The following is a 144179-nucleotide window of genomic DNA, read 5'->3' on the forward strand; positions in this document are numbered from 1 at the left end:
TGATAACCAAGGACCTGTGTACACATAAAATCACAACACAGAGTATGTTAATGTAATGAACGAATGGACAAGAAATCGCCACGTCTTTTCTTGTTGCTTTTAATGCTTGTTTGCACAGAGACCAGCCGACACGTGTTTCAACAGAGAACAGGCAACTCTGAGTCTTCAGGGCTGGAAATAGAACAAAAGAAGCTCACTAAGTAAGCCAAAATATACATTATACAATCCCGCAAGAGAAACATAATGACCAACTGTCCAACACATATAGCATCAGTGGAAACCTGAAGGAAAGTTTATGCAATGGAAAACTGTGTCGACAGAGGGGAATCATGGGACAAGCAGTGCTCAAAGAATGACACCTTTAGTGGATAAAACTTGTACAAAATTCACACAAGGATTTTAAATTCAATCTAAGCAACAATTCAAAGAAGCTGCACTTGAATCTTAAAGAAACATTTGGATACACCTGTGCACGTTACATTGAGTGCAAAATACATCAAAGTGCTAGTACACCCACACTCATTTGTGCTACCGTGAAGAGAAGAAAGTAACTCATCGTAATTGTTATCAAGTGGCATGCGAGGCATATACCCAAGTCATAATAGATGGCATAGATAATCTATAGAAAGAAAAAAATGAAAAATATAAATCAGTTGATGAGATTCAAAAATGACCGGGTAAAGAAACCCTGCTAGGGTTGGTAAATACCACTCCAAAAAACTTACCCCAAGACCGGTAAAAATTCCAATCTGGTCGGGGTCTGAGTAGGTGAAGATGCAATTGTAATTACAATGAAGATGGGAGGCTCTCGGCTAAGAAAAGGAGGAAGGGAGGCCATTAGAGAATTTTGTCCGAATATTTTTTTTTAATCCAACATTTGGAAGAGCATACAAAATTGTATATGATGGGTAATACCTATAAAAAGTTCAATAATTCCAAGTACAAATACCAGATTCAAATCGGAAAGCTGAGTGTATCAATCAGGAATCAACCGTAACGATAGTCCACTGTGTGGGAAAAATATGAGAAAAACAGAAAAAGGTTGAATATTGTAATGCCAGCTTAAAGTAGAAATCACATGAACACTATGGAGAGGGGGAAAAAAGGGGGACACCACCTCCCACCGTTCAGGAACCCACCTGAATCATAATCAGTGGGCACGGTAATGCCGAATCAGGGGTCTAAAAAGGACGGGTACGTCTTACTGCAAGTCTACAAAGAATGAAAACACAAATATAAAGATCCGTGGTTCCTATACCATCAACAGCCATAGTGGAAAAGCAAGTTAAAAACCACTCACAGTCGCGTTGTAAAAGATAGTGGTCAAAACTACTCGAGTCGCGCAATCATTGTCAAGATCCTGTATTAAAAAAAAACTCATTTAATTGATAAGTTCCAAAAGGGTCGATTAAGTTACGAGGGGCCATAGTACATAACTCGCTATTCTAACAAGCATTGGATATGCAATAGGTCTTGGATTTATTTGAGTTTGAGATAATGGCATTGTAAATGGCAATTTCTTTTAGCCATGTTGTTAGACGGACCAGGAGGGTCGGCCGAGGATAAGGGGAGAGGTCTCCGGGGAGAGCCGTCTCCAGCGATCGTACAGACAAGTAACTTCCCCCCCACAGACGGACACCACACAAGGTTAAAGTTCAACGAGACTTTATAGGCAATTCTTTAAGTTACGATGGAATGGTACAAGGAGGTCTGGACTCAGGGGTCCCCTCGGTTCTGGTCTCTGGCTTGGGAAAAGGGGTAGCGGGACAGTCTTGTTACCAAAAGATGAAACTAGCTCTCAATCCTCGAGCTCAGCGTTCTAGATGATCGGGCCGCGGCGGAGCCAGCAGGTCCCGAGATGGACGAAGGAAACGACGGTCCGCGGCGGAGCCAGCAGGTCCCGATGAAGATGATGGTTACAAACGGTCCGCGGCCATGCCAGCAGGTCCCGACGACGATGAAGGATATGAAGGTTACGAAGGTTGCGGCAGCGCCAGCAGGCAAGACGATGGTGCACGAGACAGAGCTATGGCAGCGCCAGTAGTCCGTCAAGGATGAGTTCTTCTCTGCGTCTCTCGACTCCAAGATACAACTGCCTTCCTGCTCTGGAGCTGCCCCAGTTATAGGGCTGGTGTTCTTTGATGTCCGGACCCTCGCACTTGGAGGTCGGGAGGTCCGGGATGAGGGAGTCCAGACACCCAGCAGGGGGGTGGAGCCAGCGCCCGGGGAGACGATGGGCGAGCGGCACCTGGCGGGGGAGAGCCATCGACACCTCTTTCCACCATTGACTTGCCAAGTAGCCCGCTCACCTCCTGGGTGGATGGTGGTGCCGGGATGTCTGAGGCCTAGCCAGGCCCAGGGTTGAGGTCGATCGGGGGCCAGGCGGCCTCGTGGTGGAGTGTCCAAGATGGCGCCCAGGATGGGCGCGCAGGCCGGCAGTGGATCAGGCCCACGAGGTCGACATGTTCGAGGGTAGGGGTCCCTGAGGGGACGGAGGACGTGTAATGGTGGTGTGTGGTACCTGCGTGACCGGGCTCGGGCCTGGTCGGGCCGGGGGAGAGTGGCCCTTCATGTGGCCTGTCCAACATGCGTCCCCCCCAGCTGAAGGCGGGGAGAGTTACCCATCCTCTTGGGGACTCTCCTCGTCGAGGCGGAAGAACCGGGACAGGCCATCCGCGTTGGCGTGATCTGGCCCAGGCCGATGTTCAACTGTGAAGTCCATCCCTTGGAGGGAGATGGACCAACGTAGTAACTTCGGGTTTTCTCCCCGCATCTGCATCAGCCACTGCAGGGGTCGGTGGTCGGTCTGCACCCGAAAGTGTGTGCCAAAGAGGTAGGGCCGGAGTTTCTTGAGGGCCCATACCACGGCGAAGGCCTCCCTCTCGATGGTGCTCCAGCGTTGTTCTCGTGGTAGGAGTCGCCTGCTGATGAAGGCCACTGGCTGATCAAGGCCTTCGGTGTTCACTTGAGACAGGACTGCCCCAATGCCATGGTCGGAGGCATCCGTCTGGACGACGAACTCCCGGCTGTAGTCGGGGCCTGGAGCACAGGGGCGGAACACATGGCGGCTTTCAATTGTTCGAATGCTGTTTGACACTCTGGGGTCCAGTTGACTTTCTTGGGTTGATTTTTTGACGTGAGTTCCGTGAGGGGACCCACTATAGTACCATAGTCTTTCACGAACCTTCGGTAGTAGCCCGTGAGGCCCAGGAAGGCTTGTACCTCGGTCTGGGTGATGGGGGGCTGCCAGGACTGGATGGCGGCAATTTTGAGCTGCAGAGGGGCCACCAGGCCGCTTCCCACCTGGTGTCCGAGGTAGGTTACAGACCCTTGACCAATTTGACATTTGCTGGCCTTGATCGTGAGGCCAGCTCGCTGAAGGGCTTGTAGCACTGCTCGGAGGTGGTGGAGGTGCTCGGTCCAATGGTGGCTGTATACAGCGATGTCGTCTAGGTAGGCGGCGCTGAACCCTTCGAGCCCCGCCAGGACCTGATTGACGAGCCGCTGAAAGGTTGCTGGGGCATTCTTCATGCCAAAGGGCATGACCTTGAAATGGTAATGGCCATCGGGGGTGGAAAAGGCAGAACGTTCTTGGGCCCGGGGTGTGAGGCCGATTTGCCAGTAGCCCGCCGTCAGGTCGAAAATACTGAGGTAGCGGGCAGCTCCCATGCGGTCGATTAGTTCATCTGCCCGGGGGATGGGATGTGCGTCTGTTCTGGTGACCGCATTTAAGCCCCGGTAGTCGACGCAGAACCGGAGTTCCGGCGTGGTGCCAGGGGCGGCTGCTTTGGGGACCAGTACTACAGGACTGGCCCAGGGGCTATCTGAGGGCTCGATGACCCCGAGCGTGAGCATTTTTGCTACCTCTTCCTGGATGCAGGCCCGTACCCGATCTGGCACGCGGTAGGCCCGGTGGCGGATAGGGGGGCTGTCCCCCGTGTCCACATCGTGCACACACCAGGAAGTGACACCTGGGGCGAGGGAGAACAGACTGGCGAACTGTGACAGGAGGACTCGACACTCCTGGCGTTGCTCTCGGGTGAGGGCCTCCGAGAGTCGGACCCCATCCACGGAGCCGTCTTTCTCCTGAGTCCGTAGGAGGTCAGGGAGGGGCTCGGAGTCCTCTTCAGCCCCATTGTCTGTGGCCATCAGGAGGCTGAGTTCTGAACGCACAAAGTGGGGTTTCAGTCTGTTGGCGTGGAGGACCCGGAGGGGGTTCCGGGAAGATTCCATGTCGATGAGATAGGTGGCAGGACCCTTGCGCTCGACTACTTTGAAGGGCCCCGTCCACTTGTCTTGCAGGGCGCAGGGTTCGGTGGGGGACATCACCCATACCTGTTGCCCAGGTTCAAATTCGATGGAGGAGGCATTCCGGTCATACCACTTTTTCATGTCCTCTTGACTGGCCTCTAGGTTGGCTTTTGCCAGCTCTCTGAACCGCCGGGTCTGGTTGCGGAGGGTTAGGAGGTATCGGAAGACATCTGGTGGGTTCTTTAGAGGGGGCATCTCCCAGCCTTCCTTGACTAGGCTGAGCGGCCCCCGCACTGGGTGTCCATATAGTAGTTCAAACGGGCTGAAGCCCAGGGACTTCTGGGGAACCTCTCGATAGGCGAAGAGGAGGCACGGCATCAGCACGTCCCACTGGCGACGGAGGGGCTCTTCCAACCCCCCGATCATCCCTTTGAGCGTGCGGTTGAACCGCTCAACGAGTCAGTTTCCTTGAGGGTGATAGGGGGTCGTGAATCGGTAGGTAACCCCGCACTGTTGCCAGAGGGACTTCATATATTTAGAAATAAAGTTCGTGCCTCTGTCGCTGACGACTTCTCGGGGGAAGCCCACACGGGAGAAGATCCCCATCAGAGCCCGGCCGACTACCGGGGCTGTCACAGTTCGCAGGGGAACAGCCTCGGGGTAGCGGGTGGCGTGGTCCACTAGCACCAGGATGAATCGATGGCCTTGTTTGGTGCGCGGGTCCAGGGGCCCCACGATGTCTATCCCGACCCTCTCGAACGGGGTGGTGACCACGGGAAAAGGTTGCAGGGGGGCTTTTAGTTTGCGGCCGCTCTTTCCACTGGCTTGGCACGTGGGGCAAGATCGGCAATGCTGGTGTACATCGTTCCTCATTTTGGGCCAGAAGAAGTGGGTCACCAGACGACTATAGGTTTTATCTTGACCCAGGTGTCCCGCCAGGGGGACATCGTGGGCCAGGTTTAGCAGAAAGTCTCTAAAACGGAGGGGCACCACCAGTACTCGGCTAGCCCCCAGCTCCGCGATTCTTTGCTCACTGTACAGCAGATCATTGTCCCAGTAGACCCAGTGCGTTCCGGAGGTATCCCCTGCGCTTTGGGCGAGCGCTTGTTGGCGGAGTCCCTCGAGGGAGGGACAGGTCTTCTGTTCTTGGCGAAATTGTTCTTGCGTGGGCCCCCCCTCTTGAGGCCACTGGTCGAGGTTAGCGAGGTCTGGAGGTTGAGCTGGTTCTGGGGGGACGTCACGGTCGGTGGTTTCGGCTGGGGCGACCGGAGGCGGTGGCGCCGGCCATTCGGGTTCCTCTGGGCGGGGGTTGGCACGGGCGGCCATGGACCGGGTGGTGACGCACGCCCAGTCCGGGACGCCTAACATCCCCAGGTGTTCTCTTCGTTCTACGGCTGCCCACGGAGAGCTTTCAAGGTCATTCCCCAGGAGGCAGTCTACGGGGGCATCGTCTCGGACCGTTACCTTCAACATGCCGGAGACCCCTCCCCATTCGAAGGGGACGCAGGCCATCCGACACAGACTTTCCGAGTTATCGGCTGAACGTACAGGGCAGAGAATGTTCGGTAGATATTGTTCTGGGGTCACCAGGTGACAGCGGACGGCTGTTACACTGGCCCCAGTGTCACGAAGGGCTTCAGCCCGGCGTCCATTGATGCTCACCCATTGACTGTACTTCTGGGTGTTAGCGGGTAGGGGGACCCGCGGGACCATGTCTCTCCCCCCTAAGCAGGCTAGAGCCATGGCGGCTGGCTCCCATTCTTGGTGTTCCTGTTCATATTCCTCCTGTTCCTCTGAGATCTGTTCCTCCCCCAGAGCAGCAGCGGCTACTTGGCGGGGTCTTGGGCTCTGGTACTGGGGGCAGTTTGGGTCGTTTGCATAGTGTCCGATTCGTTGGCATCGATGGCACGTAACATTGGCTCGATATCCCGGTCGCGCCGGGGTGCTGCCCCGGTTGGCCGGGGGGGTGGTGCTTGTAGCGGGGGCGACTGGAGCGTTGTCTCTTCCGCGTCCTTGGCCTCCTCCTCCTCCTCGGGGACGGTGTTGACCATTGTTGTTCCGGTTTTGTTCGTAGGACCCATTTCGGCCTACTCTGGTGATTTCCCACCGGTCAGCTTCGGCTGCGAGCTGCCGGGGATCCGTTAACTTGCTGTCGAGGAGGTGCTGGCGGAGTTCAATGAAGCAATTGTTCGACAGATGCTCCCAGACCATAAGATTGAACAGTTGTTCGTAGGTTGTGACCTTGCTTCCTTTGATCCAGCCTTCGAAGGCTCGGCTAAAGTAGTTTACATAGTCCACCCAAGTTGTACCCGGGATGCGGGTGCAGTCTCGGAACCTCTGACGGTACATCTCGGGTGTGAGGCCATAGCGGGTGAGGAGTGCAGCTTTCATATGGTCATAGGAGGTCATCTGGTGGTCCGGGAGTTGCAGCAGGGCGTCGCGGCCCTCATTGAGGAATCTCCCCCATAGACCGGCTCCCCAATCGCTTCTATCGATCCGGTGTGCAGTCATAGCGATTTCATAGGCCTTAAACCATTGCTGGATGTCGTCCTCTCGGAAGTACTCTCGAACGACATCCTTGGGGATGTGTACCTTTTTCTCTGTTGCCCCTGGGGTGTGGGGTTGCTCGGACACCCCTACTTCTTTATTCTTGCGTAGGTCGATCTCAGCTAGTTTCAGCTCATGCTCATATGCCAGTTTCTTTTCCTCGAGCTCCCTTTGTCTCTGTTTCTCCTCTCTTTCTTCTCGAAGACGCAGGTGCTCTAAGTTGATTTTTTGTTCGGCCAATTTAAGTTCAATGTCCATTTTGAGCCGGGCCATTTCCAGCTCGTGTAGTCGGGTTTTCTCTCGTTCCTGGATCTCGTCTTGCGAGAGACCCGTTCTTCGCTCTTCAGGGGCCGTGGTGGTTTTTGCTGCGATGCTTTGATCGGGGGTTCCGGCAGCCCCGGTTTCTGCCCAAGATTCTAGGGCCTGCTTAAAATCGTCTTTGGTACTGAGACCGGTGGTAGCGATACCTAGTTCGATGCAGAACTGCTTTAGTTCACGATGGCTGTACTCGTCCAATTTCTCCATCTGGAATTTCTCCGTTGATCCGCTTTCTTTAGTTGACATCGTGATTCGCCGTGGGGTGAGCTACTCTCTGTACGGTTATGCGGTGATTCGGATCCCACCGCTGCCACCAATGTTAGACGGACCAGGAGGGTCGGCCGAGGATAAGGGGAGAGGTCTCCGGGGAGAGCCGTCTCCAGCGATCGTACAGACAAGTAACTTCCCCCCCACAGACGGACACCACACAAGGTTAAAGTTCAACGAGACTTTATAGGCAATTCTTTAAGTTACGATGGAATGGTACAAGGAGGTCTGGACTCAGGGGTCCCCTCGGTTCTGGTCTCTGGCTTGGGAAAAGGGGTAGCGGGACAGTCTTGTTACCAAAAGATGAAACTAGCTCTCAATCCTCGAGCTCAGCGTTCTAGATGATCGGGCCGCGGCGGAGCCAGCAGGTCCCGAGATGGACGAAGGAAACGACGGTCCGCGGCGGAGCCAGCAGGTCCCGATGAAGATGATGGTTACAAACGGTCCGCGGCCACGCCAGCAGGTCCCGACGACGATGAAGGATATGAAGGTTACGAAGGTTGCGGCAGCGCCAGCAGGCAAGACGATGGTGCACGAGACAGAGCTATGGCAGCGCCAGTAGTCCGTCAAGGATGAGTTCTTCTCTGCGTCTCTCGACTCCAAGATACAACTGCCTTCCTGCTCTGGAGCTGCCCCAGTTATAGGGCTGGTGTTCTTTGATGTCCGGACCCTCGCACTTGGAGGTCGGGAGGTCCGGGATGAGGGAGTCCAGACACCCAGCAGGGGGGTGGAGCCAGCGCCCGGGGAGGCGATGGGCGAGCGGCACCTGGCGGGGGAGAGCCATCGACACCTCTTTCCCCCATTGACTTGCCAAGTAGCCCGCTCACCTCCTGGGTGGATGGTGGTGCCGGGATGTCTGAGGCCTGGCCAGGCCCAGGGTTGAGGTCGATCGGGGGCCAGGCGGCCTCGTGGTGGAGTGTCCAAGATGGCGCCCAGGATGGGCGCGCAGGCCGGCAGTGCATCAGGCCCACGAGGTCGACATGTTCGAGGGTAGGGGTCCCTGAGGGGACGGAGGACGTGTAATGGTGGTGTGTGGTACCTGCGTGACCGGGCTCGGGCCTGGTCGGGCCGGGGGAGAGTGGCCCTTCATGTGGCCTGTCCAACACATGTGTTATGGAGTGTATGCATGTGGTGTGTAGTGGAATCATGTGGGTTGGATTGGAATTGTAGCAATAGTGGCATGCTGCGCTTTAAGTGAATATTTTTAAAAGTAAAGTGCACCATACTGCAATTGCTACAATAGTTAATTGTGGATGCGTTAACAATTGATGTGTGCACTGATTGCTGGTGGTGTGTGTGCCTGGTGGAAGCATGCACTGACGGCTGGTGGTGTGTGTACCTGGTAAAAGTGTGCACTGACGGCTGGTGGTGTGTGCGCCTGGTGAAAGTGTGCACTGACGGCTGGTGGTGTGTGTGCCTGATGAAAGCGTGCACTGACGGCTGGTGGTGTGTGTGCCTGGTGAATGTGTGCACTGACGTCTGGTGGTGTGTGCCTGGTGGAAGCCTGCACAGACGACTTATGGTGTCTGTATCTGGTGAAAGTTTGCACTGACGGTGTGGTTGTGTGTGTGTGTGTGTGGTTGTGTGTGGTGGTGAGTGTTTGGTGGTGAGTGTGTGAGGTCTTATGTGTCGGGTCTTATGTGTGGGGTCTTATGTGTGGGGTCTTATGTGGGTGGTCTTATGTGTGTGGTGTTATGTGTGTGTGTGGTGGACTTAGTTCTAGTTTTCATACTCTGCACACTCATACACTGTTCACCCTACACACTCACCCAATTTTCACCCTGCAAACTCACACACTGTTCACCCTACACACTCACACACTACACACTCACACACTGCTCACCCTACACACTCACAATGCTCACCCTACACACTCACAATGCTCACCCTACACAGTCACAGATTGTTAACCCTGCACGCTCACACACTGCTCACCCTGCATACTCACACACTGTTCACCCTGCATGCTCACACACTGCTCAGCCTGCATGCTCACACACTGTTCACCCTGCACGCTCACACACTGCTCACCCTACCTAATCCAAAAAGACCTAGCTCAGCCCTTTGGCCTGTGTTATAATCGTACAGTAGGTTGTGAGTAGTTGCGCTTGATTGGTTGGGGCATCCCCTCCTTGCTGCTCCCCTCACAGAGGGCCGGCTGCCTCCATGAAGCTCCCAAGACATGTGTTCAGCTGTTCTTTGTTTTAGCTCCTGTGTGTCAGTTTACCGTGTAAGTGCACAAGCATACCCTCCTCTCTCTGCACTCACTCTCACTCTCACTCTGCACTCACAGTCACTCTCGCACTCACTCTGCACTCACAGTCACTCGGCACTCACTCTGTACTCACTGTCACTCTGCACTCACTCTGCACTCACTGTCACTCTGCACTCACTGTCATTCTGGCACTCACTCTGCACTCACTGTCACTCTGGCACCCACTCTGCACTCACAGTAACTCTGCACTCACAGTCACTCTGGCACTCACTCTGCACTCACAGTCACTCTTGCACTTACTCTGCACTCACTGTCACTCTGCACTCACTCTGCACTCACTGTCACTCTGCACTCACTGTCACTCTGCACTCACTGTCACTCTGGCATTTACTCTGCACTCACTGTCACTCTGGCACTCACTCTGCACTCATTCACTCTCACACTCACTCTGCACTCACTTTGCACTCACAGTCACTCTTGCACTCACTCTGCACTCACTGTCACTCTCGCACTCACTCTGCACTCACTGTCACTCTCGCACTCACTCTGCACTCACTGTCACTCTCGCACTCACTCTGCAATCACTGTCGCTCTCGCACTCACTGTGCACTCAAACTTACTCTGCACTCACTGTCGCTCTTGCACTCACTGTTGCTCTTGCACTCACTCTGCACTCACTGTCACTCGCACTCACTCTACTCTGCACTCACTGTCGCTCTCGCACTCACTCTGCACTCACTGTCGCTCTCGTACTCACTCTGCACTCACACTCACTCTGCACTCACACTCACTCTGCACTCACTGTCGCTCTTGCACTCATTCTGCACTCACTGTCACTCGCACTCACTCTACTCTGCACTCACTGTCGCTCTCACACTCACTCTGCACTCAGTCACTCTCGCACTCACTCTGCACTCACTGCCACTCTTGCACTCACTCTGCACTCACTTTCACTCTTGCATTCACTCTGCGCTCACTGTCACTCTGCACTCACTCTGCACTCACTGTCGCTCTACAATCACTCTGCACTCACTGTCACTAACGCACTTTCTCTGCACTCACTGTCACTCTTGCACTCACTCTGCACTCACAGTAACTCTCGCACCCACTCTGCACTCACAGTCACTCTCGCACTCACTCTGCACTCAAAGTCACTCTTGCACTCACTGTCACTCTGCACTCACTCTGCACTCACTGTCACTCTGCACTCACTGTCACTCTGGCACTCACTCTCCACTAAATGTCACTCTGGCACTCACTCTGCACTCATTCACTCTCACACTCACTCTGCACTCACTCTGCACTCACAGTCACTCTTGCACTCACTCTGCACTCACTGTCACTCTTGCACTCACTCTGCACTCACTGTCACTCTCACACTCACTCTGCACTCACTGTCACTCTCACATTCACTCTGCACTCACAGATACTCTCGCACTCACTGTCATTCTGCACTCACTCTGCACTCACTGTCACTCTGCACTCACTGTCACTCTGCACTCACTGTCACTCTGGCAGTCACTGTGCACTCACTGTCACTCTGGCACTCACTCTGCACTCAGTCACTCTCGCACTCACTCTGCACTCACTCTGCACTCACTCTACACTCACAGTCACTCTGGCACTCACTCTGCACTCACAGTCACTCTGCACTCAGAGTCACTCTGGAACTCACTCTGAACTCACAGTCACTCTTGCACTCACTCTGCACTCACTGTCCCTCTGCACTCACTCTGCACTCACTGTCACTCTGCACTCACTCTGCACTCACTGTCACTCTGCACTCACTGTCACTCTGGCACTCACTCTGCACTCATTCACTCTCACACTCACTCTGCACTCACTCTGCACTCACAGTCACTCTTGCACTCACTCTGCACTCACTGTAACTCTCGCACTCACTCTGCACTCACTGTCACTCTCGCACTCACTCTGCACTCCACTGTCACTCTGGCACTCACTCTGCACTCACTGTCGCTCTCACACTCACTATGCACTCAGACTTACTCTGCACTTACTGTCGCTCTCGAACTCACTGTTGCTCTTGCACTCACTCTGCACTCACTGTCACTCGCACTCACTCTACTCTACACTCACTGTCGCTCTCGCACTGACTCTGCACTCACTGTCGCTATCGTATTCACTCTGCACTCACACTCACTCTGCACTCACACTCACTCTGCACTCACTGTCACTCTTGCACTCATTCTGCACTCTCTGTCACTCGCACTCACTCTACTCTGCACTCACTGTCGCTCTCACACTCACTCTGCACTCAGTCACTCTCGCACTCACTCTGCACTCACTGTCACTCTTGCACTCACTCTGCACTCACTGTCACTCTCGCACTCACTCTGCACTCACTGTCACTCTGCACTCACTGTCACTCTGCAATCACTCTGCACTCACTGTCACTCTGCACTCTCACTGTCACTCTTACACTCACTCTGCACTTAGTGTCACTCTCGCACTCACTCTGCACTCACTGTCACTCTCGCACTTTCTCTGCACTCACTGTCACTCTTGCACTCACTCTGCACTCACAGTAACTCTCGCACCCACTCTGCACTCACAGTCACTCTCGCACTCACTCTGCACTCAAAGTCACTCTTGCACTCACTGTCACTCTGCACTCACTCTGCACTCACTGTCACTCTGCACTCACTCTGCACTCACTGTCACTCTGCACTCACTGTCACTCTGGCACTCACTCTGCACTCACTGTCACTCTGGCACTCACTCTGCACTCAGTCACTTTTGCACTCACTCTGCACTCAATCTGCACTCACTTTGCACTCACAGTCACTCTGGCACTCACTCTGCACTCACAGTCACTCTGGCACTCACTCTGCACTCACTGTCACTCTTGCACTCTCTCTGCACTCACTGTCACTCTGCACTCACTCTGCACTCACTGTCACTCTGCACTCACTCTGCACTCACTGTCACTCTGGCTGTTAGACGGACCGGGAGGGTCGGCCGAGACTACGGGGAGAGGTCTCCGGGGAGAGCCGTCTCCAACGACTGTACAGACGAGTAACTTCCCCCCCACAGACGGACACCACACAAGGTTGCAGGTTAACGAGACTTTATATGCAATTCTTAGGTTACGATGATATGATACAAGGAGGTCTGGACTCAGGGGTCCCCTCGATTCTAGTCTCTGGTTTGGGGAAAGGGTAGCGGGACAGTCTTGTTACCAATGAGTGAAAAATAGCTCTCAATCCTCGAGCTCGGCGTTCTAGATGATCGGGCCGCGGCGGAGCCAGGCAGGTCCCGAGATGGACGAAGGAAAACGACGGTCCGCGGCGGAGCCTGCAGGTCCCGGTGAAGATGACGGTTACAACGGTCCGCGGCCACGCCAGCAGGTCCCGACGACGATGAAGGTGATGAAGGTTGCGAAGGCTGTGGCAGCGCCAACAGGCAGGACGATGGTGCACAGGACAGAGCTATGGCAGCGCCAGTAGTCCGTCTAGGATGAGTTCCTCTTTACGTCTCTCGACTCCAAGATACAACTGCCTTCCTGCTCTGGAGCTGCCCCAGTTATAGGGCTGGAGTGCTTTGATGTCCGGACCTTCGCACTTGGAGGTCGGGAGGTCCGGGATGAGGGGGTCCAGACACCCAGCAGGGGGGTGGAGCCAGTGCCCGGGGAGGCGATGGGCGAGCGGCACTTGGCGGGGGAGAGCCATCGACACCTCTTTCTCCCATTGACTTGCCAAGTAGCCCGCTCACCTCCTGGGTGGATGGTGGTGCCGGGATGTCTGAGGCCTGGCCAGGCCCAGGGTTGAGGTCGGCCGGGGGCCAGGTGGCCACGTGGTGGAGTGTCCAAGATGGCGCCCCAGGATGGGCGCGTAGGCTGGCAGTGGATCGGACCCACGAGGTTGACAGGCTCGAGGGCAGGGGTCCCTGAGGGGACGGAGGACGTGCAAGGGTGGTGTGTGGTACCTGCGGGACCGGGCTCAGGCCGGGTCGGGCCGGGGGAGAGCGGCCTTTCATGTGGCCTGTCCAACATGCGTCCCCCCCAGCTGAAGGCGGGGAGAGTTACCCATCCTCTTGGGGACTCTCCTCGTCGAGGCGGAAGAACCGGGACAGGCCATCCGCGTTGGCGTGATCTGGCCCAGGCCGGTGTTCGACTGTGAAGTCCATACCTTGTAGGGAGATGGACCAGCGTAGTAACTTCGGGTTTTCCCCCCGCATCTGCATCAGCCACTGCAGGGGTCGGTGATCGGTCTGTACCCGAAAGTGTGTGCCAAAAAGGTAGGGCCGGAGCTTCTTGAGGGCCCATACCACAGCGAAGGCCTCCCGCTCTATGGTGCTCCAGCGCTGTTCTCGTGGTAGGAGTCGTCTGCTAATGAAGGCCACCGGTTGATCCAGGCCTTCGGTGTTCACTTGAGACAGGACTGCCCCAATGCCATGGTCGGAGGCATCCGTCTGGACGACAAACTCCCGGCTGTAGTCGGGGGCCTGGAGCACAGGGGCGGAACACATGGCGGCTTTCAATTGTTCAAAGGCAGCTTGACACTCTGGGGTCCAGTTGACTTTCTTGGGCTGGTTTTTCGACGTGAGTTCTGTGAGGGGTCCCACTATAGTACCATAGTCTTTCACGAACCTTCGGTAGTAGCCTGTGAGGCCCAGGAAGGCTCGTACCTCAGTCTGTGTGATGGGGGGCTGCCAGGACTGGATGGCGGCAATTTTTAGCTGCAGAGGGGCCACCAGGCCGCTTCCCACCTGGTGCCCGAGGTAGGTTACAGACCCTTGTCCAATTTGACATTTGCTGGCCTTGATCGTGAGGCCAGCCCGCTGTAGGGCTTGCAGCACTGCTCGGAGGTGGTGGAGGTGCTCGGACCAATGGTGGCTGTACACAGCGATGTCGTCTAGGTAGGCGGCGCTGAATCCTTCGAGCCCCGCCAGGACCTGATTGACGAGCCGTTGGAATGTCGCTGGGGCGTTCTTCATGCCGAAGGGCATGACTGTGAAATGGTAATGGCCATCGGGTGTGGAAAAGGCAGAACGTTCTTGCGCCCGGGGTGTGAGGCCGATCTGCCAGTAGCCCGCCGTCAGGTCGAAGATACTGAGGTAGCGGGCAGCTCCCATGCGGTCGATCAGTTCACCTGCCCGAGGGATGGGATGTGCGTCTGTTCGGGTGACCGCGTTCAAGCCCCGGTAGTCGACGCAGAACCGAAGATCTGGGGTGGTGCCGGGGGCAGCTGCTTTGGGGACCAGTACTACCGGGCTGGCCCAGGGGCTGTCTGAAGCCTCGATGACCCCGAGTGTGAGCATCTTGGCTACTTCTTCCTGGATGCAGGCCCGTACCCGATCTGGCACGCGGTAGGCCCGGTGGCGGATAGGGGGGCTGTCCCCCGTGTCTACATCGTGCACACACCAGGAAGTGACACCTGGGGTGAGGGAGAACAGGCTGGCGAACTGTGATAGGAGAGCTTGACATTCCTGACGTTGCTCTCCGGTGAGGGTCTCCGAGAGTCGGACCCCATCCACGGAGCCGTCTTGCTCCCGAGTCCGTAGGAGGTCAGGGAGGGGCTCGGAGTCTTCTTCAGCCCCAGTGTCTGTGGCCATCAGGAGGCTGAGTTCTGTACGCACAAAGTGGGGCTTTAGTCTGTTAGCGTGGAGGACCCGGAGTGGGTTCCGGGAGGATTCCATGTCGATGAGATAGGTGGCAGGGCCCTTGCGCTCGATTACTTTGAAGGGCCCCGTCCATTTGTCTTGTAGGGCGCATGGCTCGGTGGGGGACATCACCCATACCTGTTGTCCAGGTTCAAATTCAATGGATGAGGCATTTCGGTCATACCACTTTTTCATGTCCTCTTGACTGGCCTCTAGGTTGGCTTTTGCCAGTTCCCGGAACCGCCGGGTCTGGTTGCGGAGGGTTAAGAGATACCGGAAGACATCTGGAGGGTTCTTTAACGGAGGCATCTCCCAGCCTTCTTTGACTAGGCTGAGCGGCCCTCGCACTGGGTGTCCATATAGCAGTTCAAATGGGCTGAAGCCCAGGGACTTCTGGGGGACCTCTCGATAAGCGAAGAGGAGGCACGGCAGCAGCACATCCCACTGGCGACGGAGGGGCTCTTCCAACCCCCCAATCATCCCCTTTAGCGTGCGGTTGAACCGCTCAACGAGTCCGTTCCCTTGAGGGTGATAGGGGGTCGTGAATCGGTAGGTGACCCCGCACTGTTGCCAGAGGGATTTCATGTATTTAGAAATAAAGTTCGTGCCTCTGTCGCTGACGACTTCTCGGGGGAAGCCCACACGGGAGAAGATCCCCATCAGAGCCCGGCCGACTACCGGGGCGGTCACAGTCCGCAGAGGGACAGCCTCAGGGTAGCTGGTGGCGTGGTCCACCAGCACCAAGATGAATCGATGGCCTTGTTTTGTGCGCGGGTCCAGGGGCCCCACAATGTCTATTCCGACCCTCTCAAACGGGGTAGTGACCACGGGAAAAGGTTGTAGGGGAGCTTTTAGTTTGCGGCCGCTCTTTCCACTGGCTTGGCACGTGGGGCAAGATCGGCAATGCTGGTGCACATCGTTCCGCATTTTGGGCCAGAAGAAGTGGGTCACTAGGCGACTGTAGGTTTTATCTTGTCCCAGGTGTCCTGCCAGGGGGACATCGTGGGCCAGGTTTAACAGAAAGTCTCTAAAACGGAGGGGCACCACTAATACTCGGTTGCTCCCCAGCTCGGCGATTCTTTGCTCGCTGTACAGCAGATCATTGTCCCAGTAGACCCAATGAGTTCCGGAGGTATCCCCTGCGCTTTGGGCGAGCGCTTGCTGGCGGAGTCCCTCGAGGGAGGGACAGGTCTTCTGTTCTTGGCGAAATTGTTCTTGCGTGGGCCCCCCCTCTTGAGGCCATTGGTCGAGGTTAGCGAGGTCGGAAGGTTGAGCTGGTTCGGGGGGGATGTCACGGTCGGTGTTTTCGGCTGGGGCGACCGGAGGCGGTGGCGCCGGCCATTCGGGTTCTTCTGGGCGGTGGTTGGCACGGGCGGCCATGGACCGGGTGGTGACGCACGCCCAGTCCGGGACGCCTAACATCCCCAGGTATTCTCTTCGCTCCACGGCTGCCCACGGAGAGCTTTCAAGGTCATTTCCCAGGAGGCAGTCTACGGGGGCATCGTCTCGGACCGTTACTTTCAACATGCCGGAGACCCCTCCCCATTCGAAAGGGACGCAGGCCATCCGACACAGACTTTCCGAGTTATCGGCTGATCGTACAGGGCAGAGAATGTTCGGTAGATACTGTTCTGGGGTCACCAGGTGACAGCGGACGGCTGTTACACTGGCCCCGGTGTCACGAAGGGCTTCGGCCCGGCGTCCATTGATGCTCACCCACTGGCTGTACTTCTGGGTGTTAGCGGGTAGGGGGACCCGCGGGACCATGTCTTTCCCCCCTAAGCATGCTAGAGCCATGGCGGCTGGCTCCCACTCTTGTTGCTCTTGTTCGTATTCTTCCTGCTCCTCGGAGATCTGTTCTTCCCCTAGGGCTGCAGCGGCCACTTGGCGGGGTCTTGGGCTCTGGTACTGCGGGCAGTTTGGGTCGTTGGCATAGTGGCCGACTCGTTGACATCGGTGACACGTGACATTGGCTCTGTACCCCGGTCGCGCCGGGGTGCTGCCCCGGTTGGCCGGGGGGGTGGTGCTGGTAGCGGGGGTGACCGGAGCGTTGTCTCTTCCTCGTCCTTGGCCCCCTCCTCCTCCTCTGGGTCGGTGCTGACCATTGTTGTTCCGGTTCTGTTCGTAGGACCCATTCCGGCCCACTCTGGTGATCTCCCACCGGTCAGCTTCGGCTGCGAGCTGCCGGGGATCCGTTAACTTGCTGTCGAGGAGGTGCTGGCGGAGTTCAATAAAGCAATTGTTCGACAGGTGCTCCCATACTATCAGATTGAACAGTTGTTCGTAGGTCGTGACGTTGCTTCCTCTGATCCAGCCCTCGAAGGCTCGGCTAAAGTATGTTACATAGTCCACCCAAGTTGTACCCGGGATGCGGGTGCAGTCTCGGAACCTCTGACGGTACATCTCGGGTGTGAGGCCATAGCGGGTGAGGAGTGCCGCTTTCATATGGTCATAGGAGGTCATCTGGTGGTCCGGGAGCTGTAGCAGGGTGTCGCGGCCCTCGTTGAGGAATCTCCCCCATAGACCGGCTCCCCAGTCGCTTCTATCGATCCGGTGTGCAGTCATAGCGATTTCATAGGCCTTAAACCATTGCTGGATGTCGTCCTCTCGGAAATATTCTCGGACCACATCCTTGGGGATGTGTACCTTTTTCTCTGTGGTCCCTGAGGTGTGGGGTCGCTCGGGCACCCCTGCTTCTTTATTCTGCTTGCGCAGGTTGATTTCGGCTAGGTTCCGTTCGTGTTCGTACGCCAGTTTTTTTTCCTCGAGCTCCCTTTGTCTTTGTTTCTCCTCTCTTTCTTCTCGGAGACGCAGGTGCTCTAAGTTGATTTTTTGTTCGGCCAACTTAAGTTCAACGTCCATTTTGAGTCGGGCCATTTCCAGCTCGTGTAGTCGGGTTCTTTCTCTTTCCTGGATCTCGTCTTGCGAGAGACCCGTTCTTTGCCCTTCAGGGGCCGTGGTGGTTTTTTCTGCGGTGCTTTGATCGGGGGTTCCGGCAGCCCCAGTCTCTGCCCAAGATTCTAGGGCATGCTTAAAATCGTCCTTGGTGCTTAGTCCGGTGGTAGCGATACCTAGTTCGATGCAGAATTGTTTTAGTTCACGATGGCTGTACTCCTCCAATTTCTCCATTTGGAATTTCTCGGTTGATCCGCTTTCTTTAGTTGTCATTGTGATTTCGTCGTGGGGTGAGCTACTCTCTGTACGTTTACGCGGTGATTCGGATCGCGCCGCTGGCCACCAATGTTAGACGGACCGGGAGGGTCGGCCGAGACTACGGGGAGAGGTCTCCGGGGAGAGCCGTCTCCAACGACTGTACAGACGAGTAACTTCCCCCCCACAGACGGACACCACACAAGGTTGCAGGTTAACGAGACTTTATATGCAATTCTTAGGTTACGATGATATGATACAAGGAGGTCTGGACTCAGGGGTCCCCTCGATTCTAGTCTCTGGTTTGGGGAAAGGGTAGCGGGACAGTCTTGTTACCAATGAGTGAAAAATAGCTCTCAATCCTCGAGCTCGGCGTTCTAGATGATCGGGCCGCGGCGGAGCCAGGCAGGTCCCGAGATGGACGAAGGAAAACGACGGTCCGCGGCGGAGCCTGCAGGTCCCGGTGAAGATGACGGTTACAACGGTCCGCGGCCACGCCAGCAGGTCCCGACGACGATGAAGGTGATGAAGGTTGCGAAGGCTGTGGCAGCGCCAACAGGCAGGACGATGGTGCACAGGACAGAGCTATGGCAGCGCCAGTAGTCCGTCTAGGATGAGTTCCTCTTTACGTCTCTCGACTCCAAGATACAACTGCCTTCCTGCTCTGGAGCTGCCCCAGTTATAGGGCTGGAGTGCTTTGATGTCCGGACCTTCGCACTTGGAGGTCGGGAGGTCCGGGATGAGGGGGTCCAGACACCCAGCAGGGGGGTGGAGCCAGTGCCCGGGGAGGCGATGGGCGAGCGGCACTTGGCGGGGGAGAGCCATCGACACCTCTTTCTCCCATTGACTTGCCAAGTAGCCCGCTCACCTCCTGGGTGGATGGTGGTGCCGGGATGTCTGAGGCCTGGCCAGGCCCAGGGTTGAGGTCGGCCGGGGGCCAGGTGGCCACGTGGTGGAGTGTCCAAGATGGCGCCCCAGGATGGGCGCGTAGGCTGGCAGTGGATCGGACCCACGAGGTTGACAGGCTCGAGGGCAGGGGTCCCTGAGGGGACGGAGGACGTGCAAGGGTGGTGTGTGGTACCTGCGGGACCGGGCTCAGGCCGGGTCGGGCCGGGGGAGAGCGGCCTTTCATGTGGCCTGTCCAACAGGCACTCACTCTCCACTCAATGTCACTCTGGCACTCACTCTGCACTCATTCACTCTCACACTCACTCTGCACTCACTCTGCACTCACAGTCACTCTTGCACTCACTCTGCACTCACGGTCACTCTTGCACTCACTCTGCACTCACTGTCACTCTTGCACTCACTCTTCACTCACTGTCACTCTCGCACTCACTCTGCACTCACTGTCACTCTCACACTCACTCTGCACTCACTGTTGCTCTCGCACTCACTGTCGCTCTTCCACTCACTCTGCAGTCACTGTCACTCGCACTCACTCTACTCTGCACTCACTGTCGCACTCGCACTCACTCTGCACTCACAGTCACTCTCGCACTCACTCTGCACTCACTGTCACTCTGCACTCACTCTGCACTCACTGTCACTCTGCACTCACTGTCACTCTGGCACTCACTCTGCACTCACTGTCACTCTGGCACTCACTCTGCACTCAGTCACTTTTGCACTCACTCTGCACTCAATCTGCACTCACTTTGCACTCACATTCACTCTGGCACTCACTCTGCACTCACTCTGCACTCACAGTCACTCTGGCACTCACTCTGCACTCACTGTCACTCTCGCACTCTCTCTGCACTCACTGTCACTCTGCACTCACTCTGCACTCACTGTCACTCTGCACTCACTCTGCACTCACTGTCACTCTGGCACTCACTCTCCACTCAATGTCACTCGGGCACTCACTCTGCACTCATTCACTCTCACACTCACTCTGCACTCACTCTGCACTCACAGTCACTCTTGCACTCACTCTGCACTCACTGTCACTCTTGCACTCACTCTGCACTCACTGTCACTCTTGCACTCACTCTTCACTCACTGTCACTCTCGCACTCACTCTGCACTCACTGTCACTCTCACACTCACTCTGCACTCACTGTTGCTCTCGCACTCACTGTCGCTCTTCCACTCACTCTGCAGTCACTGTCACTCGCACTCACTCTACTCTGCACTCACTGTCGTGCTCGCACTCACTCTGCACTCACTGTGGCTCTCGTACTCACTCTGCACTCACACTCACTCCACACTCACACTCACTCTGCACTCACTGTCGCTCTCGCACTCACTATGCACTCACTGTCACTCGCACTCACTCTACACTGCACTCACTGTCGCTCTCACACTCACTCTGCACTCAGTCACTCTCGCACTCACTCTGCACTCACTGTCACTCTTGCACCTACTCTGCACTCACTGTCACTCTGCACTCACTCTGCACTCACTGTCACTCTGCACTCACTCTGCACTCACTGTCACTCTCGTACTTACTCTGCATTCACTGTTACTCTCGCACTCACTCTGCACTCACTGTCACTCTCGCACTCACTCTGCACACACTCACTCTGCACTCAGTCTGCACTCACACTCACTCTGCACACACTATCACTCTCGCACTCACTCTGCACTCACTGTAACTTGCAGTCACTCTGCACTTGCTGTCACTCTGCACTCACTCTGCACTCACTGTCATTCTGCACTCACTCCGCACTCACTGTTACTCTGCACTCACTCCGCACTCACTGTCACTCTGCACTCACTATGCACTCACTGTCACTCTCGCACTCACTCTGCACTCACTGTCACTCTCGCACTCATTCTGCACTCACTGTCACTCTCACACTCACTCTGCACTCACTGTCACTCCACACTCCGCAGTCTGTCTGATGTGCCGATGTGTTGTCTGTGACTGTGTGCATGTGTGCTGTTTATGTGTAAATGTGTATCTGTGTGTTGTCCGTGTACACATCTGCATATATGCATCATGTTGAACTGTGTTTATGCGTCTGGATATGTGTTGATTTTTGCGTATGCGTGATTGTATGTTTGTCGGTCCATATGCATGTATGTGTAAGAGTACGTGTCTGTCAGTCTGCGTCCTGGGTGGCTGTAGGTATGTGATCTGCATCTAAAAGCACGCATCTTTGTTGTGTCTGTGAGTAAAGAAGAATATACAAAGTGGGCCCTGCTGACTTTGGGGGGGGGGGGCGTCTGCGGTGGGGTACATCGGCCTCGGCTCCTCTGAAAGAAGGAGCAGTTGTGTAAGCATCATATGTGTGCTGCTGCTGTCTAAAAAGCAGTGTTCACAGTGCGTGCCATGTGTGGCAGTAGACGTGAACCGCTGAGCAGGCATTTTCTGATGGTTTTGTGTAGACTGCTCTAATGAAAGCCAGAGCTGCGCCACTACTGGGACGCCCCGGGACCTCAGTTGAACAACAGCAAAGTGATTAATGTTACATGAGCAGGTATATTTTTTACTCTCTATCCTGAATAGACACAGACATGCTGTATTCGGTTACAGGCCTCTGCTCAATTGGAAATGTAGGGCGGCTTTACGGAGCAATGTTTCCCACGCAATAAAAAGCGTAGAGGAAACATGGCTCCAGTTAAAGAAAACGCTGTTTCAGGCTAAAGTCCCAGCGATCATAAAAGATAGATGGCACAATAAACACAGGCACAGCCAGCACAAACCAATGCCAGGAAGGCCACTGATTACATTTTCCAACTCTCCGGGCACCTTCTGAGACATAAGCGCCTCACAAAAGGTCTGTGTTAAACAAAATACAGTCATTTTTGTCTGGTTTTTTTTTCACAGCTACTGAGAGACCCAATCTGATTTTCCCCGTTGACCACTTGTGTTTTAAAATATCGTGATTTGGGAAGACAAGCACATAGTTGCTGTGATTGTCAAATATCCTAAATCAAGTGGAGAAAATGCAATAAAGCACAGTTTCCATGGCAACACCTTGAAACCGAGTACCCTGCATTACGAGCCGGCTCTCATCCACGGTCATTATTTTTTGACAGGCATAAATTGAACTTTAAAACGTTAATTTCAGACACAAAACTGGAATGCTGAACTAAGTGCCATTATTAAAATGTTTCCAGGGCATTCGCAGCACACCAGCGATGGGGAAAGCGTACACACAGAGAAGAGGCGCTGAAAGGGAGAGCTCCGTGAAATGGATTAAAAAAAAAAGAAACGTGCGCCCAGCATCTGTCTTCAATTACCGCGGCCCCTGACAGCTGGTAATTGAAGAAATATGGCCTTCTGGTGCGCGTGACCGCACAGAATATGCAATTGACGGAGCTGCTCTCTTCTAAAAACACACGCATGCGAAGATCAATTGCCATGCAGCTGGCAAAAAAAAGGATGAAAAATCACGAGCAGCCAGGAATTTGTTAGGTAGCTTTTCGGAGACCCTCAGAAAAGGACTCTTGGGCTCCGCCTACACTGCTACGCAGTGTGACGTAGGCCCGAGCCCTAAAAAGGAGGACCAATTTTGCTCAGGGTTACTTACATCAAGCTATGAGGGACGTCCAGGCTGCCCGGGTGCTGGGATTCTCAAAGGAACCGGAGATGAGGTAACGTACTGTTGTAAATAAAACAGCGATAAATGTTAAGCATTCGCTGAAGACATGTTGTCATGTTTTCAGTGTAGTTTCTTCTTTCGGCCAGACTCCATTTTGTTTCCTGACCTCCATTTTGTAGGCCACATCGTGCCATGTGCTTGCCACGAGGCAAGTCCTACCTCACTGACCGCTACCCCTGGAGTTTGCCCAGCAACAGGCTATAAATAGCTCTAGCCTATCTAGCGCATGCTCAGTATGTGTAACATCTGTTTCTGCTTAGAGGGGATTGGAATGTGCATTTGGGAGGTTTCATGAACTGTTAACTCCACCCATGTATCGATCATGTTCAAGAAATGCCCTTATATGGTCGCAAATCATACTTTTGAACTGTAACCGCCCACTTATGAGCCCCTTCTTTGTGTATAAAAGGGGACCGCGTGCCTGAGTCTTTTGTGCTACCTTGTACAATACTGAAGGGTATTGTGTGGGCTGTAGTACCACCTTTAAAGGTTTGTTAAACTTTTGTCTTTGTATTTCCAGTTTCCGTGCCAAATTCTTATATAGTCAGAGGACTTATTGCGTACAGAAGAGCGAACCTTTTGCGCTTGAAGGCCTGGCTGAGGCCTGAACTCATCAATTGGCGCCCGTCACGTGGGGCTCATCGGCGACTCGGATGCTCGAAGGACTGGTCGTGACGAAGAATTGGAACCTTGCCGGGGATGTGATCACTGCCAGCGGCGCCTTTAGTCATGGCATCCCGAGGTATTCTTCCTTCCCTTCCGATCTGACCGTCTGGGTGGCGCCGGTCCTCGACTGAGACCTCTTCTGTCGGTTTGCCGCGTAGTGGCCGTTTGGGCGAATTCAGAACTTGGCAGTGGGAACCTGGACGCTCTTGATTGGTAAGAATCGCTGCACGATACTTGCCCCGAGCTTTGGTAGTCTTGATTGGTAAGGCAGTTTTAGGATACGCTTGCCCCGACTAATTTGTTTGGATTTGAAGTTGACTAGTCATTTGTGTATGTGTCTATGATTGTAATATATGAGTTGCAACCCATATAGGCGGGCAATGTGGGGATATTTCTCCTGACCTATGGATTTGAGCGGCGCAACGTTTTAAGTGCCATTTTATTGTGATATTGCATATTCTGCATTATTTTGAGACATGCCCGTTTTTAGCGCACTTCGTAAGTGGTGCTGCTGTTTTGGAAATGACCGTTTGGTACTTGAAGAATCACAGCCGGCTCCCCCAGAGGGGACGCCGAATAGGGATATGTATGTGAAGCATGGTCTTTCCCCTATAATGTACAGCACGTTGTGGAGGAAATACACCAAGAAAGATCCTGAGTTGCGATGGCCTATGTATGGATCGTTTGATTTGAGGAAAATTGAGTATGTGGAACAGTGTATGTGTAAGCGGAGAGTGCAACAAGATATGTTTGAATGTATACGTATGTGGGTGAAAGAGGTGCGAGAACGTGAGAAGCGTGAGCAAGCATTGATCGATAAAGAGCAACGTAAGAGTGAGCGTGAGAAAGCACAAGAGTTGAAAAAGCGTGAAGCTAAGGAGTTAGAAGAGAAGCAGGAGAAGGAGCGGCGGTTGCAAATATCTGGCCAATATTCTGTTCGCCGGCCACTTTATCCTGTCCTTAATAAATCGGATGATGATTTTTCGTTATTAGATCGTTCACCACCGCCCTATGCTGGTCCGTCCGCCCCGAATGAAGGAGATTCAGATTCCAGAACGCCTGATCAGAAGAGGGATACGCGGTCCACTTTATCGGTTGAAGGTATGACTGACCTTCGTAAGATTGCCTATCGGGTCATTAAAGATTCTGTGTCTTTAGCTGATGTGTTACAGGAGCTTGAGACATGGGAGGATAGAGAAAGGTTGTATTTTGTTAGCTTTCTATCCGACGAAGTAGTGGCCGCCTTTCAGAAATACTCTGATGTTTTTGAACCAGACGATGTGGTAGCTGATGCTAAAGAATTACGTAAAGGTCTTTTTCCTTCTTCCCAGGTGTCAGGTGCAGTTCGACGACTTTTTGCGCTACGGGATGAAATGCTTCGACTCCGGGAGGAAATGCGGAAACGGAACGCTGGCGACGAGTCTTCGGACCTGTCTGGCGCCGGGAAGCAGTCACCCATCTTTCATTCAGATAAGATCTACACTGTGCATGCTAAACCAATGAGGGAGGCTGCGCCATTGTATGTTCCCCCTAAGGGAGCAGGTACGAGTACAGATAAAGGGTCTCCTGATGCTCAAGGGTATTTTATTTATAATTGGGTATATACTCCTTGGAATAGAGCAGATGTTATGGCATTAAAGGCAGCATTGCCCGATCCCCGAAAGAATCCTGCAGCGTTTTATGAGGAAGTTGAGGGGGCTTTGAATTCTTGTACTATGACTTTGTCCGATATCGATTTGTTTTTCGGGCTCATTTTGCCACCAGACATGTGGAGATCGATTCGCAAAGTTGATGATCTCCCGATTTTTAAAGCTAGATGGGGAGATCTTGAGGATGAGGACAGGGGGAGGAAACCTGCACAGAAACCGCCCCAATCGATCTTAGATCTTCCCGCTGCCATAGTTACTAAATTAAAAACACTTATCCCCCCTAAAAAAATGGATTGGACTATGTTAGCATCCTGTAAACAGAAAGTAGATGAATCTGTGTCGGACTTCTTTACACGGTTTGAAGAAACGTTTCATGACTTTAGCGGCCAGTCGCTTACGGACGAAACGGGTCGACATCTTTTTGTTGATAAATATGTTTTGAATTTATTACCAAGTATAGCAACTCGACTAAAAGCGAGTGAAAGTTCTTGGACTACTTGACACCAGCATCTCTCCTGACGACGGCTCAGTATTACGAGCGTCAGGAATTAGAAGCGAAGGGCAATGAGGAAAAGAAATCTAAAGATTTAAAAACGAAGGTTATGTTAGCACAGGTATATGGCCCACCGCGCAGTCGAAATGAACGGGGTGGCCGAAATTTCTTTAACTCTCCCTCGAACCGTACAGATTTGGCCCGAGATCAATGTGCGTATTGTAGGCAGAAAGGCCATTGGGCGAATGAATGTCCGATATTGCGTGCACAGCGCCAGGAGCGAGGGCAGGGGTCTATGAGGGGTAGAGGAAATTTTTCAGGCCCTAGAAATAATGCGAATGACCGAACCAGATTTGATTCTAATGTGCGACCCCGAGATGGGTCCAATGTTTTTGATCGACGAAATCAGTATCAAGTCTCTGACTATGTGCCCTCCGAGCGCCATGATTCGCAATATGCATAGGATTGCGTAGGATGGGGTAAGGAACCAGTTGAAGTCCCAGTAGATCAGAGGGGTCCCTATGTTACAGCACATGTTTTGGGCTCAACTGATAAGTTCCTGGTTGATACAGGAGCTACTCGTAGTGCTTTGTCCAGAAAATTGGTTCCGAGGGCTCCCCTTTCTGGCTCATCGATTACGTTAATAGGGTTCGATGGAACTCCTTCTGTTAGCCCACTGTCACAACCTCTTGCACTTTATGTTGATCAGTTTGCTGCACCATGCCCATTCTTACTTTCTCCCAACACTCCTGATAACATCGTTGGCCTGGATATGCTCAAGTATTTCCGGGCCACGATACGATGTTCTCCTGAGGGAGTACGTGTTATTTTGAATGACAATTATCCATCCATGGAGAGGGTGTATTTGATTACGGTAGAAGCTGCATTAGCCTCTCTGCCTGACTCCTTGTGGGCTACGTCCGATACCGATGTAGGACAAATGATTATTCCTCCAGTTCACATCAGTGTAAAGGAGGGAGCTGTGTTGCCGCGCCTGCCTCAGTATCGGATTTCACAGGAGGGGGAGGAGGCGCTTATACAAATAGTGCAGGATCTGATTAAAGCTGGAGTGGTTGAAGAAGTCCCTTACAATGTGTGTAACAGTCCTATCTTACCAATTTTGAAAAAAGACACCGATACCAGGGTTTATCGATTTATTATCGATCTCAGGGAGGTCAATAAGATTGTGATACCTCAATACCCTGTGGTCTCAGATATTACAACACTTCTCACTTTGGTCCCACCAACTGCGACAACGTTTTCTGTTATTGATTTGAAGAACGCTTTCTTTTTGATCCCTATTCATCCTGACAGCCGGTATCTTTTCGGCTTCACTTTGAATAATAGATCGTATAGATTTTGTAGAGTTCCCCAAGGCTATACTGAAAGTCCTAGTATATATAGCCAGGCATTGAAACGACAATTAGATTCCTTTGTTTTACCTGATGGCGTGGCACTTATACAATATGTCGATGACATCTTGTTGGCCGCCGACACCCCAGAGCAATGCGAAATATGTACTCTGTCCTTACTTACATTTCTGGCATCCCACAATCACAAGGTATCGAGAAAGAAACTGCAATTTTGTAGACCAAAGGTAACCTACTTAGGTCACCTTTTGTAGGTCACCTTTTGTCTAAGGAGGGACGTGCACTTACACCAGATCGTATTCAAGCCATATTAGATACACCAGTGCCCTCCATGCAGAAAGAAGTTCGAGCCTTTTTGGGTCTTACTTCCTTTTGTAGACAATGGATATTAGCATTTTCACACATAGTTAAACCACTGTTAGCCCTCTTGACAAAAGATACCCCAGTTCCCCTTCCATGGACAGATGAATGCGAGAATGCTTTTCACCAATTACATCAAGCCCTTTGCTCAGCACCAGTGCTAGGCACCCCTGATTATACAAAGCCCTTTACGTTGTATGTGCATGAGAGAGATGGATGTGCATTGTCAGTGTTAGTGCAGATGCACGGCGATAAACAGCGCCCTTGTGCATATTTCTCGGCAGTGCTTGATCCTGTTGCCCGAGCACTGCCTGGATGTTTTCGTTCAGTTGCGGCGACAGCTGTGTCAATATGCCAGAGTGAAGGGATTGTCTTATCTCACAAGCTGTTAGTGTTGGTCCCTCATGCTGTTGATGCCCTTTTGAATCAGACAAAGGCGCAGCATCTGACTAGTGCTCGTCTCACAGGATATGAGTTAACTTTACTGGCTCCCACATAACTTTGAAACGATGCGCAACATTAAACCCAGCCACATTGTTGCCCTTTCCAACGACCCAGCCTGAGGCACAAGAGATGCATGACTGTATCTTTGTGACTGAAGAACAGACAAAGGGTCGCATTGATTTACAAGACACACCCTTTGTAGATGTGGATGGAGAGCTGTGGGTGGATGGGTCTTGTTTAAAGTTACCAGATGGAACCACCTCTGCGGCCTATGCAATTATCACATTACACACGATAGTGGAGACAGCATGCATACCACAGAAATCAGCTCAGGCAGCTGAACTGATAGCATTGATACGTGCTTGTGAGCTCAGCACAGGATTATGTGTGAATGTCTATACTGATAGCCGCTATGCTTTTGGAGTAGTGCATGATTTCGGCCTGCTCTGGAAGGAAAGGGGCTTTTTGACATCACATGGAACTCAGATTATGTATGGAGAATTAGTACACCAGCTTCTGACTGCGCTGACAATCCCTAGAAGAATAGCTATAGTGAAATGAAGTGCGCACAAGAAAGTGACAGACAAGGTGGGACAAGGAAATGCATTTGTAGATCGAGTGGCACGAGAGAATGCGATGCAGCCTGGTTCCACTTCTATGTATGTTATTAAGTCACAAGCTGAACGGTGGCATGATGCGAGGGAGAAGGTGCTAGAAATGCAAAAGACTGCTACTGATAAGGAACGAGAGCAATGGTCCAAAGATGGAGAATTGGACGATGAAGGCTGTTGGAGAAATAAACAGATGGACAGGTGGAAGTTGCCTACAGCCTTCGTGCAACCGTTGGTTCAGATGGCACATGGGCTTGCACATGTTGGAGCTTCAGCGATTGTGAAGTTGCTTACACAAGTCTGGGAGCATCCAGAGATTGCTAGCACTGCTAAGAGATTAGTACAGACCTGCATGATTTGCCTAAAATACAATCCAGGGAAAGGGACACGGACTCCGGCAGGAGGATTTGCAACACCTACTGCACCCTTTGAATTATTGCAAATGGATTACATTCAGCTGGAACACTGTAATAGTCTGAAGTACGTCCTGGTTGTGGTTTGTGCATTCAGTAAATGGATTGAGGCATACCCTACTAAGGACAATACTGCAATGACTACTGCTAAGGTGCTTTTGAAGGAATTCTTCCCGCAATTTGGTGTCTGCAGATTATTGTGGAGTGATAACGGGCCCCATTTTGTGGCCGACGGTATTAAGTATGTCCTGAAGGGATTGGGCATTGTGCAAAAGTTCCATGCAGTATTCCACCCGCAGTCAGCAGGGCTGGTGGAGAAGTATAATGGAACTTTGAAACAGAAAATTGCGAAAATACAGGCATCTACTTCTTTGCCTTGGCCAGATGCTCTGCCTTTGGCGTTGTTGTCTATCAGATCGGTACCACACTCTCGGACAGGCTTGACACCTTATGAAATTGTTTTCGGGCGCCCCATGAACATATGGGGGGTGCCCAAACCGAGTTCAGTGTATGATGTACCTTGTGTTTTAATGAATGACTATTTGGCACAATTAACTGATAGTTTGGTTTCCATTCACCAACAGGTTCGAGAAGCAGTCCCTGATCGGTCCACAGGAGAAGGTCATAACCTCCAACCTGGCGACTTTGTCTTTGTAAAGTCTTTTGAGAGGTCGAATAGTCTGGAGCCGAGATGGTGTGGCCCTGAGCAAATCCTTTTGACCACAAGAACAGCAGTGCGGGTGACGAACCGGAAGAACTGGATCCACTCAGTGCATTGTGGGAAGGTGCAACCCGACCTGGTGAAGCCTGCTGTACTAACAGACTATCGAGACATCTTGACTACAGAGAAAGGCCGTGCTGTGGGACCGGACGATTCTGAGGAGTTCTTCCCGGACCAAACAACGCCTGCATCAAAGAGATACGATCTGCGACCAAGAAAGGAATCTGCAATTGTGTGAGAAGTTGTCGGAACGGTCCCTAGGTTTGTGAAACGGAGAGCCGATGAGGCAAGGGGGGGGTCAGCCATGCATTAGAGTAGTGACACCCGTCTTGGCCCGATGGTGAAGAAAACAACGGCTGCCTAGGGGTAAGAGTTCCGACAACACTTTAGAAACAGGAAGATACTGTGACTTTTGTGCGAGATGGATAAAAAGAGAGTTTTTGGTCCATAGGTTTTATTCTTGTTATAGCAGTCATTGCTACAGTCATGTGGTTTGTCGAGGAGAAAGCTCCTGCCCGTGAACTGTATGTTGTTTCTACTCCAGTTCCTGATGAACATTTCTTTTATACACTCCCTTACCAAGAGTTGAAGCATCGACAGTCTTATCTGAATAACACCTTTATACAGATGTTGCATCATACCCACGTTGCTACAAATGCCACAGATTGCTGGATCTGTGGGATGATGCCAGCGCATCAGAAGAAAGGAGGAACACCGTTTATACCACTTCCTTTTTCGCATAATGGCTCTTGTAGGGCATGGTATACTTTGCTTTTTGCTACAAGGAAACCTACTGTAGGACGGTTGATCTTCAAACTGAATAAAGAATGCCACCAAAATGAAGATGGCTATCCCCAAGCTAACGGAACTATATGGGAGTGGGAGGAGTACAAGTCGGAAAATGCATCAACTCCGTATATTTTCACGAACACCAGAGACACTGTTGGGCAGGAAAAATTTGTAATCTCTGTGGCCCAAGCTCAAGCTGACTTATGTGTACAAAGTGTAGGCCATATTACCGTAGGCGTTAGTGATTGTATTACCGTGTTGAATATTGATGGCTTGAATAATAGTACTTTCCTTGCATCACATAACACTTATTTTGTGTGTGGGAATAAGGGTTATTATCGATTACCCGCCGGATGGTCTGGAGTATGTTATGTATCATTTTTACTACCACCTGTATTTCTAGCACCAGAATCCTATCATAAGGATTTGAAATTGCTAAACAATGTAACTGTAAATAGATTTAAGAGAGCTTTATCTGTAGATGAAGTAGATCAGACAGACACTAGTCTGCAACAGTATATAGATTTTAATTTAGGATTGTTCTTCTTTGTGGGACCAGCCTTGAACAGCAGAAAGATATGACGATTAACACGAGAAGTGGAAGCTGTTACAAATCAAACTGCAGCAGCCCTGGGAAATATTACCGAAGAGCTACAGATTACTAGAGTTGTAGCATTACAGAATAGAATGGTCCTAGATGTAATGTTAGCAGATAGAGGTGGAGCTTGTAGAATTATCGGAAGTAGTTGTTGTGTCTTCATACCTGATCATGCTCCTTCTGTGTACAAAGCTATCAATAAGTTGCATAATATTGCAGCAGATATTCATCAAGAAAATGGGTCTTGGACGTTTTCTGGGTGGTTTTGGACACTGATCTCTACATGGGGTTGGAAGGTTCTCAGTGGACTCTGTATAGTTGTTGCCATACTATTCACTTGCTGTGTTTGTATTCAATGTAGCCCTATGATTTGTTCATTATGCATTTCATTTTGTGTGCCCAATAAACAAGCTGTTGCGGATACTGCCCATAAGAAAACCATAACTAGAGAAATAGCAGATATGATGACCATCGATATAAACAATGAGTATCTAGATTATCCAAAGGGACCGAATGTCTTCAGCAAATGCTGAAAGGGTCGTCTGTTGTAAATAAAACAGCGATAAATGTTAAGCATTCGCTGAAGACATGTTGTCATGTTTTCAGTGTAGTTTCTTCTTTCGGCCAGACTCCATTTTGTTTCCTGACCTCCATTTTGTAGGCCACATCGTGCCATGTGCTCGCCACAAGGCAAGTCCTACCTCACTGACCGCTACCCCTGGAGTTTGCCCAGCAACAGGCTATGAATAGCTCTAGCCTATCTAACGCATGCTCAGTATGTGTAACATCTGTTTCTGCTTAGAGGGGATTGGAATGTGCATTTGGGGGGTTTCATGAACTGTTAACTCCACCCATGTATCGATCATGTTCAAGAAATGTCCTTATATGGTCGCAAATCATACTTTTGAACTGTAACCGGCCACTTATGAGCCCCTTCTTTGTGTATAAAAGGGGACCGCGTGCCTGAGTCTTTTGTGCTACCTTGTACAATACCGAAGGGTATTGTGTGGGCTGTAGTACCACCTTTAAAGGTTTATTAAACTTTTGTCTTTGTATTTCCAGTTTACATGCCAAATTCTTATATAGTCTGAGGACTTATTGCATACAGAAGAGCGAACCTTTTGCGCTTGAAGGCCTGGCTGAGGCCTGAACTCATCAGTACGTTTTAAGGGAGCCGCTTGAGAGAGTAGACCGCGTCCAGTGTTTCAGGTATTAGAAAAATGGAAACGTGGAAGTAAAAAGGCTACGAATCTATCCGTACCTGAAAAAATGATGACTGCAATGTTAACTGAACGAGGAAAAGAAAACCCCGGATTACCAAGAGAGACTTAGATGAGGTAAAGCTCGTGTGAAAGAACAGGGGGTTCTTATGGTAGAAAAATGAGACCGTGTCCAATATTTCCTGTATTGAACACTAGAAACGCGGAAGTGGAAGGCTACAAGCCCCTTTGTTCATGCGAAGGTAACGTATATAATACTAGCTAGGTAATTTAAAACACGGATTAAAAATTAATATCACCAAATGTTGGTGGAAATAGAAATTAGTATAATATTATACCCTGGAAACGAGTACTAAAACTCACAACATAAAAAATTGTTCTATCGCAAAGCATAATAGCAGGATCCAGTAGCTCACATGATACCAGAGTAACTTACAACCCAGAACCAGTCTCCCATTAATTAAAACCACCTCATCAGTAATCTCAATGTATTCCATATATATCTATGCAAATACGCTGACAACTATAAGAGTATGTTGTAAAACAACACCACGTGATCTTACTCAGTATGTAGAAAAGAGCGATTGAACGTCATAGAGATTGATTTTGATTTCTCCTTTTGGTGTGAGTGCACTAGGTGGTCCGTTGTTGCTGTCGCTGCCCGCTGCTGCCCGCTACTGCTACTGCTATTGTTGCAGCACGTCGCTGGTTTTCGGCCCGGCGCTCCAGCCAGCTAGCGCCGATCGCATCGATTGCCTGGGCCGGCTTCAGTCTCCCGCCGTGGTCCGCTGAGTCCCGTGGCTCTTGTGTTTCTGTGTCTCCTGTATCTCCTATGGAGGACGGGCTGCGGGGGTGGAGCCAAGCTGAGACAGGCCGGGGCGAGCCGGACAAGGCCCGCCTATCCACCGTGCATCGCCCACCAAGATCTGGCGATTCTGCCTTACGGTGCTCTTGCAGAGTTTGCGCCCCCAGTGGGCAACGTGCAGGGGTGGAAAGGCAGGAGGCAAGGAAGCTGAGGATAGTGGTTGAGAGCCAGGAGGGACCCGATGGGGCCAGGAAAGCTTCTAAGCCCAGGCTCCAAAGCCTCAAAACCCCTCATTCAGGACGGGAATTGGGTCCGGACTCGGACAGGTGCAATCAGCCTCAGCTCTGCTCAATCCAATTTACCTCTCACATCAGCACCAGCACCAGAGTCTTGTTTTTCCAGGCATGAGTTTCTTAGCACGAGAAGTGAATGAGAGCCTCAGGAGACCCCCAGGAAAAAGAGGATCGGAGCAACAGGCAAGTGGCAAGGTGCTTTGGGGGCAATAGGTGGAGAGAGGGAGCACCCTGAGCGCAAGAGCGGCAGCTGTAGAGTGTAGTGCCCGGGCACGCACGCGGAGGCGGCCCAAATAGGCTGGGTGCAGTTTGCGTCATCCCAGAGTGCCCTGCCCGTTCCTTTCTCCCGCTTCAATTACTCCACGCCACTATCGCTACCACAGCCACCACGCGTCACCTACCATTGTCATACTGAAAAGAACACGCTAAGTCTTAGCCAAAGCACCCCCCAATACATACATTTCAATCAAGGTTCTTAGATCTCTACCTGGTGCCACCCAGTAGTCCAACCTCCAGGTTGGCTAGCATCAACAGGGCATGCCGTCAGGAAGAATAAGAGGAGGGGAGAAAAAAGAAAAGAAACCCCAAACAATGCCCAAAAGTGCAAAGGAGGGTCGCTCGCCAACTGACCCGGACAGCATCAGTAATTTATCTGGAGTAAATCACCAAGACCATGGAGCACCAAGCAAAAAAGGTAATAGATCACAGACGGGAGGCAATAGAAGCACCATCAGCAACAGCAAGTGTTTCCGCCTTTAAAAGAGGAACAGACTCTGCTCCACATGACAACACCAAGGGCAGCAAGGAAGCCACCCTTCACCTATTCACCAATAACGAACACAAACTCGATTCTTCGTTTCTCATTTTGGAAACGGATCACCAATTTGGTCAGGTACTTTTTCAGTTAGATACACAAGTCTCGACCCACAACAATATAAAGGAAACTAAGATGTTACCTTTACAAAATCACAAGCATTTTAGCACTACTCAGTGTTCTTTGAGCAACTCATCACCAGGGTTTCCATCTCGCCAGAACCACCTAGAATGCTCGCCTTCAGTAGAACCCCATATCCCCCCAATATCTTCGATTTGGTAGCATTTGTTAAACACCATGGACACTATTGGAAAAGCAATGTCATATCACGCCGATAAGTTAGATGTGCAAGTCGACCTACTAAACATTTTAGCAACCCATGTCCAGGGGGTCAAGCAAAAGTTGCACAACTTCAATGAGATGATCATGAAGGTACAGGGAGATCGGGAAACAACATACCAAATATGCCACTGGCATTGTACTCAAATATTCAACAAATTAGCAACAGTACCAACTTTACTAACACAAATACTGGGGTTGACCAGGGATAACCAACTCAAGCCCATAGCACCAGCTGAGATAGCCAACGAAGCACCTAGTGAAATAGATAAGGTATGCCCAAGCCCGACCATGGTTAAGAATGCAAGCGAAACTGGGGCAAACCCAGCTTTGGCACAGGCAAGTTCACTTACCCCAAACCTACCCACTGAACCTGGGACCTCAGGGGTTCCGGAAACACCTCCCACCGGCCAGAACATGACATCACCGGCAAGGCAATATATAGCACCAAAGCCATTAACAAAACAGGAAAGAAAACGTCAGAGAAAAGCTAGAAAAAGTAAACAAATCCGTCAGGTAACTAACCCAACCATCGTCATGTCGAGCAGGATACGTCTAAAAGTGAGGACAACACAATTCAAAATGAGGAAGATATAAAGCAAATCACTGTGGAAATAACAAGTAACAACGACCTGCAACTCTCACCAACTAATTTGGACACCATTTCAAATCGCTTGTACCAAATTAAAAAGGAGCAATCGCCATCATCAAAAGTTTATAGCCTTTTTAAACCGTCCATAAGAAAAAGGAAAAACAGCTCAAAAACTCAGGTCACACAAACCACGACATCAATATCCTCACCAGGGCGCCCTACTGAATTAACCAGCATCATTCGCCCATCGGAGGCCACGATTAATGGCCACGAGGAAAGATGTAAGACAGAATCATCCCACCGTTACGGAACAGGATGTAATGAAGTTTTGCACGCACGGAACAATGAACCAAAAGGCATTTAACAATCCACAGGTCCCTTGGATCCCACCAACGATTAACCTGGAGCACACATTAGAGGATAACGTCACCAGAGATAGTTTTATCTATGTATCACAGAATGATCTTACTCAAAATAGCAACAAATTGGTGTTCATTCCCCACTACAACTCAAGGGGACCTCAAGACATCCTTAATAGAAGTTACTCAAACTATTCAATGCCCTTCCTTCTCTGAGTCACATCAATTCAAGTAACCTAGAAAGCATTGAGTTCAAACAAAACCCACACTAGGTGGGGTCAAGAAATCACCATAGTAACATTTTTTGACCCCTTTTCATAGGGCAAATCTGGCAACAGAAGGACCCATTTGCTGATTGGGGTATTGAGTTAAAAAAGGTCACTCCCCTCCTATCCTAGTCCACTGCAACTGTCAAACCACCCAGAGTGCCACTTAAAGGGAGCCAAAGGCCCGAAGCACCTTAGCTCAGCTAAGGGCATTGATTACACAGCAAGGAAAATTACTATTACCATCGATCAGCCAGAGGCAATCAATCCTCCGGGCTCCCGTCAGTCGAACACAGACGGCACTACCCTAGCAGCACCATGAAGACTCCTATCATCATCCCCCAATTCACATCGGGCAGTAACATCTGCTCTTGGAACGTGCATGGCCTCAGCACAATATTAGAAGAACCAGATTTCATGGAATTCATCACCAACTAAAACATCCTTCTCTTCCAAGAAACATGCCAGATAAATCCTTCTTTGATCGCAGGGTACACAGAATATTTTATTCCTGCTAAGCGATCAACAAAATATGGGAGAGCAAAGTGTCGCCTTTCCACTTTCATTTCTACTGACATTCCGTGGCAGGCCTCAGTAATAAATCTCGAATCGTCCTGGATGCAATGTACAAAATTTGAGTACCCGTCCAACAATAGCCTGTTAATATTGAACATCTACATACATCCTGCGTCCAATCAAAAGAGGTCAAGAATTGAGAAATTATCATCTACATTAGAAACACTCCAACTCGCTTTCTCATATGCTAACATAATACTATCAGGAGATTTTAATATGAACCTACTGAAAATACTAAAGAAAGTACAGTAGGCAATTTATCAGCCCCAAATCAAAGCGATAGACATGGCAGGAGATGCTCGGCCCTTCTAGAGGAACTCTCAATGTACAAGCTTAATGGACAAGGCCAGACTGATCACCCGGTGGCCTTCACCAGGGTAACTCAAAAATCAAAATCCACAATAGATTACATATTCGCGGACAAGGAGCTGATTTCACAGATCACAAATGTTCAAATAATTGACAGAGCTGAAAGCGATCACCTACCACAAACCTTCATGCTGCATAGGAACACGGCAACTCCAGTTAAAAATAACATGATGTCCCAATCAACTCAAAACTACAATCTTAAACGGCTAACCTGGAAATGTGAACACATCGATGACATCATGTGCAAATGCATTAGCCTATCAAAGAGTGTCACATCAGAAGCTTTGTGCCCAAGGTCCTGGGAGTCTTTTATTCATGAATTACACAACAAACTCCCAACTCTGACTAAAGGCCATAAATCCGGACGACAACCAGGGGCACCTTGGTTCACCAACAACTTGCGGAAACAAAAGCAGTGTTTGCACAAATACATAAGACAGTTAAGACACATGAATCCAGAATCTTCCCAGGAAATCCTGTTACTGATATCAAGAACAAAAAAAGACTTAAAACGGGACATCAGGGGATCCAAGAAAATGTACAATGAACACATCTGGGCGAAACTCCTCCATACTAGCAAACAAAGAGATTCAAAACTCTTTTGGGAAAGCATCAACCAATTATTAAATGGAAGGCATAGACATCACAACTCGGATGTAATGGAGGACATCTGGAGAGCCCACATCAAACGTTTATATAACGAAATTCCATCCCCAGGCATTCCAACTCAAGGATACTAACAGGGGATATCAATGTTGAAACAGTTAATGATACCCCAAGTCCAAACACATCCAACCTCTCCCCACAGATATTACAAGAGCAAGTCTTCAAAACCATCAACAAATTGAGAACGGCGGGAGCACCAGGTCCCAATGGCCTGCTAAATGCCTTGTTTCATCACAATCCTTCATTTTGGTCCTATCTCCTGACCCCTCTCTTCACCCACGCCCTGGTGTCCGGTTTGCTTCCTGGCAAGGCAGTATCCTAAACCCAATCTACAAGTCAGGCGCATGCTCAGACCTAACCAACTTCAGGCTTATAGCATTAATCGATGTGGAGGAAAACATGTTCGCTTCAAACCTGTTGCTAGATCTAGAGGATTGGGTTTGTCAGTCAAACCTTATTCCTACCACCCAAACTGGATTCAGGGCAGCGATGGGCACCCTCACAAACATCTCTGCAGTCACGCTCTTAGCGAATAAAGCCATATCAAATTCAAACACCTTGTACGCTTGCTTCATAGACCTCAAAGCGGCGTTCAATAAGATATCAAGAGCTAAATTATGGGCTAAGATGCAAAACTGGGGGGTACCAACTAAGCTTTTGGCGGCCATTATCAACCTGTACTCGGACACATGGGTCCAAATAAGGAAAGGAGATGGGCGCAGCATAACTAGTAAGATTGAAACATCTAACACAGGGGTGTGTACTGGCCCCCTGCCTATTCAACATTTATACCGCAGACCTAGATAAACACCTCCAACTTGTTCAAGCTGAACCTCCAAGATTGGGTAAAATTCCAACTCCGAGTCTTCAATGCGTGGACGATATAGTCCTACTAGCACAAACCCCACTAGGTCTGCAGCGACTAATCTCCAAACTTGGAGCCTACGTCACTTCAGCTCAACTTACTATCAATCATAAAAAAACAAGGGTGATGTGCTTTTCCAAACACCATTCCACAAGTAAAAAAACTAAATTTATCTGGAAATTTTATGACAAACCATTGATCAGGGCGTCTTCGTAAAAATACTTAGGCTTCCAACTGGATTGCCACCTCAACTACATACAACATCTGGACCAAGTCCGCTTGAAAGCAAAACAACTGCTCTTTGCATTTAAAGGTCTACACCAAAAGCTTTCAGGCTGCTCAACAGGGCACTTGCTCAAAGTAATTGCTGTTAAATTCCTACCCTCCATCGCATACAGCTCAGAAATATTTATTACCAAAGACGCCACAGCACTAAACACAGCTCAATCCACCCTTTTCAAATGCTTGTTTTCGATTCCCCTATATATCTCTCAAGCCCAAATCTGACTGGAATATGGATTAAAAAACCAGCAACCAGCCAAACAAGGCGCATTAGTTAAATATTACTAGAGGATAAGAGCTGCCGAAGAGAACACTTTAGCACATCGCTGTTGGGTGGAGATTGAAATGCAAACTAGGCTACAAAACTCTATTACATCAGTGTTAAAAAATTCGCTCCAGGCACTACAGTTAGAGGATGCTTGGTTGACCATCACAACGTTCTCGGATTTAAAAAAATCGTGAATAATACGATCAAAAGAACATCCCAACTAACTGATAAAACTGCAATCGCAAAAAAAATCACGCTTGGGCAGTGATACAATCGTACCGGATTATTAAACCTCAACAGTACCTGTCTGCACATTTCCCATATTACAAAATGCATTATTTGACATTGCTGAGGCTGGGGGTATACCCTACGAAAGACCTAACCCCAAATAGAAACACACATGGCCAACTAAAGCATGTTGGCTATGTAGACAGATGTAGACAGTGGGATGAGTCCTTGTTGCATTTTCTATGTATCTGCCCTGCACTACTAGTAACCAGGAAATCTGTTTTGCGAGAGGCACTAAGAAACGCACAAATAAAGACGTGCAGAATAGCAGTTATAAAATGCCTCGGAGGCACGTCCATTCAGTTATCCTGTAGAGCCATAAACTTTTGGAAAATGGCTGCAAAAGATCTGGACAAAAGTAGCAATTTAACATAAGCAGCTTGAAAACAATTGTATACCATTATTTATCTGCTGTGATCATATACTTTTTTTTATGTATCAGCAGCTAACTGTCTAGGATGGCTTCATTATGTTTCAAGCTCTTGGAAAAAGGAAGCATAAAAATGTTTTAATTTCTTAATTTACCGCCTGTTGACATGATTTAGCTCAAAACCCCTTTTGTCTTTTCACCCCCTTATAATTCCTGTCTCTATTCAACTTCCAGCTTTAAAATGTCGATTTTTGGTTTTATGAAACATGGTGGTACGTCCACCCTTTTATGATTTTAATGAAATCAAATAAAAGTATTTTTTGATTTTTTGATTGATTTGGAAAATATGTTCTATATTTGCAATTGAAACCTCATCCGAGTAGTGGGAGAAGTAAGTTCACTAGAGAAACAGGGGAGAAAACAGAAATGATTACCATGGTTTGCCACCACAACATTTTAAATGGAAGTGAGATAGTATCATGAAGGATCTGAATACCCGAGAGCAATTTAAGAATGATGCAAATCATAAATATGTTAATAAAGCCCTATAACTTTCGAAAAAGAAGTACAGCTGTCCGTGTTACATGTAGGAAGCTAGTGAGAGAAAATGCAATCACCAGTGGTCATTCTAGAGTAGTAAAAACATTGACATATGATAGTGTGCACAAAATATTTCATGTTCGGAACTAAATTCATTATCATCAAGTTTGATGTTATCAAAAACTTTACGCTCAGATTTACATTTGGAGTTACACAAGTATAATTAAACACATAGTATAAAGTCATTTCATACTGTATTCTATATTCACTGGGATACAAAACACAGTTATAGTTGTACCTATAGCATAACTTTATCAACTGGATAAATGTCACAACAAATTGTACTGTATATTTTTAGACTGATCAATGCAACTCCTCTGCTTTTACTGCTCAGTAGGAAATGCTGACTTAATGTCCTAGAAAGTATTGCATATCAGAATCACAGTTCAACCCACGTTGAACCCACTGCAGGCACATAATCCACATTGCTTCAGTTCTGCGCAAGTGGAGTTCCATGTTCCCTCCTCTGGGGTGTTGGTAAATTATCTCAATACCAAAAAAGGTAAACTCCTTGTGTGTACTTTGTGCAGGAAACAGAGCTGTGTGTGTGGCGACTGGGTATCTGACATCACCTTGCTTGATTGCCCTCACATGTTCTGCAATTCTTTCTTTTAGAGGTCTGGTCGTACTACATACATACCTTTTTCAACATTTACACACAATCACATAGACAACATATCTGGAAGTGCAATTGATGTTGTTTCTGATTACAAATTCTTGATTGCTGGGGCTGGTGAAAGTTTTGACTTTGTGTTGTGCCCACTTGCACATCCCACAAAACCCACATTTGTGGAAACCTATGGTATGCAGAGTCAACCAGGAGCCAGGATGCTGTGTTTTGGGCAGAGAAAGGACTTAATCTAGTACGAAAAGGTCTGCCTCGTCTGAATGTTATCAATGGAGGTGCAGGAATACTTTGTGCTAATACACTATCAGCATGTAATATACCACAGTGTTTCTTAATACTTTTTCTTAACACATGGTTCAGACCATTGAATTCTGTGATCATGCTTACAGGTGTGTCACCCTCTGATTTGAGATGATTGGTTTTAAGAGTGTCTTCTCTTTTGACTTAACTTATTCTCTTTGCTGCTTTAGTTAAAATGGTTTTGCAGTAGCCTCTTTTCTGTAATCTTTGCTCCATGTCCTTAACACATTGGTGAAATTTGTGGTCATCACTGCAAATGCGTCTAGCCCTCATGTATTCACCAAACGGTAGAGAACTAATCTAGTGTGCAGGATCGCTGCTACCCGCATAAAGAACCAAATTGCAGGAAGTGCCCTTCGTGTAAAGGCGGCTATTCAGTTTGTCATTCTTTTTTTTTTTTTTTTTAATTTTTGGAAAACCTTTATTGGACAATATAGGCAAACAAATACGGGCCTACAACCCACCGGCCGGCCTCGAAATCATTTAAAGCACAGTAGCGAGCAATTGGGCAACTCAGCAGCATATCAAAGCAAACACGATTAATCCAAGTTACACTGTAATTAGTTGCGCTGCCGAGAGGTAGGAGAAGTGAAGGTTTAGTTTTAAAGTTTTTTAAGGTACGTCCAAAGTAGTAGGAGCCAAGAAGGATCAGAGTCCAAACAATCCGTACTAGGACCGAAATGGGCAGCAGTATTCAGAAAAATCAGCGAACATTATCTATTAAACAAAAGGCTGGAGGCGAGTAAAACAGGAGAGAGGACGAGCAAACATTATGGTACACCCCAGCCACTACCCACATCGCACCAATCCACCCCTTGACCCAAAGAAATAGGAGAAGAACAGAGTAGAAGAAGAAGAAGAAAAATAAGGCCCATAGTAACTGAAACGAACAAAGAAAGAACACCCCCCACCCTACATGCATGCAGAGGCTACGGCCTACCCCCCCCCTAGCAGTGTGTCTGTTGCCCCAAGAGTACCCGAAATTTAGGAGCAAGAGAAAGAAGGAAAATAAATCACATAAGACCGGAGGAGGGCCAGAGAAATGACCAAAACAATCAGCACTTTTACCCTCGGCCACCCATCCCCGGACCCCGACCCAGTACCTGACCAACATTTATCTCCCACAATTGTCCATTACAGTCCCAGCAATGCACACAACCGGATGCAGCAAAAAGGGAGAAACATCCTCAACCTTGTCCCCTTCGATCCAGCATGCCGACGGAGTCCAGTTCTAAAGCAGCCATCTTGGACGGAGAAAGCAAAAGTAAGGCCCACTGCAGAGCACCAAAGTCCTTCCACCTCAGAGCCAAACGGTAAACGTCTAACCAAGAAGGGGCAATGCACAACCGCAATGCTTGAAGGGCAGCTGGCCAAAACAGCAGTTGCAACTCCAGGATGGGGCAGTGAGACCCGCGATGAAGCCCCGAAACAGTCGTGTGGTGAGGCGTCCGGACACAAACCTCCAGCCTCTGCCAAGGACCAAGATCTCCACACATCCCTGCGTCAATACTGGGTAGCGCAGCAGCAACCACATCTCTCTTATCCAGCACCTTCAAGTACGCCTGAGCAGGCTGGTAGTCGCAGACAAACACAGGGTGTGGCGAGGTGCACAGCACATGGGGCTCAGCATGGCCATCCGAGGGCTCTGCAAGCACAGAGATATCCAGTCGGCATTCCAGGTCCAGGGCCATGTCACGCACAGCTACATGGAGATCACTCAGGGCATACATAATATCAGCAATCCTGAGGGACGCCGCAGGATAAGAGGGCGCTGCCGTCTCGCGCACCCTGGGCGCGGGGTCACACCGTAGCCCTCGAGACTGGTCGCCGTCGGCCATCGTATCAGCAGCCCACCAGTAGCCGGTCCGCAAATCACTGCCACTCCAGGGGGTACAGTAGCGGGACGGTCCCCTTCGCCTGACACCCGGCGTCAATGCAGCGCAAACCGCTATGGATACCCCAAATGGTCGCCGGGGGTAGAGAGTGCCAGATGCCGAGAGCCCAGTTCAAAATGGCACCCGTCTCAGCACTGGAGAACAAGAAGACGCTCCGAGCCGTCCACAAGCCGAAAAGAGGGTAAAATATATCTTCTACGGCGGTGACACAAGTCGAGCATGAAGGCGTGCAGGACAGGGCGGCTCGCTGTAGCAGGGAAAACAATGCGGCAATAGCTATCCGTCAGCTGACCCCGTCCTGCTAGAATGTCAGCCGTTGTTGCAACTTGGGGCGGCAGCCTCCGGAGAACAAAGACCCGGCCTCAGCAATGCAACACTGAGACAAAGACCGGGACACCTCGCCGCCTCTGCCACCAGGATCGCGCCGGGGAGCACACCGCTGGACTCAGGAGCGCCTCACGGTTCCAGGACGCCGACAAGTGGGCAGGATAACATGCAGGATCAGCGGCGTTTCGGGAGAAGAACGAGAGGGTCGGCGGAGCCGAGGGATCAGGCGGCCATCATGGTCGCGGGCTAGGCTCCTCCCCCAGTTTGTCATTCTTGATGTATAGTTCAATGTCTAAGAAATTGATGCTGGTGGTACTGTATTCCATAGTGAAAACTATTTTAGGGGGATACATTTTGAGCTTGATATATTATGTGTCGGACTTGATCCCCGACTAATGCCCATTTTGGGTTATCCCCTGAGCTTTGGATCGTTTTACCACTTCTATACTTTCATCACCATTTTAATTTAGGCTTGAACTAAAAATATGGTGCTATAGACATTTTATAATGAGCCTTTCCCTTTTTTGTGATTTTATTTTCCAGTGGTATTGATTTTTCTTGACTTGCTCCTCACATGTGCTTTACCTGGAGGCATACACATATGACCGGATTCAAACTTTTGAGTTAGTTTACTACTTTTCATATTTGTAATCTGCATGTTTGCAATAACTTACACTTTTGCTTTAATTTACACTTTTAAAGTAAGTTCAACACTACACATGACCAACCACTTGTAAGGCAACACCCTCCCATGGAAAATAATGCGGTATGGATATATTACAAAGAGTAAGTTACTATATAAATGTAATTTACTATAAAAGTGCAGTTTATAAATCCCAAAATGTAGTTATTGTACACAAAAGACTAATTTACTACAAGAGTGCAGGTTGTGAATAGCACTTTTTAGTACATTTTGCTAAACTACTGTAATACTATAAAACATACAACAAAGTACAGGTTTGTAAATCAGGGCCAAATAATATATGTGACCTCTTGTCACACTGTTCTGTTCTATGTTCTCCATTTTAATGCTGCTAGGAGCTAGACCAGTGTTGTGTACCCTTACTCTTTCGTCAAAAAAGCATGAACACTCTAGAGATAAATGATGGCGGCATGCTAAGCATTAGCTCGAGTATTCTGTATGTGCTAGATGTGTCATAATTGCAGAATCAACCAATGAAAGAAAGACAGGGACAGCAGACAGACAATATTTAGAAATGAGAAGCATTAATCCTCAGCTGAAAATAGGAGGAAGTAAAAATCAAATGCAAGTATGCTGATTAAAACATGAGAAACTAAATTGAATATCTTACATTTGCTTTATAATAACTGTATTTCTGGTACTGCCAAATATTGCAGTTTACATTTGTAAAAAACAGGAGTTATTCTTACCCGTCTATTAATACCACTCCATCTTTAAAATTCAGAATGAAGAAAGGAATTACAAGGATTTGTACTGGTGATATGCTGGTAACAACAGATGTAATTTTGCTGGTAAGTGTGCTCGTTCTCTTTTGACGTTCTTTTCCCACTGATTTTCCTCTATGAAATATTCAATTTTTTTTCTACAATGTTCAAATTGTACTCATGTTTGCCATTGTATCCTTGTCAATCATCAAATTGTTTTTTTCTCATAAACATTATCAATGAAATCCATTCCACCAACAAATTATTATGTATTAAAACAAAAATGTGCATTGTGAAAATAACATTATGCTACATATGGTTAATATTATGCTATGTATATGTTACCCTATACCAAAAAGCTTTGACACTATTAAATGCATTATTAACTGCTGAATTTAAAAAGCTGTTTTTCATTCATTCGGTCTTCTGATCATTGCGTGCAGGAAGGCTTTTTTAAAGTCTGTGTTTTTCAGGCTGTATATGATGGGGTTAAACAGTGGAGTAACAGCGATGTACGACAAAGACAATAGTTTGTTGTCTTCGATTGAAGCTGTGGATGTTGGTCGCATGTATGTAGAACAAAGAGATACATAAAACAAAATAACTACCATGATGTGCGAGGTGCAGGTAGAGATGGCCTTTTGCCTCCCCTCTGTTGATTTAATTTTTAAGATTGAGCGTATGATGTTGCTATAGGACATTATGATTAAAACAAATGCCATTCCTGTCACAATGGTACACAGGATGTAGTTGAGTATCTCTATTGTACGAATGCTACTGCAAGAAAGCTTCATCATGGTGATTGTATCACAGAAGAAGTGGTTGATTGTGTGGGACTCACAGAACGACAGCTTAGATAGGAGTACAATGTGCGCTAGTGGTTCAACAAGACCGTTTACCCAGCTACCAGTTGCAAGCCAGAGGCACACATTCTTATTCATAATGGCCATGTAACGTAAGGGATTGCAGATGGCAACATAACGATCAAAAGCCATGACCGCTAGAAGAACAACTTCGGTGGCCATCATGAACAGAAAACAATACATCTGCAGCAGGCATACAGTGAGTGAAACCTGGGTGCCCTCCATGAAGAAGTTGACCAGCATGTGTGGAAAGATTACTGATGTGTAACTGATGTCAATGAAGGACAAGTTTGTGAGAAAGAAATACATTGGGGTTTGTAGAAGTGGGTTGCAGTAAACAGTTGCCATAATAAGAAGGTTTCCAACCAGGATGATCATGTAAATCAATAAAAATGTAACAAAAAGTGGAATTTGATGCTGGAAAAAGTCAGAAAATCCCACAATCAAGAATTCTTCTCCCAAGCTCATATTTTCTGCTTTCATTTATCCAAGCAAGTGGCTTCTAGGCAGTTGGATCTGAAGACAGACTGAAAAGATTAACACAAAGAATAAGCATGTAATTGTGTTTATAGTCCATAAGGAAGAACATGTGACTGTAAAGGGTTGTTTGCTCTGTTGTTGACTTGCTCTTAGTTTTTATATATTTAGTTTAGCATGATTATTTATGGCATATTCGGAGCACTCTGGTAAATAGTGCATAGTAAGATTTGGAGAACACAGTTCAAGACAGACTTTGAAACAAGAGTTTTGTTCCAAATATTTGTGATATTGCTCTGAGCGGAGCTGAGTGATATTATAAAATTATTGCTTTGTAACCCTTGCAAAGTTTGCACACTGATTATGCTGGCATATCCTTATGGAAGCAGTGATTTGTGCAACAAATGTTGCTCATATGTTAGTCTAAAAGTAAATCAAACATTTTCCTTTATAAGGTATACTGGAGAATAACTTGAGATGTGAAGAGGAAAGCAGAATACCCTTTCCTATTACATCTGAATCGGTATCTAAAAGTAAAGAGCCCTTAGTGAATGGAGATTTGTCAAGGTACAGTTTTCAAGACAAACCCTAAATTTAAACAAACAAATTCACTAAAAAATTATCCATGGAGCTGACAATGCCATTTCATCCCTGATACATGTGCCAGGTCATCAAAACCGCAAATAGTTGAAAACTTGCCTTAAAAGAATTGTTGGAAAATGGCTATCTCTAAAGGGTCACCCAAAAAATTGTGCCTTCCTCCTTTTTATTTTGCTGTGTTCTTTTAGTTGGCTTTAGGACTCTGAACATTTTACCACTGCTGACCAGTGCTAAAGTGCATGTGCTCTCTCCTCTAAACATGGTATAATTTGTTTACATCTGTTTTGTATATTTAATTTACATCTAAGTCCCTTGTAAAGTTGTATTCCATATACACAGGGCCTGTAAATGAAATGCTACTAGTGGGCCTGCTAATATTCAAACAAATATTTACCCCCACACCATAAATTCTTCACCATTTTACGTCGGAGACCACGTCAATATTCCGAGTCCTCTTGGCCAATGAAGGCTTCTTGTTTCTTTTGTAAAATTCTCCCTGCTACTCCTCACCCACCCATATCTGTAAGCCTAGTTTAATCAATGTATTTATACCTTCCATCTTACAAACTGGCATACATATAGGCTCAGACAATCATAAATGATAACAGTTCTGAGAGAATAAACCTTTTTACTGGGTATCTTCACTTCGGACCCCACAACATATTCATTGTATGGTGAAAAACAAACAAATGAAGCACAGTACTGACAATTCTAAAAAGCATCACATACAATTTTTTAAGACAAACATTCAATGCAGCATTACAAAGCAATGCAACAGATGAAGCATTAAAAAGCAATGCAACAGATGACTTGTCTACAAAAACAAATATAAGTCTCCAAGATATAGAAACACATATAATCAAAATAGTTTATGGACCCGATGCATAGCTGTGGTTGCGTGGAGAAATCCGGCGGAAACAATCCCTTTGTTTGGGGATCATTGACGCATCTCATGCTGTGACAAGGATTAAGGTAGTTTGCTCATCAGGCCCTGAGTGGGCCCTGTAGCTGGCCTGCGCACGTTGCCTTTGACTTTGTCCCGGTCCAGCACGCTCAGATAACCTCCCTAGGTGCTTATTGCTTCTAATCGCTAGAAACACTTTTTAATTAAAAATTCACATTTCGACTTCTACTTATTAGTATTGTGTCATTTTATCCTTGATTTATTAGTAAAATTATTGTCTATTTTTCTAAGCCAGTGTGGAGTTCTTTTGTGATGTTTTCATTGTGTTACTGTGTCTGTGTGTACTCCACACATACTTTTCACATTACCTCTTTAGTTCAGCCTGCCTGCTCTGTGCCAAGCTACCAGATGGTGATCACAGGTAAACTTTTAGAGCCATATTTATGAAAAATTGTGGCACAGGGCAGTGCAGCAATTCACTTGCTGCGCTGCCATGTGTCACTGGGAAAGGGTGGGGATGCACGTATTTATCTATTACAGAGCATTCCTGTCCTTTCCCCTTGTTCTGATGCAATTTTGGCAGCCTAGCGCCAATGGGGGGACTCCTGCAAGGGTGCCTCCGTTGCATGCAGAATTGTTTTTGTGCATGAAGGGCACCTTCCTGCACAAAAAAATTCCTGAGATCTTTAATCCACTTTCTATGTGTGCTGCAGAATGAGGAAGAGGAAAAAATATGAGAAATAGAAATATTTCTCCTTGTTATGCCTTATCTGGGGAAGCATAAGATTTTGGAGCATTCCCTGATTTACAAGTACTTTTAATTCTGTGAATGTGTAAGAACCACAGGAGGTGCGTAAGAATACCCCCTACAATGCCCATGGAAGGCCTTCCCAGGGCAGATCCAAGCAACAAAGCTATTTGTGCTGCAATGCCTTACTCCAGATTTTTTTAGCGATTCAAAGATACACAAAGTTGCTTTGTGTGACTTCATAAATGTGACTAGGAAGCTTGTGTCACGCATGTACCACTTTGCGTAGTGCAAACGTGATCCAAACCTCCCATATATATGCCCCTTGGTGTGTAGCTTACTTACCCTGACCTGAGTGGTGGTCCCAATTTGGACACAGTGCACACCTCTGGCAACTAAAGACCTTATTTCTAACAAAGTCTGTAATAAAAATAGATCAAGTGAGCCAAACTTAATTGAGTTGAATAATGATAAATGTATCACATGAAGGCCATGTCTGGAATCAAGTCATGTGAGGTGCAATGGCAGATGAATTTGAGAAATTCGGGTGACAATAATGTTACTGAATTCATCAACAGTGTTTAGACCATCTAGTATAGAATTACAATCGGAAATTCATTTGAATTAGAATTCATACAGGATGCATGAAAATTCACGACCATTGGATGGTTTGGTGACCAATTAGTTGCTTGACTTTTAAAGCCAGAATCATTGTGGCCTGTGCTTTAATTACTTACTATTTTGTAAAAGGCTTAGATCATTTACACATTTACACCATTTACACATGCACCTCTCACCTTCATGTATTTGTAATCTATTTCCTGTTTTTATAACAAAAAATATCAATATACACAAGTTTACAGTACTTATACTGCACAACAATACGCGGTTAATGCCCCCTAGTCAGACTTTTCAAGTTGTAAATGAAGCATAACATGCAGATTTGATATTTAACCCACTGAAGTCCACATGCTTTGCCTTTGTACAGGCTTTTTCCTCTATGTATTTCAATAGGTTTAGCTTGCCAGATTCTATCAGGAGACCGGTGTGCTAATTATGACACAACTTGTGATTCTGATTCTTGTGCAAACAAGAGTTTGCACAGAGATTGGAATGTAGCCCTAAACTTCAATGAGGACCTAAATAAACCTATTACATTGTGAACCTCAAACAATTCTTATACCGTCATGAAACATTGTTTCCCTTAACATGCAATCTTTACCAACCAAACTAAGTACTAAGTCACGTAGCTGTATCAGCGTGTATAGGGAAGATTTTACATAGCACAATAGATCTGAGATTGTATATGCCTTTGCTGATGTATGCATGTACAATTTTAATATTTCTAACCCATAGACATATACTGTATATTAAATGCAGAGTAACACAATTACTTGTTGTGTGTGTCTGATTTGATGAGGGTCTAAAATAGCATTGCCCTTATACCCAGCAAGTGATCTCGCAGGTCTGTTATCCTTCAAACATCTCTCTTCCACATGTATGTAGCCCACTGAGAAGAGTTTTAGATATCTTTCCATTACCTTTTACATTCATAACTTTTGGGGGGCTAGGGAAATCGAACTGGGCGACTCCCCAAAAATGGAGGGTGGCATCAGCACACACACACACACAGTGAATGCATATCCTTTGTAGGGATCATCAAAATCCTGTCACACATAGTTTCAATTTAGGGTAGAGCTGTGAAAAAGGAGAACTAAGACCAGTACTTAGCTCAAAGGTTCTGGTCATTTGTTATGGAGGCTTTCTCCACTACACTTCAACTCTCTCCTCCCAGCTCCTACCTTTGGCCTGTGCACTTCATGTTTGGACTTACCTGCTAAACCCACTCAATCTCTCTCCATTTGCACAGAACAGAAGAGGTAAGAGGATGAAAACATTCAGTCAAGGGCAGGAATAAAGCTAGGGCGGCTTCTAAAAGAAATGTTACATGTTTATATTTTGTCTTCCACCTATCACTTTTACTGGTTTCCACCCCTGAGTGTATGCAAATATTCCTTTGTGGCATATAAGCATTGGCCTAGTATCCAGTAGTATACATTAAATCCTTGAGACAAGGGTACAGTCGTGTGGTCCTTCCATAAGATGTACTTGAACCTCTTAACTCAGCCAAGTCATTCCTCTCGTGGCACTTTCTGTAAGATGTACTTGCTTCCTTCCCCCACCACACTGTCAATCATCTGGTTTTAACCAAAGTCCACTCCACAGGATTTATCTGCCTCTCTACCTCTTACCATGTGACTTTTTACTTCCTGAAAGCATACCATTGCAGAAGAAACTTTTATGCATAGACATCCGCAGAAGGGTCAAATGAATTGGATGTGTGCTGTCCACTGCAGCATTTATGTGATGTGTTGATTCCTGGGGGAGACCAATGGATTTCACTTTGTTTGTCTCTGCTTCTACTATGTGTTAGTGTTTCACACACATGTCCTGCCAGGTTATTATAGCAGATCCGGCGTTGTGTCACATCCTAACTGTGTTAGTGGTGCAACTACCCAGCTTTCCAGTGCAAAAACATTTTTATATGAAAATAAATCCCTCATCCCATTTTGTACCCTATTAGATCGAGTTAGGCCAGAACAAAGCAATACTAAATGTGATCTTTGGTTTCAGAAGCACAGCAGAGCTGATTACAAACATACAAAGATCCACAAGACATTATTATGAAAATAAGTGACTACACTATGATGCCCATTTGGATTTACTGTATATAGATTTATAATACTTTGGATCATGTTGTAGCATATTTACAAACAAGATGTCTCTACTTCCATTTAATATTTTATCACAATCAAATCATGAGCTAGCAATGTGCCAAGCTCCGAAGCAGCACACAGCAGGTAGCCATGCCTTCTCTCTGAAGCTTCAAGTGAAATATGGCACCCCTTTCTTAGCCCACTCTTTGCTAGCAGCAGAAAGAAAAATTACTACATCTCCTGGAGTAGAGAGACTGTCTTCTATGTCCTCCAAGCACATCTTTTAAGTGAAGATAATGACTATCCATTGCTTCAATTAGCTGATTGTTTTAGCCTGCAACATGTTGCTTTCTGATGTTCCTTGCAATTCCTGTTAAAAAAAATCCAAGCATCTTAAATGCCTAGCTAATAATGCCAAATATGCCAAAGGGAAATTTGCAAAGTATGGAAGGAGCATAAGTAAAACATAGGGAACTAGACACATTTGAGTGCCATACATTATAAAAAAATGATTTCTCCACCCTTTCAATCAATCAAACACTACATTTGCAAAGCGCACTACTCACCCGTGAGGGTCTCAAGGTGCTGGGGGGGCTGCTGCTACTGCTCCAATAGCCAGGTCTTGAGAAGCCTCCTGAAGTTTATTAGGTCCTGGGTCTGCTGTAGGAGGATGGGGAGGGAGTTTGAGGTCTTGGCGGCGAGTTTGAGTTTAAAGCATTTATAGAGCGCACGTTCACCTGGCGGTTTCATAGCGCTGTGGTGTACTGAACCCAGAAGGACAGGAAGATCAGGAGGGAAGCAAGGAAAAAGGCAGTTTATAATGGGAAGGCTTGTGAGGTGGGAGAACGATCTGCCACTGATGGCCATTCTTCTGATGCAGGGGACGGTGGCGAAGGCAAGGTCGGCAGAACAGAGCTGTCGGTTCGGGGTGTAGAAGGTGAGTCGTCTGTTGGGGTATGCCGGTCCGGAGTTGTGGAGCGCCTTGTGTGCGTGGGTGAGGAGCTTGAAGGTGATCCTCTTGTTGACGGGGAGCCAGTGCAGGCCTCTCGGGTGTGGTGTGGTGTGATGTGGCTGTGGCACAGGATGTCGATAATCAGGCGTGCAGAGGCATTCTCTATGTCTTTTAGTCGTTTCAGGAGTTTGGCTGAGGCTCCTGTGTAGATGGCATTTCCTTAGTCCAGCCTGCTGCAGATGAGGGCTTGGGTAACCGTTCTTCTTGTTACGGTGAGGATCCAACTGTAGATCTTGTGGAGCGTGCAGAGGGTGTAGAAGCAGGAGGACAAGACGGCGTTGACTTGCTTGGTCATGGAGAGTGTTGAGTCGAGGATGAACCCCAGGTTGCGTGATGGTCGATGGGTGTCGTTGCCGCTCCAAGTGCGGACGGCCACCAGGAGTCATCCCAGGCTGAGGGGGTGGAGACGAGGATGAGGACCTCTGTCTTGTCCGAGTTCAGCTTCAGATGGCTGTACTTTATCCACTCGGCGACGACTTTCATTCATAGGCGATGATGTTGAGGTCGCGCATTCAGGCTACGTGGGCGAGCACAGCCATTTAGATATTGAACAAGGTCGGGCTGAGGGATGATCCTTGGGGTACGCCGCAGATTATCTTGGAGGCTTCGGAACAGAAAGGGGTGAGGCAGATGCTCTGGGTTCTGCCAGAGAGGAAGGAGGTGGTCAAATCAAGAGCCTTGTCTTGGATCCCTGCGTTGTGGAGGCGTGTGCGTAGGGTGTGGTGGCAGACATGAAAATTATTTTGCAACTCAGTCCTGATGTATGTAAGGTTATGAAGGCTTGCACAACTGTTTTTCTCAAAGGCATTGGAACACAGCATTGACCCTACAGTATCGCTATATATAATATATGGTTGGCTGAGGCTTGTCACATATATCTTATATGAATATCCTGAAAATCTAGAGTGGGTATAGCCCTTGTTGACCATAGTTGGACACACAACTATTTTAGAATGATAAAGGACATCAGAAGACACAAAGTGGCAGCCAGTCTACTTCTGCAATCATAGTCCACATTTCTTTCAGATTTTGGGAAAACAACATATTGAGATTTAATAATGTCCATGTTGGCTCTTTATGTAATCTTAACCTATCCCACAAAATATTATCTTGCTTTGTAGTAGGATTTCACTGTAACAGCACAATACAGCATCTACATAAACTTACCTGAAATGAAAGCAAAGTATAGTTTTAAGTAACAATCATTAACCACACCTCCTGCCAGCATCATTCAAACATGGTGCTGAGGTCTGACATTTGCCATCAAGGTCATGGAATAGCAAGCAGTTTAGTTTGAGTTGGTGAAGGAGACAGCATGAAGCTCAGGTGGAGGGGCACACAATAAACTGAAGGCAGTGAGTTGGAGGGGGACTGACATAATCTAATTGAAGCAGTCAAGGAGTGTAGGTCAATATCCTATCAGCTCAGTTATATAAGTCTGTTCTACATCACATTTAGCCTAAGGGACATGGTCACATGAGCCCCATTAGACAAATGTAGCTCTCTTGATACAGAAGCAAATCATTAACATGTGTTGACTAATGACTGTATTTTAATTCCATGGGGTCATACTATTTCTGCAATGGAAATAAGCTCAAAGGTAGACTTGCTGAGAGTGGATTCCCATAGGTAATAAGATATCAATGTTTGCTAGCTGAAGACAAGCAGTGATTGACTTTTCAATAATATCCCCTTCGACGCTCATGACTGAGCCGTTCCGTCATGAGTGCTGGTTAGGCTGTGCTTATGATGGAACCATTCCCTCACGACCACGCCTGTTTTTTAGAACCTTCAGCACAGCGCGAAAATTTGCGCCGGGCTGAAGGTGTTATGGTGGGAATGATTTTTTCCACTGAACTGCTATTTCTGTCATAGCTTCAGTAGGATTCGGTGTGAATATAGCTATATCATCGGCGTAACCCAATACCTTGGTTTCAAATTGGCCTGTAATAACTGGTTTAATTATTTGATCTTCAAGGAGCTTTACAACTAAGGGATTTATATATAGGGCGAATAGTAGCGACGAACAAGGGCACCATCGTCTTGTACCTCTAGAGATGTTAATAGCACCTGATTCAAGCCCATAATCTGTAATTTTGCATTTGGACTACTATACATTGCTTTAATAGATTTGACAAATTTGGGGCCAAAATTGTATTGTTCCAGAACAGCCCAAAGGAAGTTCCAAGATACGCGATCAAAGGCCTTTTCAGCGTGAAGGAGGATCATCGACATCTGGCCCCCATTGCAGAGATTATATCAAATAGGGTGATAGCTCTGCGGGTGTGGTCCGTAGTATCTTTACCGGGAAAAAATCCATGCTGCTATGGGGACACCAGGTGCTCGATGACCCTGCCAAGCCCAATGGCCATAATTTTGGCATATAATTTGGAGTCTGAATTAATTGAAGAGATTGGACAATAAGATGTAAGTTCGTCTGGGGTTTTCCCTTTTTTTGGAAAGACAATTATGTTTGTCTCCTTCCATGAATCTGGAGGAGTACCATTCCATTGAATCCCCAGAAATAGATTGTGGATAAGGGGACCAAGGTGCTGGCACAAGATTTTATACAGATCAAGGGAAATTTTGTCCGGGCCTGCGGCTTTTCCAGATGAGAGTGAGGATAGGGCTAACTGTACTTCCGCAGAAGTAATTTCCTTTTCGAGATTCTCTCAAGCAATATTATCTAAGATCTTGCAGGTATCGGGGTTATTGAAAAGGTTGCTCAGATAGGTGTCTAGATCATTCCTGTTTGCTATTATATCATCCTGATATAAGTTTTGATAATATTGCTGAAATGCATTAATTATATCGGAAGTCTGCGTGAGTGTCTGCCCTCCTGCCTGTATAGAGCTAATAGCATTAAATAATTTTTTTTGACGAGTACGCAGAGCAAGTTGTTTGCTGACCCTTTCGCCTTTTTCATACAATTCCTTCTGATGTACTCTAAAAGTCTCAGCAGCTTTTTGGCTTTGCCCTGAGTTAAATTCAGATTTTATGACTTGAAGCTCGTACATGGCATATGTTCCATCATTTCCTTCTGCTATTTGTGTGATATGTTCTTCCTCTGCTCTAGCTAGATCACGGACTTTTTGGCTGTATTCATTGTTTCTTAGTTTCCGAGCCATAGCTTCAAATCTCATCGTTTCTCCTCTAAGTGCGGCTTTAAAACAGTCCCAAACCAAGTTTCTTGAGGCACTGTAACGGTTGATATCGAAAACTTCTTGAGCCCATCTAACGATGTGATTAATGTAGTCTTTATTGGCAAGAAGTTTTCGGTCAAACTTCCAGGCCCGGTGTTGTCATGTTGTGGTTATAGTACTTATTGTAAGAGTTAGAGCATTATGGTCGGAAATAAGTTTTGGAAGTTTGGTGATTGTGGCTTGCGTGACTAAGTCGGTTGATACAAACATGTAATCTAATCGAACATGCCTGCGATGGGGGCATGAAAAGTACGTATAGCCAGGGTCTGGGTAATTCTTGGTGTTCCATATGTCGACCAGGCCCAGACTTTCTACAAGCCTGTTAAACGCCTTAAAAACACGTGGCTTATGTTCCGTGCATTTTAAGTGTGTATGTCTATTACTCGTTGAGTCTAGCAAGATATTTAGATCGCAACATATGATAAGCGACCCCTGCCAAGCTGCGAGTTCAAGCTCGAGTTTCTCAAATATAGCAGGGTCGTCCTGATTGGACCCATAAACTGAGCATATGGTAATGCCGAGAGCAAGCTTAACGATAACCCATCTGCCCTGTGGGTCCACTAATTTACATGTTGCTTGGCCAGGTGAGGCTTTGGCTAATATAGCTACTCTCTGGGTGTTAAAGGTTTGTGATGTACAGGCTAGTAAATTATATCCCCTTATAGTAAGCAGTGTCCTCTTATCCCAGGGCAGGTGGGTCTCTTGGAGACAACTAATATCTAATGGGCTTTGGTTTATTATTTCGCCCAAGCGATGACGTTTGTCTCTGGATAACAGACCAGCAACATTCCAGGTTTGGATAGTCATCCTCCCCATGAGAGTATATTAGAAGCATTCGATGTTACTCCTTGCCTCTGCTGCTTAAACTCGTGGTATTCTTTATAACATGTTTGACCTAGCTTGCTTACAGTGGTTCCTATAATTAATACTAGATTAAAAAAGACAATGACTCCTATCTTGAAGCTGGTTTTGTTTTCATTTTTTTAACTCCCCCACACCCCTCCCACCCCAGAGCACCCCTAAACCCACCCTCTACCCCCCACAAATAGGCATTCAGGCTCCATAAGAGTCTGGGTGATGGTTAGCTGGTTTGCAAGGAACCAGATTGTGTGCAGCGGGTGATCAGTTGGTAGCTGGCATCTCGGCATCCCTACCCCAGTAGTTTTTTTGGAGTGAGGTATAGGTCTTAGGCAAAAGCTTATATTAATTACGCACAAACATAGCATCTGTCTATGCTCCCTATTTTACCCACCCTTTCCTCGCATTGTCTCAAAGTAGACCTGTACCTCGTACCAATGGTGTTCTATTACCAATTTTAAATTTTAGGCTATTTAATGTGTTTCTTTTTTTCCTTTTTTTATGTTTATCTTTGTCTTTACTGTTTTCCTTTCATCTCCTATAGATATTCTTGCGCCTGGATTTCGCTGATAAAACTTCTGTTGACGCCGTTAAAGATGATTTTCAGTCTTGCAGGATTCTGTAGATAGACCGTGGCTACCAGCTGCTCAAAAGGGGTAAAGCGTTGCCGCATCCGCCATCTTCTTTCGACCGTCGCATGGGCAAAGTCAGGTCTACTAAAAAACATATACCCTTTGAGCTCTCTTTTGTGATTTGGGAGTGCAAGGTCAAAAATTTCTTCTTGTAGGAGAAAGTTGCCAAAGTAAACCAACATTGCTCTTGGGTATTTCTCTGATGATTGTGCTCGTTTGTAGAGGATAAGCGGAAAACGATGGGCCGCTGGACCTCTTTATCCCAATCTCAAGTGGTTAGTTCAGGGAATGATTCTTTAAAAAGGGATATCATATAGCACCTGGGATCATCCCCCTCAACTCCCTCTGGAATTCCCAGAAGGTGCAAGTTATTTCTCCCGTGCCTGTTTTCATGGTCCTCGATTTTCATCATCAAGTCCCCCACAATTACATCATGTTCTTTTCCTTGTTTCTGGAGGACAGAAACATCTTTTTCAAGGTTTTCTGTCCGTATCTCCATCGAAGCAGTTCTATCTGATATTTCTAAGCAGGTTTGGCCCACCTTGTTGATTGCTCCTTGAAGATTATTGTTGTCTAGTTTCACGTCCTTTTGAAATTTCATAATTGAATTGAATACATCCCCCAAGGAAGGTTCTAAATGATCTCCTCCTACGCCAGATAGTTGAAGCTCGGTCATATTTACATCTCTTGGTAGGTAGTAATTTGGATCGGGCACTGATATAGCTTGTGCAGATGGATTCCTTTGACGGTGATCAAACCAATCTGTATTACTTTGATCGGTGGTGTCTTCATCGATAAGTTTTAGTTGTCTCCTATGTCTTTTTTTCTTGCTTTTTCCTTGCACTGTTATCTTTAGGAGAATCAATCGACTTTTTAGAGTTAGGATTAGAGTTGAAGTCAGAATCAGAGGGTCCTGAGCTTTCAGAGTTTATCGGGTCATGTCTTAGCCTATGTTGTTCACTTGACGTAGACATACCAGTCTCATATATTGCGGACCCCACCTCTGAGTCTGAATTTGATTCTGTTACAGGCCTATCTGGAAATGGAACAATAGTGTCAGAGTTTAGCTCGATATCCCGATATTGATAGTTTTTTTCTGGTGCTGCACTAGTCGTGCTTGAAGATGGAATAAGGGAAGCTAATGCAAGTGAACTAGCTGTCTGTGCAGATTCTTCGAGTGATACTGATGTCGGATATTCCGTAAGTTTTTTAGGTTCTTTAGGTTCTAGTCTTATAGAGCTGTTCGCCACAGTCACTGGTCTGTTCATGGCATTCCTATTTATGGAGACCTGGTATTTACTCTGACTGCCAGGTATTTTGGACAGGTTATTTGGATTACTGTCAGTTTCTACAGGCCCCCCTGATCAGGTTGCCCTTTAATTACCGTGGTAAAGATGTTTGAAATCCGGGGTTGGGCATCATTTAACTGGCCACTGGTTTTAGCAGCAGACTTTAGGTTTTAAATGGCCTGTAGCCGCTTAGATTTTTTTGCCAATAATTCCATTTTGGCAGTCACCTGTAAATTTTCAGCACCCTCTTCCAAACCATATTCCTTTTCTTTGTTTTTGTCTATTTCTTTATTTTTATTTTGTTCCTTATCTTTCTCCTTTTCTTTATCTTTGTCTATATTTTTATTTTTTTCGTTATCTTTCTTCTTTTCTTTATCTTTATCCTTCTGTTCCCTCTGTTTCTCTTTATCCTTATCTTTATCAATGTTTTTAGTTTCTTCATCCTTATTTTTTGCCCCCTTGTCTCGGGCGCCTCGTTGCATTTATCGGGCCTTGAATGTTTATGTCCTCAGGACGGGTTCCTGCCCCCTTTGTGCCTGTCGTGGCTGTCTCGCTCTGTGCGCTCACGATGCATAATTCGCGTGGCACATACCCGGGACTGGACCTCTCCACATCAGCCATGTTGACAACCTTCTTTTCCTTTACACGCTGACTCTTCTGTCCTTTCACTTGGTCAGCTGTGGAGCTGGAGCAGGAGCAGGGGGAGGGGTCGACAACTCACCCCACAACTCTCGATGTATGCCTTAACTTCTTTGACCTCGACGAATACCAGCACAAGGGCCAGGACAAAAACCGTTTATGAGAGCTACAGCACCCAAAATGATATGCAAACCTCGAGAACGCAGCCACCAGGCAGCCAGAATTACCAAGAGTGCTCGCTGAAGTAAGGTACACTGCCCCTGAGCTTGTTCGTAAGTTCCTAGTGCTTCGAGCTTGTGTGCTCCACATTGAGCAGTGCTTGATAGTGTTTTTCCTAGGTCACCTTGACAATGGAAAGCCGGAGAACGAAGCATAGCGTAGCGTCGATCCGAGGTCGCTTCGAGGTACTTGCCAACCTGCTGATCCGTCTCAGGGTTCCGTTCTCGGCCACAAGGCAGGATCCACAACAAACAGCTCCAGAACTCCCAAGGCTCCAAGATTCTCCGGTGCCCAGAATGCTAGAGCCCCAGACCTGACCTGATGGCGGCTGAGCCGTTGACCCGGTGACTGTGATGGTAGGAGCCGAGAGCGAGAACCGGGCGCCGGGAACCGGGCGCCAGGAGCCGGGAACAGAGAGCCGCCGTTGAGTCCCAGACCCGGAGTCCTGGGAAGCGGAAGGAGCTGCAAGCTCCTAGGTTCAGGTACGTTTTTTTTTTGTGGGTATGGTATGGTTGAATAGATGTGTTACGATTTTAAATTTCGCAGGGGGGGTTGTCAGGGTCAGCTCCTTGACAAATTTGACAGTTTGAAACAACCAGCGGTTTTAATCAGCTCAGCTCAGCTCAGTTCTAGAATTAGATTCAGATTTGTGCAAGTTTAGATCAGCTCATCTCAGCTCGGACTGTAGGTCTGTAGGTATATTGTCTGGTAGTTTGTTGTAGCTCCGTCTCTGTCTCCGTCTCCTTCAGGGAACCATCATCATCATCTTTTCGGGATTTCACTCCAGTATTCCACGGCTGGGGTTTGTCCGGCGATTCGTCAGTTCACCAAGTTCATCAGGTGTTCTTCAGAGGATTTCACCGGTACTGATACTGGCACACCGGTTTAAGCAGTTTCTTCAGCGACATCAGTCAACCTCCGTTGACTACTGTAGGTACGGCACAGAACAATGCCCAGTACCACACGGCAGTACCACACGGCAGGACATGGAACTGTGGCACTCAACATCAAACCGCATCAAACATTGTACATGGGTTAGGTCTTCCGGAGCCCAGCTTGCCGCTCTGGTCACACCGACGCCTTCTCGCTCACACCATCACTCTTACTGATGCTCGGAATTTTGATCTAGGTGCCCTTCTGATGCAAAGGAGAAATGATGTTAGACGCTTTCTAAGTTTTGTGAAGCACAGTTGTTATGCTACTCATCAAATAGAATACATATGTTTAAAAAGTCAAGTGTAACACTTAACATAGTAAATCGGAAAAATATTGCCACATTTTTGAGGAACACTAGTGTTTGCCCTGAAGAAGAGAAGTTCAATTTTAGAGATTGTGAACTGTGTGTTGGCTTGGATTTATTTGTTATAAAAGTTCCAAATAAAATATTTGTACCTTGAGCATCACATCTCTACACTGTAAACTTCAGAATTCTTTCCATGACTATGGTAGAATAGACAATATAGCATTTCCTACAAGGGCACTTTGAGTGGGACAGATCATACTTACTCTACCATTCAAAAGGAAGCAGTGACATTGTGATGGGCTAAGCAGTATCTCCACACATATGTGTGGAGGGTGTCCATTACCTCAGCATAGATCATAAACTCCTGCTGGCCACACCCAGAACTGCTAAGTGGCAATAGTCTTTGCAAAACTTTAACCGTAAGGCTGAATATGCACTAGGCAAAATAACATAGTAGCAGTTTTTTTATTTAAAAATGGAAGTTTTAGATTATGTGGTTTTGGTGAATGAATAGAAAGTTTGCATGTCCAACCAGATTGAATGGAGCTCTGAGAGCAACGAGTTAGACAATGATGTAGTGATTAAAAAAGTAATGTCACAGGTTGCACAAAGTTGGCCTCAGAACTCAGATGCGATGAATGTAACTCCAATACTTTCCTTCACCTGGAAGAATACCCAGCCAATTGTGTCATCTTCTAGGAGAAGGAAAGTATTGGAGTTAGTTCATGTGGGTCAGAGAAATTCTGTCAAGGAAATAAGTGTTTGGAGACTTTTGGTGGACTGGGGTGGATAAACTATTGAGTGTTTCATTAGGGACCACGGTCCTTGTATTTTAAGAGACAAATCCAAAGTGACTCAACCATCTTTTATCAGGTCTATGGATGCACCTTTTGTGCCATGGTCCAAGTTAGGGTTGGAAGTTTCTCGGTTTTGGGTGAAAGTTCTAAATGTGCTATTGTACTCACTATATGTCTAAATGGTTCGGGGACATTATTGTGTAGAGTGTATATACAGCAGTTGTAATCCAGTTCTCACAAAAGCTGTTAGTTAGACCTGTCAACCTTATGCTGAACTTCCCCCAAACGTTTTGTGCTTAAATTTGTTTAGTTTTTTGCCTTAATAATCTGTGCACTTTACCACTGCTAACCAGTGCGTAAGTGCTTGTGTTCACTTCGCTAAACATGGTTTAATTGGTTCAAATGTGATTGGCATTTTTAATGTACTTATAAGTCCCTTGCAGAATGATATTGCATGTACTTAGAGTCTATCAATTAAATGTTACTAGTGGGCCTGCAGCACTTATTGTGCAATCCACTTAAGTAGAATCTTAAAACATGCCCACATCCTGCCACTGCAGCCTGAATGCAGTTTTAAGCTGCTGATTTACCTTGCCAAATAACCCCCTTGCAAAGCCTTAACCAATACTTTTATTGCGTATGTGTCACCCCTAAGGTAGACCATAGGTAGCCCATAGGGTAGGGTTCATTGTATTTAAAAGGTTGGACATGGACTTTTAAGTTTTACATTTTCTGGTAGTGACAAACTCCTAAATTTGTTTTCAATTACTGCAAGGCCTTCCTGTCCCATACGGTAAAATTGGGCTACCTTACTGCATTTAATAGGTGCTACCTTTGATTGTGACCAGGTTTCCACTAAATTTTGGTATCTATAAAGTTGTAATGAAAAATCCTCTTTAATGGTAACGTCGTACTACAATTACAATTTTGATAATGCTACTTTTTGGAAGTTTGCATTTTCCTATGGCAGCAGCCTGTCTTTGCTGGCCTTCTGTTCAGAGCCAAAGGGACGCAAAATGCTTCTGTAGTGTAGTTCCTATATTCCCAATAGGCTCTGCGCATTGAAATAACATAAACAGCAGTGTAGACGTAGGACTGAGGTCATCTAGGTCTCTACTGACTATGTTAGACTTATTTAGTTTTGCCAGCTAGCTCAGAGGTCACTAGAAACTTTCTCGAATGTTCAGTGGTTAGAGGCGGCAGACCCGAGAGCAGAGGACGGCCCGGGACCAGGGTTCGATTCCCGGCGCGGCAGGTTTCTGGACCAGGGTCAGCGGACTCGATAATTCTCTCGCTCGGTGCCCACTCTGATCAGCGATCACACTCGGCAACTCTGGGCAATAGCTTGCCTCATCTTCACTAACGGCCCCACCAGACCGCCGGGGATGCCTGGTCTCACCCTGGAGATACCCATTAAGGGACCATCTCTCAGGGAAGCCAGGAAGGGTTTTGCATCGGTCGAAGCGCCTTGGGACCCTACGGGTAAGTAGTGCGCTATATAAATGCCTATACATTTACATTTACATTTACATTTACAACCATCCTGATTTAGACAAGAAGGGATTCGTTTCTGACAACCGCATAAACATGACAACTTTGCTCCCTCAGGATAAAGAGTGTATCTCTAGAGTCGTGTGAAAACAGTAGGCAGCTATTTCACTCAGTCAATCGTGCATGCTTAGTTCCACCAGAGTGCAGAGAAATAGAGAGATGGGCGTTTTCAATAAAAGATGTTATTTTATTGAGCAGTCTTCTTTCTCATGCAAGAGAAATGAATTGCCACAATTGCAATACTTATCATAAAGTAAAGTGCGTACAGTAAAAGTAGTATTATGAAATAATACTGTAAAAGCATTGATATGGTTTCTTAGCCGTATGATACTTTAAAATGGATAAAATATATAAATACATTAAAACATTGACTAACGAACTCAACTGGTGCTTCTAAGATACGCCTACCCCGGTGTACCTGACCTAAGCCTAATACGTGGGAAGGAGTAAGTAAGTTGCAGTTTTAAGTTAAGTTGTTTTTTTTGCCAAGTATCAGAATCAAGAATTCTCTCTAAGGTTTTAATCAGCTCTGTCCATTGGTTATAGAATGAAGGAGGTCTTGTATCTCGCTTCTCAGGACTCGATCTCCCAGCAACCCGCGAGGGTAACGTGGGAACACCAGAGCTGGATTTCTCGGCGTGAGAAAAGGCAGCTTCTCCAGCGCGTCAAAGGGGAGGGGCGGCTTCCTTCGGCTCTCGCATCAGCTGGGCTTCGGATAAGTAGATAGCCGCTCTGCTCCACACCACCGTGTGTTTGCTTAAGGCAACGTTGGTATATTTATACCTGAAAGGTGCCTGTTTTGACGCAAGGTTGGACATAAGACGTCACTAAGAACTAACAGTTCTTTCTGGACTCCAGGAGTTCTTGTGCAAATAAAAACAAAAGCAGGGGAATTCCCGGGCCTGCTGGATGCTTGGTTTGTTTAAAGAATGTGTTGTGCTTTCTAGGAGTCTATGGGAGTAGCCTTTCCGTGCTTTGAACTGCATGGGCTATTACTAAATATGGATATGATTCTTATGCCTTTATAAGGATACTATTTATTATAACCACATAAGGGCATGAATCGGAAATATCGAATTAGGGTCCTAGATAGAAATACAACACCCACTCCACGTATTAATGTTCATCATTACTAAAAATAAGCAATATTAAACATATGATGCATGTGTGTTTTCCAACAAAATAAAGGGAGTTCCCTTGAGTTACAACTTGGTTAATTTAGACTAGTCAATCTCTTGGGAAATAAGTGACCCACACACATTCAATCGCTCTACCTATTCATGGAATCAACAAAAAGAGCACTTACAATCTAAAGAAACTATAGGAACTATGTGACACGTAGCCGGTAAGTTTGTGTATTGTATATCAAAATATTTATTATTTAAAAACAAAATTATATAAAAAACATTCAGCTTAAAAACATACATATAAGTATTTCTTCTGCCAGTAGGTATTTTCAACAGTGCACTGTTGTTTTTAAAGCACTCTATCAGACTCTAAATTCATTGTCTCATAGCAGGAATCATGGTAAGTAATACATTAAAACACACATATATTAAAACACACATATATTAAAAATGGTTTTCAAACAAAATAAATCAACGCATTTCGGTGGATCTCTGCTGTGCGCACCACCTTCTTCAGGACAGTATTTTAAACAGTTCTGTAGAGACAATATTAATAAAATACATTATAAAACTTATTCCCGGCTTACGTTTTACAGATGAGATAATGCTAATAACACTCTACACTTCAATTTTCTTAGTGAATTAACCCACTGTTCAGAGATTCTGGACCCTCTCTTTTCTCCTTATCTATACAGAACAAGTCTATTTCTTCTATGTTATGTGTTTGTTTTTAGATCCAATGCTAAATTCCATGTGTTGCTGTGTACTACACATAACTTTTCCCTGTGCTCATTTTGTGATCCCAGTGCTTCCTTTCAGCCCCACATTCATGCACATTTGATGATTATTCTAGCCCCATGTGTGATCTGAGCATAGAACCTATTCTAGTTGGTTATAGGTGTACAATAATTTGGTACCCACCTATTGAGTTGTCTTAGTACAGCTCAAATGATGAACCTCCTACTAAATTAAGGCGCTGGTGCCCAATGGAGTAACAATGCCTGTGTTGATGATAGACAAAAGTATTATATTCTCGAGCTATTTGATGTCCATTAGCATATAGTGTTTAGCTAAATTACACTTACTCCTGGGAAAGATGCTCAACGTGAATTCTTATGATTCTTTACGTCCTCATGTAGGTTTTGGGTAATCACTTAAGTATACACGATGGCACCTATTAATAAGAAGCATTTATAATTATTTTTTAAGGTGCTATTAAAGCAAGAAGAACCAGTCTCATCCGTTAATTTAGTAGGTGATGAAATGCCTCTTACCCATGTTAAAATATTTTGGTTGCTTATAGTGAGGTAGTTGCTTTCCTCTCTTCTATGGTTACGCTGAGAATTCCTTTATTTTTCTCCTTTAGAGCGTATTCTATGAGATAAATTATTATAATAATTAGGAGAGTGTCCCTTCCTTCTTGGGTGAACTATACTATTACCCCAATTACTGCATGATAATGATGTTATTGTCGCTATCTCTTGCGGTTGTCTATACATAGGTTATTTAACCTTACCGCTCCAGACTCTCACCCTTCTCTTTCCCTCGGGTTGCTAGATTTTAAGTCAAAACTATCCCCAAAACCCTCCCCAAAATACATATTTGCATTGGAAATGGTGTATGGATTATACACGAAAATGAGTATCTGGTACTGTACGTTTTTTTCAAGCGAGGTTATCATTCAGTTAAATGCATATATATCAGCTGAATGAATTGCGAAAATTACAAATGAAAATTACACATGAATTGGCTCTGTATACAGAAGAGAAGGTCAAGACCATTTCATCACATATTTATACGATATTGTACATGTGCTAGAGGCTGAGGTAAAATATTGTCTCTAATGCCTCTAAAAATAGAAGCTCTGTTCTCTAAGAATAGTTCTACTTTAAGCAAAGTATCATGTGCCGGAAAAAATGGTAAATATTTTTGATTTGAAAGAAAAATAATTTAGCTTTCAGGGGAGAAAAAAAAATTAATTCCAAAAGTTTTCAGTTGCTTTGTTTAACAGAACTGAAGGCCAAATTCAGAGTTCAGGGAACGCTGTGTGCTTGTTGTTTTTAAAAGTTATTCTCATTGTTCAGGGGAGAACATCATATCAGACAGGCTCGCAAAAAATTGGTCTACAACATCAGGTGAAAGTTCGACCAGGTTTGAAAATACTGAAACTGTGCAGTTCTCTGTGTGATTGCTATCATCAATGTTTGGATCAGCAATGCTCACAGAAGGTTGTACCTGTTTGGTGCTGCTTCTCCCTCGTACTTCACCGCCACCTACTCGTAATGGTGAATTCTCAACGAATGCCATCATCAGAATAGGTAGCCGCTGGGGACAACACGTTGCATGAGTCGTTACCGGACCTAGCAAAGTATCGATATCCATTGGTATTGCTGATGGTAGTGTAAGACACGCATTCTTCTCCGCATAGCAGACATCGAAGCACAGGTAAGATGCTATCTTGCCAGATTGGTCTGAATGAAAGAAACCAAGTTGCACTCAGATCTCTTAGCCGGGCTAATCCGAGGATTATAGTGATTTTGTCTCGGTAGCGTATTGCTAGGATTGTTTCTTCCATCGTTGCTAGAGTCTTGTCTGTGGCTTGGCTTGACATATCGGAGCAGAAGGAACAAAAATAAAATTCCTGCTACGAGTCCCAAAGTTAAAGGTAGGCCTCCAAAGACAGAATGGACAAAATTCGGGAAGATGCCCAGAACTGTTTCAAACGGTGTTAACAGTCCCGAAAAAATTGTCTTAAATACATGTGTGATGCCACTGGTATCAGACATGTTTAAAATTTGACTTAAGATTTCTACAAAATGCACGGGGCAATTTGTCGATAAAAGGGTATGTTTCTCTGCTGCTGTCCTTGCAACTTGCAGATCATACGTTTCTTTGGCTGAGGTCAATGACACAGTCGTCTGTAAAAGAATAGACTTCATTCTGCTTAAAGTATCAATTCAAATAGAAGAGATATTCACATAAGGCCATATTGCCGCCTCCATGTCTGGATTCCTGTTTGGATACAATACTTGCATACAGCAAACGACCTTGGAAGTAACAGTTACGAGATAGCATTCTCCTGGCACTATTCCACAACAGCTGTGGTCAGTTATTATAACGTAGCTACCGTTGGAAAGCTGTCTGAAGAACGGTTCTATCTGTGTTGCAGGAGTGCCTTGCAGGTGACAAGAAAGGTTATTTAAAGACCCTTCGCAGGCTCCATGCAAGTTAATACCTTGACACAGAAGTGTACCGCTTAGTGATTTTTTACAATTATTACCACTAAGAAATACCTCCTTTTTCCCTTCATTATAACATTTGTGTGTGTAAGGTAAATCCTAGGTTGATTTGATGTATCCTTTACCCAACCTTTCATACTGGCCTGCTGGTATATATAGTTGGCAATATTTAAACTGGAAAGTTGTTATCGGAATTGTAATTGGTCCGTGTATTATCCATTCAATGACAGGTCTCTCTGACATTGTCAATGGTGATCTCTCAAGTTTTTCAATGCTCAGAATCGTATAGTCTGCTCCTTTTTGTGCCAAACAGATTTGTTTATCAGTAAGGTTAAAGATAGAAAATAATGACGTTATGTTGATTAGACGCCATGGCGCGTAGCCTGAACATAGGTTTTGCAACGTCCAGCCTAGCTGTACAATAGAACAAAATTGGGACTGACCATGTTGTAACATTAGCAAGTCTTGCTCTATTATATCAAAGACAGAAGATACAATACTGTCCAGTGAATATATTCTGGAAGACAGAGTCGTTAACCCATTGTTCACTACAGAAAGTGATTTTTCCAAATTTATACGATCAATTTCTCGTATTTTTTCTGCTGTTTCAATTTGCATTACTTTCAAAGCTTCGTTGTATGCAGCGCATATACCAGCCGCTATGAAACATTTTTGACGCTGTTTGCGACGTCCCAGTATGAAATCTCGCAAGTCAGCACCTTCTTTAAGTAAAGTCAAGTGTTGCCTATTTTCAGCCAGTGTGGATTTCTGTAGTCACTGAAGGCATAATTTCCCTACACTGTATGTTGTAACTATCCCTGGATGGTGTCTCTGGGAATATCTTGGGTCTGGTCTGGTCAGCTTGAACCCCTGGTTTTTATTCAGGAATCTATCTTGACAGTTATTTGTGTCTATGGGCCAGATCAACCATTTTTTCCAATCAGGATTTGTTCTGTTTTGGTGAAAAATACGGGATACGTCTATTTCCACATCTGTAGTGCTATTACTATCAGGTATGGGCATTGGAATAGACAGTTTATTTAAGTCTTTTATTTTTGCTAAACCAAGGCAAGTAGTTTGTAGAATGTTATCATTCAGGAAAATTATTTGTTCTGGGATCATGCTGGCTCTAAATAATGATTCTAGACCTTGTACCTGCCAGTCTTTTGTTCCCCAAATGGTTTTTGTTTCAATGTTATTTTTCCAAAATTCAAAACCAAATGTAGACATTTTGTCATAAAATTTTTCAGAATAAATCAATTTAGAATTTGTCAACATTGTTTTCATTCCTGTCTTATTTTACATTTTAAAATAAAACTTTTCTGGATCACTATTGTTAAACCCTGAGAAGTATGGAAATTTCTCAAAAAATGTCTTCGAACTTCCGTTTGGAGGAGTTGGACAATGTTCCCATTGATTATAAGTAAAAACATTTCTAGGTTGCGCAGATTTATGCAAATAATGATGACCATGGTGATTGTAACAGTATAATTCTTCATAATTTGATTAAACCTGTAAATAATCATGTTCTGTAAATTTAGCTGACATTACTAAATCTGAAATCATCAGAAAAAGAACTTGGTATCACAAAGTCACTTAAGGAAACCTTAAAATGGTGTGGATACTTCAAGAGCTCAATCGGGCCATATATTTCATAATCAGTTCTGTCCCATGCTATACCCCCAGGTATTGGATTGGCTGTGATGTTCACTGATGATAGTTCCCTTTTTTCGATGTGAGAGGATCTGTGAGACTTTAGGACCAAGTTGATGTTCTGACTTGCTGTGTCCATTGTACTATATTTTCCATCAATGAATTTACCCAAGCATAAAACCATGATGAGCCAAAGCAGGAGGAAAAGTACACCTAACCCAGTCCAAAATTCAATCCATGGTGAAATCAGATATGTCTCTTTTAGTTGGTAAAAAAGCTCGGTTATTTTTCCTTTGAAAGTTTTTGTTGCTGGCTTGTCTCCATGTTCACTTGGATCATCGGAAAAGTCATCAAAGTTGATAAAATAGCCAGATGCAGTTCTATCAATTGGTGGGATTGCTTCCGGATTTCCATTGATCTTTGCATTTTCTTTTGTTACATCTGTGCAGTCTGAAGCTACATTGTTGTAGACTGGTGTATCATTATGAATTGTTGCAATTTGGGTTTCAAGAGGCACAAGTTCCATGGCTTTGTTGCATAATCCTTTTTTTTTTTGCTGTTGGTTTATCGAATGTGATTAGTCTCTCAGTTTGAACCTCTTGGATTGTAGCAAAGTTTGGTCTTCTGCTATTTCTTGGGAGTCCACCGGGCCTACTACTTATTATCGGCCACATGATTGTGGTTTCACCAGGTTGATGGAAACAATTCTGTTTTCCTTTTTACCAGCAAGTGGCGGTAGTACTACTGATCTTGTTCCGCTGACAGCTAAGACAGGTACTACTTTTCTGTAAGAAGGCCCAAATTCCTTCTTCACCGCGATCTTCTCTCTGACCAGATCCCCAATCTTTGGAATCCAGACAGGTCTTGCTGGGACTGGTGGTTCTTCAGTGGTTGTTGGCTTAAACTTTGTGTTACTTAGACTTGTTCTTGTTTCATTCAAGTCCTGTAAAACAGCCAAATGATTTTTGATATCAAAAGTTTTTTCTTCTACCACTGAAGTTTGACGATCCAGATCCTGGATAATTATTCTAGTAACAAACAAAAGTTCATACGGACTGATACCTTTTAGAGAATTTCTTGGCATGTTATTAAGTCTACGTTGGACACTTATTAAATGTTTGACCCACCCATCACCCGAACCTAATACCCTCACTGTTATAGATTGCTTTATGTCACGTTTTTTTCTTTCCACTACCGCATTTCCTTCAGGATGGAAGGGAGAAGAGTACCACAATGCAATGCCCATGCTGGTCATGGCCTCTTTGTAAGCTCTAGAGCTAAACGCAGGACCCTGGTCAAAATGTAGCATGCCAATTGCGTATGTGCCGATAAAGACTCACAAATCTTTTTAACAGTTCTGGCGTCAGCCGAGCACTGAGGCCACATTTTTAAGTGAATTCTGTCCTAATAATTATGGGGACGCATTTCTCCGGCTGGATTTCTTCGTATAGATCGCCTGATGCTTTCCAATAAAGGTGTCCTGGCACTGGTCTGATCCGGTTCACAACTGTGATCTCTGTTGCAGTCTGGACAATCCATTGCAAATCTGTAAACTTGCAAGCTCATCCCCGGCCACCAGTATTCTGATTGTAATTCTATTAGAGATTTCAAGATCTCTTGGTGCCTTGGACCCAGTCCCATGTGTGCGTCTTCAATCAAGAAAACTCTCTGGTTCGTGTTTGGAATTACTTTCCCCCCCACTCCAAGGATTTGAGCAAAAGGAACGGAGTTTGCAGCAATTATGTATGTAATACTGAGTGGATAGTTGAGAGGTAATGCTGCATAATCGCCTTTTAACAATGCTTTTACCACCAGCATGGTTTCTCCATCTATGTGTTTTTTTTAACGCTTTTTTGTTGCTACGGAAGCCGGTTGAACCGTTTCCGCTGTGGCTCTATTAGCCAATGAATTCCCTGCAATGTGAACGCCATCACGTTGATGACTCAGTGTATGTTTCACGTGAGTCTTTTGTAGTTCTTTCTGCAAAAGAACTACTTGTTCCCAAAGTGTTTTATGCTTTATTGTGGCACCTGTGTCATCTTTGTGACCATTTTTGCTCCATGTTTGCATATCATTGTTGTATGACTTGACGCAGTAATGCGAATCGCACACTGTTAGTGTGGGGAATTCGTGATCGGCGTTTTCAAGCACCATCTTTAAAGATCTTATTTCAGCTCGCTGAGCTGAGCAGTTTCTGAGTGATTCAGTTTTGGTAATCATCAGTTTGAATTTACCAGAGCGCCAGCGACCTTTAACAATCGCGCACGCTGCATTGTAGGATTTTTTATCTACATCGTAATGTTGTGCAAATCTGTCCATATAGATTACACAGGTATATTGTTCCAGAGGAAGAATTTCGATTGGCAGAGGATATTCTTGTTCGTATTCTAGATCATCTAGTTTTTTCATTTTCGGGTCAAAATAGTATTTCACGTCTTCTGTAGCAAGAGAATTTTCCCATTGTATCCATTTTGGATCTAATGCCACTGTATTCAGATTGCGTGGACTTGTTAATGCCTTAAGAGCTGATTCTGCTATATAGACAGTATTCTCTTGCCTTGGGCTAGGGCTCTTTCTCTTGCTACAGCAGTTTGAACCGCTGTCAGAATTTTTTCTGTAGAACTGAATTTCATTTCAGCTTGAGTGTACAAGTGTGATTTGTAAGCTATAGGTACCGTTTCTCCCTCATTAGAGGTCAGGTACGTGAATCTGCATCTTCCTGGGATGACTCGGATTACAAGGTTGCGTACGTTTTCGCGTGTTTGCAGTTTCGTTTTAGTTAACATGTCTGTCTGTAATGATCTAAAAATGTCTCTGTGTTTTTGAGTCCAATGTATTGGTTTGAAATCAGGTTTTATTAATTCATAGAGAGGTTTAACCCTCTCTGCATAATTTAGAATGTATGTTGTACCAAAATTCAGGAAGCCTAGTATTGATTGTAAATTTGTCAGCGTTTTTGGTGCTTGGAGTACTGCGCACTTCTCTAGGAAGTTGTATGCCAGGCTTTTGCCTTCACTTGATAATTCATATCCTAAAAATAGGACCGTTAGATGGGCAATTTTTGACTTTTTAAAGTTGAATTTGTAACCCTCAGATTTGAACCCAAGAATTATGGTGTTCACTCTTTTTAAGTGAGTCTCCAGGTCATCGTCTGTAAGATAGATATCATCGACATATGATAATGCTTCATCATCATATATTTCTAGTAATTCTGTTACTCTTGCTGAGAATAATCCTGGGCTATTCTTGAATCCGTGTGGGAGTCAGCAAAATTGTTTTTGCGACCCCATTATTGAGAAAGCGGTCAAATACCTGCTTTCAGGTGCAATGTTTTGACATAAGAATCCAATAGAGATATCTAATGTTGTTTTATATTTTTTGCACACGATGTTGTTCATTAGTGCTGCACTGTGTGAATGTTGTACTGCAAAAGTTTTGCAACAGGAGTTTAAATGTCTGTCGTCCAAAACTAGGCGATATGAATCGTCTGGCTTGGAGACGGAAAACAAAGGATTGTTCATTTGTGAGGTGCTTGTTTCAATCACCCCTTGATATTCAAGTTGATCTAAGATCTCTCTTACTTGCTTATTAACTTCTTGTTTAACTAGGTACTGCCTTTGGGCAGTAGGTTGATTTTTTAAGTGGATTTTGTGGTGAGGTGAGTCCTCATTCCATCCTACATGATTTTTGTATAATGCAGGGGCTTGGACCACTGCCCATTTTCTTGCGAATGTGTATTTTTTATGAATTGGAATATGATTTGAGAAGGCAGGTATTATCATTTCTTCGCCATGAGGGCATTCCTTGACAAACTCTGGTGGCCAGTCTTTTTCAGCTAACAGGATGTCATAGCCTTTAGAAAGATTCTCCCAAAAGAGACCGTTTATTTTCCTAGTTTTATCTCCCTCTATATGCAATGTTATTTCATATAGTTTATGGGGCACACTAACTTGTGTGTCTGCAGTTACCACCTGAATGTATTCATTTGTGTCCACTGTCTCCAGAAGATTCACCAGGATCTTGCGAGCTATGGTCACTTCTGCTGCGCTGTCTAGCATTGTCTGTGCCCACTCTCCATTTTTCAGTTGTGTCCTCAGAATCCTCGGCATGTTTAATTTTAATACTTGCTACCTTCTTTCTGGGAAATTGTGATTTTTTACTTTGATGAGCAGGTTCTTTGTCTTTGGACTTGGCGTGCTCTTCCCTGTGTTCTGACCATCCTCTTCTTTCCAATTTCTGTGAGGAAGTCTGAAAAGAGGAGAGGGACATGAATCAATATCTTGATATCTATCAGGTTTTCTCAATTTATCCCTATCTCTAAGATTATATCTCTTCTCAGAGGGTTCCCTTTGTGGAGACTTGCCTCCTCGGCCAGGAGATCTTTCTCTCCATTGAGACCTTCCTCTGGACTGGAATCGTTTTTCTCTGGGAGTGGTTTGTTATTACCATCCCAACTCTTTTTTGGAGAATTTAGATTATTTTTAATAAATGTTTTTCAGCATTTTCAGTTAGTTGGGATTTTAGTGGTTTCCCACCTAAACTATCTCTTCCTAGTTCTTCATAGGATTTTTCTATGACTCTGGCAAGTTCAAATGGTTGGTCTGTTATATCTGTCTCCTTCAATTTCTGGAGGTACTTTATATCGTCCCTTGCCAATTGAACTAATTCTCTATATGCCTTTGTTATTTCTTTTAGTTTAACAAGAAGTTCCTCATTCGACATTGTTTCAGTGTCTGGGTGTGGTGTGTAGCTGGATAGAACCGGCCACGTGGCTCCTGGTCTTCCTAGTGGACCGTGCCTGGTGATGTGAATTTGATGTTTTAGGGCGCCATTAAACCAGGGCAGGTGCTCTTGGTAAGTTAGTGGGATTTCAACGTCCTCGAAAGGCGTGTATATATCCGGAGGTTCCAATATTTTGTAATAGTGGAAATCTTTTGTCACAGCATGTGCTGCTGTAAAATGTATCCATGAATAGAATACATCTGTCTGCCGAAATTCATGTGCCTCTATCACGAATATGACCGTACCACCTCTTTGTGATAGTCCATTTTCTATAAGTTTGAGATTTATAGTTTTTCTTATATTGACCGGAATGATTATAGCATTCGGGTCATCTTGCTGGAGACTTGAGTCTTCCGCTAAGAGTCGAGCTGCTAATGCTTCTCTAACTCTTTCTTCTTTCCTACCTGTCATTTTACTGAAAGAAAGTTTTTTTTTTTTTTTTTTGCAGATCAAGTTTCAAGGAAACAAAGATTAGGTGCACAATATTTTGGAACACTGTATCCTTCAAAGTTGACTAAACTAAAAACTAATACATAGGATTCTCATCCTACTAAGTTCCTGCGGATATTAACCTTTCACCCACTCCAGACGTCTATTGGAGTTTCTACGGGAAAAAGGGGTCTTTTTGAAAAGCACGACTGAGTTACTCTAGTGTAATGTCCTGTAATCTTTTTGCTTAAACCTGCATTTGTTCACTGTTTTAATCTTTTTGGTAAAAACCTCTGCACTTTCCTCCAACCCGGTCTGCACTAGCGCTACAGCCGCCATTTGCTGTGTTGTTGTTGTTTTGCCCTGAGCCCGCCCCCTCCACCATGCACCCGCCTCCCATCTGATCCTCCCTCGCCCCTCCCCCCTCCCCACCCACTTATGATAGATGCCGTCGCGCGCAGTGGTCACGCGCTGCGGCCGCGCCGAAGGTGCGCCAAAGGTAAGCCCGTCTACGCCCGTCCGCGCCTGGACCGCGCCCAGCGCCAGACCCCCTGGCCTCCGTTCCTCCCGCCCCTCCTGCATCACATACGATGCCACCACCCTCCTAGCCCTAAATCCCGGTCGACTCCCCAACTGCGCCCAAGCAGCTCCTGGACACACCCATGGTCCCTTCTCTTGCAACTCCTGCAAGTTCGACGGCACCAAAACCAACTCCTCATCCACCAACACCAATCAGAGACCTGACACCAACCACCTAAAATGCATCCTGCTCAACACCCGCTCGGTCCACAGACACGCCATCGACCTCTGGAATCTACTAGACACCATCTCACCGGACGTCGCCTTCCTAACAGAAACATGGATGAATGCCTCTTCAGCCCCAGACATCACCATTGCCATCCCGGAAGGATACAAGATCATCCGTAAGGACCGCATCAAGCAAACAGGTGGAGGCATCGCTATCGTCCATAAGAACTCCATCCGCATTTCAACCAGCTCAGACGTCAACCTTGCCAACGCCGAACACCTCCACTTCCAGATCCACACCGACCCCAAGACCACACTCAGAGGCACCCTCCTCTACCGGCCTCCAGGACCCCGTGCACAATTCAGTGACGACATCACTGACTTTATCACCCCACACGCCCTCCCCTCCGAGGACTACATTCTATTGGGAGACCTCAATTTTCACCTGGAAAAGAGCAATGACAACAGCGCCACCACCCTTCTGGACAACCTTGCCAACCTCGGACTCAAACAACTGGTCACTACCCCCACCCACATTGCAGGCCACACACTCGACCCCATCTTCACCTCCAGCAAACATGTCTCATTCAGTCACACCACTGCTCTTCATTGGACGGACCACAGCTGCGTTCACTTTACCTACAATAAGACCACAATCCACAACCATCCTCAACCCACCCTGTGAAGAAACTGGAACAAAATCACCATCAACCAGATCTCCTCATCGCTTCTTCTAAACCCCCCCGCCCTCTCCTCAAACCCCGACCAAGCAGCCATTAACCTCACCCAATGGCTATCCAACAGCGCCGACATCCTAGCACCGTTGAAAAAACGTCAAAGCAAACCAGGCAACAAAAACGCCTCTTGGTTCAACGATGATCTTAAGAAATCGAAGAAACTCTGTCGCTCCCTCGAGAAGGCCTGGAAAAAAGACCCAAACACCAGCACCAGGGACGCCTTCAAAAACGCCACCCGCATACACCACCAACTAATCCGGTCTGCCAAGAAAGCCGCATTCAAAGACCGACTAGATAACAACACCCACAACAGCAAGGAATTATTCAACATCGTCAAAGAATTTACCAACCCATCAGCCAACTCCAACGACATCACCCCCTCCCAAGCTCTATGCGACTCCCTAGCTTCCTTCTTCCACAACAAAATCGCAGACATCCACAACAGCTTCGACAACCGACCCGGAGACCAACCCACCCAACCTTCTGCAGGACCTTCACCCCCCTTGAACACCCTTAATGACTGGAACCCAATCTCCACTGAGGACACCATCCGCCTGATGAACTCCATCCACTCAGGATCCCCCACTGACCCAGCAGAAGGAACAAAAATAAAATTCCTGCTACGAGTCCCAAAATTAAAGGTAGGCCTCCAAAGACAGAATGGACAAAATTCGGGAAGATGCCCAGAACTGTTTTAAACGGTGTTAACAGTCCCGAAAAAATTGTCTTAAATACATGTGTGATGCCACTGGTATCAGACATGTTTAAAATTTGACTTAAGATTTCTACAAAATGCACGGGGCAATTTGTCGATAAAAGGGTATGTTTCTCTGCTGCTGTCCTTGCAACTTGCAGATCATACGTTTCTTTGGCTGAGGTCAATGACACAGTCGTCTGTAAAAGAATAGACTTCATTCTGCTTAAAGTATCAATTCAAATAGAAGAGATATTCACATAAGGCCATATTGCCGCCTCCATGTCTGGATTCCTGTTTGGATACAATACTTGCATACAGCAAACGACCTTGGAAGTAACAGTTACGAGATAGCATTCTCCTGGCACTATTCCACAACAGCTGTGGTCAGTTATTATAACGTAGCTACCGTTGGAAAGCTGTCTGAAGAACGGTTCTATCTGTGTTGCAGGAGTGCCTTGCAGGTGACAAGAAAGGTTATTTAAAGACCCTTCGCAGGCTCCATGCAAGTTAATACCTTGACACAGAAGTGTACCGCTTAGTGATTTTTTACAATTATTACCACTAAGAAATACCTCCTTTTTCCCTTCATTATAACATTTGTGTGTGTAAGGTAAATCCTAGGTTGATTTGATGTATCCTTTACCCAACCTTTCATACTGGCCTGCTGGTATATATAGTTGGCAATATTTAAACTGGAAAGTTGTTATCGGAATTGTAATTGGTCCGTGTATTATCCATTCAATGACAGGTCTCTCTGACATTGTCAATGGTGATCTCTCAAGTTTTTCAATGCTCAGAATCGTATAGTCTGCTCCTTTTTGTGCCAAACAGATTTGTTTATCAGTAAGGTTAAAGATAGAAAATAATGACGTTATGTTGATTAGACGCCATGGCGCGTAGCCTGAACATAGGTTTTGCAACGTCCAGCCTAGCTGTACAATAGAACAAAATTGGGACTGACCATGTTGTAACATTAGCAAGTCTTGCTCTATTATATCAAAGACAGAAGATACAATACTGTCCAGTGAATATATTCTGGAAGACAGAGTCGTTAACCCATTGTTCACTACAGAAAGTGATTTTTCCAAATTTATACGATCAATTTCTCGTATTTTTTCTGCTGTTTCAATTTGCATTACTTTCAAAGCTTCGTTGTATGCAGCGCATATACCAGCCGCTATGAAACATTTTTGACGCTGTTTGCGACGTCCCAGTATGAAATCTCGCAAGTCAGCACCTTCTTTAAGTAAAGTCAAGTGTTGCCTATTTTCAGCCAGTGTGGATTTCTGTAGTCACTGAAGGCATAATTTCCCTACACTGTATGTTGTAACTATCCCTGGATGGTGTCTCTGGGAATATCTTGGGTCTGGTCTGGTCAGCTTGAACCCCTGGTTTTTATTCAGGAATCTATCTTGACAGTTATTTGTGTCTATGGGCCAGATCAACCATTTTTTCCAATCAGGATTTGTTCTGTTTTGGTGAAAAATACGGGATACGTCTATTTCCACATCTGTAGTGCTATTACTATCAGGTATGGGCATTGGAATAGACAGTTTATTTAAGTCTTTTATTTTTGCTAAACCAAGGCAAGTAGTTTGTAGAATGTTATCATTCAGGAAAATTATTTGTTCTGGGATCATGCTGGCTCTAAATAATGATTCTAGACCTTGTACCTGCCAGTCTTTTGTTCCCCAAATGGTTTTTGTTTCAATGTTATTTTTCCAAAATTCAAAACCAAATGTAGACATTTTGTCATAAAATTTTTCAGAATAAATCAATTTAGAATTTGTCAACATTGTTTTCATTCCTGTCTTATTTTACATTTTAAAATAAAACTTTTCTGGATCACTATTGTTAAACCCTGAGAAGTATGGAAATTTCTCAAAAAATGTCTTCGAACTTCCGTTTGGAGGAGTTGGACAATGTTCCCATTGATTATAAGTAAAAACATTTCTAGGTTGCGCAGATTTATGCAAATAATGATGACCATGGTGATTGTAACAGTATAATTCTTCATAATTTGATTAAACCTGTAAATAATCATGTTCTGTAAATTTAGCTGACATTACTAAATCTGAAATCATCAGAAAAAGAACTTGGTATCACAAAGTCACTTAAGGAAACCTTAAAATGGTGTGGATACTTCAAGAGCTCAATCGGGCCATATATTTCATAATCAGTTCTGTCCCATGCTATACCCCCAGGTATTGGATTGGCTGTGATGTTCACTGATGATAGTTCCCTTTTTTCGATGTGAGAGGATCTGTGAGACTTTAGGACCAAGTTGATGTTCTGACTTGCTGTGTCCATTGTACTATATTTTCCATCAATGAATTTACCCAAGCATAAAACCATGATGAGCCAAAGCAGGAGGAAAAGTACACCTAACCCAGTCCAAAATTCAATCCATGGTGAAATCAGATATGTCTCTTTTAGTTGGTAAAAAAGCTCGGTTATTTTTCCTTTGAAAGTTTTTGTTGCTGGCTTGTCTCCATGTTCACTTGGATCATCGGAAAAGTCATCAAAGTTGATAAAATAGCCAGATGCAGTTCTATCAATTGGTGGGATTGCTTCCGGATTTCCATTGATCTTTGCATTTTCTTTTGTTACATCTGTGCAGTCTGAAGCTACATTGTTGTAGACTGGTGTATCATTATGAATTGTTGCAATTTGGGTTTCAAGAGGCACAAGTTCCATGGCTTTGTTGCATAATCCTTTTTTTTTTTGCTGTTGGTTTATCGAATGTGATTAGTCTCTCAGTTTGAACCTCTTGGATTGTAGCAAAGTTTGGTCTTCTGCTATTTCTTGGGAGTCCACCGGGCCTACTACTTATTATCGGCCACATGATTGTGGTTTCACCAGGTTGATGGAAACAATTCTGTTTTCCTTTTTACCAGCAAGTGGCGGTAGTACTACTGATCTTGTTCCGCTGACAGCTAAGACAGGTACTACTTTTCTGTAAGAAGGCCCAAATTCCTTCTTCACCGCGATCTTCTCTCTGACCAGATCCCCAATCTTTGGAATCCAGACAGGTCTTGCTGGGACAGGTGGTTCTTCAGTGGTTGTTGGCTTAAACTTTGTGTTACTTAGACTTGTTCTTGTTTCATTCAAGTCCTGTAAAACAGCCAAATGATTTTTGATATCAAAAGTTTTTTCTTCTACCACTGAAGTTTGACGATCCAGATCCTGGATAATTATTCTAGTAACAAACAAAAGTTCATACGGACTGATACCTTTTAGAGAATTTCTTGGCATGTTATTAAGTCTACGTTGGACACTTATTAAATGTTTGACCCACCCATCACCCGAACCTAATACCCTCACTGTTATAGATTGCTTTATGTCACGTTTTTTTCTTTCCACTACCGCATTTCCTTCAGGATGGAAGGGAGAAGAGTACCACAATGCAATGCCCATGCTGGTCATGGCCTCTTTGTAAGCTCTAGAGCTAAACGCAGGACCCTGGTCAAAATGTAGCATGCCAATTGCGTATGTGCCGATAAAGACTCACAAATCTTTTTAACAGTTCTGGCGTCAGCCGAGCACTGAGGCCACATTTTTAAGTGAATTCTGTCCTAATAATTATGGGGACGCATTTCTCCGGCTGGATTTCTTCGTATAGATCGCCTGATGCTTTCCAATAAAGGTGTCCTGGCACTGGTCTGATCCGGTTCACAACTGTGATCTCTGTTGCAGTCTGGACAATCCATTGCAAATCTGTAAACTTGCAAGCTCATCCCCGGCCACCAGTATTCTGATTGTAATTCTATTAGAGATTTCAAGATCTCTTGGTGCCTTGGACCCAGTCCCATGTGTGCGTCTTCAATCAAGAAAACTCTCTGGTTCGTGTTTGGAATTACTTTCCCCCCCACTCCAAGGATTTGAGCAAAAGGAACGGAGTTTGCAGCAATTATGTATGTAATACTGAGTGGATAGTTGAGAGGTAATGCTGCATAATCGCCTTTTAACAATGCTTTTACCACCAGCATGGTTTCTCCATCTATGTGTTTTTTTTAACGCTTTTTTGTTGCTACGGAAGCCGGTTGAACCGTTTCCGCTGTGGCTCTATTAGCCAATGAATTCCCTGCAATGTGAACGCCATCACGTTGATGACTCAGTGTATGTTTCACGTGAGTCTTTTGTAGTTCTTTCTGCAAAAGAACTACTTGTTCCCAAAGCGTTTTATGCTTTATTGTGGCACCTGTGTCATCTTTGTGACCATTTTTGCTCCATGTTTGCATATCATTGTTGTATGACTTGACGCAGTAATGCGAATCGCACACTATTAGTGTGGGGAATTCGTGATCGGCGTTTTCAAGCACCATCTTTAAAGATCTTATTTCAGCTCGCTGAGCTGAGCAGTTTCTGAGTGATTCAGTTTTGGTAATCATCAGTTTGAATTTACCAGAGCGCCAGCGACCTTTAACAATCGCGCACGCTGCATTGTAGGATTTTTTATCTACATCGTAATGTTGTGCAAATCTGTCCATATAGATTACACAGGTATATTGTTCCAGAGGAAGAATTTCGATTGGCAGAGGATATTCTTGTTCGTATTCTAGATCATCTAGTTTTTTCATTTTCGGGTCAAAATAGTATTTCACGTCTTCTGTAGCAAGAGAATTTTCCCATTGTATCCATTTTGGATCTAATGCCACTGTATTCAGATTGCGTGGACTTGTTAATGCCTTAAGAGCTGATTCTGCTATATAGACAGTATTCTCTTGCCTTGGGCTAGGGCTCTTTCTCTTGCTACAGCAGTTTGAACCGCTGTCAGAATTTTTTCTGTAGAACTGAATTTCATTTCAGCTTGAGTGTACAAGTGTGATTTGTAAGCTATAGGTACCGTTTCTCCCTCATTAGAGGTCAGGTACGTGAATCTGCATCTTCCTGGGATGACTCGGATTACAAGGTTGCGTACGTTTTCGTGTGTTTGCAGTTTCGTTTTAGTTAACATGTCTGTCTGTAATGATCTAAAAATGTCTCTGTGTTTTTGAGTCCAATGTATTGGTTTGAAATCAGGTTTTATTAATTCATAGAGAGGTTTAACCCTCTCTGCATAATTTAGAATGTATGTTGTACCAAAATTCAGGAAGCCTAGTATTGATTGTAAATTTGTCAGCGTTTTTGGTGCTTGGAGTACTGCGCACTTCTCTAGGAAGTTGTATGCCAGGCTTTTGCCTTCACTTGATAATTCATATCCTAAAAATAGGACCGTTAGATGGGCAATTTTTGACTTTTTAAAGTTGAATTTGTAACCCTCAGATTTGAACCCAAGAATTATGGTGTTCACTCTTTTTAAGTGAGTCTCCAGGTCATCGTCTGTAAGATAGATATCATCGACATATGATAATGCTTCATCATCATATATTTCTAGTAATTCTGTTACTCTTGCTGAGAATAATCCTGGGCTATTCTTGAATCCGTGTGGGAGTCAGCAAAATTGTTTTTGCGACCCCATTATTGAGAAAGCGGTCAAATACCTGCTTTCAGGTGCAATGTTTTGACAGAAGAATCCAATAGAGATATCTAATGTTGTTTTATATTTTTTGCACACGATGTTGTTCATTAGTGCTGCACTGTGTGAATGTTGTACTGCAAAAGTTTTGCAACAGGAGTTTAAATGTCTGTCGTCCAAAACTAGGCGATATGAATCGTCTGGCTTGGAGACGGAAAACAAAGGATTGTTCATTTGTGAGGTGCTTGTTTCAATCACCCCTTGATATTCAAGTTGATCTAAGATCTCTCTTACTTGCTTATTAACTTCTTGTTTAACTAGGTACTGCCTTTGGGCAGTAGGTTGATTTTTTAAGTGGATTTTGTGGTGAGGTGAGTCCTCATTCCATCCTACATGATTTTTGTATAATGCAGGGGCTTGGACCACTGCCCATTTTCTTGCGAATGTGTATTTTTTATGAATTGGAATATGATTTGAGAAGGCAGGTATTATCATTTCTTCGCCATGAGGGCATTCCTTGACAAACTCTGGTGGCCAGTCTTTTTCAGCTAACAGGATGTCATAGCCTTTAGAAAGATTCTCCCAAAAGAGACCGTTTATTTTCCTAGTTTTATCTCCCTCTATATGCAATGTTATTTCATATAGTTTATGGGGCACACTAACTTGTGTGTCTGCAGTTACCACCTGAATGTATTCATTTGTGTCCACTGTCTCCAGAAGATTCACCAGGATCTTGCGAGCTATGGTCACTTCTGCTGCGCTGTCTAGCATTGTCTGTGCCCACTCTCCATTTTTCAGTTGTGTCCTCAGAATCCTCGGCATGTTTAATTTTAATACTTGCTACCTTCTTTCTGGGAAATTGTGATTTTTTACTTTGATGAGCAGGTTCTTTGTCTTTGGACTTGGCGTGCTCTTCCCTGTGTTCTGACCATCCTCTTCTTTCCAATTTCTGTGAGGAAGTCTGAAAAGAGGAGAGGGACATGAATCAATATCTTGATATCTATCAGGTTTTCTCAATTTATCCCTATCTCTAAGATTATATCTCTTCTCAGAGGGTTCCCTTTGTGGAGACTTGCCTCCTCGGCCAGGAGATCTTTCTCTCCATTGAGACCTTCCTCTGGACTGGAATCGTTTTTCTCTGGGAGTGGTTTGTTATTACCATCCCAACTCTTTTTTGGAGAATTTAGATTATTTTTAATAAATGTTTTTCAGCATTTTCAGTTAGTTGGGATTTTAGTGGTTTCCCACCTAAACTATCTCTTCCTAGTTCTTCATAGGATTTTTCTATGACTCTGGCAAGTTCAAATGGTTGATCTGTTATATCTGTCTCCTTCAATTTCTGGAGGTACTTTATATCGTCCCTTGCCAATTGAACTAATTCTCTATATGCCTTTGTTATTTCTTTTAGTTTAACAAGAAGTTCCTCATTCGACATTGTTTCAGTGTCTGGGTGTGGTGTGTAGCTGGATAGAACCGGCCACGTGGCTCCTGGTCTTCCTAGTGGACCGTGCCTGGTGATGTGAATTTGATGTTTTAGGGCGCCATTAAACCAGGGCAGGTGCTCTTGGTAAGTTAGTGGGATTTCAACGTCCTCGAAAGGCGTGTATATATCCGGAGGTTCCAATATTTTGTAATAGTGGAAATCTTTTGTCACAGCATGTGCTGCTGTAAAATGTATCCATGAATAGAATACATCTGTCTGCCGAAATTCATGTGCCTCTATCACGAATATGACCGTACCACCTCTTTGTGATAGTCCATTTTCTATAAGTTTGAGATTTATAGTTTTTCTTATATTGACCGGAATGATTATAGCATTCGGGTCATCTTGCTGGAGACTTGAGTCTTCCGCTAAGAGTCGAGCTGCTAATGCTTCTCTAACTCTTTCTTCTTTCCTACCTGTCATTTTACTGAAAGAAAGTTTTTTTTTTTTTTTTTTGCAGATCAAGTTTCAAGGAAACAAAGATTAGGTGCACAATATTTTGGAACACTGTATCCTTCAAAGTTGACTAAACTAAAAACTAATACATAGGATTCTCATCCTACTAAGTTCCTGCGGATATTAACCTTTCACCCACTCCAGACGTCTATTGGAGTTTCTACGGGAAAAAGGGGTCTTTTTGAAAAGCACGACTGAGTTACTCTAGTGTAATGTCCTGTAATCTTTTTGCTTAAACCTGCATTTGTTCACTGTTTTAATCTTTTTGGTAAAAACCTCTGCACTTTCCTCCAACCCGGTCTGCACTAGCGCTACAGCCGCCATTTGCTGTGTTGTTGTTGTTTTGCCCTGAGCCCGCCCCCTCCACCATGCACCCGCCTCCCATCTGATCCTCCCTCGCCCCTCCCCCCTCCCCACCCACTTATGATAGATGCCGTCGCGTGCAGTGGTCACGCGCTGCGGCCGCGCCGAAGGTGCGCCAAAGGTAAGCCCGTCTACGCCCGTCCGCGCCTGGACCGCGCCCAGCGCCAGACCCCCTGGCCTCCGTTCCTCCCGCCCCTCCTGCATCACATACGATGCCACCACCCTCCTAGCCCTAAATCCCGGTCGACTCCCCAACTGCGCCCAAGCAGCTCCTGGACACACCCATGGTCCCTTCTCTTGCAACTCCTGCAAGTTCGACGGCACCAAAACCAACTCCTCATCCACCAACACCAATCAGAGACCTGACACCAACCACCTAAAATGCATCCTGCTCAACACCCGCTCGGTCCACAGACACGCCATCGACCTCTGGAATCTACTAGACACCATCTCACCAGACGTCGCCTTCCTAACAGAAACATGGATGAATGCCTCTTCAGCCCCAGACATCACCATTGCCATCCCGGAAGGATACAAGATCATCCGTAAGGACCGCATCAAGCAAACAGGTGGAGGCATCGCTATCGTCCATAAGAACTCCATCCGCATTTCAACCAGCTCAGACGTCAACCTTGCCAACGCCGAACACCTCCACTTCCAGATCCACACCGACCCCAAGACCACACTCAGAGGCACCCTCCTCTACCGGCCTCCAGGACCCCGTGCACAATTCAGTGACGACATCACTGACTTTATCACCCCACACGCCCTCCCCTCCGAGGACTACATTCTATTGGGAGACCTCAATTTTCACCTGGAAAAGAGCAATGACAACAGCGCCACCACCCTTCTGGACAACCTTGCCAACCTCGGACTCAAACAACTGGTCACTACCCCCACCCACATTGCAGGCCACACACTCGACCCCATCTTCACCTCCAGCAAACATGTCTCATTCAGTCACACCACTGCTCTTCATTGGACGGACCACAGCTGCGTTCACTTTACCTACAATAAGACCACAATCCACAACCATCCTCAACCCACCCTGTGAAGAAACTGGAACAAAATCACCATCAACCAGATCTCCTCATCGCTTCTTCTAAACCCCCCCGCCCTCTCCTCAAACCCCGACCAAGCAGCCATTAACCTCACCCAATGGCTATCCAACAGCGCCGACATCCTAGCACCGTTGAAAAAACGTCAAAGCAAACCAGGCAACAAAAACGCCTCTTGGTTCAACGATGATCTTAAGAAATCGAAGAAACTCTGTCGCTCCCTCGAGAAGGCCTGGAAAAAAGACCCAAACACCAGCACCAGGGACGCCTTCAAAAACGCCACCCGCATACACCACCAACTAATCCGGTCTGCCAAGAAAGCCGCATTCAAAGACCGACTAGATAACAACACCCACAACAGCAAGGAATTATTCAACATCGTCAAAGAATTTACCAACCCATCAGCCAACTCCAACGACATCACCCCCTCCCAAGCTCTATGCGACTCCCTAGCTTCCTTCTTCCACAACAAAATCGCAGACATCCACAACAGCTTCGACAACCGACCCGGAGACCAACCCACCCAACCTTCTGCAGGACCTTCACCCCCCTTGAACACCCTTAATGACTGGAACCCAATCTCCACTGAGGACACCATCCGCCTGATGAACTCCATCCACTCAGGATCCCCCACTGACCCAGCAGAAGGAACAAAAATAAAATTCCTGCTACGAGTCCCAAAGTTAAAGGTAGGCCTCCAAAGACAGAATGGACAAAATTCGGGAAGATGCCCAGAACTGTTTCAAACGGTGTTAACAGTCCCGAAAAAATTGTCTTAAATACATGTGTGATGCCACTGGTATCAGACATGTTTAAAATTTGACTTAAGATTTCTACAAAATGCACGGGGCAATTTGTCGATAAAAGGGTATGTTTCTCTGCTGCTGTCCTTGCAACTTGCAGATCATACGTTTCTTTGGCTGAGGTCAATGACACAGTCGTCTGTAAAAGAATAGACTTCATTCTGCTTAAAGTATCAATTCAAATAGAAGAGATATTCACATAAGGCCATATTGCCGCCTCCATGTCTGGATTCCTGTTTGGATACAATACTTGCATACAGCAAACGACCTTGGAAGTAACAGTTACGAGATAGCATTCTCCTGGCACTATTCCACAACAGCTGTGGTCAGTTATTATAACGTAGCTACCGTTGGAAAGCTGTCTGAAGAACGGTTCTATCTGTGTTGCAGGAGTGCCTTGCAGGTGACAAGAAAGGTTATTTAAAGACCCTTCGCAGGCTCCATGCAAGTTAATACCTTGACACAGAAGTGTACCGCTTAGTGATTTTTTACAATTATTACCACTAAGAAATACCTCCTTTTTCCCTTCATTATAACATTTGTGTGTGTAAGGTAAATCCTAGGTTGATTTGATGTATCCTTTACCCAACCTTTCATACTGGCCTGCTGGTATATATAGTTGGCAATATTTAAACTGGAAAGTTGTTATCGGAATTGTAATTGGTCCGTGTATTATCCATTCAATGACAGGTCTCTCTGACATTGTCAATGGTGATCTCTCAAGTTTTTCAATGCTCAGAATCGTATAGTCTGCTCCTTTTTGTGCCAAACAGATTTGTTTATCAGTAAGGTTAAAGATAGAAAATAATGACGTTATGTTGATTAGACGCCATGGCGCGTAGCCTGAACATAGGTTTTGCAACGTCCAGCCTAGCTGTACAATAGAACAAAATTGGGACTGACCATGTTGTAACATTAGCAAGTCTTGCTCTATTATATCAAAGACAGAAGATACAATACTGTCCAGTGAATATATTCTGGAAGACAGAGTCGTTAACCCATTGTTCACTACAGAAAGTGATTTTTCCAAATTTATACGATCAATTTCTCGTATTTTTTCTGCTGTTTCAATTTGCATTACTTTCAAAGCTTCGTTGTATGCAGCGCATATACCAGCCGCTATGAAACATTTTTGACGCTGTTTGCGACGTCCCAGTATGAAATCTCGCAAGTCAGCACCTTCTTTAAGTAAAGTCAAGTGTTGCCTATTTTCAGCCAGTGTGGATTTCTGTAGTCACTGAAGGCATAATTTCCCTACACTGTATGTTGTAACTATCCCTGGATGGTGTCTCTGGGAATATCTTGGGTCTGGTCTGGTCAGCTTGAACCCCTGGTTTTTATTCAGGAATCTATCTTGACAGTTATTTGTGTCTATGGGCCAGATCAACCATTTTTTCCAATCAGGATTTGTTCTGTTTTGGTGAAAAATACGGGATACGTCTATTTCCACATCTGTAGTGCTATTACTATCAGGTATGGGCATTGGAATAGACAGTTTATTTAAGTCTTTTATTTTTGCTAAACCAAGGCAAGTAGTTTGTAGAATGTTATCATTCAGGAAAATTATTTGTTCTGGGATCATGCTGGCTCTAAATAATGATTCTAGACCTTGTACCTGCCAGTCTTTTGTTCCCCAAATGGTTTTTGTTTCAATGTTATTTTTCCAAAATTCAAAACCAAATGTAGACATTTTGTCATAAAATTTTTCAGAATAAATCAATTTAGAATTTGTCAACATTGTTTTCATTCCTGTCTTATTTTACATTTTAAAATAAAACTTTTCTGGATCACTATTGTTAAACCCTGAGAAGTATGGAAATTTCTCAAAAAATGTCTTCGAACTTCCGTTTGGAGGAGTTGGACAATGTTCCCATTGATTATAAGTAAAAACATTTCTAGGTTGCGCAGATTTATGCAAATAATGATGACCATGGTGATTGTAACAGTATAATTCTTCATAATTTGATTAAACCTGTAAATAATCATGTTCTGTAAATTTAGCTGACATTACTAAATCTGAAATCATCAGAAAAAGAACTTGGTATCACAAAGTCACTTAAGGAAACCTTAAAATGGTGTGGATACTTCAAGAGCTCAATCGGGCCATATATTTCATAATCAGTTCTGTCCCATGCTATACCCCCAGGTATTGGATTGGCTGTGATGTTCACTGATGATAGTTCCCTTTTTTCGATGTGAGAGGATCTGTGAGACTTTAGGACCAAGTTGATGTTCTGACTTGCTGTGTCCATTGTACTATATTTTCCATCAATGAATTTACCCAAGCATAAAACCATGATGAGCCAAAGCAGGAGGAAAAGTACACCTAACCCAGTCCAAAATTCAATCCATGGTGAAATCAGATATGTCTCTTTTAGTTGGTAAAAAAGCTCGGTTATTTTTCCTTTGAAAGTTTTTGTTGCTGGCTTGTCTCCATGTTCACTTGGATCATCGGAAAAGTCATCAAAGTTGATAAAATAGCCAGATGCAGTTCTATCAATTGGTGGGATTGCTTCCGGATTTCCATTGATCTTTGCATTTTCTTTTGTTACATCTGTGCAGTCTGAAGCTACATTGTTGTAGACTGGTGTATCATTATGAATTGTTGCAATTTGGGTTTCAAGAGGCACAAGTTCCATGGCTTTGTTGCATAATCCTTTTTTTTTTTGCTGTTGGTTTATCGAATGTGATTAGTCTCTCAGTTTGAACCTCTTGGATTGTAGCAAAGTTTGGTCTTCTGCTATTTCTTGGGAGTCCACCGGGCCTACTACTTATTATCGGCCACATGATTGTGGTTTCACCAGGTTGATGGAAACAATTCTGTTTTCCTTTTTACCAGCAAGTGGCGGTAGTACTACTGATCTTGTTCCGCTGACAGCTAAGACAGGTACTACTTTTCTGTAAGAAGGCCCAAATTCCTTCTTCACCGCGATCTTCTCTCTGACCAGATCCCCAATCTTTGGAATCCAGACAGGTCTTGCTGGGACAGGTGGTTCTTCAGTGGTTGTTGGCTTAAACTTTGTGTTACTTAGACTTGTTCTTGTTTCATTCAAGTCCTGTAAAACAGCCAAATGATTTTTGATATCAAAAGTTTTTTCTTCTACCACTGAAGTTTGACGATCCAGATCCTGGATAATTATTCTAGTAACAAACAAAAGTTCATACGGACTGATACCTTTTAGAGAATTTCTTGGCATGTTATTAAGTCTACGTTGGACACTTATTAAATGTTTGACCCACCCATCACCCGAACCTAATACCCTCACTGTTATAGATTGCTTTATGTCACGTTTTTTTCTTTCCACTACCGCATTTCCTTCAGGATGGAAGGGAGAAGAGTACCACAATGCAATGCCCATGCTGGTCATGGCCTCTTTGTAAGCTCTAGAGCTAAACGCAGGACCCTGGTCAAAATGTAGCATGCCAATTGCGTATGTGCCGATAAAGACTCACAAATCTTTTTAACAGTTCTGGCGTCAGCCGAGCACTGAGGCCACATTTTTAAGTGAATTCTGTCCTAATAATTATGGGGACGCATTTCTCCGGCTGGATTTCTTCGTATAGATCGCCTGATGCTTTCCAATAAAGGTGTCCTGGCACTGGTCTGATCCGGTTCACAACTGTGATCTCTGTTGCAGTCTGGACAATCCATTGCAAATCTGTAAACTTGCAAGCTCATCCCCGGCCACCAGTATTCTGATTGTAATTCTATTAGAGATTTCAAGATCTCTTGGTGCCTTGGACCCAGTCCCATGTGTGCGTCTTCAATCAAGAAAACTCTCTGGTTCGTGTTTGGAATTACTTTCCCCCCCACTCCAAGGATTTGAGCAAAAGGAACGGAGTTTGCAGCAATTATGTATGTAATACTGAGTGGATAGTTGAGAGGTAATGCTGCATAATCGCCTTTTAACAATGCTTTTACCACCAGCATGGTTTCTCCATCTATGTGTTTTTTTTAACGCTTTTTTGTTGCTACGGAAGCCGGTTGAACCGTTTCCGCTGTGGCTCTATTAGCCAATGAATTCCCTGCAATGTGAACGCCATCACGTTGATGACTCAGTGTATGTTTCACGTGAGTCTTTTGTAGTTCTTTCTGCAAAAGAACTACTTGTTCCCAAAGCGTTTTATGCTTTATTGTGGCACCTGTGTCATCTTTGTGACCATTTTTGCTCCATGTTTGCATATCATTGTTGTATGACTTGACGCAGTAATGCGAATCGCACACTATTAGTGTGGGGAATTCGTGATCGGCGTTTTCAAGCACCATCTTTAAAGATCTTATTTCAGCTCGCTGAGCTGAGCAGTTTCTGAGTGATTCAGTTTTGGTAATCATCAGTTTGAATTTACCAGAGCGCCAGCGACCTTTAACAATCGCGCACGCTGCATTGTAGGATTTTTTATCTACATCGTAATGTTGTGCAAATCTGTCCATATAGATTACACAGGTATATTGTTCCAGAGGAAGAATTTCGATTGGCAGAGGATATTCTTGTTCGTATTCTAGATCATCTAGTTTTTTCATTTTCGGGTCAAAATAGTATTTCACGTCTTCTGTAGCAAGAGAATTTTCCCATTGTATCCATTTTGGATCTAATGCCACTGTATTCAGATTGCGTGGACTTGTTAATGCCTTAAGAGCTGATTCTGCTATATAGACAGTATTCTCTTGCCTTGGGCTAGGGCTCTTTCTCTTGCTACAGCAGTTTGAACCGCTGTCAGAATTTTTTCTGTAGAACTGAATTTCATTTCAGCTTGAGTGTACAAGTGTGATTTGTAAGCTATAGGTACCGTTTCTCCCTCATTAGAGGTCAGGTACGTGAATCTGCATCTTCCTGGGATGACTCGGATTACAAGGTTGCGTACGTTTTCGTGTGTTTGCAGTTTCGTTTTAGTTAACATGTCTGTCTGTAATGATCTAAAAATGTCTCTGTGTTTTTGAGTCCAATGTATTGGTTTGAAATCAGGTTTTATTAATTCATAGAGAGGTTTAACCCTCTCTGCATAATTTAGAATGTATGTTGTACCAAAATTCAGGAAGCCTAGTATTGATTGTAAATTTGTCAGCGTTTTTGGTGCTTGGAGTACTGCGCACTTCTCTAGGAAGTTGTATGCCAGGCTTTTGCCTTCACTTGATAATTCATATCCTAAAAATAGGACCGTTAGATGGGCAATTTTTGACTTTTTAAAGTTGAATTTGTAACCCTCAGATTTGAACCCAAGAATTATGGTGTTCACTCTTTTTAAGTGAGTCTCCAGGTCATCGTCTGTAAGATAGATATCATCGACATATGATAATGCTTCATCATCATATATTTCTAGTAATTCTGTTACTCTTGCTGAGAATAATCCTGGGCTATTCTTGAATCCGTGTGGGAGTCAGCAAAATTGTTTTTGCGACCCCATTATTGAGAAAGCGGTCAAATACCTGCTTTCAGGTGCAATGTTTTGACAGAAGAATCCAATAGAGATATCTAATGTTGTTTTATATTTTTTGCACACGATGTTGTTCATTAGTGCTGCACTGTGTGAATGTTGTACTGCAAAAGTTTTGCAACAGGAGTTTAAATGTCTGTCGTCCAAAACTAGGCGATATGAATCGTCTGGCTTGGAGACGGAAAACAAAGGATTGTTCATTTGTGAGGTGCTTGTTTCAATCACCCCTTGATATTCAAGTTGATCTAAGATCTCTCTTACTTGCTTATTAACTTCTTGTTTAACTAGGTACTGCCTTTGGGCAGTAGGTTGATTTTTTAAGTGGATTTTGTGGTGAGGTGAGTCCTCATTCCATCCTACATGATTTTTGTATAATGCAGGGGCTTGGACCACTGCCCATTTTCTTGCGAATGTGTATTTTTTATGAATTGGAATATGATTTGAGAAGGCAGGTATTATCATTTCTTCGCCATGAGGGCATTCCTTGACAAACTCTGGTGGCCAGTCTTTTTCAGCTAACAGGATGTCATAGCCTTTAGAAAGATTCTCCCAAAAGAGACCGTTTATTTTCCTAGTTTTATCTCCCTCTATATGCAATGTTATTTCATATAGTTTATGGGGCACACTAACTTGTGTGTCTGCAGTTACCACCTGAATGTATTCATTTGTGTCCACTGTCTCCAGAAGATTCACCAGGATCTTGCGAGCTATGGTCACTTCTGCTGCGCTGTCTAGCATTGTCTGTGCCCACTCTCCATTTTTCAGTTGTGTCCTCAGAATCCTCGGCATGTTTAATTTTAATACTTGCTACCTTCTTTCTGGGAAATTGTGATTTTTTACTTTGATGAGCAGGTTCTTTGTCTTTGGACTTGGCGTGCTCTTCCCTGTGTTCTGACCATCCTCTTCTTTCCAATTTCTGTGAGGAAGTCTGAAAAGAGGAGAGGGACATGAATCAATATCTTGATATCTATCAGGTTTTCTCAATTTATCCCTATCTCTAAGATTATATCTCTTCTCAGAGGGTTCCCTTTGTGGAGACTTGCCTCCTCGGCCAGGAGATCTTTCTCTCCATTGAGACCTTCCTCTGGACTGGAATCGTTTTTCTCTGGGAGTGGTTTGTTATTACCATCCCAACTCTTTTTTGGAGAATTTAGATTATTTTTAATAAATGTTTTTCAGCATTTTCAGTTAGTTGGGATTTTAGTGGTTTCCCACCTAAACTATCTCTTCCTAGTTCTTCATAGGATTTTTCTATGACTCTGGCAAGTTCAAATGGTTGGTCTGTTATATCTGTCTCCTTCAATTTCTGGAGGTACTTTATATCGTCCCTTGCCAATTGAACTAATTCTCTATATGCCTTTGTTATTTCTTTTAGTTTAACAAGAAGTTCCTCATTCGACATTGTTTCAGTCTCTGGGTGTGGTGTGTAGCTGGATAGAACCGGCCACGTGGCTCCTGGTCTTCCTAGTGGACCGTGCCTGGTGATGTGAATTTGATGTTTTAGGGCGCCATTAAACCAGGGCAGGTGCTCTTGGTAAGTTAGTGGGATTTCAACGTCCTCGAAAGGCGTGTATATATCCGGAGGTTCCAATATTTTGTAATAGTGGAAATCTTTTGTCACAGCATGTGCTGCTGTAAAATGTATCCATGAATAGAATACATCTGTCTGCCGAAATTCATGTGCCTCTATCACGAAAATGACCGTACCACCTCTTTGTGATAGTCCATTTTCTATAAGTTTGAGATTTATAGTTTTTCTTATATTGACCGGAATGATTATAGCATTCGGGTCATCTTGCTGGAGACTTGAGTCTTCCGCTAAGAGTCGAGCTGCTAATGCTTCTCTAACTCTTTCTTCTTTCCTACCTGTCATTTTACTGAAAGAAAGTTTTTTTTTTTTTTTTTTGCAGATCAAGTTTCAAGGAAACAAAGATTAGGTGCACAATATTTTGGAACACTGTATCCTTCAAAGTTGACTAAACTAAAAACTAATACATAGGATTCTCATCCTACTAAGTTCCTGCGGATATTAACCTTTCACCCACTCCAGACGTCTATTGGAGTTTCTACGGGAAAAAGGGGTCTTTTTGAAAAGCACGACTGAGTTACTCTAGTGTAATGTCCTGTAATCTTTTTGCTTAAACCTGCATTTGTTCACTGTTTTAATCTTTTTGGTAAAAACCTCTGCACTTTCCTCCAACCCGGTCTGCACTAGCGCTACAGCCGCCATTTGCTGTGTTGTTGTTGTTTTGCCCTGAGCCCGCCCCCTCCACCATGCACCCGCCTCCCATCTGATCCTCCCTCGCCCCTCCCCCCTCCCCACCCACTTATGATAGATGCCGTCGCGCGCAGTGGTCACGCGCTGCGGCCGCGCCGAAGGTGCGCCAAAGGTAAGCCCGTCTACGCCCGTCCGCGCCTGGACCGCGCCCAGCGCCAGACCCCCTGGCCTCCGTTCCTCCCGCCCCTCCTGCATCACATACGATGCCACCACCCTCCTAGCCCTAAATCCCGGTCGACTCCCCAACTGCGCCCAAGCAGCTCCTGGACACACCCATGGTCCCTTCTCTTGCAACTCCTGCAAGTTCGACGGCACCAAAACCAACTCCTCATCCACCAACACCAATCAGAGACCTGACACCAACCACCTAAAATGCATCCTGCTCAACACCCGCTCGGTCCACAGACACGCCATCGACCTCTGGAATCTACTAGACACCATCTCACCAGACGTCGCCTTCCTAACAGAAACATGGATGAATGCCTCTTCAGCCCCAGACATCACCATTGCCATCCCGGAAGGATACAAGATCATCCGTAAGGACCGCATCAAGCAAACAGGTGGAGGCATCGCTATCGTCCATAAGAACTCCATCCGCATTTCAACCAGCTCAGACGTCAACCTTGCCAACGCCGAACACCTCCACTTCCAGATCCACACCGACCCCAAGACCACACTCAGAGGCACCCTCCTCTACCGGCCTCCAGGACCCCGTGCACAATTCAGTGACGACATCACTGACTTTATCACCCCACACGCCCTCCCCTCCGAGGACTACATTCTATTGGGAGACCTCAATTTTCACCTGGAAAAGAGCAATGACAACAGCGCCACCACCCTTCTGGACAACCTTGCCAACCTCGGACTCAAACAACTGGTCACTACCCCCACCCACATTGCAGGCCACACACTCGACCCCATCTTCACCTCCAGCAAACATGTCTCATTCAGTCACACCACTGCTCTTCATTGGACGGACCACAGCTGCGTTCACTTTACCTACAATAAGACCACAATCCACAACCATCCTCAACCCACCCTGTGAAGAAACTGGAACAAAATCACCATCAACCAGATCTCCTCATCGCTTCTTCTAAACCCCCCCGCCCTCTCCTCAAACCCCGACCAAGCAGCCATTAACCTCACCCAATGGCTATCCAACAGCGCCGACATCCTAGCACCGTTGAAAAAACGTCAAAGCAAACCAGGCAACAAAAACGCCTCTTGGTTCAACGATGATCTTAAGAAATCGAAGAAACTCTGTCGCTCCCTCGAGAAGGCCTGGAAAAAAGACCCAAACACCAGCACCAGGGACGCCTTCAAAAACGCCACCCGCATACACCACCAACTAATCCGGTCTGCCAAGAAAGCCGCATTCAAAGACCGACTAGATAACAACACCCACAACAGCAAGGAATTATTCAACATCGTCAAAGAATTTACCAACCCATCAGCCAACTCCAACGACATCACCCCCTCCCAAGCTCTATGCGACTCCCTAGCTTCCTTCTTCCACAACAAAATCGCAGACATCCACAACAGCTTCGACAACCGACCCGGAGACCAACCCACCCAACCTTCTGCAGGACCTTCATCCCCCTTGAACACCCTTAATGACTGGAACCCAATCTCCACTGAGGACACCATCCGCCTGATGAACTCCATCCACTCAGGATCCCCCACTGACCCAGCAGAAGGAACAAAAATAAAATTCCTGCTACGAGTCCCAAAGTTAAAGGTAGGCCTCCAAAGACAGAATGGACAAAATTCGGGAAGATGCCCAGAACTGTTTCAAACGGTGTTAACAGTCCCGAAAAAATTGTCTTAAATACATGTGTGATGCCACTGGTATCAGACATGTTTAAAATTTGACTTAAGATTTCTACAAAATGCACGGGGCAATTTGTCGATAAAAGGGTATGTTTCTCTGCTACTGTCCTTGCAACTTGCAGATCATACGTTTCTTTGGCTGAGGTCAATGACACAGTCGTCTGTAAAAGAATAGACTTCATTCTGCTTAAAGTATCAATTCAAATAGAAGAGATATTCACATAAGGCCATATTGCCGCCTCCATGTCTGGATTCCTGTTTGGATACAATACTTGCATACAGCAAACGACCTTGGAAGTAACAGTTACGAGATAGCATTCTCCTGGCACTATTCCACAACAGCTGTGGTCAGTTATTATAACGTAGCTACCGTTGGAAAGCTGTCTGAAGAACGGTTCTATCTGTGTTGCAGGAGTGCCTTGCAGGTGACAAGAAAGGTTATTTAAAGACCCTTCGCAGGCTCCATGCAAGTTAATACCTTGACACAGAAGTGTACCGCTTAGTGATTTTTTACAATTATTACCACTAAGAAATACCTCCTTTTTCCCTTCATTATAACATTTGTGTGTGTAAGGTAAATCCTAGGTTGATTTGATGTATCCTTTACCCAACCTTTCATACTGGCCTGCTGGTATATATAGTTGGCAATATTTAAACTGGAAAGTTGTTATCGGAATTGTAATTGGTCCGTGTATTATCCATTCAATGACAGGTCTCTCTGACATTGTCAATGGTGATCTCTCAAGTTTTTCAATGCTCAGAATCGTATAGTCTGCTCCTTTTTGTGCCAAACAGATTTGTTTATCAGTAAGGTTAAAGATAGAAAATAATGACGTTATGTTGATTAGACGCCATGGCGCGTAGCCTGAACATAGGTTTTGCAACGTCCAGCCTAGCTGTACAATAGAACAAAATTGGGACTGACCATGTTGTAACATTAGCAAGTCTTGCTCTATTATATCAAAGACAGAAGATACAATACTGTCCAGTGAATATATTCTGGAAGACAGAGTCGTTAACCCATTGTTCACTACAGAAAGTGATTTTTCCAAATTTATACGATCAATTTCTCGTATTTTTTCTGCTGTTTCAATTTGCATTACTTTCAAAGCTTCGTTGTATGCAGCGCATATACCAGCCGCTATGAAACATTTTTGACGCTGTTTGCGACGTCCCAGTATGAAATCTCGCAAGTCAGCACCTTCTTTAAGTAAAGTCAAGTGTTGCCTATTTTCAGCCAGTGTGGATTTCTGTAGTCACTGAAGGCATAATTTCCCTACACTGTATGTTGTAACTATCCCTGGATGGTGTCTCTGGGAATATCTTGGGTCTGGTCTGGTCAGCTTGAACCCCTGGTTTTTATTCAGGAATCTATCTTGACAGTTATTTGTGTCTATGGGCCAGATCAACCATTTTTTCCAATCAGGATTTGTTCTGTTTTGGTGAAAAATACGGGATACGTCTATTTCCACATCTGTAGTGCTATTACTATCAGGTATGGGCATTGGAATAGACAGTTTATTTAAGTCTTTTATTTTTGCTAAACCAAGGCAAGTAGTTTGTAGAATGTTATCATTCAGGAAAATTATTTGTTCTGGGATCATGCTGGCTCTAAATAATGATTCTAGACCTTGTACCTGCCAGTCTTTTGTTCCCCAAATGGTTTTTGTTTCAATGTTATTTTTCCAAAATTCAAAACCAAATGTAGACATTTTGTCATAAAATTTTTCAGAATAAATCAATTTAGAATTTGTCAACATTGTTTTCATTCCTGTCTTATTTTACATTTTAAAATAAAACTTTTCTGGATCACTATTGTTAAACCCTGAGAAGTATGGAAATTTCTCAAAAAATGTCTTCGAACTTCCGTTTGGAGGAGTTGGACAATGTTCCCATTGATTATAAGTAAAAACATTTCTAGGTTGCGCAGATTTATGCAAATAATGATGACCATGGTGATTGTAACAGTATAATTCTTCATAATTTGATTAAACCTGTAAATAATCATGTTCTGTAAATTTAGCTGACATTACTAAATCTGAAATCATCAGAAAAAGAACTTGGTATCACAAAGTCACTTAAGGAAACCTTAAAATGGTGTGGATACTTCAAGAGCTCAATCGGGCCATATATTTCATAATCAGTTCTGTCCCATGCTATACCCCCAGGTATTGGATTGGCTGTGATGTTCACTGATGATAGTTCCCTTTTTTCGATGTGAGAGGATCTGTGAGACTTTAGGACCAAGTTGATGTTCTGACTTGCTGTGTCCATTGTACTATATTTTCCATCAATGAATTTACCCAAGCATAAAACCATGATGAGCCAAAGCAGGAGGAAAAGTACACCTAACCCAGTCCAAAATTCAATCCATGGTGAAATCAGATATGTCTCTTTTAGTTGGTAAAAAAGCTCGGTTATTTTTCCTTTGAAAGTTTTTGTTGCTGGCTTGTCTCCATGTTCACTTGGATCATCGGAAAAGTCATCAAAGTTGATAAAATAGCCAGATGCAGTTCTATCAATTGGTGGGATTGCTTCCGGATTTCCATTGATCTTTGCATTTTCTTTTGTTACATCTGTGCAGTCTGAAGCTACATTGTTGTAGACTGGTGTATCATTATGAATTGTTGCAATTTGGGTTTCAAGAGGCACAAGTTCCATGGCTTTGTTGCATAATCCTTTTTTTTTTTGCTGTTGGTTTATCGAATGTGATTAGTCTCTCAGTTTGAACCTCTTGGATTGTAGCAAAGTTTGGTCTTCTGCTATTTCTTGGGAGTCCACCGGGCCTACTACTTATTATCGGCCACATGATTGTGGTTTCACCAGGTTGATGGAAACAATTCTGTTTTCCTTTTTACCAGCAAGTGGCGGTAGTACTACTGATCTTGTTCCGCTGACAGCTAAGACAGGTACTACTTTTCTGTAAGAAGGCCCAAATTCCTTCTTCACCGCGATCTTCTCTCTGACCAGATCCCCAATCTTTGGAATCCAGACAGGTCTTGCTGGGACAGGTGGTTCTTCAGTGGTTGTTGGCTTAAACTTTGTGTTACTTAGACTTGTTCTTGTTTCATTCAAGTCCTGTAAAACAGCCAAATGATTTTTGATATCAAAAGTTTTTTCTTCTACCACTGAAGTTTGACGATCCAGATCCTGGATAATTATTCTAGTAACAAACAAAAGTTCATACGGACTGATACCTTTTAGAGAATTTCTTGGCATGTTATTAAGTCTACGTTGGACACTTATTAAATGTTTGACCCACCCATCACCCGAACCTAATACCCTCACTGTTATAGATTGCTTTATGTCACGTTTTTTTCTTTCCACTACCGCATTTCCTTCAGGATGGAAGGGAGAAGAGTACCACAATGCAATGCCCATGCTGGTCATGGCCTCTTTGTAAGCTCTAGAGCTAAACGCAGGACCCTGGTCAAAATGTAGCATGCCAATTGCGTATGTGCCGATAAAGACTCACAAATCTTTTTAACAGTTCTGGCGTCAGCCGAGCACTGAGGCCACATTTTTAAGTGAATTCTGTCCTAATAATTATGGGGACGCATTTCTCCGGCTGGATTTCTTCGTATAGATCGCCTGATGCTTTCCAATAAAGGTGTCCTGGCACTGGTCTGATCCGGTTCACAACTGTGATCTCTGTTGCAGTCTGGACAATCCATTGCAAATCTGTAAACTTGCAAGCTCATCCCCGGCCACCAGTATTCTGATTGTAATTCTATTAGAGATTTCAAGATCTCTTGGTGCCTTGGACCCAGTCCCATGTGTGCGTCTTCAATCAAGAAAACTCTCTGGTTCGTGTTTGGAATTACTTTCCCCCCCACTCCAAGGATTTGAGCAAAAGGAACGGAGTTTGCAGCAATTATGTATGTAATACTGAGTGGATAGTTGAGAGGTAATGCTGCATAATCGCCTTTTAACAATGCTTTTACCACCAGCATGGTTTCTCCATCTATGTGTTTTTTTTAACGCTTTTTTGTTGCTACGGAAGCCGGTTGAACCGTTTCCGCTGTGGCTCTATTAGCCAATGAATTCCCTGCAATGTGAACGCCATCACGTTGATGACTCAGTGTATGTTTCACGTGAGTCTTTTGTAGTTCTTTCTGCAAAAGAACTACTTGTTCCCAAAGCGTTTTATGCTTTATTGTGGCACCTGTGTCATCTTTGTGACCATTTTTGCTCCATGTTTGCATATCATTGTTGTATGACTTGACGCAGTAATGCGAATCGCACACTATTAGTGTGGGGAATTCGTGATCGGCGTTTTCAAGCACCATCTTTAAAGATCTTATTTCAGCTCGCTGAGCTGAGCAGTTTCTGAGTGATTCAGTTTTGGTAATCATCAGTTTGAATTTACCAGAGCGCCAGCGACCTTTAACAATCGCGCACGCTGCATTGTAGGATTTTTTATCTACATCGTAATGTTGTGCAAATCTGTCCATATAGATTACACAGGTATATTGTTCCAGAGGAAGAATTTCGATTGGCAGAGGATATTCTTGTTCGTATTCTAGATCATCTAGTTTTTTCATTTTCGGGTCAAAATAGTATTTCACGTCTTCTGTAGCAAGAGAATTTTCCCATTGTATCCATTTTGGATCTAATGCCACTGTATTCAGATTGCGTGGACTTGTTAATGCCTTAAGAGCTGATTCTGCTATATAGACAGTATTCTCTTGCCTTGGGCTAGGGCTCTTTCTCTTGCTACAGCAGTTTGAACCGCTGTCAGAATTTTTTCTGTAGAACTGAATTTCATTTCAGCTTGAGTGTACAAGTGTGATTTGTAAGCTATAGGTACCGTTTCTCCCTCATTAGAGGTCAGGTACGTGAATCTGCATCTTCCTGGGATGACTCGGATTACAAGGTTGCGTACGTTTTCGTGTGTTTGCAGTTTCGTTTTAGTTAACATGTCTGTCTGTAATGATCTAAAAATGTCTCTGTGTTTTTGAGTCCAATGTATTGGTTTGAAATCAGGTTTTATTAATTCATAGAGAGGTTTAACCCTCTCTGCATAATTTAGAATGTATGTTGTACCAAAATTCAGGAAGCCTAGTATTGATTGTAAATTTGTCAGCGTTTTTGGTGCTTGGAGTACTGCGCACTTCTCTAGGAAGTTGTATGCCAGGCTTTTGCCTTCACTTGATAATTCATATCCTAAAAATAGGACCGTTAGATGGGCAATTTTTGACTTTTTAAAGTTGAATTTGTAACCCTCAGATTTGAACCCAAGAATTATGGTGTTCACTCTTTTTAAGTGAGTCTCCAGGTCATCGTCTGTAAGATAGATATCATCGACATATGATAATGCTTCATCATCATATATTTCTAGTAATTCTGTTACTCTTGCTGAGAATAATCCTGGGCTATTCTTGAATCCGTGTGGGAGTCAGCAAAATAGTTTTTGCGACCCCATTATTGAGAAAGCGGTCAAATACCTGCTTTCAGGTGCAATGTTTTGACAGAAGAATCCAATAGAGATATCTAATGTTGTTTTATATTTTTTGCACACGATGTTGTTCATTAGTGCTGCACTGTGTGAATGTTGTACTGCAAAAGTTTTGCAACAGGAGTTTAAATGTCTGTCGTCCAAAACTAGGCGATATGAATCGTCTGGCTTGGAGACGGAAAACAAAGGATTGTTCATTTGTGAGGTGCTTGTTTCAATCACCCCTTGATATTCAAGTTGATCTAAGATCTCTCTTACTTGCTTATTAACTTCTTGTTTAACTAGGTACTGCCTTTGGGCAGTAGGTTGATTTTTTAAGTGGATTTTGTGGTGAGGTGAGTCCTCATTCCATCCTACATGATTTTTGTATAATGCAGGGGCTTGGACCACTGCCCATTTTCTTGCGAATGTGTATTTTTTATGAATTGGAATATGATTTGAGAAGGCAGGTATTATCATTTCTTCGCCATGAGGGCATTCCTTGACAAACTCTGGTGGCCAGTCTTTTTCAGCTAACAGGATGTCATAGCCTTTAGAAAGATTCTCCCAAAAGAGACCGTTTATTTTCCTAGTTTTATCTCCCTCTATATGCAATGTTATTTCATATAGTTTATGGGGCACACTAACTTGTGTGTCTGCAGTTACCACCTGAATGTATTCATTTGTGTCCACTGTCTCCAGAAGATTCACCAGGATCTTGCGAGCTATGGTCACTTCTGCTGCGCTGTCTAGCATTGTCTGTGCCCACTCTCCATTTTTCAGTTGTGTCCTCAGAATCCTCGGCATGTTTAATTTTAATACTTGCTACCTTCTTTCTGGGAAATTGTGATTTTTTACTTTGATGAGCAGGTTCTTTGTCTTTGGACTTGGCGTGCTCTTCCCTGTGTTCTGACCATCCTCTTCTTTCCAATTTCTGTGAGGAAGTCTGAAAAGAGGAGAGGGACATGAATCAATATCTTGATATCTATCAGGTTTTCTCAATTTATCCCTATCTCTAAGATTATATCTCTTCTCAGAGGGTTCCCTTTGTGGAGACTTGCCTCCTCGGCCAGGAGATCTTTCTCTCCATTGAGACCTTCCTCTGGACTGGAATCGTTTTTCTCTGGGAGTGGTTTGTTATTACCATCCCAACTCTTTTTTGGAGAATTTAGATTATTTTTAATAAATGTTTTTCAGCATTTTCAGTTAGTTGGGATTTTAGTGGTTTCCCACCTAAACTATCTCTTCCTAGTTCTTCATAGGATTTTTCTATGACTCTGGCAAGTTCAAATGGTTGGTCTGTTATATCTGTCTCCTTCAATTTCTGGAGGTACTTTATATCGTCCCTTGCCAATTGAACTAATTCTCTATATGCCTTTGTTATTTCTTTTAGTTTAACAAGAAGTTCCTCATTCGACATTGTTTCAGTGTCTGGGTGTGGTGTGTAGCTGGATAGAACCGGCCACGTGGCTCCTGGTCTTCCTAGTGGACCGTGCCTGGTGATGTGAATTTGATGTTTTAGGGCGCCATTAAACCAGGGCAGGTGCTCTTGGTAAGTTAGTGGGATTTCAACGTCCTCGAAAGGCGTGTATATATCCGGAGGTTCCAATATTTTGTAATAGTGGAAATCTTTTGTCACAGCATGTGCTGCTGTAAAATGTATCCATGAATAGAATACACCTGTCTGCCGAAATTCATGTGCCTCTATCACGAATATGACCGTACCACCTCTTTGTGATAGTCCATTTTCTATAAGTTTGAGATTTATAGTTTTTCTTATATTGACCGGAATGATTATAGCATTCGGGTCATCTTGCTGGAGACTTGAGTCTTCCGCTAAGAGTCGAGCTGCTAATGCTTCTCTAACTCTTTCTTCTTTCCTACCTGTCATTTTACTGAAAGAAAGTTTTTTTTTTTTTTTTTGCAGATCAAGTTTCAAGGAAACAAAGATTAGGTGCACAATATTTTGGAACACTGTATCCTTCAAAGTTGACTAAACTAAAAACTAATACATAGGATTCTCATCCTACTAAGTTCCTGCGGATATTAACCTTTCACCCACTCCAGACGTCTATTGGAGTTTCTACGGGAAAAAGGGGTCTTTTTGAAAAGCACGACTGAGTTACTCTAGTGTAATGTCCTGTAATCTTTTTGCTTAAACCTGCATTTGTTCACTGTTTTAATCTTTTTGGTAAAAACCTCTGCACTTTCCTCCAACATGGTCTGCACTAGCGCTACAGCCGCCATTTGCTGTGTTGTTGTTGTTTTGCCCTGAGCCCGCCCCCTCCACCATGCACCCGCCTCCCATCTGATCCTCCCTCGCCCCTCCCCCCTCCCCACCCACTTATGACAGATGCCGTCGCGCGCAGTGGTCACGCGCTGCGGCCGCGCCGAAGGTGCGCCAAAGGTAAGCCCGTCTACGCCCGTCCGCGCCTGGACCGCGCCCAGCGCCAGACCCCCTGGCCTCCGTTCCTCCCGCCCCTCCTGCATCACATACGATGCCACCACCCTCCTAGCCCTAAATCCCGGTCGACTCCCCAACTGCGCCCAAGCAGCTCCTGGACACACCCATGGTCCCTTCTCTTGCAACTCCTGCAAGTTCGACGGCACCAAAACCAACTCCTCATCCACCAACACCAATCAGAGACCTGACACCAACCACCTAAAATGCATCCTGCTCAACACCCGCTCGGTCCACAGACACGCCATCGACCTCTGGAATCTACTAGACACCATCTCACCGGACGTCGCCTTCCTAACAGAAACATGGATGAATGCCTCTTCAGCCCCAGACATCACCATTGCCATCCCGGAAGGATACAAGATCATCCGTAAGGACCGCATCAAGCAAACAGGTGGAGGCATCGCTATCGTCCATAAGAACTCCATCCGCATTTCAACCAGCTCAGACGTCAACCTTGCCAACGCCGAACACCTCCACTTCCAGATCCACACCGACCCCAAGACCACACTCAGAGGCACCCTCCTCTACCGGCCTCCAGGACCCCGTGCACAATTCAGTGACGACATCACTGACTTTATCACCCCACACGCCCTCCCCTCCGAGGACTACATTCTATTGGGAGACCTCAATTTTCACCTGGAAAAGAGCAATGACAACAGCGCCACCACCCTTCTGGACAACCTTGCCAACCTCGGACTCAAACAACTGGTCACTACCCCCACCCACATTGCAGGCCACACACTCGACCCCATCTTCACCTCCAGCAAACATGTCTCATTCAGTCACACCACTGCTCTTCATTGGACGGACCACAGCTGCGTTCACTTTACCTACAATAAGACCACAATCCACAACCATCCTCAACCCACCCTGTGAAGAAACTGGAACAAAATCACCATCAACCAGATCTCCTCATCGCTTCTTCTAAACCCCCCCGCCCTCTCCTCAAACCCCGACCAAGCAGCCATTAACCTCACCCAATGGCTATCCAACAGCGCCGACATCCTAGCACCGTTGAAAAAACGTCAAAGCAAACCAGGCAACAAAAACGCCTCTTGGTTCAACGATGATCTTAAGAAATCGAAGAAACTCTGTCGCTCCCTCGAGAAGGCCTGGAAAAAAGACCCAAACACCAGCACCAGGGACGCCTTCAAAAACGCCACCCGCATACACCACCAACTAATCCGGTCTGCCAAGAAAGCCGCATTCAAAGACCGACTAGATAACAACACCCACAACAGCAAGGAATTATTCAACATCGTCAAAGAATTTACCAACCCATCAGCCAACTCCAACGACATCACCCCCTCCCAAGCTCTATGCGACTCCCTAGCTTCCTTCTTCCACAACAAAATCGCAGACATCCACAACAGCTTCGACAACCGACCCGGAGACCAACCCACCCAACCTTCTGCAGGACCTTCACCCCCCTTGAACACCCTTAATGACTGGAACCCAATCTCCACTGAGGACACCATCCGCCTGATGAACTCCATCCACTCAGGATCCCCCACTGACCCATGCACTCACCACATCTTCAACAAAGCAGACTCCATCATAGCACCACACCTCCAAGATGTCATCAACTGCTCCCTCAACTCCGCCACCTTCCCGGAATGCTGGAAACACGCAGAACTCAGCGCCCTTCTGAAAAAACCCACAGCTGACCCCACCGAACTCAAAAACTACCGCCCCATCTCACTTCTTCCATTCCCGGCCAAAGTCATCGAGAAAGCTGTCAACAACCAGCTCGCCACCTTCCTCGAAACCAACAAATCCCTCGACCCCTCACAGTCCGGCTTCCGAGCCAAACACAGCAACGAGACCGCACTCATCGCAGCAACAGACGACATTCGAACTCTACTGGACAAACAAGACCTCTGCAACTCCCTCGCCTCATACTTCCACAACAAGATCACGGACATACACAGCAGCTTCAACAACCAACCGACGCACACCATGACCGACCAACCACCCTCCCCCACCACCACCCTCCACGCCTGGACCCCGATCAGCACCGAAGACACCATCCGCACGATGAACTCCATCCACTCCGGATCACCGACCGACCCCTGCCCTCACCACGTCTTCAACAAGGCCGACGCTGTCATCGCACCCCACCTGCGAGACATCATCAACACATCCTTCGACACCACCATCTTCCCTGAGAGCTGGAAACACGCCGAACTCAGCGCTCTACTCAAGAAACCAACAGCGGACCCCACCGACCTCAAGAATTACCGCCCCATCTCGCTTCTCCCGTTTCCAGCCAAAGTCATCGAGAAGACCGTCAACAAGCAGATGGCCGCCTTCCTCGAGACGAACGGATCCCTCGACCCCTCACAGTCCGGCTTCCGAGCCAAACACAGCACCGAGACCGCCCTCATCGCCGCCACCGATGACATCCGAGCCCTGATGGACAATGGAGAAACAGCGGCCCTCATCCTCCTAGACCTCTCCGCGGCATTCGACACGGTCTGCCACCGCACCCTAGTACGGCGCCTCAGCAACATCGAAATCCAGGACAAGGCGCTGGAATGGATCATCTCCTTCCTCGACGGAAGAACACAGAGAGTCCGCCTACCACCGTACAAGTCAGAGGCCTCCGAAGTCATCTGCGGCGTCCCCCAAGGATCATCTCTGAGCCCCACCCTCTTCAACGTCTACATGAGCCCCCTCGCGGCCATCGTACGCAAACACAACCTCAGCATAATCTCCTACGCCGACGACACCCAGCTGATCCTCTCCCTGACCAACGACCCCGCCGCCGCCAGAGCCAACCTGCACGAAGGGATGAAAGAGGTAGCCGAGTGGATGACGACCAGCCGCCTGAAACTGAACTCGGACAAGACGGAGGTCCTCATCCTGGGCTCCACACCCTCCGCCTGGGATGACTCCTGGTGGCCTCCCGCCCTGGGCACCGCACCCAAACCGACAGACCATGCACGAAACCTGGGCTTCATCCTGGACTCCTCCCTCTCCATGACCAGGCAAGTCAACAACGTCTCCTCGGCGTGCTTCAACATCCTACGCATGCTACGGAAGATCTTCTGGTGGATCCCCACAGAGACCAGGAAGACCGTCACCCAGGCCCTCGTCACCAGCCGACTGGACTACGGCAACGCCCTCTACGCCGGCACCACCGCCAAGCTCCAGAAGAGACTCCAGCGGATCCAAAACGCCTCAGCCAGACTCATCCTCGACATCCCACGATCCAGCCACATCTCCGGACATCTGAGAGACCTTCACTGGCTCCCCGTCAACAAGAGAATCACATTCCGCCTCCTCACCCACGCACACAAAGCCCTACACGACCAAGGCCCGAGCTACCTCAACAGCCGAGTCAACTTCTACGCTCCCAAACTCCACCTCCGATCAGCCAACCACGCCCTCGCCGCCGTCCCCCGCATCCGAAGAGCGACTACAGGAGGAAGGTCCTTCTCCTACCTGGCCGCCAAGACCTGGAACTCCCTCCCTCCCGACCTGCGCCTGACCCAAGACCACCTCTCCTTCAGGAAGAAGCTGAAGACCTGGCTGTTCGAGCAGTAGCGGCACCCCCCCCCCCCCAGCGCCTTGAGACCCTACGGGTATGTAGCGCGCTTTATAAGTGTCACTGATTGATTGATTGATTGATTGATAGACACAGTCGCCCTCATCCTCCTCGACCTCTCCGCTGCCTTCGACACAGTCTGTCATAGCACCCTTCTACAGCGCCTCAGAAACGTCGGAATCCAAGGAAAAGCACTGGAATGGATCACCTCGTTCCTCCTTGGAAGAACCCAGAGAGTCCGCCTCCCACCATTCAAGTCAGAGGCCTCTGAAGTCATCTGCGGCGTGCCACAAGGATCGTCACTCAGCCCCACCCTCTTCAACGTATACATGAGCCCCCTTGCGGCCATCGCGCGCCATCACAATCTCAACATCATCTCCTACGCTGACGACACTCAACTGATCCTCTCACTCACCAAAGACCCTAACACCGCCAAAACCAACTTACACGAAGGAATGAAAGAAGTAGCCGAGTGGATGAAGCACAGCCGTCTGAAACTGAACTCAGACAAAACAGAAGTCCTCATCTTAGGCACCTCCCCCTCCGCCTGGGATGACTCTTGGTGGCCAGAGCCCTTGGAAAAGCACCCATCCCGATGGACCACGCACGGAACCTGGGCGTCATCCTGGACTCCTCACTCTCGATGACCAGACAAGTCAACGCCGTTTCATCATCTTGCTTCAACATTCTTCGCATGCTCAAAAAAACATTTCGCTGGATCCCCACCGAAACTAGAAAAACGGTCACACACGCACTGGTCACGAGCCGCCTGGACTACGGAAACACCCTATACGCCGGTACCACTGCAAAACTCCAGAAAAAACTCCAACACATCCAGAACGCGTCAGCCAGGCTCATACTAGACATCCCGCGTAAAGAACACATCTCTGGTCACCTGAAAAACCTCCACTGGCTCCCCGTAAATAAGAGGATTACTTTCCGCCTCCTAATCCACGCACACAAAGCACTTTACGAACTTGGACCCGAATGCCTCAACACACGACTGTCCTTCTACACCCCCTCCCGTCAGCTACGATCCTCCAACCAAGCCCTTGCCACTGTACCTCGCATCAACAAAACCACCATGGGAGGTAGATCCTTCTCCTACCTGACAGCTAAAACCTGGAACTCACTTCCCACTCACCTTCGCCTCACTCAGAACCACCTAGCATTCAGAAAGCAACTTAAAACTTGGATATTCGACAAGTAATTCCCCACCCTTCCTCAAGCGCCTTGAGACCCTATGGGTATGTAGCGCGCTATATAAATCTCTTGACTTGACTTGACTTGACATTATCGCCTTACCAAACGTTGGGCGCCATGTAGTGTAGTTCCTATATTCCCAATAGGCTCTGCGCATTGGAATAACATAAACAGCAGTGTAGACGTAGGACTGACGTCATCTAGGTCTCTACTGACTATGTTAGACTTAATTAGTTTTGCCAGCTAGCTCAGAGGTCACTAGAAACTTTCTTGAATGTTCAGGAAAGGGTTAACCGTCCTGATTTAGACAAGAAGGGATTCGTTTCTGACAACCACATAAACATGACAACTTTGCTCCCTCAGAATAAAGAGTGTATCTCTAGAGTCGTGTGAAAACAATAGGCAGCTATTTCACTCAGTCAATTGTGCATGCTTAGTTCCACCAGAGTGCAGAGAAATAGAGAGATGGGTGTTTTCAATAAAAGGTGTTATTTTATTGAGCAGTCTTCTTTCTCATGCAAGAGAAATGAATTGCCACAATTGCAATACTTATCATAAAGTAAAGTGCATACAGTAAAAGTAGTATTATGAAATACTGTAAAAGCATTGATATGGTTTCTTAGCCATATGATACTTTAATATGGATAAAATATATACATACATAAAAACATTGACTAACGAACTCAACTGGTGCTTCTAAGATACGCCTACCCTGGTGTACCTGACCTAAGCCTAATACGTGGGAAGGAGTAAGTAAGTTGCAGTTTTAAGTTAAGTTGTTTTTTTTTGCCAAGTATCGGAATCAAGAATTCTCTCTAAGGTTTTAATCAGCTCCGTACCTTGGTTATAGAATGAAGGAGGTCTTGTATCTCGCTTCTCAGGACTCGATCTCCCAGCAACCCGCAAGGGTAACCTTGAAACACCGGAGCTGGATCTCTCGGCTTGAGAAAAGGCAGATTCTCCAGGGTGTCAAAGGGGAGGGGCGGCTTCCTTCGGCTCTCGCATCAGCTGGGCTTCAGATAAGTAGATAGCCACTCTGCTCCACACCACTGTGTGTTTGCTTAAGGCAACATTGGTATATTTATACCTGAAAGGTGCCGGGTTTGACGTAAGGTTGGACATAAGATGTCACTAAGAACTAACAGTTCTTTCTGGACTCCAGGAGTTCTTGTGCAAATCAAAACAAAATCAGGGGAATTCCTGGGCTGCTGGAGGCTTGGTTTGTTTAAATAACGCGTTGTGCTTTCTAGGAGTCTATGGGAGTAGTCTTGCCGTGCTTTGGACTGTATGGGCTATCACTAAATATGGATATGATTCTTATGCCTTTCAAATTAGGGTCCTAGATAGAAATACAACACTTCCACCATCTTGAACCCATACTTGGACCCACCCTGAATGAGTCCTGAACCCCCAAGTGGTGTACCACTAGTGCTGATGGCCAGATGGCAAAATCCCAAATGTGAGAAATTCGAATATTTTTGTCCAAAACTGCCAAGAGAACCAAAAGGAGACCGGGACCAACCTGCTTGCCTTTCCATCCGAGGTACATCACTGTTCTGATTAACTTTACAGCTACTCCTGCTACATTCTTCCCCACAGCTGTAGTCCTTCACATTGTCCTTTGCCAAAGGGGTATCTAAGCCACTTGAACTGCCTTCAGACACAGCCTTCTGCATCTAAGGGCCTAATTATTGAATTTGGCGGCCCAATGGACTTTCAAACCTGTATAGCAACTAAGTATGGGCGAATTTTGCGGATCTGTGATCTGCAAATTTGTGTGAAATCAGCTAGAAAATCTGAGAGTTCGCGAAAGAATTTGCGAACTCACGGATTTGCCCAAAAAAGACTGTTTCCTGGTGTGCGGGGCCAAACGGGTGAGGCTTCTATGCGTGTTCATATGCCTCTTGTGTATAAAGGGTCAGAGAGCGGGCAGGGCATCATATGAGGAGAAAGCAGCCTCCTGGTCACATGAACTACACGGGGATCGCGCTCGAGAAACTCATTGATGCAAAGACCTACCCGAAGTATTACAGCTAATTTTTGACGGCAGGGATGGGGATAAAGCACACTTTCCCAGCCTCGACCGTGCTCAATAATGTTTAGACTGAATAAAATGTTACAGAATTTGAGCTTCAACTCGGGCACCTGCTTATCTGTAAGTGCTTCCTGTTGAGGGTTAATTGTTGTGGCAGGAGCCTCGTGCCAGAATGAATCCTGCCCTGCATATTTATCCACAAAGATGACACCGTTTTGTGGAATACCTCTACTCAACTGGAGTACTTTCTACTGGCTAATCAGTAAGTGCTACCTCATTGGGTAAATGTATAGTGCTTTTCCTACACTGCAGCTGTGTAAAGGGCCAGAAGATTTGTCTCCAGTGAGCATGTGTGCCTGTAACTTTGCCACCGCGCCAAAAGGCGCAGCGGTCCCTTGAGAGAGCTGTCCATCATAGTGGGAAAAGGGCGGGAAGACGTTTCATACTGCTAGTGTGTGATGTGCAGGGCAAAACGGGCGGTGCTTCTATGCGTGTTCACATGGCTAATCAGTAAGAGCTACCTCGTTGGGTAAATGTTTAGTGCTTTTCCTACACTGCAGCTGCGTAAAAGGCCAGAAGATTTGCCTCCAGTGACCGTGTGTGCATGTAACTTTGGCCCCTTGAGTGAGCTGGCCATAAAAAATAAAAAAATCCACCCGCGAGCGGATTTGCGAATTTTTCAGCAATATCGCGAGATTTGCAGATCGCAAAATTGCTGAAAATACGCAAATTTCGCAAGCGGAACAAATGTTTGGCCCGTACTTAATATCATCCTTTCTTAGGACCACTTAAGTGAGGGACCCTGTGCTCTGAATCATGATATGGTACCTGACAGTCTAACCCATGCTGCTCACTTGTCCACTATCTCTACACAGAATCTTTCACCTGCAAACATATAATGCTCTCTCCCAACAGATAATGCTTGTTTAAATTTCCTAAGTTGGAACATAGCGGGTCTAGCCTCCAACAATCTGACTGATGGATGGAGAACATTTATCATACAAGAAACCTGGGAGACAAACGAAATTGCATTTGATGGCTTTACATGCTTTAGCTTGCCCATGACTCCATCTCCATCCGGCAGAGCTAAAGACCTGCTTTAAAGTTGATATTGGCTGTTCAATTGCACCGCTATTCCAGGAGCAGGCGAAGGTGCAGGCCTTCTGCCTTAACTGGAAAGATACGCATAAGATCTATTTGGTAAACTTTTACGATAACAACTTCTCATCCAAGGATGATTGTCAAGGTCTTTTTGTAGTGATTGATACGCTTGTGGAGAGAGAGGCTCGGGTGGAATTCCCCCTTAAGTTGTTGGTGGTGGGGGATATTAATGCCAAATTGGGGCACCCTCATGCTATTTCTCCAACCACTTTTGATCTATTCTCTTGAGAGTCGAACTGTAATGTGATGGACGCTAGGGGGCAGGCCTTATTCTCTTATCTGACAGAATGGGGCATGATCAATAAGGTTCCTAACCCTATTGACCTATGTATTCCAACCTTTGTAGGGCGGGCGTAGGGAGCTCCATTGACTACATTTTTGCCACCTGGAATATTAAGAATTGTGAGGGCCTCATTCAGACCACAATCCCATTTCTGCTAAGATAGTGCTACCCCATATGCAACAGCCTCTGCCTTCCCAGGTCCTATCTACTAAGGACGCAGGGTGTAGGGTGGTATGGCTAACCGCGAGCATGAACAGCATTATGTCCCAGGTGATATGCAATAGTACTGCCAAGGTGAACAGCTGTAATCGCATACCATGCGATTGGGCTTGCATCCTAATTGACTTCACAAACCTCTTAGCTAAGATTAACATGCTGCTTTCCAGACCCATTGCCCAGCCACGTCACCATGTTAAATCATGGTTTCATAACGCCTGTAGAGCAGCCAAAAACACACTACATCGGGCCTTAAAGCAAATCACTAGAGACCAGCTTCCAATTAAGGAAAGTAGAAAGCTATACCACCATGCCATTGAAAGAATAAAGTCGACTATGAAGGTGGAGAAATGGGAGTCTATAGTGGACGCATGCCACTCTAAAGGCCCACAATCCTTCTGGAAAGCAGTAAGGTCTGTCCTATCCCCTGTCTTACCAACTGACAAAGTAACCATCCACATTGCAGCTGAGACATGGGTGGCACATTATGCTGGGTTTTATTACTCTGATTGCAGGGCTACAATGTGCCCAAACCTTGCTTTTAATGAACAGGAGGTTTTAAAAGCAATTGTTATTAGCAAAGACAAGAAGGCTTCGGGGCTGGATTGCATTCCACTTGATTTATTTAAGGAAGACCCAGTGTTCTATGCCCCGATCCTCACTTCAGTTTTTAATTCAGTTTGCAGCAAGGGAGTGCCAAGGTTGTGGAGTTCATCTGGAATTGTCCCTGTGTTTAAAAAAATGAAAAATGCCCAATGTTAAATGCTATCACCCAATATCTCTTTTGGAATCGTCTGTTAAAATTATTGGGAGAGTCTTTTTGGACCGCTTACAGGACTGGATTAATGCCAACAGCATACTTGCTCCTAGCCAGTATGGGTTCAGAAAGTGGCTCTGCACAATTGAACAGTGCCTCAACCTCCACCTCATTGTGGCAACATTTCAATATTCCAAGGTCACTTCCACTCACTTGGCATATTTGGACCAGTCAAGTGCATTTGACTACGTCTCCCGCTCTAAGTTGTGGGTCTCCTAGAACATGGGTGTTGATGAGGGACTGGTTAAATTCTTAAAGCACCTCCATCATGACCTATCTGCTTCAGTTAGGTTTAATAGTGCTGGTGCATGTACAGAGCTGTTCAGCATCAAGTGGGGGGTGCACCAGGGCTGTGGCCTTGCCCCAATATTATTCCTTCTCTATGTAAATGATTTGGAGAAAACTTTAGTTTTGGTTGGGGCTGACGTCCCACATGTGGAGAATAACGCTGTTCCAGTGCTATTATTTGCCGATGATGCAGTCCTCCTGGTAAGGACTGCGAACGGTATTAAAAAACTTATCGTCAGCTATGTCAGTTTCATAAAGGACCTGGGATTGGAGCCAAACTACAAGAATACCTTTAAAATGATATGCAGCTCAAAAAATACAAACACCTGTAGTCTAAACATAGAGGGCAAACCTTTGGAGACGGTTAGTTCCTACCCTTACTAAGGCCTGGAGTTTGACGAAGGTTATACGTGGCTTACTTGTGTAAAAAACAGAATGACAAGTTATACACAAGCTGTAGGCACCACGTTCTCGAAGTCTATTGGTAATTAAGCCCATTGCTCCAATATTGGAGATGTACAATTGGTAATGTCTACTGATCTTAACATATTGAATGGGAATATGGGGATTTGGGGATGCACACACAATGTAGATAGAGAAGAACAGATTTTGCCGTCGAGTTCTAGGGGTTCACCCCTCATCTGCGCATTTCTCCCTCCACCTGGAACTAGGTATGGGCTATGTCCAAGATACAATTAATTCTGCCCCTTTAGCCATCTGGTGCTGAATCTGGTCCAACAAAGAAGCTGACTTTAACCGGGCTGTTATTAGAGATTGTTTAAGTTGTGCCTGTGGCCTGTCCATTCCTTAGCTCCAATATATCAAAACTTGCTTTTCAGCACTTGGTTGTGCCTCATTGTTTGAGCACCCAGAGTCAATTGGTAAAGGGGACAGAAAGTGGGTTATGGATAGTTTTCGCAAGCATAAGCAATCCTCCAGGGAACTATCAGAAGTGGTTAAACCCTCAGTTAGAAAATATTGCCTCATTCAAGTGTACCCCACAATTACTCCGTATTTATTATAAATGACCAATGTCAATGGCAGCAATTCGAGCTGCAGCCTTGGACAGTAAGAAAAAATAACAAGATACAGTGTTCTGCTAAGGCAAGCAATTCTGAGTACTAAGGCTTAATGCAAGCACTGTCCCAGGCAGTCTTAAGCGGGTTACAAAATACAAAATTGAGTCACACTGGCTAACGAGGGCCTACATACAGCAGCGATAACTCAGCAGGTTACAGAATGTGAACATCAGTGCATGTAATTTAGCCACACACTGCTAACCTAACACAGCATAGCGAATGCATCATGGGAAAGGGAATTTCGAATCTAACAGACCCTCCTTTTAGCAATTGTGGATAAAAACCTTTATTGCTATCCGGCAGGGTCTTTACAATTCTAAGGGGAAAAAAGGAAAATGCATGGTCACTCAAATCGCAAAAGGGAAACAAGACAGTGCAGGTATATCAACATGCATATAATCTTCTGGATCTAAGCCACCCTCCTTTTCATCTGGTCTAGGTATATAGCCTTAGGATGCCAGTCTGTTTTTCAACTATGTCATAGTCAGACTGTATCAAAATACTCAAATGTTCATTATCATGGTGCAGGGAAACTATAATAGACATGTTGATCTAAAATAGATCTACATCAATGCTCAACACCCCTTCTATCTCCCTCTGACATATTACTTCAGAACTTGTGCTGTATGTATGTTCTTTCCTTAGACGTTAATGTTCCTTCGCAGCAAATGCAACAAACTTGGAGACAGTGTATACAAGGGTCTATTTGTCATATCACATATTATATATTACTGAGGATGGGCACAATTCATAGATGAGGCAGTAAATACAGTGGGGGTACAAGACGACCTGTCATACTAACTATCATGGAAGGTCTCGGCCTAATATACACATTCTTTTGTAGGGAAAGAATCACTAAATGCATTATTGAGGACTGGAGAACTGAATTGAGGGTACACCAATCTGAGAAACTATATTATCACGTTGTGTCCTCCGATGCTCTCCTGTGTGAGGGGCCAAAGTAATAAGCATGTTCACAAGGGCAACTGGCGTTGTATAAAACTTGGATACATAGGATACTTTTCGTCATTGTGGTAGGATATTTCTATGCTATTATTGACACAATAACAACTATGGATGCAACTTATACTTTCTATGTACTGACTTTGCTCTGAATTGGGAGATGCAAAAGGAAAGCTCTTTCCTTATCAATTGGGGGAACAAAATGAATACATGATGATTGGGAGGAAAAAAACACAAGGGAAATACAACACAAGGGAATTGGTGGTCAGGGATCAGGTGGATGGGCAAAACGCGTCTTTCCAGTGTCCTTTTCAGAGAGCCACTGTTCATCTAGCAGCGGGGCTATTGAGCACCGGTGTTAGAGCTGTGTGTCCAGCACGGATCAAGATCAAGATCCCACATTTCTCTCTCTGGATCACAGTCCCTTTGCCCCATGGGTTGGCTGTCCAAGAAATGCACCAAACTCTCCTCACCTACTCTATGGCCGGTACCTTAGACAGGGTACCCACACCCTATTCTTCATCATTGAAGTCCATCCCTAATAACCCCATCCTACCACGGTGCACTGTTCCTCCTTCGGGTGAATGTCATACCCTACACAAAAGTGGTCAAAGGAAGAAGGGGGTCAGACTTGATGGACCAAGGGGCAGAGGCTCAAACACAGGTGCCCACCGGCTATGCTCAATGGGCTGGGACTGAGACACAACAAGTAGACCAACACGTTGGGGCTCATAGATAGCACTCTCTCTGTCTCAATGGTACTGCCTCGCCCAGCATGTCTTTGCTCTGCAGCTCCGCCTTGGTCGTATTCATAGGTGTTCCATAACGAGCAGCCATGCTGTGCATCACGTTCTACCCCTCTCTCTCCCAATGACTAAAGGGCATCCCGGACCTATTAGTGAGTATGAAACAAACTTTTAGTGAACTGGCAAGGGTAAAATGTTACATAATTATTATTATTATTATTTTTTCTTCCAATCCCAAGCAGTAGGGTAAGCCTTAATTCAGTTATCAAGCTATGGAAGAATATTCGGACAAACATTGAAGTAGTGTATCTGTCCATTCCCATATTATTTATCTGGAGAACCTCAAAAGGGAAATTTCAAAGCAATGGTTCCTTTGTCTTTCTTGTCTTAGCGAGCTTGTGTTCAATAAGCCATAGAGATCACAGCACTTCTACTTTGTGGACCTTCTCTACTATGCAGAATTGCAGACATCTCTAGAATATAATTTTTTTCGAGGAAGAACAATTATACCTTGTGTTTGTGACCATGCTCTCCTGGTATAGCCGTGGCAGGAACTCTAAAACTGTGAATTTAACAGAGATCCTTATTGCATGAATAAGTAACAAATTAAGAATAACTTAGCAAGTACAGGAATTCTCCAGCATAACTTGACGTTATAAACAAACTCCTGTAGAGCAATTTTTTCTTCAAAACCTGTTAACCACTAAAAATGTGCCCTGTGCATTAACCAAGGGCATATGGGTATCCTCCCTAGCATTGTGAATCATGTGCACCATACTTTTCATGGTGTGGGCCATGTTTTATCATATTCAGGGGAAACACCTAGTCACCAGCTCTAAAAAAGGCTGTCAGCTCAATTACACAGACTAACTGATAAGGGATGTCTCTGCGACTGTATGTAGTGTTGCAATAACATGAACAATAATGGTGTTGTCACCTGTGAATTCTTAAACAAAACCACTGACATCTAACTCCCCTTAAGGATCAAATAAGGGAGCATCAGTCTAATCTTTCCGTCCTTTCATCTTCATCCAATTCCAATTCCATCAATTTACAGAAAGGAACGTCAGTAACATGGCGTACTTATTCATTTATTTTTTTAATGCTGACAATTTGTTCAAACAGTGTTATTTTATAGCCAATTAGACGTGCACTGGTGAGGTGCTCTGTCTCTGTTTATTCAAAAGCATATGAATGACGAAAGCGAGCCCAACCGATTGTCTCATGGCTGTTCCTAGACAGCTCGGGCAGGTTCAAAAGAGAGAGAAAGCGCACAACAACAAGCTATCTTGTGTACTTACCACCCAAAACAGCACACCTCAATACACATAGTAAGCACATAAGCCAATGAAAACATAAAAGGCACAGCTTCTTGTGTATGCACAACAAAAAACAGAGCACAACAACACATGTACCAAGCACAGAAGACAATGAAAAATATAGAGTATTAGTTTCATGCATCTAATACATTGGTAATTTGCTTACGCTTAATTTGCCCAGGAGCTAGTCTCCTACCCCCCTTTGACAGTAGGTGACTGAAGCAGGTGGCCTCCTGTCAAAAATACTTACACCTTGTACAGAAAAAGAACCTCCCCTGTCAGTAAAAAATAAATATAAGAAATATCTGCTTAAGAAAACTAGTGTCTTTGTTGGCAAAGGTAAGTACCTTTGTGCAAAATAAGTACCCTTCCCTCTGATCAATGCAATGGTAATATGATCTTCAGACAACCCCTGCACACTCCCTCGTGAACTTGGTACGAGCAGATAGTCTTATCCCTGTATCAATACTCATACTAACACAATAAAACACAAAGCCAAGAAACCATACCAGTTTCACATTCTCAGTCTCCACCATACTGATACCAAACAGCTTATCCACAATTAGGCAGATACACACAAATAAACTGGACAAGAAATTAGCCGCTTCCTAACAGTGCTTGTTGAAAATACAGACTTTAAAACCACACTTACTAAGAGATATATTATCAAATTCTGAGCTTTTCTCTGCTATAATCCTACTGCAAAAGCGCAATGTGCAGAATTCGTTGGTGCAAATATATAATTTCTCAACTTTTTGAAAACTCCTTCAAAACATATTCATAGCGTGCCAAATACATTACATTGTCCACAAGGCAGAGGAAAAAAACATTTTCAGAATCGTTTAGCAGAAGGGCAGTAACTCTCCCCCTCTAAAGGGGCAAAAAGTGCAAAAAGTGCAAAAAAAAGCGCAAAAAGTGCAAAAACAATTTTGACAGTTTACCAGTTGTTGTACATGAGACACAAACAAAAATCTCCACTAAAGTCCCTTATTTTGTATTTGCCTGCATCATCTTTTGAAGTAGGTCTTGGGCCTCTTCTAGAGTAGAAAACAGATGGAACATTCTTTTCCACAACACTCCCAGCTTGGACTGCTAAGCAATAGAGGCCTGTGCCCCTGTACTCTTAATTTGACTCAGCATCCCAATAAAATCTTTTCATCTTCCTGCAGCTATTGCCGACATATCAGAAAACACTCATACTCGGCCCCCATTAGGAAGAGCAATCTTTTGGATTGCCTTAAAGAACACTGCCAATCTAATTCGATAGTCTGAAAAGTTAACAATCCTTTTCCAAGGATAGTTAGCCCCTGGGATTTTCTGGAAAGGAACTCTATGCCCCCGTGTTACAGTAAGATCTTCAGGGGCAATCTATAGCAAATGGGCTCTAATTATTGATTCGATGAAGGTCACTGGATTAGTCTGTCCATTAATGCATTCACTATCTTCTGAAATCCCTGTGAAACGTAAATTCGAATGCATGGCATAGTTTTCCATCTCATCCATTTTGATCTGAGAGGCCTGTAAGAGAGGTCATACCAGAGTTATACAACACAGAACAAATCTAAATATCTGATACCAGTTGCTCCAGTTCTTTAGGTCTCTCGGGTGTTTGCTGGACCATGGTTTAAATTGTATCTAGTCATTGATGGAATAAAAAGAGCTCCTGGGCCTGCGAAGACTTGCAGTCCCAAATTTCCCCCAGAATAACCTCAAATAACTGCTGCATTTGGTCCATTGGGACAGATGAAGATTGAGCCATAGTAGTAGTAGTTGTAGCCCTTTCATAATTAACATATCTGTTATCATCCCCTTGCAGGGTGGTCTCAATCATTACCTCTGGCCTAGATCCCAATGCGGGGCTATTATGTAGACCCTCTAGCATTTTGGACTTTTGCCCTCATTATCTCCTCTACCTCCTGCTCTGCTTCTTGAACAGATCCCGTCAATTGCTTAGATGCACTTGATCCACAACCCCCCTCTTCAGGGGGAGCTCCCCCTTTCTTGCCTGAAGAAGCCATAGTAACCATTGTTACCTTCGTAATGGTAGCAGCTTTTCCTGATTAGCAGGGGCAGCATCATCAGGAAGCACCTCTTCCAGTATAGCCACCATGTTAGCCCTCTGGCTAGGCTTACAATTTTTTGAAAATACTGGATACTCCTGGAGAGGGTTATCTAACTCTAGGCTCCTATTATCTAACTTAGCAGATGATGGGGCTTCAGTTCTGACTTCTTAATATTGATACCGAAACTCCCAGCCTACGTAGTACTTGATTACCAGGATGCCACCTCCTCCAGCGTCTCAACCAGATCTCCTCTGTTCCTATTTGCCACTTTGCCTTCAACTCTGTCCCCATTCCCGATCTCTGGAGAGGACCACAGTAGGCCTGAAGAAGTCCCAGGGGAGTCAGATAGTGGGAGAGGTGACTTACTCATTTCTCCCCTACTTTTCTGGTTGATTCTTCCTCTCCTAGTTGCCAGAATACTGGACTGTCCTGCTTGTCACCTAGCCTTCTGGGTCAGTGAACGAGGAGTGGGGCTGTGGCCGTGGCTGAAGAACCTGTTCATGTTGCTGACCCCCTCAGGACCATCTGCTGCATAGCTCACAGTCCAAGCCCTCAATTATTTTCCTCTTCGCCTGGGTACAGGATATCCTATGTAGGGCACTTCGTTGTCATTTTTGGTAGGGGGGAGGGCGTTTGATTCCCCCTATTCAGCAGAGATTTTTGAGCACTAAATAGGCATTGAGCATTGAGTCTTGCATTAAGTCTGCACAGAGTCGATTTTGTTGTTGCTGTGGGTTATTGCTGTCCTGCGCTGGTGATAGAAAGCTAGCAATCTAAAATATCTCTTACAGCCAGCTCCCACACAAGAGACAATAAAGAGGTAACTCTGGGCCGTCAATAAACCCCTAGCTGTATTGAATACACCACAGCCTTGTCCCCAATTTTGCTCTATCTTTGCCTCGATATGCTCCTACTGTGTCCGCCTAATGCTGCTCTCTGCTCTGTCACTCATAACCAAGCACCACATGTACTTGGCTATCTGCCGCTTTCTCTCACCCCTGCGCCTCACCGGCTCCTCACCACACCCTGCTGATGTCCATCATCAAAATTCAGTCTCCTGTAGCCGAACCAAGCAACCGCCTGGTGCTCCAAAGTAATTTTTTTTATTTTAATCTTTTTTCCCCATGTACCACCAACAGCTGCCGCGGGGACCGCGATTCACAGGCGTCTCCACTGCCCCAGGGTAGAAAATGCACAGCTCCTCTGTAACGCCAATGAAAGAACACACTCTCAGCAAGCCATAGCCTCAGGGTGCATCCAGAAAGCTTGAGGTAAGAGGAAGGCAAATAGCGATGTGCCTTAGCATCAGCAGGACATCGGGCAAGCCTGCCAGATCCCTGGATTTCTCTATCTGTGGACAGAATTTCTTTGACCACTTTCACTTCTGCATAGTAGGATGTGGGGAGAAATTTAACTCTCTGCTAAGCGCTCTTCCCTAGCTGATGGCTGTACATTTTTTAACCCTAAATTATCAAAAACTACTAAACAGATTCATGCTGATCACAATCTGATCGGGAGGGTGCTCCCCCCATTTTAAGTATCATAGATTGGTCCCAGGGTCTTAACATCTATCTGTAAAATGAAGAAAGGGATTGGGGAAAGGTACCCTGACCCAATGGGTGTAATAGATTTTTCTACTTGATTAACCCTGTAATAGAGGAGTGTCAGCGGGACCTATGTCTGGTACCAAATTGAGTTACATAATTTTTTTTTACTTTGGGAATACATAGATCAACCATGAGGTTCAGCACTGCCCCATGTAAATCCATAATGGATTTTCAAATCTTAATGCACTTTAGAAATAAAACGTTCCGACCCATTCAGATACCCACACAGGTACTCTCTCACCCATTTACAGACCAGAATAGGCAGTCATACACCAACTCACAGAAACATGCAGGCTTTCACACACCTAATTGCAGAGGCATGCTGGCACTCACAAACCAATTTAAAGACCCACATAGGCACTCACGTACCGACTCGCAAACCTATGCAGACATTGCCACACCAGCTCAGAGACCCATGCAGGCACTCACAGACCCACCCACATACTCATGAAGAATCTCACACTCTCACTCACAGACCCACTCACACAGTCTTTCCCATTCACAGACCCACTCAGACATTCACATAACCACTCAGACCCCGTCACACCGACTCACATACCTATTTAGATACCCATACTCTATGACCCACTCAGACACTAACACATCTATTCACAGACCCACTCAGGTACTCACATACCTTCTGATAGACCCAGACAGCCACTCATGCACCCACTCGCAGATTCACACAGGCACTCTTACACCCACCCACTCACAGACCCAAACAGACACTTAACCACCCACTCACAGACCAAAATAGGCCACCTTGCACCCACTAATAGACCCCCACAAACACCCTCACATCCACTGACATACCAACACAGACACTCTTAAATGCACTCACATATGCACACTGGCACTCACACACCCACTCATATACCCATGCAGGCACTGATAGACCAATGTGCAGGCCACCATAGGCACTCACATACCCAATCACAGATCCATGTAGGTATTCACACACCCATTCACAGACCCATACAGGCATGCAGAGACTAACTCCCACACCCACTTAGGCACTCACACACCCTCTTACAGACCCACACAGGCACTCATAAACCCACTGACAAAGCAATGCAACCACTCATACACCCACTCAGAAATCTAATGCAGGCGCTGATCTACCTACTCACACTCCCATACAGGTACTCACAGACCCACTCACAGACCTATGCAGATACTAACACACCCATTCCTAGACCCATGCATTCACTTACACATCAATTTACAGACTGACAGTGTTTCATGGATTCTGCACATACACAGAACTATGTGCAGAAAACCAGGACTTGGGTGTATTGTGGTTTACCAAAAACCCACCTTAACGCCCAGCGAAGCTACCAATGAATAAACATCCTAGAACATGTCACTCCATTCCTCTCAGGAATCGCGGGAGCGGGAACACTCCGTTAATCAAATACTCCTACTAGTCCAGAATGTGAGTAATCAGAGACACTGTATAGTTTAAAATGTTTATTTTAACTAACGTGCTCTATAATGCAGTACACAAGTCAATACTAGCAGCAAAATGCATAAAAACAATATAATCAGCAATGTTACAATTCCATCTAATACGAACGGGGAAATCATGTAATATTGACAGTGGAAAAAGGACTACTGTGCCTTACCACCCTCCCCGTGGTAGGAGTTAGTTAAGTATAACTACAGAAGACCTCTGGGCTTTCGTCAGGGGGACCGCATACCTCTAAGTCTAGATGAAAGGGTTTACATCTCTTCGGATATGCACAGTTCTTCTGTTCTGGAAAGATGTTCTCCAAGTGCCTTAACTTGCATCCTGTGCAATATTGAAAGCACTTGAAATTCAGTAGTGCATCTGCGTTCAATGTGTGTGGGACTGACCAAGGCAGATTAACCAGGGATGTTGTTTTCTGACCTTGAACATTATGTGCAGACGAGAAACACAGAGCATAGCAAAATGTGTAAAAGGCAGATGTTTCTTATGTGAAGACGTGCAAGCAAAGTGTTAACTAGAACAGGGGCTTGTAGTAACGTGTGCAAAAGCGGCAGAATGGCAGCCATGCAAATACCAACTGATACTAACTTAGCAATGTCCGCAATTAATCCTGTATCTTAACTACAACAGAGGCACACTCGCACAAAAACCCACACAGGAACTCACGTACCCACTCACAGTTCTATGTTGGCACTTTCAGGGCGACTCAGAGTCTCACACATGCACTCAAAGACCTGCTTACATTCCCATTCATCTACTCATACACCCACTCTCAGACCTATGGTGGCACTCAGAGACACTCATATACCCATGCAGGTGCTTACATACTTACACACAGACCCATGCCTCCACTTACACACCCACTCACCAGACCACATAGGCACTCACACACCCACTCACAGAACTATGCAGGAACTAACAGACCCATTCACAAGGTGACCCAGAAACTCGCACACCCACTCACACGCCCACAAAACTACTCACATTCCCATTCACATACCATGACAGACAGTTATACACCCATTCAAAGACCCACTCAGACACTCATACACCCACTCAGAGACGCACACACCCACTCAGATACTCACTCACATATGTACTCATAGACCCACACGGCCATTCACACATCCACTCACAGAATCACACAGACAGTCACAGACCTATTAAGAGAGCCATGTAGGCATTCATATATCCACTTACATATCCATGCAGGCACTAAAAAATCAATTCACAAACCCACACAGGCACTCAGTGACACACTCACAGATCAATGTAGGTACTCACACGCCCACTCACAAACCTATGCAGTCACTCATACATCTATCGACAGACACATGCATCTATTTACAGACCCACTTACAGACCTTCATGGGCCCTTGCAAACCCACTTAGAGACCTGTGCAGGTACTCACAGACCCACTGACAGACCCAAATAGATAGTCACACACCCACTGACAGACCCACACAGGTACTCACAGACCCACGCACAGACCCACACACACACTGACAGCACCACATCAGATCTGCAGTGTTGAAAAATAAAGGATTTAAAAAGACGAACCAGTGTTTATGAAAAAGGATGGCTCTAAAAAGAGCCTTTGTGATTATGATGTGCAAAAGATGGCTAAACATAAAGGAAGATTCAGTCTTTCAAGTTGTTCAGGAACACCCTGTTCCCTTTCTCTGTAAAATGAACTCCATCATTTCTATGTATACTCTTCATATCAAAGCATAACTTATTGTTGTATGTAGAGCTCATGTTGTGGTCTCTGAGGAATGCAGAAGCAGTTTTGGTAACATGTTTCTTGTATTTGTCAATATGTGGACAGAATTTGTTTGACTACTTCCACTTTAGCCTTTGGAAAATGTTGGAGAACACCAAGGCAGTGTGGGGTGAAAGTGTCATTAATTTACCTAAGTATCCTTCATTAGGATTTCCAGCCCAAATCCAGCAATTGTGCCTAGGTCATTTCCACCACAGTGCACAATCATAAGGCCTGAATGTTGGAAATCCACAAGCCTTTCAGCCAAAGGTAGCAATTGATGCTACTTTGATCCTCTCTGGCTAAATCAATTACTAGCGTTTTCAAAGCTTTATTCGACATTTGTCATAAAAGCATCCATCCTAACCCTATTACAATAAATACTATAGCTAAAAATACTTTTTTAAAACACATATTAAACATTAACAGTCGAATATTATACGTAATAAAAAAAATTATCCTTAATTCATAAAAATTATTGTGAAAAGCATTTCAAAATGTCAAGGCAAATAAAACATGGCAACCATATTTCATTTTGTTACATTGAGCAATAAAGTGCGAGTGCGGATTCCCCAGGCCCATGCAAGAAATTTTGCTACAGCAACTACAAATGGTGTGGAGCAGTCAGATTCTAATATTCTAAGTGCTGTCGATTGGCTGCGGGTGCCGATGTTTAAGCACACTGGCTTTAACCATTTGCGCCTTGGGCTGGCATATAGTGGGCAACAAAACAGCAGATGGGAGATGTGTTCTATTTGGTCCTTACAATGATAACAATGTTCATCCCGCGGTGGGGACCAATGCTTCTTGAAAGCGTTCACTGGAAGTGTTCCCACACGAAATTGGAAATATAGTTTCCTGTCATGTGGGCGTTCGATTATATCCCAATATGGTTCACATGACGGAAACATTTTTATGTCCAGAAAACGAGATGAAAAATTTGATGCAGATCCTTTACAATACATTGTTATGTACACCATCTCCCAATACAATTCTTTCAGTTTTGTTTTCGATGGAAAACTAGCCACATCCTTGTTACCCCATAGGTGATCCAGTTTTAACTTTGCAAGTAGGCCCCGTAGTTCTTTTAGCCATACAATACAATGCAAGCGATCACACTTAACAACATCTGACAAGGCTGTAGCATAATGGCTTAGCTCTGGGGTCACCATCAGACGTCTCCAATTTAGGAGTGGCCGTAGCCTAGCTATATCCTCAATATTTTTTCTGCCAAGATCCAGTTTTAGAGGAATTATGGGTGTGCTTTGTGGGGCCATTACAAGCCCTCGCAAGAATCTATTTTCTGCTTGCCCCAACCCTCCTAGATTTGAAAGCCCCAAAGTTCGGAACCATATAAACAGGCGCTCAATACTTTCATATTATAAATTTCAAGGGCACAATTTATTGGTTTTGTCAGCGAGGCTCTATGTTTTAAGGCAACTACGCCTTCAAGCTGACTAAACTTCAATATTGCCATATTATTATGCGATTTCCATTTCATGTCGCCCTGCAGAATAATGCCTAGGTAGGAAAAAGCATCAACTTTCTCAAGCGGGGTGCCTTTGTATGTTATTACACCTTTGAAAGTGGACTGATGGTTTAGGCACATGAATTTGGTCGTGGTGGTATTCAATTCAAGGACCCTGCTGTCACAGAATTCACCAAAGGCATCAACCACTTTTTGGAGACCGCTCGGTGTGCGTGAAAGTAAGAGCGTATCGTCCGCAAACATTAAGACTGGGATGTGAGAACCTGCTATAATTGGGGCATCACTTGGAGATTTCTTTAAATGTTCAACTATACCATTTATGTAGATTGAAAATAGTGTTGGGGCCAGGACACACCCTTGCCTTACCCCTCGCTCCACCGGGAAGGGCTCAGTTACTTCTCCCTGCTTGCCCCACCTAATTTTGGCAACATTGTTTTCATGGAGGCGCACAAGCAGTGTGAGGAATTCCTGGCTTAAGCCTTCATCAAACAAAGTCTGCAACAGTTTTTCTCTTGGGACCAGGTCGAAAGCAGCTTTTAAATCCACAAAAACAGCATACAATGTCCACTTTTTTAGTGTAACATTTCTGCAATAGATGGCTATGAAGTAAAAGACTTGGTCAACACTGCTAGTCAAGGGACCTGCTTGATAGGGTGACAGTATGTTTTTTTCATCAATCCATTGTTGCAGTTTGTTCTGGACTAAACGCCCCATAAGTTTTTGTGCTGTGTCAATAAGACTGATGGGTCTATAATTTTTAGCCAGGGTTTTGTCACCTTTTTTGAATATAGGGATGATTTCCGCTCCCTGCCATGAAGCGGGCACTTCCCCTCCCATAGCCACTGCATTAGCCAGCCATTTAAAATAAGTACACCATGTGTTTCGGTCTGATAGGAACACATCTGCCGGGATTCCGTCCATACCCGGGGCTTTTCCCCCCGCTACACAGTCCAAGGCCATGCTGACATCTTTTTCATTAAATATTTGGTGTTTGAAAAAGAGGGGTGGAGGGGGGGTCGGAAGTATGCGCTGGATTTCGGGCGTACTGAGGTTGAAAAAACTCAGTCCATTTATTTTTAGCAACGTGGTTTTGTGGTTGCGTGTCTGTCCCTCCCCTGTCCCATTTTACGTTGGCCCAAAATAACTTAGAATTCTTTGCTAAGCAAGCCTGTTTCAGTTCACGCCAGCATTCCTCGTCCCAACGTTTCCTGGCTTGTTTTTGGGTCTGTCTATAGCTATCTCTTGCCTTCCTAACTGCTATGGCATTGCCCGTTTTCAATTCAATGCTTAGATTAAGTCATGCCAGCCTACAACTCTTGTCATACCATCCTTGTCTTGGTTGTTCTCTTTTGGCTCTATTTGAATCAACTGTTTTGATGAAGAAGCTTTGGAGTTTGCAGAAGAGGTTTTTATGAGCCTCCATCATATAGTCCTGGAAGTTAGGCTTCCCATAATGGGACTTGATATTGCTTACTTCGTCTATCACTGTTTTTTTAAGGACCTCTAGTTTTGCTACATCTTCTATCAGCATTCTCCATTTAAGGTGGCGTTGATTGTTTGAACATACAACATCTTGCGTCACCCGTTCATTTCTATTGGTATGCTCTATGGTCTCATGATAGGAATGGAGGGTCATGCGTAGGAGATTGTGATCGCTTTCCAATCTTACTTCTACAACCATATCTATCAATTTGTTCCAGGCCCTTACATCTAATAACAAATAGTCAATTCTACTAGCTGCTCGGCCGTTGTCAAACGTGTTGTTACCTTTTAGATCAGAGGGCGAGTGCCCATTTACCGCTCTCAGTCCTCTTGCTAAACATAGACTCTTTAGCTGAATTGCCACTGCGCTCCATTTTTTGATAGCAGGCACCTTCAACTGGGGTATTCCCCACTTGGTGTCCTCCTCCTCGGACAGGATCCTATCCTCTTCACCCAAGGGCTCAAAGGTGGCATTAAAGTCCCCACCCACAATAATGTGAGATTGAAGTGTTGACATTTCGATATTCTGTTCAAGAATAGTTATTACCTCTGAGGTTTTGCCGCCACCCACCCCTCTGGCCTAAACATTAAACAGTGCAAGTTCTTGGCCATTTCCCCATCTAACGTTAAGTGCTATGATGTCATTAGATGGTACAGATCTTTGCGTTATTGAGCAATTCAGCAACTGGCGGATCCAAATTAATAGGCCTCCAGAGGGGCGTCCTAAGCGATTTCTAGTTGCTGGTATGTGAAAATTTAAATACCCCTGGCGGAATACTGGGTTCAGTGACCAAGTTTCTTGTAGCATGATAATGTCATGTTGGTCAATAAAATCTACCCATTCTGGTGTAGCTATCTTATTTGCTACGCCTGCAATATTCCATGAGACGAGGGACAGGAATGATGTTTCTCGATGTGACAGTGTCCGACCCTTCTCCACGTTATTTGCATTTACATCAGTGTCAACTATTATTGTTTTTCCACCCGCAAATGCTGTCTCACACCCCACCGCTTCCCTGGTTCTATTTATATCCTCTGGTTCTTTGTCTAGCTTTTCAGAAATTGAGGTTCGGAATTCCCTATGCCTTATGCTATGCTTATTAAATTGTGTGCATGCCATATTATCTGCCATTCTATTAGTTTGCGTTCTCTGTGGTTTGGGAGACATATATTTACACCTTGCGAGTCAATCGCATTCGTTTAAATTGGATAAGGCCGAAAAACGATTTTCCAGATTCAGCCCCCAATCACAGATGGGACCACCCCTGGCCCTTCTATTTCCCACAATTGCCCACTTAGTCCTTAGTATACTTGGCTTCGCCACGAGTCCTCTTCTACTATAGAAGAAGTCCAACGTGAGTGGTATTATTTCTGCCGTTCTGCGTTGGGGGGGAATATGTTGAGCAGGATATCCGGTAGTACTTCAGGGTCCTTAAAGTTTAGTACAACGCAGTCTCCTGCGAATTTCTTAGGTTTGTTCCCTATCCACTTCACCCGCCTTGCTGTTAGCAAGTCTTCTGACAGCTTTTGTTTGCCCCAGGGAGAAATGTGCATATTATTACTCAGCCATTGCAGTGCTTTGTTTAGTAGGGAGTCTGGTGGCTCAATCTGGCCTATATTCAGTGGTGGAACGTTGGCAAGAACAAGAATCAGGGGTGAGGCTTCTACAATAAGCTCCACAGGGCTTGTTTCTAGATGAAAGTCAGAACCTGGTTCGGTATTTCCCCCACACTATCATTATTAGTTTTTAGAAGGGTCTCCAGTTTGTTGACTTTATCCGTGAGGTGATCAATTTTAGATAGAAGAGGTTTAATTATCGGAGTTAACTTAGTGTCCAACATACCCAAGAGCTTATTTATAATGGCATCGTCCCATCCTATACTGACATTTCCTTCTCCCTCTTTTCCTTCTAGGACACTTTTATTAGGGGGGGTTGCTGGTCTTTTCCTACTAGACCGCAGCCCTTCTCTTTTAGGTTGAATCTTGGTGGCTCCTCTGGCTACTCTTGGTGCAGGGACAGGTGTTGGTGGAGAGATACATTCCTCAACTATTACTTGGTCATTTTGGGAAACATTTAGCTCATCCCCCACTATTATGTCTACATTTGTATTTAAATTTGAAGCCCTAGAGGCCGTGGAGACATTTAATACTAGACTATCATTATTATGGAGTGTAGATGATTCTATAGCATTTATTATCTCTTTGGGAACATGTTGGTGAGGTGCTAAGTCCTAAAGAGGACCTCCGCTCGTTATTTATTTTTGCCACCACCTGCACTAAATAGTTGTCCATGGTGTTGGCAGGAGCGATGGGGGTCTTTTGGGGGTCTTGAAAGGCCAATTACCTCACAGCACAAATTTGCAAGAGTCCGGGTCCAGTCCAGTCGTGGCCAGTCTTAGACTGTCCGCCCTTCGTCCTGGCTTAGTCCGGCGGGTCCCGCGCGCATCCTCGCGGGACGAGGGACCTAACGATGCTTTATGCGCCGCCTGGCGCACTGCTTCAGGGTGTCGTCACTTCCCCCCGTGGGATCCTGGGGGATGTAGGCAGACCGGCGGAGCAAAGCCCGGCCGGTTGCTGCAGACAGAGGTATGGCGGAGCAAAGCCCGGCCTCTGGTCAAGGGGGTCAGCGCTGGCAACAGGAGACAGTTAGGCTACTAGCTACATTAGGTAAACCTAAGTCCCTGCCAATGCCACTCTTTTATATCACTCTCTCCAGCTCAAAATACAAAACTATAGCCCACAATCCATGCTCTAACCAATTTGGAGGCAAAATGGAGTAGCACACAGGAGACGGCTGTAGCATGATTTAGACCTTTTTCAAAATGATAGTTAGTAAAAATGGAGGGCAGCACCTACATCTTGAAAATCAGATTTGATTGGATGCTTTTATTATGCAAGTAGCAAAAAGTAGGTTGTGATATTAAGAAAAAAAGTAATTACTTCTGTGACTGGCTTTGGAAAAAATAGGTTATGTTGTTTGGAAGATGGTTAATATTCCTAGCAGTCGACCACACCTGTTACAGATCAATTTGAAGGTAGTATGGTGCTCACACAAACATTTGTGAACACAATATTATAATTTGAAGGTAGTATGGTGCTCACAAAAACATCTGAGAAATTTTGACTCGGTGCTGGCAGTAAGTGTTCCAAAAATGGTTACTTTGAATACAGAACCAAAGTGCTGATGGGAAGGGCACAAAAAAGAGTAGATTGTAAATCTGAGAAGCAGAGTGGTATGAAAATAATCCTCATTAGGAAGTGTTTTGGTTGTATTTTAGTGCTTTTTAGAAAGTTAAACTATAGATGCGATGCTTTAACAGCAGATTGTTAATGAATCCACAGCAGTATTCTAAGGGGAGTCATGCTGAGTGCCGTGGCAGATTAAAAAACCTGCTCAAAGCCTCTAACTAATTGGAATTCTTAACAGGAGTCTTACAAAGGATTTAAAAACCCCGCCCATGCAGAAGTGGCATAGCTAAAGTAAAATATGATAGGAAGGTTGTGATTTGATAACATCAGTATCACTGAAAGCTGAGTGGGAAGTTTTGCTATTAATGGTTCCGTTGTACTGATAGTGGTATATCATTCCCGTACTTCTGACTTCAGATTTTCACTGACATGAGATTGTAACTGATACTGATATAAAAAATTGGAGAAAGGAGAAAGGGTTGTGTGTCCATGTTGCTTTTTGAGGTTCTTCCAGTCAAAAGTTCTAGGCCCACCTAAAGTGAGGTATCATTTTATCAGGATACTTAGGGAAATGCTAGGTAGAAGGAAATGTGTTGTTCCCCTGAGATTTCAGAAAATATAGCCATGGAAATGTGATGCAAATGTGTGTTTTAACCCAAGTTTGAGGTTTGTAAGCACTTCTGGGTGAAAAACAAAAGGGTGAGAATCACACACGTCACACCACTGTGGACATCTCAGGTTTTCAGAAATGTACAGGTTTCATAGTTTTCTCCAGAAGCTGGGTGAGCTGGAGCCAAAATCCACCACTACCCATATGGTGATAATTGGGCATTTTTAGTGGAAACATTTGATAGTCAATGTTGTGTTTTGGGCCCTTTTCTGTTGCGGGCACTAGGCCACCCTACACAAGTGATGTATTAATGTCATCAGTTAACTTGGGACAATACAAAGTGGTAGGAAATTAGTGGTTCTTCACACAAATATGTGGAAACATTATGCTTATAGCCAAAGGGGTAAACATTTCGAGTGATAGTCATAGAATTTATGCCCCCTGGAACTCCCCTAGTGTCTAGTATTCAGAAATATCTGTCTTTTGTAGGTTTCCCTGTATGGCCACTGAGCCTGTGCCCAAATACCTTAACTTCTTGCAATGCCTAATCAGGTCACTTTTAGATAGTACATTTTGATGTCTTGCATTTTGGCCCTTTTCATCTCATGGATGCTAGACGCACCCCCACAGGTGAGGTACCATTTTGTATTAGACAATGTGGAGGAACGCTGGTTAGTAGGACCTTTGTGGCTCCCCACAGATTCAAGGAGTTTCACCCATAGCAATGTGCAGAACATGTTTCTTTTAAGCCAAGGTTTAAGGTTTGCAAGTGCTTCTGGATTAAAAAGAACTGTTGAGTGCCTCTCATGTCATGCCACATTGAACTCCCTTGTGAGACTAGTTTAAAAAAAATTCCAGGTTTGATAGGTTTACCTGGTTCTGACTGAGCTAGGACCCAACATCCACAGCTACCCAAATTGTAATAAAAGGGTCTGTTTTAGTGGGGAGATTTGATGAGTCCATGTTGCATTTTGAGCACTTTCCTGTCATTGACACTAGACCCAACTTCACAAGTGAGGTACATTTTTATCAGGAGCCTTGAGAAAATGCTGCTTGGCGAGTGCAATGCAGTTCACAACACTCTGGACTCTCCCTGGTGCCTAGTTTACAGAAATGTGCAAGTTTGGTAGCTTTATTTTGGTGTTGGCTATGCTAGGGCCCAAATTCCTCTGCCATCAATATTGTAGACATGGGCCAGTTTTGGGGTTGAAACATTTGATGTGTTCATGTTGTGTTTTGGGTCGGTTCCTCTTGTGGACTCACACACAAGTGAGGAATCAATATAATTGGGAGAGATGGGGGAACACTGGGTTGTAGGTCAGGGTGGGGGAAGAATTCCGCTCTGCCGGTGGAGTTTGTGGTGTTTGGCACTACTGTGAAGATATAGAGTAGCCTAGTGAGGTAAAACAGGATACGATTATTCTCAATGTAGTAGTCACAGGTTACAGGAAAAGTAGGTATGAAGGAAGCTCCTGCAGAAGCATAATCCTTGCTGAAATTCCCACGCACCCCAGCTCACACTGGCTGAGCGGAAGTGTACATATAGCTAAGTAGAGAATGCATGGCATAGACATGCAGATACCACCCTTTCCCAGGGATGTTTGCTGGAACAACACATTCCATTGCAACTCATGCTGATACCACATGTGCGTTACAGCGCAAATGGAATTACCACACACAACCATGACCACAACATTTTTTACAATGAGTATGCCTTTCATTACACATGCCTTTACAATGAATTGCATTGTAAAGACATGAATATTAAAGGCATATGTATGGTAAAAGGATTTCCCTGACTCTAAAAATCAGTCCCGGTGCACCTCCCCCACGCCCTGAGCCATTTTAAAAAAATATCCAACCCCTGACCTGAGCCCTAAATACAGACACCCAGCGCGACAATCCCCAGTCTTCAGCCCTAGTCAAAAATACCATTCCCCTGCACTGAGCCCTGAAGACGGACCCCTGTGCAAACCATGCAGCCCTTGCAACAAAAAAAAACTATCCCTGCAGCCTTATCCCTAAAAACAGACCCATGCACAACCCCTTTTTGGCCCCTGTCCTTTTAAAAAAAACCTAGCACCTGGCATGAACCATAAAACTGGACCCCAGTGTGACTTTCCCCTGGCTCCCAGTCCTTAAACAAAACACCCCCTTGAACTGGCGTCTTCAATGAGTAGCTCGTGAGCTATGAGTTGCTATCCAGCTAGCTGTAAGTAGCTCTCCTGTGTGCACCCCAGTCTACTAAGCTTTACGTGTGTGCGTGGTTGAATTATTATATGTATACTAAAAATGAAAACTGTGTATTTGGGACAAAAACGTTTGCAAATTCAGAACTCCTAAGCTAATGTTTTAAGAAATTAGGTTGAATATTCCCAAAAAATGTAAAGCTGATATTTGAGGGCTAAGTTGTGATTCTTTGGAAAGACTTATTACTATTATTATTACCTTGGTGCCAGGTGCACTGCAGCCATGGCTGATGTGTGTTACCCATCCAGAAGCATTCCAAATTGATAAACATTGCCCTGTCAGCAATTTCTAATGTGTTGCTCATAATCTTACATATGGTGGCCACTAAAATAGTCTTGACTGATATGCTCACTATTGCGTTACTAATATTAGTAGCTCTGGATGAATGCAATTGAACATAAGTAGCTCTTACCACAGAAACGGTTGGAGACCCCTGTCTTAGCACAAAACACTAAGGGCCCGATGTAGGTAAAATTGATTTACCGATTTTAAATTACCGAATTTTACCGATTCGGTAATTTAAAATCGGTAAATCAATGGGTCCGATATGTAGGTATTCCAGATGTGCTGGAATACCGAATCGGATGAATTCGGTATTTACCGATTCGGTAAATACCGAATCGGTAATGCCCATTCATTCCTATGGGCTTTGAAGCCCATAGGAATGAATGGACATTACCGATTCGGTATTTACCGAATCGGTAAATACCGAATTTCTCAAGGGTGCAGGGGGTGTCACTTTGACACCCTCTGGCACCCCCAAAACAGGCACGGGTGCCATGTGGCAGGCATACCTGCCCTAAGGGCAGGTCTGCCTGTCACATGGCATAGGTGTGCATGCACACATGTGCATGCACACCGGAATCGTTATTTTACCATCAAATAGGATTTGATGGTAAAATACCGATTCGTTAAGGCTCCTGGGACTCTGAAGAGTCCCACCTACATATGGGTGGCTCCGAATCGGTAAAACTACCGAATCGGTATTTTACCGAATCGGTAACTTTACCGAATCGGTAAAGTTACCGATTCTGTATTTTACCGAATCGGTAACTTTACCGAATCGGTAAAGTTACCGATTCGGTAAAATAGTGCACCTACATGTCAAATCATGTATACCGATCGGTAACGGCCGAAAATACCGATTTTCGGCCGTTACCGACCGACCTACATCGGGCCCTAAAACCGTACTCCCCCACCCCATGCCTAATCCTCCCTACCTTACCACAACAACGAGGCAGCTCTTCTGGGGCACGGCGCAGGTCATAAAGAGGAAGCAGAATTGTCTCTCCGTTTCCTCTAAAGACGCTGATAGCCTTTACCACACCGGTGCCTTTACCACAGTTACCACGTATATGCCCTTACCACCAGTACCATTCATATTTTCTTACCATTCATACCTTTACACTGTTAATTCATTGTAAAGGCGTGCATGGTAAAGGCATTTGTGTTGTAAAAAAAGGCGCAGTAAAGGCCATGAATGGTAATGGTACATGTGTAATAAAGGCTATGCATGGTAACCAGTGGTACGGTAAGCGTGGTGGGGCAGCATGTGTGGGGTAAGTGGAAATCAGCATACAATGGGAGAGTGAAACTAAAACAAATTAATAAATAAAACCACTTACCTTGCACTCGCCGTGTCAGTGATGCGTCGAGCACAAGGTAAGTGGTTTTATTGCACAGGCCGCCACTAATGGTAACAGCTGCATTGTGATGGCTGTTTGTACACCTCAGCATTCCATGCGGAGCGGGGAGTGCCGCAAAACTCTGTGAAGTGATGCAGAGCAGTGTTTCCCTTTCACACGTCTCATCAACGTTAAGTTGGTGAGTGCCTGTAAGAAATTTTTGCTCGCTGGACCTCCTCCGAGCAAGATTTCTCAGCTCAGACGGTTGTGACATTTCATGACTGCTCGCGTTGGAAAACCTCCCGCTCACATTGATTAAACTGCAGCTCGGGCAGAATGTCTATTCGAGTGTCAGAAAGCAGCAGTACCCTCTGGTGCAATGCTGAGTGCTGTTCGTGCTTTTTTTAAAGCACTGGACAAACTCCAGGCACTTAAAATCCGTGTGAGCAGCACAACTTAATAGACTCCAGTGCTGGCAGGACTCCACTGAGTTCCTCGCAGTTTTTGCAGTACTTAAAGAAGTCCTGCGAAATAAAACTCTGCAAACTCCGCCCAGTCCAAGTTGTAGGAGATGTGTGGCTTTCTTCAGCTTCCAGAACTTGCCTTCAATGAAAGTTGTTTTTAGGCAGTGTTTAAGATTTGCAACTTATTCTGTCTTATAAAACCTTGTTAAAACCACCCAAGTCACTTCACACTGAATACCCAATGCACTTTATCACTGGTTAGCAGTGGTAAAGTGCACAAAATCATAAGGCCAACAAAAACTAATTTAACAAAAAAAGAGGGGTGAAGGTAAAAGGTTTGGGGGGAAAACCATCCTGAGGCTGACAGGTCTAACACCTGTATTCAGCAGACTGCAGCGGGTAAGTTTGGGGCACTTGACATGGCATCTGTGATATATCAGGTGAAAAACCACTGCAAAATAGATGTAAGGTGTTGAAATTGGAAAGCGGTGAACTGTGAAGAAGGCATGGTGAGCTCCAAAAGAAAGCAGCAAGTTAGTTACAATATTGAAGCACTAGTTCACTAAGAAAATGGCATTCACCAGAGAACTTTCAAGGCATGGGCAAAACGGGCAATTGTTCAGGGTCCTATCTTCAAGGGGCATTCCAGGGAAAGTGAAATTTCTCTAAATTTCATCTGTCAATTTTTGTAAATCGCAAACTCTTTCTTTCTTCTTGCCTACTTCTATGTCCGACTTCTCTGTTTGCACAGTGTCATCTTATGGATTTTTGAGACACTCCAGGTTAAACATATTTCAAATATTGTTGTGTGATCCCATTTCTGAAAGTTTGCCTGGTACAATGCAGGCATGAATTAACAGAAAATGCTAATAACATTCAAACTTGGAGCCTCCAAAATATGTCTTGCCTTTGGCCTCGATAATGCTTAAATTACACTGCCATTCCCTCTGCACCAATCATAAAGTCATAACTATAAAAACAAGCATAGGTTCATTGATAGGGGAGGGTCCAATCTGACATGCATGATCCCCCATGCTGAATGAGGTGCAACCATTGCCCAGACAGTGTTAATAAGTGTTAAAATGTAAAAATAATAAACTAATTATATCATAAAATGTGCTACATTACGCCACATAATTTGCCTTGTCGTGCCTCATTATTTACTCAACCCTGCTGCATAACTTGGCCAATCCCTGCTGCATTATTCTACTGGCCCTGCTATAGAAATATCCAAAACCCAAGAAAACATTTGTGGACTAACAATAATTGTGCTCAATTTTGCAATTAAACATTGTGCATCCTCAAATCTGTGATACTGAGAGGTGTCCAAATTAACAGGTGTGTACTTTCTGGCAAATTACTTTAGGTTAACACACAAACAGATCAGGTTTTTCCCCTTTCCTGCATGCACAAACAAAGCACTGGTGTGATTTGCACCTTACTTTGTATCAGGTTTTTCCTACTGCAAATGAAAGGTGCAAACACCCACATGTTGCACATATAGTCTAATTCCATTTGGGTGCACACAGGAGTTTGTCTATTTCATCTGCTTCTCATTCTTTCCAAATGAACAGATCCAGGACATTATGTGTTCCCCCCAATAACCTTTATCATAGCTCTATAAGGCACACATGATATACTTCCAGCAATGAACAACATTGCTCTATAAGATAGATGTATTTGCTATCTGTACATAAAACCTTGAATATATGTATACATTTTTTAAAAACGGTGATAATATAGCTTTACACTCATTAGCATAGTAGTTTGTAGCTATGTGCAGTGTGTGGTAGGGTATGCTCGTTCGAGTAATTAACAGTGATGCGTGTGGGAGATTTTGATATTGATTGAGAAATAATATCGTACTTTGTAGTAATTTACCTCAAGCAGTGTGGTATATTTTGGATATTGTGTCCAGTTGTGTTAATAAATGATTTGATTGTGACCCTTTGTGGTAATCAGACTTTCACAACTTCCATAACTTTTACGTATTAGTAATGTTTAGAGTCCTTGGTTGCAACGAATGTGAGAGTGTAAAGTTGCATTGTCTTCTGACTCTTAACTTTACAATTTCTTTAAACTTTGTGAGCTGCGCTGATTGAAATGCCTAAAAATTAAAAAATACAAAATATGCAGCTTCAGTGTCGTTTCACAAGCTCCAGCACAAGAAACCAGCCCAGAGTGTGCTTAATCAGCCAGTTAAAATATCCCTCTGAGCAACGAGGTGGAGGCTGGGAAATATTAAGCCCTGCTTTAAAACATAGTTCTAAAACACAGAGGGCCTCATTTATGAGAAGTGTCGCATTGCTGCAACAAAGCAGCAATGCCACACTTCTAAGTGCGCCCTCCTTGCGACATCATAGATGCGCTGTATTTAAAGTACAAATGTACAGCGCATCATGTCACAAGGAGTTACAGATACGTCAGTATTCCTGACACATCTGTATGTGCAAAAGTGACGCATTGCTGGAGTGTGTCTGAAAACAGACGCAACATCAGCAATGTTTCCATTCACATGGGGCAAGCCAAAGAGCCTGCATCACCCTTACGCCTGCCATATGGCATGAGTAAGGCTTTCACGCAATGGCGTCCTATAAGTGGCACACTGAAATCTTATAGATTTCAATAGGCTACTTCTACGAGGCTTTGATGCGAGGGAACGCCCACCCTGAATACATTATAACTGACGCAGGTATAATGTAGGGCAGGGGTTTACAAAGTGAAGCATCTGCCTAGATGCCTCACTTTGTAAATAAGGCACAAGATGGCACATTTTGTACGCCGCCTTTGCATCACAAAAAGTGAGGCACCGGCTGTGAAAAAGTGCGCAAGGGGTCATAAATAACCCCCTGAGGACTTTGTGGTCAGAGATTTTTCTTTCGCCCAACCTACTGGCACATGCATCAAAAATGCCATTTGCGATTCCTTATTAGCGAAAAATAAGGATTCGCTAATAAGGAATCACAAAAGCCTATGCATGTAGAAATCGTTTACAAAATAGCGATTTCTAAATATTCCTTAATTGCGACTCGCAAATTGCGAGTTTCAATTAAGGAATACCTCCCCATTCATTCCTATGGGCCTAGAGGCCCATAGGAATGAATGGGAAGACATTCTCAATTTGCGATATTCAATTAGAGAATCGCAAATTGAGAATGCAATTTCAAGGGTGCCAGTATGTCAAAAGGACACCCTGTTGCACCCCTGAAATCTGCATATGAGTAAATAGTGCACACACACATGCCCCAAGGGCATGTGTGTGTGTAAAATGGAACTTTGAAAAATGCACTTTAGTGCATGTTTCAAAGTTTTTGCCAATTACCATGAAGTTCAACTTCATGGTAATTTGCGCCCCCTATCAGCGAAATCGCCAATTTTTTTACTTTAATGCATTGCATTTAAGGAATCTGAATTTGAGATTCCTTAAATGCAATCGCAATTTGAGTACTCGCAATTCATTGCAAATTCTCAAATTGTGAGTGCCCTGGCCCTTCCTGCATTGCAAATGCCCTTTTTGTGGATGCATACGGACGATTTTTGCGAATGGCACCGTTTGCGCTCCCAAAATTGGTTGATGCATGTGCCCCCTAGTTTGTGGTAGCTAATAGTGTGATTTGTGGTAGTTGGTGGTACTTTGCTGTAATTATTAGACATATGTGTGGTACTTGTGGGGCTTTGTATGAATTAGAAAGGATGGGTTTTTATTTAATACTAGTGTGTGGTACTGTGTTTGTCAGTTAGTGAAGTAATATGTGGCACTCTGCTTTCCTTCATGGTATTCCGCAGAGTTGTGGGACTTTGTGGAGTTATACTGTCACACATTGTGTATGTTTTGGGTAGATGTTTTACATTTGTGGTAAGAGTTTCAAGCATTTTTTGGTTTTATGTGCAATTTTGGAAAGTGCTAGTTTCTAGTAGTTTATTGGATCCAGTACAGGGTGCAGAGCGCAGAGCTGAGGAGCAGAGCAGAGTGGAGGAGGAGCGGAAGAGTGGAGCGGTGCGGTGCGGAACTCGCCGAGCTGTGCTGCGCTACGGGAAACTGTTGACTGAGCTCGTTGAACACCCGATCTCTCTCCCCTCCCGCCCTCCCGCCCTTCCCCTTGAACCTGACTCGCAGTGGACCCATAATATCTGTGTAATATCTACACACCAGGAGAGGGAAACTGCCGGCTGTCGACTCCTGGCTTGGTGAGCACCTGATTTCCCGCCCTTCCCCTTGAATCTCTTGAATCCCCTGAATCCGTCGGTTCTCCGGACTTGCATTATCTGTGCACCAGGAGAGGGGAAAATAGTCTGCACGCCCGGTCACAGCTCCGTCCACTCATGCATCTGGAGGTGAGGCAGGGCGCTGAAAGGCTGTGCCTGATTCGAGGACAGGAGGGAGGACAGGGGGGGGTTGTGACACAGGTTGAGAGAGTGCGAGCGCGACTGCCGATAGAGGCGGCTGCAAAGTAAGAGCCCGGGGAGTGACTTGAAGGTAGCTCGACTAGGTCCAGCTGACCCACTGTCCTCTCCGTGAGCACCGCTTGCCACCACTGCCTCCTCTCTGTGTGCCCCGAACCTAACATCGGCCAGCAGCCAGCCGCCAACCAGCGGCCACCACCACATAGCAGACAGTAATCAGCCGCTTATCAGCCACAATCAAAATCAGAGTATCGACAAACAATTTTGAAAAAATATAAACGGAAAAGAAACACTGAAGCTTAACCCCTTCCAGGCTCATGACGAGCTGGGCTCGTCATGGTGTAGCCTCCTCGCACACTGATGACGAGCCCAGCTCGTCATGAATAAGGGGCTTTTAGAAATCTCAGCACAGGAGGAGAATTCAACTAGCGCGGATGTGGTTAAGCAGGAACAACTGTGATAGACTCCGCCAGGAGGGCTTCGAAAGAGGCGGAAACCCTCGCTTGACTAGTTCCCAAACCTACCAGTGATCTAATACAATAAGGACACAAAAAGGAAAAAGCAAGGGAAAGAACAGGAAAAAAAACGAGCGCTGAGATCAGGTAGAGTTAGGCAATTACCAAAACAAAATCTAACTCAAAATCTAAATCACGGAAAAGGAAATTGGGGAAACCGGAGCCAGTATCTCCACTATATCCAAACAACTCTCAGGAAATCAGCCAAACCGCCTGCAATAAAAATAAAGAAGGCTCAACCTTGGCAGTAATGGAAATGCCGACATTAGCAGCAAATCAAAATTCAACGTCAACTCAATCAATAAACAAAAACGCCCAAGTCAAGGCCTCTGCCGCATCACAGTGTCTAATTACAGCCCTTCAACAACCACGGAGATTCACACAAACCTTATTATCCCCAGTACCAAAGTCACTACCAACGGACTCAGATAACCAAGTAACCATCGACGGAATGCCAGCAAAGAAAAGGATATGTTCCCACCAACCAAAGATTTATACAAAGTTTTCCTTCCTAAAAGACCCTGGGACAGTTATTTACTACAAGACAGGGAATATCAGAGGTCTTCATACACCGCTTCTACAAAGCGAACCTGACTGCAGCCGCACGAACAGTAACCAAGCAGATCCACCCGACTAGCTGAAGTCCTCTGCTCATCCAGTATAGAGGCTGCCGCAGCCACATCAGTATCAACATCGCCTGAACTAAGAAGAGAGGCAGCACACACTTACCTAGCAGACCAAGAACCTACCAATCACAATAATGTGGAAATGGCATCTACTAGAAAAATTACCATCAAAGACTGGTGTTTACCAAAGAAAGTTGAGTCCCCAGAGACAGTAATTGACCCACGTTCAGTGAATCAGGGTGAGACTCATCCTACGAAGCTCAGCTCACTACACATTTTCAAGTCAAGTCAAGTCAAGTCAAAAAAATCACTTTATTTGGTATTTCACAACCATAAAGTATACATATCCAAAAACAATTTAAAAGTAACAAACACTTAAAAGTTCCTTTAGTTAAAAATGTCTTTTCTCGTTTTTTCATTTACAAACTAACCCAGTCATTATCGAAGGTCTGATTCTGCTTTTTCAAGCTTGGTCTCTACAGAATTCATAAACTTTACCCCGCGGCATATCAAAATGTTTGAACCTGCTCCCATCCAGCTGGTCACAGCTTGCCTGCAGGTACGGATCTGTAGCATATTAAAAATTGGTTTCAGTAAAATTTTCCTTTCTTCTTTAGAAGACTCACACGTGCACAGGAGGTGACACAAGGTCTCGCTGTGATTATCACATAACCTACATCTTCGTTCCTGGTGAGTGACCTTCCATGACGGAATCAAGTCTTTTGAGAAATGGTTGCCCATTCAAAAGGCCATGAATTTTGTTTTTAGTGATAGCCGGAAGTGCGCAGTGAGATAAGGTTGAGGTTTTAGTAGTTTATACGAATTTAGAATGGTCCATGCGTGTCGACGTTTGGCCAAAGTCTTTTTATCCTCTACCAGAGATAAGGCTTTTGCGTTTAGATTGCACATATTTTTTAAAGGACTTTGTTTCCGGTGGGTTATTCCAGATCTCCACTATTTTTAGGTTATCTAGTGATGCTCTCAGGTCATAGCCCCATGAGTCAGGTTCCTGTTGGTCATATTGTTTTTTAATTTCTTGCCAACATAAGTTGTTTAAAGATCCAGTTTCCGATAATCTCAATTTCCAGCACCATTTCACTAGAGCTGCTTTCCTCTGGTAGATTTGATTTTGTAGACCAAATTCTAGCCTTAGTTGGGCAGGGGCTGCTCCTTTGTATATGTGAAAGACAGTTTTGTATATTCTTGTCTGGAGTGCGTTTAGGATAGCTGCTTCTTTCCCATGCTATATTTCCAGTCCATATGAGAGGGATGGTAAGACTTGGGCTGTCATTACTTTTAACAGGTGGTCATATGATGGACATTGCAAATTCTTTTGCAAAACCTTGTAAGCAAAGCTCAGTGCTTGGGCCTTTGTGGCAATTGTTCTTTTATGATCTGTGAGGGACATGTTTTTACTTATTGTAACCCCCAGATATTTATAAGCAGTTGGTTCCTCAATGGGTTTTCCCTTTGTTTGCCAATTGAAGGATTTTCCACCGGTGCCCGTCAATCTCACCACCTTTGTTTTTTTTTATGTTTATTTCCAAACCTTCTCTCTCGAAATAGTCAGTTAGTTCCGATATTACTCTTTGTAGGCCTATTGGAGTTTGGCTTAAAACTACAATGTCATCCGCATATTGGAGGCACTGGATGCTTTCATTGGCCAGTTTGGGCGGGTGTCCATTAACATTCTTGAGATGGTCTTTCAAATCGGCCAGATATATATTGAAAAGGCTTGGGGAGAGCACACAGCCTTGTTTAAGGCCATTAGTTATTTTTTGTTCAGCAGATATTCTTCTTCCATCACCCAATTTTACCTTGGCCCATGTTCTGCTATATAAAGCCATTAATGTTTCCGTTAGTGCCAGTGGGAGACCCATGAGATCCAGTTTTTCCCATAGTCGTTTTCTGGGAACACGATCGAAGGCGGATTTTAGGTCTATATAGCAGGCTATTAGACTGTTCTTCTTTTTCCTTGCTCCTTCGATTAGTAAGGACAGGGCTGACAGATTGGTTAAGCAGCCCATGCCTTCCCTAAAACCGGTTTGAAAGTTGGGTATTATATTGGGTTCTTTTATCCATTGTCGTAGTAGAGACAATATGCAAGAAGAAAAAAGCTTTGCCTCCACATCAATTAGGGCTATTAGTCTGTAGTTACCAGGGTCCATTCTGCATCCACTTTTAAGGAGAGGGTGGAAGATGTTTCCTTGCCAAGATTCTGGAATCTTTTTTTCCTTATAAATGTGGTTAAATAATGGAGTCAGGTAAGTTGCCCAGAAGTCGATATCATATCTGAATAAGGCATTAGGCATTCCATTTGGGCCAGCTGCTCCCTCCACTTTTAATTTCCTTATTAGGCTGGTTAGCTATTTGGCAGTTGTCAAGGGCGTTTGATTCTCTAAGGCAGTGCCTTCAGGCTGGTACTTTTTCCACTGTCCTAGGGTTTTTTCTTTTTGTTCTTGACCTTTTTTTGGGTAATTACATGTTACTGTGTTAATTGGGGGGCTCTGGAAGTTATACAAATTATCGATATATGCAGCTCATGTATCTTCACTTATTCCTATGTTGTGTTGATCACCAGCTCCTTTCGATAATTTATTTATGATTTTCCAAAATTCTCCACTGCTAGGTAGTTTGCTTGTTCTTAACAGTTCTATCCAGATTTCCTCTATGTAAGATGTCTTTGCTTTTCTGCAATCTTCTTTATATTCTTTCTTCATTTTTTGTATAGCGGTGTGATCTACTTCTTTTCCTAGTCTTTTTTCTGCGGCCATTTTTCTTAACTTTTTCGAAATTTCTCTTTTCTTGTCTCTTAGGTTGAAATTATACCACGGATCTTTGTTTACTTTGTATCCATAAATTGCCGGAGATTTTACCGCGAATTTTCCTAGTACAAATTTATGTAAATTCTCCCAATTTGTTATGGGTGATTGGTTTATTATGGCGTTCGTGAAATTTACGTGTTCCAGTACCAAGTCCATAATTTCTTTTTTTATATTGCCTTTGCTTTTGATTTTCTTCAATTTGTATATCTCCGGAATCGCGGTAAGAAATTCTAATTGAGTTTTCTCTTCGATGTTTTTCCTCATTATAATCTCTTGTGGGGAATGGTCGCTCTCTGGTCGGATTTGGATTCCGAAATAGTCTATGCTCTTTTTTAGTTCATTGCTTATTAAAATGAAGTCGATTATAGAATTCCTTTTGCCACTGGTAAAGGTGGTTTTGGCAGGTATATCTCCCTCTGTGTTTCCGTTGAGGATTGTTAAACCTAGAGATTCCAGTTTGCCCCAAATATTATGTGATTTATCCTTGGTCGTATTGGCTTTTATTAGGTTGCTGTTGAAGTCGCCAGAAAGAAATATCTCATGAAATTGATACGTGTTGCGTAGGGATTTCATCAAATTTACTAAAGTTAATGCTCACTACACTTTGGAAATCAAGACGCGCTAGTGGAAGTTAAGGTACTGATTCACAAAGAGGAGGAAAGAGAAGATCTATCTCCTCCTCAACTACTTAGTAGCTCACCGAACTCAATGAAGGGAACCTGACACGCACGAACAGAACCATCCACGGTAACTGAAGAGCAAGGAAGTGGAATTCAACCACCTCAATTGCAAAACACATCACTGACTCAAACCAAGACACCCCAATTAAACTTGAGCAGCATTTCTGAACAAACAGCAGCAAATAATAGGTTAGTAGTGCAAACGCCATCTCCACGCTGCACCTTACTACCGTACAACGATTCACGATCCATAAACAATTCCATAAACAATGACATGTCTTCCATAGCAGCACAGGAGTGGGAAGAATTTGTAGCTACTTATAACCTCAAACTATCTGAAGGGAAACCACTCACTGATGTATCGCCGAGACTTGAGAAGAGTAGCAACAAAGGAAAGCCAGTCCCCAAATCTATATGGATAACAATCTTAAGCACCTGCAACACTCGGCCACAGCCCTGGAATTCCAGTCACAAAAAATGGACTTGCAGCTTTCTGTTCTGCAGACAATGGCAGATTTTATCCCAGGAATTGACTGGAAAATCTCAGAAATAAACGGTCTTATAAGGAGGGGTCAAGAGGCCGTTTCTGTGGCTCAAATAATTCCACCACTATCACTGTCCTGTGATCCAAATTTAGATAAATTATCTTTTTTACCATCTA

The sequence above is a fragment of the Lissotriton vulgaris genome, chromosome 7 (genome assembly GCF_964263255.1).
Source record: "Lissotriton vulgaris chromosome 7, aLisVul1.2, whole genome shotgun sequence".
Lineage (NCBI taxonomy): Eukaryota > Metazoa > Chordata > Amphibia > Caudata > Salamandridae > Lissotriton > Lissotriton vulgaris.